Raw genomic sequence first — 138,810 nt, forward strand, 5'->3', positions numbered from 1 at the left:
AACGTGCAGGCTTCTTTCCAAAGGGCGAGTTGGGCCCCACAGCATCTTGCTTCCAGCTCTTTGGGAAGCTGAGAAACAAATCGCTCTGCACAGTGCTCTTACAGCCTACCGGGAACATCTCTTCCAAAGGCCTGTGAAACGCAGTTTCTTTGCAGGCGTGATCTGGCTGAAGTAGGACTTCTGCTCTGGGTGTGCTACTTTGCCCTAGAGCTGAAAGGCACAACGTGCTGGCTTCTTTCCAAAGGGCGAGTTGGACGCCACAGCATCTTGCTTCCAGCTCTTTGGGAAGCTAAGAAACAACTCGCTCTGCACAGTGCTCTTACAGCCTACCGGGAACATCCTTTCCAAAGGCCTGTGAAACGCAGTTTCTTTGCAGGCCTGGTCTGGCTGAAGTAGGACTTCTGCTCTGGGTGTGCTACTTTGCCCTAGAGCTGAAAGGCACAACGTGCAGGCTTCTTTCCAAAGGGCGAGTTGGACCCCACAGCATCTTGCTTCCAGTTCTTTGGGAAGCTAAGTAACAACTCGCTCTGCACAGTGCTCTTACAGCCTAGTGGGAACATCTCTTCCAAAGGCCTGTGAAACACAGTTTCTTTGCAGGCCTGATCTGGCTGAAGTAGGACTTCTGCTCTGGGTGTGCTCCATTGCCCTAGAGCTGAAAGGCACAACGTACAGGCTTCTTTCCAAAGGGCGAGTTGGGCCCCACAGCATCTTGCTTCCAGCTCTTTGGGAAGCTAAGAAACAACTCGCTCTGCACAGTGCTCTTACAGCCTACCGGGAACATCTCTTCCAAAGGCCTGTGAAACGCAGTTTCTTTGCAGGCCTGATCTGGCTGAAGTAGGACTTCTGCTCTGGGTGTGCTACTTTGCCCTAGAGCTGAAAGGCACAACGTGCAGGCTTCTTTCCAAAGGGCGAGTTGGGCCCCACAGCATCTTGCTTCCAGCTCTTTGGGAAGCTAAGAAACAACTCGCTCTGCACAGTGCTCTTACAGCCTACCGGGAACATCTCTTCCAAAGGTCTGTGAAACGCAGTTTCTTTGCAGGCCTGGTCTGGCTGAAGTAGGACTTCTGCTCTGGGTGTGCTACTTTGCCCTAGAGCTGAAAGGCACAAAGTGCAGGCTTCTTTCCAAAGGGCGAGTTGGGCCCCACAGCATCTTGCTTCCAGCTCTTTGGGAAGCTAAGAGACAACTCGCTCTGCACAGTGCTCTTACAGCCTACCGGGAACATCTCTTCCAAAGGCCTGTGAAACTCAGTTTCTTTGCAGGCCTGATCTGGCTGAAGTAGGACTTCGGCTGTGGGTGTGCTACTTTGCCCTAGAGCTGAAAGGCACAACGTGCAGGCTTCTTTCCAAAGGGCGAGTTGGGCCCCACAGCATCTTGCTTCCAGCTCTTTGCGAAGCTAAGAAACAACTCGCTCTGCACAGTGCTCTTACAGCCTACCGGGAACATCTCTTCCAAAGGCCTGTGAAACGCAGTTTCTTTGCAGGCCTGATCTGGCTGAAGTAGGACTTCTGCTCTGGGTGTGCTAGTTTGCCCTAGAGCTGAAAGGCACAACATGCAGGCATCTTTCCAAAGGGCGAGTTGGGCCCCACAGCATCTTGCTTCCAGCTCTTTGGGAACCTAAGAAACAAGTCGCTCTGCACAGTGCTCTTACAGCCTACTGGGAACATCTCTTCCAAAGGTCTGTGAAACGCAGATTCTTTGCAGGCCTTGTCTGGCTGAAGTAGGACTTCTGCTCTGGGTGTGCTACTTTGCCCTAGAGCTGAAAGGCACAACGTGCAGGCTTCTTTCCAAAGGGCGAGTTGGGCCCCACAGCATCTTGCTTCCAGCTCTTTGGGATGCTGAGAAACAACTCGCTCTGCACAGTGCTCTTACAGCCTACCGGGAACATCTCTTCCAAAGGCCTGTGAAACGCAGTTTCTTTGCAGGCGTGATCTTCCTGAAGTAGGACTTCTGCTCTGGGTGTGCTACTTTGCCCTAGAGCTGAAAGGCACAACGTGCAGGCTTCTTTCCAAAGGGCGAGTTGGGCCCCACAGCATCTTGCTTCCAGCTCTTTCGGAAGCTAAGAAACAACTCGCTCTGCACAGTGCTCTTACAGCCTACCGGGAACATCTCTTCCAAAGGACTGTGAAACGCAGTTTCTTTGCAGGCCTGATCTGGCTGAAGTAGGACTTCTGCTCTGGGTGTGCTACTTTGCCCTAGAGCTGAAAGGCACAACGTGCAGGCTTCTTTCCAAAGGGCGAGTTGGGCCCCACAGCATCTTGCTCCCAGCTCTTTGGGAAGCTAAGAAACAACTCGCTCTGCACAGTGCTCTTACAGCCTACCGGGAACATCCTTTCCAAAGGCCTGTGAAACGCAGTTTCTTTTCAGGCCTGGTCTGGCTGAAGTAGGACTTCTGCTCTGGGTGTGCTACTTTGCCCTAGAGCTGAAAGGCACAACGTGCAGGCTTCTTTCCAAAGGGCGAGTTGGGCCCCACAGCATCTTGCTTCCAGCTCTTTGGGAAGCTAAGTAACAACTCGCTCTGCACAGTGCTCTTACAGCCTAGTGGGAACATCTCTTCCAAAGGCCTGTGAAAAGCAGTTTCTTTGCAGGCCTGATCTGGCTGAAGTAGGACTTCTGCTCTGGGTGTGCTCCATTGCCCTAGAGCTGAAAGGCACAACGTACAGGCTTCTTTCCAAAGGGCGAGTTGGGCCCCACAGCATCTTGCTTCCAGCTCTTTGGGAAGCTAAGAAACAACTCGCTCTGCACAGTGCTCTTACAGCCTACCGGGAACATCTCTTCCAAAGGCCTGTGAAACGCAGTTTCTTTGCAGGCCTGGTCTGGCTGAAGTAGGACTTCTGCTCTGGGTGTGCTACTTTGCCCTAGAGCTGAAAGGCACAACGTGCAGGCTTCTTTCCAAAGGGCGAGTTGGGCCCCACAGCATCTTGCTTCCAGCTCTTTGGGAAGCTAAGAAACAACTCGCTCTGCACAGTGCTCTTACAGCCTAGTGGGAACATCTCTTCCAAAGGCCTGTGAAACGCAGTTTCTTTGCAGGCCTGATCTGGCTGAAGTAGGGCTTCTGCTCTGGGTGTGCTACATTGCCCTAGAGCTGAAAGGCACAACGTGCAGGCTTCTTTCCAAAGGGCGAGTTGGGCCCCACAGCATCTTGCTTCCAGCTCTTTGGGAAGCTAAGAAACAGCTCGCTCTGCACAGTGCTCTTACAGCCTACCGGGAACATCTCTTCCAGATGCCTGTGAAACGCAGTTTCTTTGCAGGCCTGATCTGGCTGAAGTAGGACTTCTGCTCTGGGTGTGCTACATTGCCCTAGAGCTGAAAGGCACAACGTGCAGGCTTCTTTCCAAAGGGCGAGTTGGGCCCCACAGCATCTTGCTTCCAGCTCTTTGGGAAGCTAAGAAACAACTCGCTCTGCACAGTGCTCTTACAGCCTACCGGGAACATCTCTTCCAAAGGCCTGTAAAACGCAGTTTCTTTGCAGGCCTGATCTGGCTGAAGTAGGACTTCTGCTCTGGGTGTGCTACTTTGCCCTAGAGCTGAAAGGCACAACATGCAGGCTTCTTTCCAAAGGGCGAGTTGGGCCCCACAGCATCTTGCTTCCAGCTCTTTGGGAACCTAAGAAACAACTCGCTCTGCACAGTGCTCTTACAGCCTACTGGGAACATCTCTTCCAAAGGTCTGTGAAACGCAGTTTCTTTGCAGGCCTGGTCTGGCTGAAGTAGGACTTCTGCTCTGGGTGTGCTACTTTGCCCTAGAGCTGAAAGGCACAACGTGCAGTCTTCTTTCCAAAGGGCGAGTTGGGCCCCACAGCATCTTGCTTCCAGCTCTTTGGGAAGCTGAGAAACAACTCGATCTGCACAGTGCTCTTACAGCCTACCGGGAACATGTCTTCCAAAGGCCTGTGAAACGCAGTTTCTTTGCAGGCCTGATCTGGCTGAAGTAGGACTTCTGCTCTGGGTGTGCTACTTTGCCCTAGAGCTGAAAGGCACAACGTGCAGGCTTCTTTCCAAAGGGCGAGTTGGGCCCCACAGCATCTTGCTTCCAGCTCTTTGGGAACCTAAGAAACAACTCGCTCTGCACAGTGCTCTTACAGCCTACCGGGAACATCCTTTCCAAAGGCCTGTGAAACGCAGTTTCTTTGCAGGCCTGGTCTGGCTGAAGTAGGACTTCTGCTCTGGGTGTGCTACTTTGCCCTAGAGGTGAAAGGCACAACGTGCAGGCTTCTTTCCAAAGGGCGAGTTGGGCCCCACAGCATCTTGCTTCCAGCTCTTTGGGAAGCTAAGAAACAACTCGCTCTGCACAGTGCTCTTACAGCCTACCGGGAACATCTCCTCCAAAGGCCTGTGAAACGCAGTTTCTTTGCAGGCCTGATCTGGCTGAAGTAGGGCTTCTGCTCTGGGTGTGCTACTTTGCCCTAGAGCTGAAAGGCACAACGTGCAGGCTTCTTTCCAAAGGGCGAGTTGGGCCCCACAGCATCTTGCTTCCAGCTCTTTGGGAAGCTGAGAAACAACTCGCTCTGCACAGTGCTCTTACAGCCTAGTGGGAACATCTCTTCCAAAGGCCTGTGAAACGCAGTTTCTTTGCAGGCTTGATCTGGCTGAAGTAGGACTTCTGCTCTGGGTGTGCTACTTTGCCCTAGAGCTGAAAGGCACAACGTGCAGGCTTCTTTCCAAAGGGCGAGTTGGGCCCCACAGCATCTTGCTTCCAGCCTTTTGGGAAGCTAAGAAACAACTCGCTCTACACAGTGCTCTTACAGCCTACCGGGAACATCTGTTCCAGAGGCCTGTGAAACGCAGTTTCTTTGCAGGCCTGATCTGGCTGAAGTAGGACTTCTGCTCTGGGTGTGCTACATTGCCCTACAGCTGAAAGGCACAACATGCAGGCTTCTTTCCAAAGGGCGAGTTGGGCCCCACAGCATCTTGCTTCCAGCTCTTTGGGAAGCTAAGAAACAACTCGCTCTGCACAGTGCTCTTACAGCCTACCGGGAACATCTCTTCCAAAGGCCTGTGAAACGCAGTTTCTTTGCAGGCCTGATCTGGCTGAAGTAGGACTTCTGCTCTGGGTGTGCTACTTTGCCCTAGAGCTGAAAGGCACAACATGCAGGCTTCTTTCCAAAGGGCGAGTTGGGCCCCACAGCATCTTGCTTCCAGCTCTTTGGGAACCTAAGAAACAACTCGCTCTGCACAGTGCTCTTACAGCCTACTGGGAACATCTCTTCCAAAGGTCTGTGAAACGCAGTTTCTTTGCAGGCCTGGTCTGGCTGAAGTAGGACTTCTGCTCTGGGTGTGCTACTTTGCCCTAGAGCTGAAAGGCACAACGTGCAGGCTTCTTTCCAAAGGGCGAGTTGGGCCCCATAGCATCTTGCTTCCAGCTCTTTGGGAAGCTGAGAAACAACTCGCTCTGCACAGTGCTCTTACAGCCTACCGGGAACATCTCTTCCAAAGGCCTGTGAAATGCAGTTTCTTTGCAGGCGTGATCTGGCTGAAGTAGGACTTCTGCTCTGGGTGTGCTACTTTGCCCTAGAGCTGAAAGGCACAACGTGCAGGCTTCTTTTCAAAGGGCGAGTTGGGCCCCACAGCATCTTGCTTCCAGCTCTTTGGGAAGCTAAGAAACAACTCGCTCTGCACAGTGCTCTTACAGCCTACCGGGAACATCCTTTCCAAAGGCCTGTGAAACGCAGTTTCTTTGCAGGCCTGGTCTGGCTGAAGTAGGACTTCTGCTCTGGGTGTGCTACTTTGCCCTAGAGCTGAAAGGCACAACGTGCAGGCTTCTTTCCAAAGGGCGAGTTGGGCCCCACAGCATCTTGCTTCCAGCTCTTTGGGTAGCTAAGAAACAACTCTCTCTGCACAGTGCTCTTACAGCCTAGTGGGAACATCTATTCCCAAGGGTTGTGAAACGCAGTTTGTTTGCAGGCCTGATCTGGCTGAAGTTGGACTTCTGCTCTGGGTCTGCTACTTTGCCCTAGAGCTGAAAGGCACAACGTGTAGGCTTCTTTGCAAATGGTGAGTTGGGCCCCACAGCATCTTGCTTCCAGCTCTTTGGGAAGCTAAGAAACAACTCGCTCTGCACAGTGCTCTTACAGCCTAGTGGGAACACATGTTCCAAAGGCCTGTGAAACGCAGTTTCTTTGCAGGCCTGATCTGGCTGAAGTAGGACTTCTGCTCTGGGTGTGCTACATTGCCCTAGAGCTGAAAGGCACAACCTGCAGGCTTCTTTCCAAGGGGCGAGTAGGGCCCCACAGCATCTTGCTTACAGCTCTTTGGGAAGCTATGAAACCACTCGCTCTGCACAGTGCTCTTACAGCCTACCGGGAACATCTCTTCCAAAGGCCTGTGAAACGCAGTTTCTTTGCAGGCCTGATCTGGCTGAAGTAGGGCTTCTGCTCTGGGTGTGCTACTTTGCCCTAGAGCTGAAAGGCACAACGTGCAGGCTTCTTTCCAAAGGGCGAGTTGGGCCCCACAGCATCTTGCTTCCAGCTCTTTGGGAAGCTGAGAAACAACTCGCTCTGCACAGTGCTCTTACAGCCTAGTGGGAACATCTCTTCCAAAGGCCTGTGAAACGCAGTTTCTTTGCAGGCCTGATCTGGCTGAAGTAGGACTTCTGCTCTTGGTGTGCTACTTTGCCCTAGAGCTGAAAGGCACAACGTGCAGGCTTCTTTCCAAAGGGCGAGTTGGGCCCCACAGCATCTTGCTTCCAGCCTTTTGGGAAGCTAAGAAACAACTCGCTCTACACAGTGCTCTTACAGCCTACCGGGAACATCTCTTCCAAAGGCCTGTGAAACGCAGTTTCTTTGCAGGCCTGGTCTGGCTGAAGTAGGACTTCTGCTCTGGGTGTGCTACTTTGCCCTAGAGCTGAAAGGCACAACGTGCAGGCTTCTTTGCAAATGGCGAGTTGGGCCCCACAGCATCTTGCTTCCAGCTCTTTGGGAAGCTAAGAGACAACTCGCTCTGCACAGTGCTCTTACAGCCTACCGGGAACATCTCTTCCAAAGGCCTGTGAAATGCAGTTTCTTTGCAGGCCTGATCTGGCTGAAGTAGGACTTCTGCTCTGGGTGTGCTACTTTGCCCTAGAGCTGAAAGGCACAACGTGCAGGCTTCTTTCCAAAGGGCGAGTTGGGCCCCACAGCATCTTGCTTCCAGCTCTTTGGGAAGCTAAGAAACAACTCGCTCTGCACAGTGCTCTTACAGCCTACCGGGAACATCTCTTCCAAAGGCCTGTGAAACGCAGTTTCTTTGCAGGCCTGGTCTGGCTGAAGTAGGACTTCTGCTCTGGGTGTGCTACTTTGCCCTAGAGCTGAAAGGCACAACGTGCAGGCTTCTTTCCAAAGGGCGAGTTGGGCCCCACAGCATCTTGCTTCCAGCTCTTTGGGAAGCTAAGAAACAACTCGCTCTGCACAGTGCTCTTACAGCCTAGTGGGAACATCTCTTCCAAAGGCCTGTGAAACGCACTTTCTTTGCAGGCCTGATCTGGCTGAAGTAGGGCTTCTGCTCTGGGTGTGCTACATTGCCCTAGAGCTGAAAGGCACAACGTGCAGGCTTCTTTCCAAAGGGCGAGTTGGGCCCCACAGCATCTTGCTTCCAGCTCTTTGGGAAGCTAAGAAACAGCTCGCTCTGCACAGTGCTCTTACAGCCTACCGGGAACATCTCTTCCAGAGGCCTGTGAAACGCAGTTTCTTTGCAGGCCTGATCTGGCTGAAGTAGGACTTCTGCTCTGGGTGTGCTACATTGCCCTAGAGCTGAAAGGCACAACGTGCAGGCTTCTTTCCAAAGGGCGAGTTGGGCCCCACAGCATCTTGCTTCCAGCTCTTTGGGAAGCTAAGAAACAACTCGCTCTGCACAGTGCTCTTACAGCCTACCGGGAACATCTCTTCCAAAGGCCTGTAAAACGCAGTTTCTTTGCAGGCCTGATCTGCCTGAAGTAGGACTTCTGCTCTGGGTGTGCTACTTTGCCCTAGAGCTGAAAGGCACAACATGCAGGCTTCTTTCCAAAGGGCGAGTTGGGCCCCACAGCATCTTGCTTCCAGCTCTTTGGGAACCTAAGAAACAACTCGCTCTGCACAGTGCTCTTACAGCCTACTGGGAACATCTCTTCCAAAGGTCTGTGAAACGCAGTTTCTTTGCAGGCCTGGTCTGGCTGAAGTAGGACTTCTGCTCTGGGTGTGCTACTTTGCCCTAGAGCTGAAAGGCACAACGTGCAGGCTTCTTTCCAAAGGGCGAGTTGGGCCCCACAGCATCTTGCTTCCAGCTCTTTGGGAAGCTGAGAAACAACTCGCTCTGCACAGTGCTCTTACAGCCTACCGGGAACATGTCTTCCAAAGGCCTGTGAAACGCAGTTTCTTTGCAGGCCTGATCTGGCTGAAGTAGGACTTCTGCTCTGGGTGTGCTACTTTGCCCTAGAGCTGAAAGGCACAACGTGCAGGCTTCTTTCCAAAGGGCGAGTTGGGCCCCACAGCATCTTGCTTCCAGCTCTTTGGGAAGCTAAGAAACAACTCGCTCTGCACAGTGCTCTTACAGCCTACCGGGAACATCCTTTCCAAAGGCCTGTGAAACGCAGTTTCTTTGCAGGCCTGGTCTGGCTGAAGTAGGACTTCTGCTCTGGGTGTGCTACTTTGCCCTAGAGGTGAAAGGCACAACGTGCAGGCTTCTTTCCAAAGGGCGAGTTGGGCCCCACAGCATCTTGCTTCCAGCTCTTTGGGAAGCTAAGAAACAACTCGCTCTGCACAGTGCTCTTACAGCCTACCGGGAACATCTCTTCCAAAGGCCTGTGAAACGCAGTTTCTTTGCAGGCCTGATCTGGCTGAAGTAGGGCTTCTGCTCTGGGTGTGCTACTTTGCCCTAGAGCTGAAAGGCACAACGTGCAGGCTTCTTTCCAAAGGGCGAGTTGGGCCCCACAGCATCTTGCTTCCAGCTCTTTGGGAAGCTGAGAAACAACTCGCTCTGCACAGTGCTCTTACAGCCTAGTGGGAACATCTCTTCCAAAGGCCTGTGAAACGCAGTTTCTTTGCAGGCCTGATCTGGCTGAAGTAGGACTTCTGCTCTGGGTGTGCTACTTTGCCCTAGAGCTGAAAGGCACAACGTGCAGGCTTCTTTCCAAAGGGCGAGTTGGGCCCCACAGCATCTTGCTTCCAGCCTTTTGGGAAGCTAAGAAACAACTCGCTCTACACAGTGCTCTTACAGCCTACCGGGAACATCTCTTCCAAAGGCCTGTGAAACGCAGTTTCTTTGCAGGCCTGATCTGGCTGAAGTAGGACTTCTGCTCTGGGTGTGCTACATTGCCCTAGAGCTGAAAGGCACAACATGCAGGCTTCTTTCCAAAGGGCGAGTTGGGCCCCACAGCATCTTGCTTCCAGCTCTTTGGGAAGCTAAGAAACAACTCGCTCTGCACAGTGCTCTTACAGCCTACCGGGAACATCTCTTCCAAAGGCCTGTGAAACGCAGTTTCTTTGCAGGCGTGATCTGGCTGAAGTAGGACTTCTGCTCTGGGTGTGCTACTTTGCCCTAGAGCTGAAAGGCACAACATGCAGGCTTCTTTCCAAAGGGCGAGTTGGGCCTCACAGCATCTTGCTTCCAGCTCTTTGGGAACCTAAGAAACAACTCGCTCTGCACAGTGCTCTTACAGCCTACTGGGAACATCTCTTCCAAAGGTCTGTGAAACGCAGTTTCTTTGCAGGCCTGGTCTGGCTGAAGTAGGACTTCTGCTCTGGGTGTGCTACTTTGCCCTAGAGCTGAAAGGCACAACGTGCAGGCTTCTTTCCAAAGGGCGAGTTGGGCCCCATAGCATCTTGCTTCCAGCTCTTTGGGAAGCTGAGAAACAACTCGCTCTGCACAGTGCTCTTACAGCCTACCGGGAACATCTCTTCCAAAGGCCTGTGAAATGCAGTTTCTTTGCAGGCGTGATCTGGCTGAAGTAGGACTTCTGCTCTGGGTGTGCTACTTTGCCCTAGAGCTGAAAGGCACAACGTGCAGGCTTCTTTTCAAAGGGCGAGTTGGGCCCCACAGCATCTTGCTTCCAGCTCTTTGGGAAGCTAAGAAACAACTCGCTCTGCACAGTGCTCTTACAGCCTAGTGGGAACATCTTTTCCAAAGGCCTGTGAAACGCAGTTTCTTTGCAGGCCTGGTCTGGCTGAAGTAGGACTTCTGCTCTGGGTGTGCTACTTTGCCCTAGAGCTGAAAGGCACAACGTGCAGGCTTCTTTCCAAAGGGCGAGTTGGGCCCCACAGCATCTTGCTTCAAGCTCTTTGGGAAGCTAAGAAACAACTCGCTCTGCACAGTGCTCTTACAGCCTACCGGGAACATCCTTTCCAAAGGCCTGTGAAACGCAGTTTCTTTGCAGGCCTGGTCTGGCTGAAGTAGGACTTCTGCTCTGGGTGTGCTACTTTGCCCTAGAGCTGAAAGGCACAACGTGCAGGCTTCTTTCCAAAGGGCGAGTTGGGCCCCACAGCATCTTGCTTCCAGCTCTTTGGGTAGCTAAGAAACAACTCTCTCTGCACAGTGCTCTTACAGCCTAGTGGGAACATCTATTCCCAAGGGTTGTGAAACGCAGTTTGTTTGCAGGCCTGATCTGGCTGAAGTTGGACTTCTGCTCTGGGTCTGCTACTTTGCCCTAGAGCTGAAAGGCACAACGTGCAGGCTTCTTTGCAAATGGTGAGTTGGGCCCCACAGCATCTTGCTTCCAGCTCTTTGGGAAGCTAAGAAACAACTCGCTCTGCACAGTGCTCTTACAGCCTAGTGGGAACACATGTTCCAAAGGCCTGTGAAACGCAGTTTCTTTGCAGGCCTGATCTGGCTGAAGTAGGACTTCTGCTCTGGGTGTGCTACATTGCCCTAGAGCTGAAAGGCACAACCTGCAGGCTTCTTTCCAAGGGGCGAGTTGGGCCCCACAGCATCTTGCTTACAGCTCTTTGGGAAGCTATGAAACCACTCGCTCTGCACAGTGCTCTTACAGCCTACCGGGAACATCTCTTCCAAAGGCCTGTGAAACGCAGTTTCTTTGCAGGCCTGATCTGGCTGAAGTAGGGCTTCTGCTCTGGGTGTGCTACTTTGCCCTAGAGCTGAAAGGCACAACGTGCAGGCTTCTTTCCAAAGGGCGAGTTGGGCCCCACAGCATCTTGCTTCCAGCTCTTTGGGAAGCTGAGAAACAACTCGCTCTGCACAGTGCTCTTACAGCCTAGTGGGAACATCTCTTCCAAAGGCCTGTGAAACGCAGTTTCTTTGCAGGCGTGATCTGGCTGAAGTAGGACTTCTGCTCTGGGTGTGCTACTTTGCCCTAGAGCTGAAAGGCACAACGTGCAGGCTTCTTTTCAAAGGGCGAGTTGGGCCCCACAGCATCTTGCTTCCAGCTCTTTGGGAAGCTAAGAAACAACTCGCTCTGCACAGTGCTCTTACAGCCTAGTGGGAACACATGTTCCAAAGGCCTGTGAAACGCAGTTTCTTTGCAGGCCTGATCTGGCTGAAGTAGGACTTCTGCTCTGGGTGTGCTACATAGCCCTAGAGCTGAAAGGCACAACCTGCAGGCTTCTTTCCAAGGGGCGAGTTGGGCCCCACAGCATCTTGCTTACAGCTCTTTGGGAAGCTATGAAACCACTCGCTCTGCACAGTGCTCTTACAGCCTACCGGGAACATCTCTTCCAAAGGCCTGTGAAACGCAGTTTCTTTGCCGGCCTGATCTGGCTGAAGTAGGCCTTCTGCTCTGGGTGTGCTACTTTGCCCTAGAGCTGAAAGGCACAACGTGCAGGCTTCTTTCCAAAGGGCGAGTTGGGCCCCACAGCATCTTGCTTCCAGCTCTTTGGGAAGCTGAGAAACAACTCGCTCTGCACAGTGCTCTTACAGCCTACCGGGAACATCTCTTCCAAAGGCCTGTGAAACGCAGTTTCTTTGCAGGCCTGATCTGGCTGAAGTAGGACTTCTGCTCTGGGTGTGCTACTTTGCCCTAGAGCTGAAAGGCACAACGTGCAGGCTTCTTTCCAAAGGGCGAGTTGGGCCCCACAGCATCTTGCTTCCAGCTCTTTGGGAAGCTAAGAAACAACTCGCTCTGCACAGTGCTCTTACAGCCTACCGGGAACATCCTTTCCAAAGGCCTGTGAAACGCAGTTTCTTTGCAGGCCTGGTCTGGCTGAAGTAGGACTTCTGCTCTGGGTGTGCTACTTTGCCCTAGAGGTGAAAGGCACAACCTGCAGGCTTCTTTGCAAATGGCGAGTTGGGCCCCACAGCATCTTGCTTCCAGCTCTTTGGGAAGCTAAGAAACAACTCGCTCTGCACAGTGCTCTTACAGCCTACCGGGAACATCTCTTCCAAAGGCCTGTGAAACGCAGTTTCTTTGCAGGCCTGATCTGGCTGAAGTAGGGCTTCTGCTCTGGGTGTGCTACTTTGCCCTAGAGCTGAAAGGCACAACGTGCAGGCTTCTTTCCAAAGGGCGAGTTGGGCCCCACAGCATCTTGCTTCCAGCTCTTTGGGAAGCTGAGAAACAACTCGCTCTGCACAGTGCTCTTACAGCCTAGTGGGAACATCTCTTCCAAAGGCCTGTGAAACGCAGTTTCTTTGCAGGCCTGATCTGGCTGAAGTAGGACTTCTGCTCTGGGTGTGCTACTTTGCCCTAGAGCTGAAAGGCACAACGTGCAGGCTTCTTTCCAAAGGGCGAGTTGGGCCCCACAGCATCTTGCTTCCAGCCTTTTGGGAAGCTAAGAAACAACTCGCTCTACACAGTGCTCTTACAGCCTACCGGGAACATCTCTTCCAAAGGCCTGTGAAACGCAGTTTCTTTGCAGGCCTGATCTGGCTGAAGTAGGACTTCTGCTCTGGGTGTGCTACATTGCCCTAGAGCTGAAAGGCACAACATGCAGGCTTCTTTCCAAAGGGCGAGTTGGGCCCCACAGCATCTTGCTTCCAGCTCTTTGGGAAGCTAAGAAACAACTCGCTCTGCACAGTGCTCTTACAGCCTACCGGGAACATCTCTTCCAAAGGCCTGTGAAACGCAGTTTCTTTGCAGGCCTGATCTGGCTGAAGTAGGACTTCTGCTCTGGGTGTGCTACTTTGCCCTAGAGCTGAAAGGCACAACATGCAGGCTTCTTTCCAAAGGGCGAGTTGGGCCCCACAGCATCTTGCTTCCAGCTCTTTGGGAACCTAAGAAACAACTCGCTCTGCACAGTGCTCTTACAGCCTACTGGGAACATCTCTTCCAAAGGTCTGTGAAACGCAGTTTCTTTGCAGGCCTGGTCTGGCTGAAGTAGGACTTCTGCTCTGGGTGTGCTACTTTGCCCTAGAGCTGAAAGGCACAACGTGCAGGCTTCTTTCCAAAGGGCGAGTTGGGCCCCATAGCATCTTGCTTCCAGCTCTTTGGGAAGCTGAGAAACAACTCGCTCTGCACAGTGCTCTTACAGCCTACCGGGAACATCTCTTCCAAAGGCCTGTGAAATGCAGTTTCTTTGCAGGCGTGATCTGGCTGAAGTAGGACTTCTGCTCTGGGTGTGCTACTTTGCCCTAGAGCTGAAAGGCACAACGTGCAGGCTTCTTTTCAAAGGGCGAGTTGGGCCCCACAGCATCTTGCTTCCAGCTCTTTGGGAAGCTAAGAAACAACTCGCTCTGCACAGTGCTCTTACAGCCTAGTGGGAACATCTTTTCCAAAGGCCTGTGAAACGCAGTTTCTTTGCAGGCCTGGTCTGGCTGAAGTAGGACTTCTGCTCTGGGTGTGCTACTTTGCCCTAGAGCTGAAAGGCACAACGTGCAGGCTTCTTTCCAAAGGGCGAGTTGGGCCCCACAGCATCTTGCTTCAAGCTCTTTGGGAAGCTAAGAAACAACTCGCTCTGCACAGTGCTCTTACAGCCTACCGGGAACATCCTTTCCAAAGGCCTGTGAAACGCAGTTTCTTTGCAGGCCTGGTCTGGCTGAAGTAGGACTTCTGCTCTGGGTGTGCTACTTTGCCCTAGAGCTGAAAGGCACAACGTGCAGGCTTCTTTCCAAAGGGCGAGTTGGGCCCCACAGCATCTTGCTTCCAGCTCTTTGGGTAGCTAAGAAACAACTCTCTCTGCACAGTGCTCTTACAGCCTAGTGGGAACATCTATTCCCAAGGGTTGTGAAACGCAGTTTGTTTGCATGCCTGATCTGGCTGAAGTTGGACTTCTGCTCTGGGTCTGCTACTTTGCCCTAGAGCTGAAAGGCACAACGTGCAGGCTTCTTTGCAAATGGTGAGTTGGGCCCCACAGCATCTTGCTTCCAGCTCTTTGGGAAGCTAAGAAACAACTCGCTCTGCACAGTGCTCTTACAGCCTAGTGGGAACACATGTTCCAAAGGCCTGTGAAACGCAGTTTCTTTGCAGGCCTGATCTGGCTGAAGTAGGACTTCTGCTCTGGGTGTGCTACATTGCCCTAGAGCTGAAAGGCACAACCTGCAGGCTTCTTTCCAAGGGGCGAGTTGGGCCCCACAGCATCTTGCTTACAGCTCTTTGGGAAGCTATGAAACCACTCGCTCTGCACAGTGCTCTTACAGCCTACCGGGAACATCTCTTCCAACGGCCTGTGAAACGCAGTTTCTTTGCAGGCCTGATCTGGCTGAAGTAGGGCTTCTGCTCTGGGTGTGCTACTTTGCCCTAGAGCTGAAAGGCACAACGTGCAGGCTTCTTTCCAAAGGGCGAGTTGGGCCCCACAGCATCTTGCTTCCAGCTCTTTGGGAAGCTGAGAAACAACTCGCTCTGCACAGTGCTCTTACAGCCTAGTGGGAACATCTCTTCCAAAGGCCTGTGAAACGCAGTTTCTTTGCAGGCCTGATCTGGCTGAAGTAGGACTTCTGCTCTGGGTGTGCTACTTTGCCCTAGAGCTGAAAGGCACAACGTCCAGGCTTCTTTCCAAAGGGCGAGTTGGGCCCCACAGCATCTTGGTTCCAGCCTTTTGGGAAGCTAAGAAACAACTCGCTCTACACAGTGCTCTTACAGCCTACCGGGAACATCTGTTCCAGAGGCCTGTGAAACGCAGTTTCTTTGCAGGCCTGATCTGGCTGAAGTAGGACTTCTGCTCTGGGTGTGCTACATTGCCCTAGAGCTGAAAGGCACAACGTGCAGGCTTCTTTCCAAAGGGCGAGTTGGGCGCCACAGCATCTTGCTTCCAGCTCTTTGGGAAGCTAAGAAACAACTCGCTCTGCACAGTGCTCTTACAGCCTACCGGGAACATCTCTTCCAAAGGCCTGTGAAACGCAGTTTCTTTGCAGGCCTGATCTGGCTGAAGTAGGACTTCTGCTCTGGGTGTGCTACTTTGCCCTAGAGCTGAAAGGCACAACATGCAGGCTTCTTTCCAAAGGGCGAGTTGGGCCCCACAGCATCTTGCTTCCAGCTCTTTGGGAACCTAAGAAACAACTCGCTCTGCACAGTGCTCTTACAGCCTACTGGGAACATCTCTTCCAAAGGTCTGTGAAACGCAGTTTCTTTGCAGGCCTGGTCTGGCTGAAGTAGGACTTCTGCTCTGGGTGTGCTACTTTGCCCTAGAGCTGAAAGGCACAACGTGCAGGCTTCTTTCCAAAGGGCGAGTTGGGCCCCACAGCATCTTGCTTCCAGCTCTTTGGGAAGCTGAGAAACAACTCGCTCTGCACAGTGCTCTTACAGCCTACCGGGAACATCTCTTCCAAAGGCCTGTGAAACGCAGTTTCTTTGCAGGCGTGATCTGGCTGAAGTAGGACTTCTGCTCTGGGTGTGCTACTTTGCCCTAGAGCTGAAAGGCACAACGTGCAGGCTTCTTTTCAAAGGGCGAGTTGGGCCCCACAGCATCTTGCTTCCAGCTCTTTGGGAAGCTAAGAAACAACTCGCTCTGCACAGTGCTCTTACAGCCTAGTGGGAACACATGTTCCAAAGGCCTGTGAAACGCAGTTTCTTTGCAGGCCTGATCTGGCTGAAGTAGGACTTCTGCTCTGGGTGTGCTACATTGCCCTAGAGCTGAAAGGCACAACCTGCAGGCTTCTTTCCAAGGGGCGAGTTGGGCCCCACAGCATCTTGCTTACAGCTCTTTGGGAAGCTATGAAACCACTCGCTCTGCACAGTGCTCTTACAGCCTACCGGGAACATCTCTTCCAAAGGCCTGTGAAACGCAGTTTCTTTGCAGGCCTGATCTGGCTGAAGTAGGGCTTCTGCTCTGGGTGTGCTACTTTGCCCTAGAGCTGAAAGGCACAACGTGCAGGCTTCTTTCCAAAGGGCGAGTTGGGCCCCACAGCATCTTGCTTCCAGCTCTTTGGGAAGCTGAGAAACAACTCGCTCTGCACAGTGCTCTTACAGCCTACCGGGAACATCTCTTCCAAAGGCCTGTGAAACGCAGTTTCTTTGCAGGCCTGATCTGGCTGAAGTAGGACTTCTGCTCTGGGTGTGCTACTTTGCCCTAGAGCTGAAAGGCACAACGTGCAGGCTTCTTTCCAAAGGGCGAGTTGGGCCCCACAGCATCTTGCTTCCAGCTCTTTGGGAAGCTAAGAAACAACTCGCTCTGCACAGTGCTCTTACAGCCTACCGGGAACATCCTTTCCAAAGGCCTGTGAAACGCAGTTTCTTTGCAGGCCTGGTCTGGCTGAAGTAGGACTTCTGCTCTGGGTGTGCTACTTTGCCCTAGAGGTGAAAGGCACAACGTGCAGGCTTCTTTCCAAAGGGCGAGTTGGGCCCCACAGCATCTTGCTTCCAGCCTTTTGGGAAGCTAAGAAACAACTCGCTCTACACAGTGCTCTTACAGCCTACCGGGAACATCTGTTCCAGAGGCCTGTGAAACGCAGTTTCTTTGCAGGCCTGATCTGGCTGAAGTAGGACTTCTGCTCTGGGTGTGCTACATTGCCCTAGAGCTGAAAGGCACAACATGCAGGCTTCTTTCCAAAGGGCGAGTTGGGCCCCACAGCATCTTGCTTCCAGCTCTTTGGGAAGCTAAGAAACAACTCGCTCTGCACAGTGCTCTTACAGCCTACCGGGAACATCTCTTCCAAAGGCCTGTGAAACGCAGTTTCTTTGCAGGCCTGATCTGGCTGAAGTAGGACTTCTGCTCTGGGTGTGCTACTTTGCCCTAGAGCTGAAAGGCACAACATGCAGGCTTCTTTCCAAAGGGCGAGTTGGGCCCCACAGCATCTTGCTTCCAGCTCTTTGGGAACCTAAGAAACAACTCGCTCTGCACAGTGCTCTTACAGCCTACTGGGAACATCTCTTCCAAAGGTCTGTGAAACGCAGTTTCTTTGCAGGCCTGGTCTGGCTGAAGTAGGACTTCTGCTCTGGGTGTGCTACTTTGCCCTAGAGCTGAAAGGCACAACGTGCAGGCTTCTTTCCAAAGGGCGAGTTGGGCCCCATAGCATCTTGCTTCCAGCTCTTTGGGAAGCTGAGAAACAACTCGCTCTGCACAGTGCTCTTACAGCCTACCGGGAACATCTCTTCCAAAGGCCTGTGAAATGCAGTTTCTTTGCAGGCGTGATCTGGCTGAAGTAGGACTTCTGCTCTGGGTGTGCTACTTTGCCCTAGAGCTGAAAGGCACAACGTGCAGGCTTCTTTCCAAAGGGCGAGTTGGGCCCCACAGCATCTTGCTTCCAGCCTTTTGGGAAGCTAAGAAACAACTCGCTCTACACAGTGCTCTTACAGCCTACCGGGAACATCCTTTCCAAAGGCCTGTGAAACGCAGTTTCTTTGCAGGCCTGATCTGGCTGAAGTAGGACTTCTGCTCTGGGTGTGCTACATTGCCCTAGAGCTGAAAGGCACAACATGCAGGCTTCTTTCCAAAGGGCGAGTTGGGCCCCACAGCATCTTGCTTCCAGCTCTTTGGGAAGCTAAGAAACAACTCGCTCTGCACAGTGCTCTTACAGCCTACCGGGAACATCTCTTCCAAAGGCCTGTGAAACGCAGTTTCTTTGCAGGCCTGATCTGGCTGAAGTAGGACTTCTGCTCTGGGTGTGCTACTTTGCCCTAGAGCTGAAAGGCACAACATGCAGGCTTCTTTCCAAAGGGCGAGTTGGGCCCCACAGCATCTTGCTTCCAGCTCTTTGGGAACCTAAGAAACAACTCGCTCTGCACAGTGCTCTTACAGCCTACTGGGAACATCTCTTCCAAAGGTCTGTGAAACGCAGTTTCTTTGCAGGCCTGGTCTGGCTGAAGTAGGACTTCTGCTCTGGGTGTGCTACTTTGCCCTAGAGCTGAAAGGCACAACGTGCAGGCTTCTTTCCAAAGGGCGAGTTGGGCCCCATAGCATCTTGCTTCCAGCTCTTTGGGAAGCTGAGAAACAACTCGCTCTGCACAGTGCTCTTACAGCCTACCGGGAACATCTCTTCCAAAGGCCTGTGAAATGCAGTTTCTTTGCAGGCGTGATCTGGCTGAAGTAGGACTTCTGCTCTGGGTGTGCTACTTTGCCCTAGAGCTGAAAGGCACAACGTGCAGGCTTCTTTTCAAAGGGCGAGTTGGGCCCCACAGCATCTTGCTTCCAGCTCTTTGGGAAGCTAAGAAACAACTCGCTCTGCACAGTGCTCTTACAGCCTAGTGGGAACATCTCTTCCAAAGGCCTGTGAAACGCAGTTTCTTTGCAGGCCTGGTCTGGCTGAAGTAGGACTTCTGCTCTGGGTGTGCTACTTTGCCCTAGAGCTGAAAGGCACAACGTGCAGGCTTCTTTCCAAAGGGCGAGTTGGGCCCCACAGCATCTTGCTTCAAGCTCTTTGGGAAGCTAAGAAACAACTCGCTCTGCACAGTGCTCTTACAGCCTACCGGGAACATCCTTTCCAAAGGCCTGTGAAACGCAGTTTCTTTGCAGGCCTGGTCTGGCTGAAGTAGGACTTCTGCTCTGGGTGTGCTACTTTGCCCTAGAGCTGAAAGGCACAACGTGCAGGCTTCTTTCCAAAGGGCGAGTTGGGCCCCACAGCATCTTGCTTCCAGCTCTTTGGGTAGCTAAGAAACAACTCTCTCTGCACAGTGCTCTTACAGCCTAGTGGGAACATCTATTCCCAAGGGTTGTGAAACGCAGTTTGTTTGCATGCCTGATCTGGCTGAAGTTGGACTTCTGCTCTGGGTCTGCTACTTTGCCCTAGAGCTGAAAGGCACAACGTGCAGGCTTCTTTGCAAATGGTGAGTTGGGCCCCACAGCATCTTGCTTCCAGCTCTTTGGGAAGCTAAGAAACAACTCGCTCTGCACAGTGCTCTTACAGCCTAGTGGGAACACATGTTCCAAAGGCCTGTGAAACGCAGTTTCTTTGCAGGCCTGATCTGGCTGAAGTAGGACTTCTGCTCTGGGTGTGCTACATTGCCCTAGAGCTGAAAGGCACAACCTGCAGGCTTCTTTCCAAGGGGCGAGTTGGGCCCCACAGCATCTTGCTTACAGCTCTTTGGGAAGCTATGAAACCACTCGCTCTGCACAGTGCTCTTACAGCCTACCGGGAACATCTCTTCCAACGGCCTGTGAAACGCAGTTTCTTTGCAGGCCTGATCTGGCTGAAGTAGGGCTTCTGCTCTGGGTGTGCTACTTTGCCCTAGAGCTGAAAGGCACAACGTGCAGGCTTCTTTCCAAAGGGCGAGTTGGGCCCCACAGCATCTTGCTTCCAGCTCTTTGGGAAGCTGAGAAACAACTCGCTCTGCACAGTGCTCTTACAGCCTAGTGGGAACATCTCTTCCAAAGGCCTGTGAAACGCAGTTTCTTTGCAGGCCTGATCTGGCTGAAGTAGGACTTCTGCTCTGGGTGTGCTACTTTGCCCTAGAGCTGAAAGGCACAACGTCCAGGCTTCTTTCCAAAGGGCGAGTTGGGCCCCACAGCATCTTGGTTCCAGCCTTTTGGGAAGCTAAGAAACAACTCGCTCTACACAGTGCTCTTACAGCCTACCGGGAACATCTGTTCCAGAGGCCTGTGAAACGCAGTTTCTTTGCAGGCCTGATCTGGCTGAAGTAGGACTTCTGCTCTGGGTGTGCTACATTGCCCTAGAGCTGAAAGGCACAACGTGCAGGCTTCTTTCCAAAGGGCGAGTTGGGCGCCACAGCATCTTGCTTCCAGCTCTTTGGGAAGCTAAGAAACAACTCGCTCTGCACAGTGCTCTTACAGCCTACCGGGAACATCTCTTCCAAAGGCCTGTGAAACGCAGTTTCTTTGCAGGCCTGATCTGGCTGAAGTAGGACTTCTGCTCTGGGTGTGCTACTTTGCCCTAGAGCTGAAAGGCACAACATGCAGGCTTCTTTCCAAAGGGCGAGTTGGGCCCCACAGCATCTTGCTTCCAGCTCTTTGGGAACCTAAGAAACAACTCGCTCTGCACAGTGCTCTTACAGCCTACTGGGAACATCTCTTCCAAAGGTCTGTGAAACGCAGTTTCTTTGCAGGCCTGGTCTGGCTGAAGTAGGACTTCTGCTCTGGGTGTGCTACTTTGCCCTAGAGCTGAAAGGCACAACGTGCAGGCTTCTTTCCAAAGGGCGAGTTGGGCCCCACAGCATCTTGCTTCCAGCTCTTTGGGAAGCTGAGAAACAACTCGCTCTGCACAGTGCTCTTACAGCCTACCGGGAACATCTCTTCCAAAGGCCTGTGAAACGCAGTTTCTTTGCAGGCGTGATCTGGCTGAAGTAGGACTTCTGCTCTGGGTGTGCTACTTTGCCCTAGAGCTGAAAGGCACAACGTGCAGGCTTCTTTTCAAAGGGCGAGTTGGGCCCCACAGCATCTTGCTTCCAGCTCTTTGGGAAGCTAAGAAACAACTCGCTCTGCACAGTGCTCTTACAGCCTAGTGGGAACACATGTTCCAAAGGCCTGTGAAACGCAGTTTCTTTGCAGGCCTGATCTGGCTGAAGTAGGGCTTCTGCTCTGGGTGTGCTACATTGCCCTAGAGCTGAAAGGCACAACCTGCAGGCTTCTTTCCAAGGGGCGAGTTGGGCCCCACAGCATCTTGCTTACAGCTCTTTGGGAAGCTATGAAACCACTCGCTCTGCACAGTGCTCTTAGAGCCTACCGGGAACATCTCTTCCAAAGGCCTGTGAAACGCAGTTTCTTTGCAGGCCTGATCTGGCTGAAGTAGGGCTTCTGCTCTGGGTGTGCTACTTTGCCCTAGAGCTGAAAGGCACAACGTGCAGGCTTCTTTCCAAAGGGCGAGTTGGGCCCCACAGCATCTTGCTTCCAGCTCTTTGGGAAGCTGAGAAACAACTCGCTCTGCACAGTGCTCTTACAGCCTACCGGGAACATCTCTTCCAAAGGCCTGTGAAACGCAGTTTCTTTGCAGGCCTGATCTGGCTGAAGTAGGACTTCTGCTCTGGGTGTGCTACTTTGCCCTAGAGCTGAAAGGCACAACGTGCAGGCTTCTTTCCAAAGGGCGAGTTGGGCCCCACAGCATCTTGCTTCCAGCTCTTTGGGAAGCTAAGAAACAACTCGCTCTGCACAGTGCTCTTACAGCCTACCGGGAACATCCTTTCCAAAGGCCTGTGAAACGCAGTTTCTTTGCAGGCCTGGTCTGGCTGAAGTAGGACTTCTGCTCTGGGTGTGCTACTTTGCCCTAGAGGTGAAAGGCACAACGTGCAGGCTTCTTTCCAAAGGGCGAGTTGGGCCCCACAGCATCTTGCTTCCAGCCTTTTGGGAAGCTAAGAAACAACTCGCTCTACACAGTGCTCTTACAGCCTACCGGGAACATCTGTTCCAGAGGCCTGTGAAACGCAGTTTCTTTGCAGGCCTGATCTGGCTGAAGTAGGACTTCTGCTCTGGGTGTGCTACATTGCCCTAGAGCTGAAAGGCACAACATGCAGGCTTCTTTCCAAAGGGCGAGTTGGGCCCCACAGCATCTTGCTTCCAGCTCTTTGGGAAGCTAAGAAACAACTCGCTCTGCACAGTGCTCTTACAGCCTACCGGGAACATCTCTTCCAAAGGCCTGTGAAACGCAGTTTCTTTGCAGGCCTGATCTGGCTGAAGTAGGACTTCTGCTCTGGGTGTGCTACTTTGCCCTAGAGCTGAAAGGCACAACATGCAGGCTTCTTTCCAAAGGGCGAGTTGGGCCCCACAGCATCTTGCTTCCAGCTCTTTGGGAACCTAAGAAACAACTCGCTCTGCACAGTGCTCTTACAGCCTACTGGGAACATCTCTTCCAAAGGTCTGTGAAACGCAGTTTCTTTGCAGGCCTGGTCTGGCTGAAGTAGGACTTCTGCTCTGGGTGTGCTACTTTGCCCTAGAGCTGAAAGGCACAACGTGCAGGCTTCTTTCCAAAGAGCGAGTTGGGCCCCATAGCATCTTGCTTCCAGCTCTTTGGGAAGCTGAGAAACAACTCGCTCTGCACAGTGCTCTTACAGCCTACCGGGAACATCTCTTCCAAAGGCCTGTGAAATGCAGTTTCTTTGCAGGCGTGATCTGGCTGAAGTAGGACTTCTGCTCTGGGTGTGCTACTTTGCCCTAGAGCTGAAAGGCACAACGTGCAGGCTTCTTTTCAAAGGGCGAGTTGGGCCCCACAGCATCTTGCTTCAAGCTCTTTGGGAAGCTAAGAAACAACTCGCTCTGCACAGTGCTCTTACAGCCTACCGGGAACATCCTTTCCAAAGGCCTGTGAAACGCAGTTTCTTTGCAGGCCTGGTCTGGCTGAAGTAGGACTTCTGCTCTGGGTGTGCTACTTTGCCCTAGAGCTGAAAGGCACAACGTGCAGGCTTCTTTCCAAAGGGCGAGTTGGGCCCCACAGCATCTTGCTTCCAGCTCTTTGGGTAGCTAAGAAACAACTCTCTCTGCACAGTGCTCTTACAGCCTAGTGGGAACATCTATTCCCAAGGGTTGTGAAACGCAGTTTGTTTGCAGGCCTGATCTGGCTGAAGTTGGACTTCTGCTCTGGGTCTGCTACTTTGCCCTAGAGCTGAAAGGCACAACGTGCAGGCTTCTTTGCAAATGGTGAGTTGGGCCCCACAGCATCTTGCTTCCAGCTCTTTGGGAAGCTAAGAAACAACTCGCTTTGCACAGTGCTCTTACAGCCTAGTGGGAACACATGTTCCAAAGGCCTGTGAAACGCAGTTTCTTTGCAGGCCTGATCTGGCTGAAGTAGGACTTCTGCTCTGGGTGTGCTACATTGCCCTAGAGCTGAAAGGCACAACCTGCAGGCTTCTTTCCAAAGGGCGAGTTGGGCCCCACAGCATCTTGCTTCCAGCCTTTTGGGAAGCTAAGAAACAACTCGCTCTACACAGTGCTCTTACAGCCTACCGGGAACATCTGTTCCAGAGGCCTGTGAAACGCAGTTTCTTTGCAGGCCTGATCTGGCTGAAGTAGGACTTCTGCTCTGGGTGTGCTACATTGCCCTAGAGCTGAAAGGCACAACATGCAGGCTTCTTTCCAAAGGGCGAGTTGGGCCCCACAGCATCTTGCTTCCAGCTCTTTGGGAAGCTAAGAAACAACTCGCTCTGCACAGTGCTCTTACAGCCTACCGGGAACATCTCTTCCAAAGGCCTGTGAAACGCAGTTTCTTTGCAGGCCTGATCTGGCTGAAGTAGGACTTCTGCTCTGGGTGTGCTACTTTGCCCTAGAGCTGAAAGGCACAACATGCAGGCTTCTTTCCAAAGGGCGAGTTGGGCCCCACAGCATCTTGCTTCCAGCTCTTTGGGAACCTAAGAAACAACTCGCTCTGCACAGTGCTCTTACAGCCTACTGGGAACATCTCTTCCAAAGGTCTGTGAAACGCAGTTTCTTTGCAGGCCTGGTCTGGCTGAAGTAGGACTTCTGCTCTGGGTGTGCTACTTTGCCCTAGAGCTGAAAGGCACAACGTGCAGGCTTCTTTCCAAAGGGCGAGTTGGGCCCCATAGCATCTTGCTTCCAGCTCTTTGGGAAGCTGAGAAACAACTCGCTCTGCACAGTGCTCTTACAGCCTACCGGGAACATCTCTTCCAAAGGCCTGTGAAATGCAGTTTCTTTGCAGGCGTGATCTGGCTGAAGTAGGACTTCTGCTCTGGGTGTGCTACTTTGCCCTAGAGCTGAAAGGCACAACGTGCAGGCTTCTTTTCAAAGGGCGAGTTGGGCCCCACAGCATCTTGCTTCAAGCTCTTTGGGAAGCTAAGAAACAACTCGCTCTGCACAGTGCTCTTACAGCCTACCGGGAACATCCTTTCCAAAGGCCTGTGAAACGCAGTTTCTTTGCAGGCCTGGTCTGGCTGAAGTAGGACTTCTGCTCTGGGTGTGCTACTTTGCCCTAGAGCTGAAAGGCACAACGTGCAGGCTTCTTTCCAAAGGGCGAGTTGGGCCCCACAGCATCTTGCTTCCAGCTCTTTGGGTAGCTAAGAAACAACTCTCTCTGCACAGTGCTCTTACAGCCTAGTGGGAACATCTATTCCCAAGGGTTGTGAAACGCAGTTTGTTTGCAGGCCTGATCTGGCTTAAGTTGGACTTCTGCTCTGGGTCTGCTACTTTGCCCTAGAGCTGAAAGGCACAACGTGCAGGCTTCTTTGCAAATGGTGAGTTGGGCCCCACAGCATCTTGCTTCCAGCTCTTTGGGAAGCTAAGAAACAACTCGCTCTGCACAGTGCTCTTACAGCCTAGTGGGAACACATGTTCCAAAGGCCTGTGAAACGCAGTTTCTTTGCAGGCCTGATCTGGCTGAAGTAGGACTTCTGCTCTGGGTGTGCTACTTTGCCCTAGAGCTGAAAGGCACAACATGCAGGCTTCTTTCCAAAGGGCGAGTTGGGCCCCACAGCATCTTGCTTCCAGCTCTTTGGGAACCTAAGAAACAACTCGCTCTGCACAGTGCTCTTACAGCCTACTGGGAACATCTCTTCCAAAGGTCTGTGAAACGCAGTTTCTTTGCAGGCCTGGTCTGGCTGAAGTAGGACTTCTGCTCTGGGTGTGCTACTTTGCCCTAGAGCTGAAAGGCACAACGTGCAGGCTTCTTTCCAAAGGGCGAGTTGGGCCCCACAGCATCTTGCTTCCAGCTCTTTGGGAAGCTGAGAAACAACTCGCTCTGCACAGTGCTCTTACAGCCTACCGGGAACATCTCTTCCAAAGGCCTGTGAAACGCAGTTTCTTTGCAGGCGTGATCTGGCTGAAGTAGGACTTCTGCTCTGGGTGTGCTACTTTGCCCTAGAGCTGAAAGGCACAACGTGCAGGCTTCTTTTCAAATGGCGAGTTGGGCCCCACAGCATCTTGCTTCCAGCTCTTTGGGAAGCTAAGAAACAACTCGCTCTGCACAGTGCTCTCACAGCCTAGTGGGAACATCTCTTCCAAATGCATGTGAAACGCAGTTTCTTTGCAGGCCTGGTCTGGCTGAAGTAGGACTTCTGCTCTGGGTGTGCTACTTTGCCCTAGAGCTGAAAGTCACAACGTGCAGGCTTCTTTCCAAAGGGCGAGTTGGGCCCCACAGCATCTTGCTTCAAGCTCTTTGGGAAGCTAAGAAACAACTCGCTCTGCACAGTGCTCTTACAGCCTACCGGGAACATCCTTTCCAAAGGTCTGTGAAACGCAGTTTCTTTGCAGGCCTGGTCTGGCTGAAGTAGGACTTCTGCTCTGGGTGTGCTACTTTGCCCTAGAGCTGAAAGGCACAACGTGCAGGCTTCTTTCCAAAGGGCGAGTTGGGCCCCACAGCATCTTGCTTCCAGCTCTTTGGGTAGCTAAGAAACAACTCTCTCTGCACAGTGCTCTAACAGCCTAGTGGGAACATCTATTCCCAAGGGTTGTGGAACGCAGTTTGTTTGCAGGCCTGATCTGGCTGAAGTTGGACTTCTGCTCTGGGTCTGCTACTTTGCCCTAGAGCTGAAAGGCACAACGTGCAGGCTTCTTTGCAAATGGTGAGTTGGGCCCCACAGCATCTTGCTTCCAGCTCTTTGGGAAGCTAAGAAACAACTCGCTCTGCACAGTGCTCTTACAGCCTAGTGGGAACACATGTTCCAAAGGCCTGTGAAACGCAGTTTCTTTGCAGGCCTGATCTGGCTGAAGTAGGACTTCTGCTCTGGGTGTGCTACATTGCCCTAGAGCTGAAAGGCACAACCTGCAGGCTTCTTTCCAAGGGGCGAGTTGGGCCCCACAGCATCTTGCTTACAGCTCTTTGGGAAGCTATGAAACCACTCGCTCTGCACAGTGCTCTTACAGCCTACCGGGAACATCTCTTCCAAAGGCCTGTGATACGCAGTTTCTTTGCAGGCCTGATCTGGCTGAAGTAGGGCTTCTGCTCTGGGTGTGCTACTTTGCCCTAGAGCTGAAAGGCACAACGTGCAGGCTTCTTTCCAAAGGGCGAGTTGGGCCCCACAGCATCTTGCTTCCAGCTCTTTGGGAAGCTAAGAAACAACTCGCTCTGCACAGTGCTCTTACAGCCTAGTGGGAACATCTCTTCCAAAGGCCTGTGAAACGCAGTTTCTTTGCAGGCCTGATCTGGCTGAAGTAGGACTTCTGCTCTGGGTGTGCTACTTTGCCCTAGAGCTGAAAGGCACAACGTGCAGGCTTCTTTCCAAAGGGCGAGTTGGGCCCCACAGCATCTTGCTTCCAGCCTATTGGGAAGCTAAGAAACAACTCGCTCTACACAGTGCTCTTACAGCCTACCGAGAACATCTGTTCCAGCGGCCTGTGAAACGCAGTTTCTTTGCAGGCCTGATCTGGCTGAAGTAGGACTTCTGCTCTGGGTGTGCTACATTGCCCTAGAGCTGAAAGGCACAACGTGCAGGCTTCTTTCCAAAGGGCGAGTTGGGCCCCACAGCATCTTGCTTCCAGCTCTTTGGGAAGCTAAGAAACAACTCGCTCTGCACAGTGCTCTTACAGCCTACCGGGAACATCTCTTCCAAAGGCCTGTGAAACGCAGTTTCTTTGCAGGCCTGATCTGGCTGAAGTAGGACTTCTGCTCTGGGTGTGCTACTTTGCCCTAGAGCTGAAAGGCACAACATGCAGGCTTCTTTCCAAAGGGCGAGTTGGGCCCCACAGCATCTTGCTTCCAGCTCTTTGGGAACCTAAGAAACAACTCGCTCTGCACAGTGCTCTTACAGCCTACTGGGAACATCTCTTCCAAAGGTCTGTGAAACGCAGTTTCTTTGCAGGCCTGGTCTGGCTGAAGTAGGACTTCTGCTCTGGGTGTGCTACTTTGCCCTAGAGCTGAAAGGCACAACGTGCAGGCTTCTTTCCAAGGGGCGAGTTGGGCCCCACAGCATCTTGCTTACAGCTCTTTGGGAAGCTATGAAACCACTCGCTCTGCACAGTGCTCTTACAGCCTACCGGGAATATCTCTTCCAAAGGCCTGTGAAACGCAGTTTCTTTGCAGGCCTGATCTGGCTGAAGTAGTACTTCAGCGGTTGGTGTGCTACTTTGCCCTAGAGCTGAAAGGCACAACGTGCAGGCTTCTTTCCAAAGGGCGAGTTGGGCCCCACAGCATCTTGCTTCCAGCTCTTTGGGAAGCTAAGAAACAACTCGCTCTGCACAGTGCTCTTACAGCCTACCGGGAACATCTCTTCCAAAGGCCTGTGAAACGCAGTTTCTTTGCAGGCCTGATCTGGCTGAAGTAGGACTTCTGCGGTTGGTGTGCTACTTTGCCCTAGAGCTGAAAGGCACAACATGCAGGCTACTTTCCAGAGGGCGAGTTGGGCCCCACAGCATCTTGCTTCCAGCTCTTTGGGAAGCTAAGTAACAACTCGCTCTGCACAGTGCTCTTACAGCCTACTGGGAACATCTCTTCCAAAGGTCTGTGAAACGCAGTTTCTTTGCAGGCCTGGTCTGGCTGAAGTAGGACTTCTGCTCTGGGTGTGCTACTTTGCCCTAGAGCTGAAAGGCACAACGTGCAGGCTTCTTTCCAAAGGGCGAGTTGGGCCCCACAGCATCTTGCTTCCAGCTATTTGGGAAGCTGAGAAACAACTCGCTATGCACAGTGCTCTTACAGCCTACCGGGAACATCTCTTCCAAAGGCCTGTGAAACGCAGTTTCTTTGCAGGCGTGATCTGGCTGAAGTAGGACTTCTGCTCTGGGTGTGCTACTTTGCCCTAGAGCTGAAAGGCACAACGTGCAGGCTTCTTTTCAAAGGGCGAGTTGGGCCCCACAGCATCTTGCTTCCAGCTCTTTGGGAAGCTAAGAAACAACTCGCTCTGCACAGTGCTCTTACAGCCTAGTGGGAACATCTCTTCCAAAGGCATGTGAAACGCAGTTTCTTTGCAGGCCTGGTCTGGCTGAAGTAGGACTTCTGCTCTGGGTGTGCTACTTTGCCCTAGAGCTGAAAGGCACAACGTGCAGGCTTCTTTCCAAAGGGCGAGTTGGGCCCCACAGCATCTTGCTTCAAGCTCTTTGGGAAGCTAAGAAACAACTCGCTCTGCACAGTGCTCTTACAGCCTACCGGGAACATCCTTTCCAAAGGCCTGTGAAACGCAGTTTCTTTGCAGGCCTGGTCTGGCTGAAGTAGGACTTCTGCTCTGGGTGTGCTACTTTGCCCTAGAGCTGAAAGGCACAACGTGCAGGCTTCTTTCCAAAGGGCGAGTTGGGCCCCACAGCATCTTGCTTCCAGCTCTTTGGGTAGCTAAGAAACAACTCTCTCTGCACAGTGCTCTTACAGCCTAGTGGGAACATCTCTTCCCAAGGGTTGTGAAACGCAGTTTGTTTGCAGGCCTGATCTGGCTGAAGTTGGACTTCTGCTCTGGGTCTGCTACTTTGCCCTAGAGCTGAAAGGCACAACGTGCAGGCTTCTTTGCAAATGGTGAGTTGGGCCCCACAGCATCTTGCTTCCAGCTCTTTGGGAAGCTAAGAAACAACTCGCTCTGCACAGTGCTCTTACAGCCTACCGGGAACACATGTTCCAAAGGCCTGTGAAACGCAGTTTCTTTGCAGGCCTGATCTGGCTGAAGTAGGACTTCTGCTCTGGGTGTGCTACTTTGCCCTAGAGCTGAAAGGCACAACGTGCAGGCTTCTTTCCAAAGGGCGAGTTGGGCCACACAGCATCTTGCTTCCAGCTCTTTGGGAAGCTAAGAAACAACTCGCTCTGCACAGTGCTCTTACAGCCTACCGGGAACATCCTTTCCAAAGGCCTGTGAAACGCAGTTTCTTTGCAGGCCTGGTCTGGCTGAAGTAGGACTTCTGCTCTGGGTGTGCTACTTTGCCCTAGAGCTGAAAGGCACAACGTGCAGGCTTCTTTCCAAAGGGCGAGTTGGGCCCCACAGCATCTTGCTTCCAGCTCTTTGGGAAGCTAAGTAACAACTCGCTCTGCACAGTGCTCTTACAGCCTAGTGGGAACAACTCTTCCAAAGGCCTGTGAAACGCAGTTTCTTTTCAGGCCTGATCTGGCTGAAGTAGGACTTCTGCTCTGGGTGTGCTCCATTGCCCTAGAGCTGAAAGGCACAACGTACAGGCTTCTTTCCAAAGGGCGAGTTCGGCCCCACAGCATCTTGCTTCCAGCTCTTTGGGAAGCTATGAAACAACTCGCTCTGCACAGTGCTCTTACAGCCTACCGGGAACATCTCTTCCAAAGGCCTGTGAAACGCAGTTTCTTTGCAGGCCTGGTCTGGCTGAAGTAGGACTTCTGCTCTGGGTGCGCTACTTTGCCCTAGAGCTGAAAGGCACAACGTGCAGGCTTCTTTCCAAAGGGCGAGTTGGGCCCCACAGCATCTTGCTTCCAGCTCTTTGGGAAGCTAAGAAACAACTCGCTCTGCACAGTGCTCTTACAGCCTACCGGGAACATCTCTTCCAAAGGCCTGTGAAACGCAGTTTCTTTGCAGGCCTGATCTGGCTGAAGTAGGGCTTCTGCTCTGGGTGTGCTACTTTGCCCTAGAGCTGAAAGGCACAACGTGCAGGCTTCTTTCCAAAGGGCGAGTTGGGCCCCACAGCATCTTGCTTCCAGCTCTTTGGGAAGCTAAGAAACAACTCGCTCTGCACAGTGCTCTAACAGCCTAGTGGGAACATCTATTCCCAAGGGTTGTGAAACGCAGTTTGTTTGCAGGCCTGATCTGGCTGAAGTAGGGCTTCTGCTCTGGGTGTGCTACTTTGCCCTAGAGCTGAAAGGCACAACGTGCAGGCTTCTTTCCAAAGGGCGATTTGGGCCCCACAGCATCTTGCTTCCAGCTCTTTGGGAAGCTGAGAAACAACTCGCTCTGCACAGTGCTCTTACAGCCTACCGGGAACATCTCTTCCAAAGGCCTGTGAAACGCAGTTTCTTTGCAGGCCTGATCTGGCTGAAGTAGGACTTCTGCTCTGGGTGTGCTACTTTGCCCTAGAGCTGAAAGGCACAACGTGCAGGCTTCTTTCCAAAGGGCGAGTTGGGCCCCACAGCATCTTGCTTCCAGCTCTTTGGGAAGCTAAGAAACAACTCGCTCTGCACAGTCTCTTACAGCCTACGGGGAACATATCTTCCAAAGGCCTGTGAAACGCAGTTTCTTTGCAGGCCTGATCTGGCTGAAGTAGGAATTCTGCTCTGGGTGTGCTGCTTTGCCCTAGAGCTGAAAGGCACAACGTGCAGGCTTCTTTCCAAAGGGCGAGTTGGGCCCCACAGCATCTTGCTTCCAGCTCTTTGGGAAGCTAAGAAACAACTCGCTCTGCACAGTGCTCTTACAGCCTACCGGGAACATCCTTTCCAAAGGCCTGTGAAACGCAGTTTCTTTGCTGGCCTGGTCCGGCTGAAGTAGGACTTCTGCTCTGGGTGTGCTACTTTGCCCTAGAGCTGAAAGGCACAACGTGCAGGCTTCTTTCCAAAGGGCGAGTTGGGCCCCACAGCATCTTGCTTCCAGCTCTTTGGGAAGCTAAGAAACAACTCGCTCTGCACAGTGCTCTTACAGCCTACCGGGAACATCTCTTCCAAAGGCCTGTGAAACGCAGTTTCTTTGCAGGCCTGATCTGGCTGAAGTAGGACTTCTGCTCTGGGTGTGCTACTTTGCCCTAGAGCTGAAAGGCACAACGTGCAGGCTTCTTTCCAAAGGGCGAGTTGGGCCCCACAGCATCTTGCTTCCAGCTCTTTGGGAAGCTAAGAAACAACTCGCTCTGCACAGTGCTCTTACAGCCTACCGGGAACATCTCTTCCAAAGGCCTGTGAAACGCAGTTTCTTTGCAGGCCTGATCTGGCTGAAGTAGGACTTCTGCTCTGGGTGTGCTACTTTGCCCTAGAGCTGAAAGGCACAACGTGCAGGCTTCTTTCCAAAGGGCGAGTTGGGCCCCACAGCATCTTGCTTCCAGCTCTTTGGGAAGCTAAGAAACAACTCGCTCTGCACAGTGCTCTTACAGCCTACCGGGAACATCTCTTCCAAAGGCCTGTGAAACGCAGTTTCTTTGCAGGCCTGATCTGGCTGAAGTAGGACTTCTGCTCTGGGTGTGCTCCATTGCCCTAGAGCTGAAAGGCACAACGTGCAGGCTTCTTTCCAAAGGGCGAGTTGGGCCCCACAGCATCTTGCTTCCAGCTCTTTGGGAAGCTAAGAAACAACTCGCTCTGCACAGTGCTCTTACAGCCTACCGGGAACATCTCTTCCAAAGGCCTGTGAAATGCAGTTTCTTTGCAGGCCTGATCTGGCTGAAGTAGGACTTCTGCTCTGGGTGTGCTACTTTGCCCTAGAGCTGAAAGGCACAACATGCAGGCTTCTTTCCAAAGGGCGAGTTGGGCCCCACAGCATCTTGCTTCCAGCTCTTTGGGAACCTAAGAAACAACTCGCTCTGCACAGTGCTCTTACAGCCTACTGGGAACATCTCTTCCAAAGGTCTGTGAAATGCAGTTTCTTTGCAGGCCTGGTCTGGCTGAAGTAGGACTTCTGCTCTGGGTGTGCTACTTTGCCCTAGAGCTGAAAGGCACAACGTGCAGGCTTCTTTCCAAAGGGCGAGTTGGGCCCCACAGCATCTTGCTTCCAGCTCTTTGGCAAGCTAAGAAACAACTCGCTCTGCACAGTGCTCTTACAGCCTACCGGGAACATCTCTTCCAAAGGCCTGTGAAACGCAGTTTCTTTGCAGGCCTGATCTGGCTGAAGTAGGACTTCTGCTCTGGGTGTGCTACTTTGCCCTAGAGCTGAAAGGCACAACGTGCAGGCTTCTTTCCAAAGGGCGAGTTGGGCCCCACAGCATCTTGCTTCCAGCTCTTTGGGAAGCTAAGAAACAACTCGCTCTGCACAGTGCTCTTACAGCCTAGTGGGAACATCTCTTCCAAAGACCTGTGAAACGCAGTTTCTTTGCAGGCCTGATCTGGCTGAAGTAGGACTTCTGCTCTGGGTGTGCTACTTTGCCCTAGAGCTGAAAGGCACAACGTGCAGGCTTCTTTCCAAAGGGCGAGTTGGGCCCCACAGCATCTTGCTTCCAGCTCTTTGGGAAGCTAAGAAACAACTCGCTCTGCACAGTGCTCTTACAGCCTACCGGGAACATCCTTTCCAAAGGCCTGTGAAACGCAGTTTCTTTGCAGGCCTGGTCTGGCTGAAGTAGGACTTCTGCTCTGGGTGTGCTACTTTGCCCTAGAGCTGAAAGGCACAACGTGCAGGCTTCTTTCCAAAGGGCGAGTTGGGCCCCACAGCATCTTGCTTCCAGCTCTTTGGGAAGCTAAGAAACAACTCGCTCTGCACAGTGCTCTTACAGCCTACCGGGAATATCTCTTCCAAAGGCCTGTGAAACGCAGTTTCTTTGCAGGCCTGATCTGGCTGAACTAGGACTTCTGCTCTGGGTGTGCTACTTTGCCCTAGAGCTGAAAGGCACAACGTGCAGGCTTCTTTCCAAAGGGCGAGTTGGGCCCCACAGCATCTTGCTTCCAGCTCTTTGGGAAGCTAAGAAACAACTCGCTCTGCACAGTCTCTTACAGCCTACGGGGAACATATCTTCCAAAGGCCTGTGAAACGCAGTTTCTTTGCAGGCCTGGTCTGGCTGAAGTAGGACTTCTGCTCTGGGTGTGCTGCTTTGCCCTAGAGCTGAAAGGAACAACGTGCAGGCTTCTTTAAAAAGGGCGAGTTGGGCCCCACAGCATCAGGCTTCCAGCTCTTTGGGAAGCTAAGAAACAACTCGCTCTGCACAGTGATCTTACAGCCTACCGGGAACATCCTTTCCAAAGGCCTGTGAAACGCAGTTTCTTTGCAAGCCTGGTCTGGCTGAAGTAGGACTTCTGCTCTGGGTGTGCTACTTTGCCCTAGAGCTGAAAGGCACAACGTGCAGGCTTCTTTCCACAGGGCGAGTTGGGCCCCACAGCATCTTGCTTCCATCTCTTTGGGAAGCTAAGAAACAACTCGCTCTGCACAGTGATCTTACAGCCTACCGGGAACATCCTTTCCAAAGGCCTGTGAAACGCAGTTTCTTTGCAGGCCTGATCTGGCTGAAGTAGGACTTCTGCTCTGGGTGTGCTACTTTGCCCTAGAGCTGAAAGGCACAACGTGCAGGCTTCTTTCCAAAGGGCGAGTTGGGCCCCACAGCATCTTGCTTCCAGCTCTTTTGGAAGCTAAGAAACCACTCGCTCTGCACAGTGCTCTTACAGCCTACTGGGAACATCCTTTCCAAAGGCCTGTGAAACGCAGTTTCTTTGCAGGCCTGGTCTGGCTGAAGTAGGACTTCTGCTCTGGGTGTGCTACTTTGCCCTAGAGCTGAAAGGCACAACGTGCAGGCTTCTTTCCAAAGGGCGAGTTGTGCCCCACAGCATCTTGCTTCCAGCTCTTTGGGAAGCTAAGAAACAACTCGCTCTACACAGTGCTCTTACCCCCTACCGGGAACATCTCTTCCAAAGGCCTGTGAAACGCAGTTTCTTTGCAGGCCTGATCTGGCTGAAGTAGGGCTTCTGCTCTGGGTGTGCTACTTTGCCCTAGAGCTGAAAGGCACAACGTGCAGGCTTCTTTCCAAAGGGCGAGTTGGGCCCCACAGCATCTTGCTTCCAGCTCTTTGGGAAGCTAAGAAACAACTCGCTCTGCACAGTGCTCTTACAGCCTAGTGGGAACATCTCTTCCAAAGACCTGTGAAACGCAGTTTCTTTGCAGGCCTGATCTGGCTGAAGTAGGACTTCTGCTCTGGGTGTGCTACTTTGCCCTAGAGCTGAAAGGCACAACGTGCAGGCTTCTTTCCAAAGGGCGAGTTGGGCCCCACAGCATCTTGCTTCCAGCTCTTTGGGAAGCTAAGAAACAACTCGCTCTGCACAGTGCTCTTACAGCCTACCGGGAACATCCTTTCCAAAGGCCTGTGAAACGCAGTTTCTTTGCAGGCCTGGTCTGGCTGAAGTAGGACTTCTGCTCTGGGTGTGCTACTTTGCCCTAGAGCTGAAAGGCACAACGTGCAGGCTTCTTTCCAAAGGGCGAGTTGGGCCCCACAGCATCTTGCTTCCAGCTCTTTGGGAAGCTAAGAAACAACTCGCTCTGCACAGTGCTCTTACAGCCTACCGGGAATATCTCTTCCAAAGGCCTGTGAAACGCAGTTTCTTTGCAGGCCTGATCTGGCTGAACTAGGACTTCTGCTCTGGGTGTGCTACTTTGCCCTAGAGCTGAAAGGCACAACGTGCAGGCTTCTTTCCAAAGGGCGAGTTGGGCCCCACAGCATCTTGCTTCCAGCTCTTTGGGAAGCTAAGAAACAACTCGCTCTGCACAGTCTCTTACAGCCTACGGGGAACATATCTTCCAAAGGCCTGTGAAACGCAGTTTCTTTGCAGGCCTGGTCTGGCTGAAGTAGGACTTCTGCTCTGGGTGTGCTGCTTTGCCCTAGAGCTGAAAGGAACAACGTGCAGGCTTCTTTAAAAAGGGCGAGTTGGGCCCCACAGCATCAGGCTTCCAGCTCTTTGGGAAGCTAAGAAACAACTCGCTCTGCACAGTGATCTTACAGCCTACCGGGAACATCCTTTCCAAAGGCCTGTGAAACGCAGTTTCTTTGCAAGCCTGGTCTGGCTGAAGTAGGACTTCTGCTCTGGGTGTGCTACTTTGCCCTAGAGCTGAAAGGCACAACGTGCAGGCTTCTTTCCACAGGGCGAGTTGGGCCCCACAGCATCTTGCTTCCATCTCTTTGGGAAGCTAAGAAACAACTCGCTCTGCACAGTGATCTTACAGCCTACCGGGAACATCCTTTCCAAAGGCCTGTGAAACGCAGTTTCTTTGCAGGCCTGATCTGGCTGAAGTAGGACTTCTGCTCTGGGTGTGCTACTTTGCCCTAGAGCTGAAAGGCACAACGTGCAGGCTTCTTTCCAAAGGGCGAGTTGGGCCCCACAGCATCTTGCTTCCAGCTCTTTTGGAAGCTAAGAAACCACTCGCTCTGCACAGTGCTCTTACAGCCTACTGGGAACATCCTTTCCAAAGGCCTGTGAAACGCAGTTTCTCTGCAGGCCTGGTCTGGCTGAAGTAGGACTTCTGCTCTGGGTGTGCTACTTTGCCCTAGAGCTGAAAGGCACAACGTGCAGGCTTCTTTCCAAAGGGCGAGTTGGGCCCCACAGCATCTTGCTTCCAGCTCTTTGGGAAGCTAAGAAACAACTCGCTCTACACAGTGCTCTTACCCCCTACCGGGAACATCTCTTCCAAAGGCCTGTGAAACGCAGTTTCTTTGCAGGCCTGATCTGGCTGAAGTAGGGCTTCTGCTCTGGGTGTGCTACTTTGCCCTAGAGCTGAAAGGCACAACGTGCAGGCTTCTTTACAAAGGGCGAGTTGGGCCCCACAGCATCTTGCTTCCAGCTCTTTGGGAAGCTAAGAAACAACTCGCTCTGCACAGTGCTCTTACAGCCTACTGGGAACATCTCTTCGAAAGGCCTGTGAAACGCAGTTTCTTCGCAGGCCTGATCTGGCTGAAGTAGGACTTCTGCTCTGGGTGTACTACTTTGCCCTATAGCTGAAAGGCACAACGTGCAGGCTTCTTTCCAAAGGGCGCGTTGGGCCACACAGCATCTTGCTTCCAGCTCTTTGGGAAGTTAAGAAACAAGTCGCTCTGCACAGTGCTCTTACAGCCTACCGGGAACATCTCTTCCAAAGGCCTGTGAAACGCAGTTTCTTTGCAGGCCTGATCTGGCTGAAGTAGGACTTCTGCCCTTGGTGTGCTACTTTGCCCTAGAGCTGAAAGGCACAACGTGCAGGCTTCTTTCCAAAGGGCGAGTTGGGCCCCACAGCATCTTGCTTCCAGCTCTTTGGGTAGCTAAGAAACAACTCGCTCTGCACAGTGCTCTTACAGCCTAGTGGGAACATCTCTTCCCAAGGGTTGTGAAACGCAGTTTGTTTGCAGGCCTGATCTGGCTGAAGTTGGACTTCTGCTATGGGTCTGCTACTTTGCCCTAGAGCTGAAAGGCACAACGTGCAGGCTTCTTTCCAAAGGGCGAGTTGGGCCGCACAGCATCTTGCTTCCAGCTCTTTGGGAAGCTAAGAAACAACTCGCTCTGCACAGTCTCTTACAGCCTACGGGGAACATCTCTTCCAAAGGCCTGTGAAACGCAGTTTCTTTGCAGGCCTGATCTGGCTGAAGTAGGACTTCTGCTCTGGGTGTGCTGCTTTGCCCTAGAGCTGAAAGGCACAACGTGCAGGCTTCTTTCCAAAGGGCGAGTTGGGCCCCACAGCATCTTGCTTCCAGCTCTTTGGGAAGCTAAGAAACAACTCGCTCTGCACAGTGCTCTTACAGCCTAGTGGGAACATCTCTTCCAAAGGCCTGTGAAACCCAGTTTCTTTGCAGGCCTGATCTGGCTGAAGTAGGACTTCTGCTCTGGGTGTGCTACTTTGCCCTAGAGCTGAAAGGCACAACGTGCAGGCTTCTTTCCAAAGGGCGAGTTGGGCCCCACAGCATCTTGCTTCCAGCTCTTTGGGAAGCTAAGAAAAAACTCGCTCTGCACAGTGCTCTTATAGCCTACCGGGAACATCTCTTCCAAAGGCCTGTGAAACGCAGTTTCTTTGCAGGCGTGATCTGGCTGAAGTAGGACTTCTGCTCTGGGTGTGCTACTTTGCCCTAGAGCTGAAAGGCACAACGTGCAGGCTTCTTTCCAAAGGGCGAGTTGGGCCCCACAGCATCTTGCTTCCAGCTCTTTGGGAAGCTAAGAAACAACTCGCTCTGCACAGTGCTCTTACAGCCTACCGGGAACATCTCTTCCAAAGGCCTGTGAAACGCAGTTTCTTTGCAGGCCTGATCTGGCTGAAGTAGGACTTCTGCTCTGGGTGTGCTACTTTGCCCTAGAGGTGAAAGGCACAACGTGCAGGCTTCTTTCCAAAGGGCGAGTTGGGCCCCACAGCATCTTGCTTCCAGCTCTTTGGGAAGCTAAGAAACAAGTCGCTCTGCACAGTGCTCTTACAGCCTACCGGGAACATCTCTTCCAAAGGCCTGTGAAACGCAGTTTCTTTGCAGGCCTGATCTGGCTGAAGTAGGACTTCTGCTCTGGGTGTGCTACTTTGCCCTAGAGCTGAAAGGCACAACGTGCAGGCTTCTTTCCAAAGGGCGAGTTGGGCCCCACAGAATCTTGCTTCCAGCACTTTGGGAAGCTAAGTAACAACACGCTCTGCACAGTGCTCTTACAGCCTAGTGGGAACATCTCTTCCAAAGGCCTGTTAAACGCAGTTTCTTTGCAGGCCTGATCTGGCTGAAGTAGGACTTCTGCTCTGGGTGTGCTCCATTGCCCTAGAGCTGAAAGGCACAACGTACAGGCTTCTTTCCAAAGGGCGAGTTGGGCCCCACAGCATCTTGCTTCCAGCTCTTTGGGAAGCTAAGTAACAACTCGCTCTGCACAGTGCTCTTACAGCCTAGTGGGAACATCTCTTCCAAAGGCCTGTGAAACGCAGTTTCTTTGCAGGCCTGATCTGGCTGAAGTAGGACTTCTGCTCTGGGTGTGCTCCATTGCCCTAGAGCTGAAAGGCACAAGGTACATGCTTCTTTCCAAAGGGCGAGTTGGGCCCCACAGCATCTTGCTTCCAGCTCTTTGGGAAGCTAAGAAACAAGTCGCTCTGCACAGTGCTCTTACAGCCTACCGGGAACATCTCTTCCAAAGGCCTGTGAAACGCAGTTTCTTTGCAGGCCTGATCTGGCTGAAGTAGGACTTCTGCTCTGGGTGTGCTACTTTGCCCTAGAGCTGAAAGGCACAACGTGCAGGCTTCTTTCCAAAGGGCGAGTTGGGCCCCACAGCATCTTGCTTCCAGCTCTTTGGGAAGCTAAGAAACTAGTCGCTCTGCACAGTGCTCTTACAGCCTACCGGGAACATCTCTTCCAAAGGCCTGTGAAACGCAGTTTCTTTGCAGGCCTGATCTGGCTGAAGTAGGACTTCTGCTCTGGGTGTGCTACTTTGCCCTAGAGCTGAAAGGCACAACGTGCAGGCTTCTTTCCAAAGGGCGAGTTGGGCCCCACAGCATCTTGCTTCCAGCTCTTTGGGAAGCTAAGAAACAACTCGCTCTGCACAGTGCTCTTACAGCCTACCGGGAACATCCTTTCCAAAGGCCTGTGAAACGCAGTTTCTTTGCAGGCCTGGTCTGGCTGAAGTTGGACTTCAGCTCTGGGTCTGCTACTTTGCCCTAGAGCTCAAAGGCACAACGTGCAGGCTTCTTTGCAAATGGCGAGTTGGGCCCCAGAGCATCTTGCTTCCAGCTCTTTGGGAAGCTATGAAACCACTCGCTCTGCACAGTGCTCTTACAGCCTACCGGGAACATCTCTTCCAAACGCCTGTGAAACGCAGTTTCTTTGCAGGCCTGATCTGGCTGAAGTAGGACTTCTGCTCTTGGTGTGCTACTTTGCCCTAGAGCTGAAAGGCACAACGTGCAGGCTTCTTTCCAAAGGGCGAGTTGGGCCCCACAGCATCTTGCTTCCAGCTCTTTGGGAAGCTAAGAAACAACTCGCTCTGCACAGTGCTCTTACAGCCTACCGGGAACATGTCTTCCAAAGGCCTGTGAAACGCAGTTTCTTTGCAGGCCTGATCTCGCTGAAGTAGGGCTTCTGCTCTGGGTGTGCTACTTTGCCCTAGAGCTGAAAGGCACAAGGTGCAGGCTTCTTTCCAAAGGGCGAGTTGGGCCCCACAGCATCTTGCGTCCAGCTCTTTGGGAAGCTAAGAAACAACTCGCTCTGCACAGTGCTCTTACAGCCTAGTGGGAACATCTCTTCCAAAGGTCTGTGAAACGCAGTTTCCTTGCAGGCCTGATCTGGCTGAAGTAGGACTTCTGCTCTGGGTGTGCTACTTTGCCCTAGAGTTGAAAGGCACAACGTGCAGGCTTCTTTCCAAAGGGCAAGTTGGGCCCCACAGCATCTTGCTTCCAGCCTTTTGGGAAGCTAAGAAACAACTCGCTCTACACAGTGCTCTTATAGCCTACCGGGAACATCTCTTCCAGAGGCCTGTGAAACGCAGTTTCTTTGCAGGCCTGATCTGGCTGAAGTAGGACTTCTGCTCTGGGTGTGCTACTTTGCCCTAGAGCTGAAAGGCACAACGTGCAGGCTTCTTTCCAAAGGGCGAGTTGGGCCCCACAGCATCTTGCTTCCAGCTCTTTGGGAAGCTAAGAAACAAGTCGCTCTGCACAGTGCTCTTACAGCCTACCGGGAACATCTCTTCCAAAGGCCTGTGAAACGCAGTTTCTTTGCAGGCCTGATCTGGCTGAAGTAGGACTTCTGCTCTGGGTGTGCTACTTTGCCCTAGAGCTGAAAGGCACAACGTGCAGGCTTCTTTCCAAAGGGCGAGTTGGGCCCCACAGAATCTTGCTTCCAGCACTTTGGGAAGCTAAGTAACAACACGCTCTGCACAGTGCTCTTACAGCCTAGTGGGAACATCTCTTCCAAAGGCCTGTTAAACGCAGTTTCTTTGCAGGCCTGATCTGGCTGAAGTAGGACTTCTGCTCTGGGTGTGCTCCATTGCCCTAGAGCTGAAAGGCACAACGTACAGGCTTCTTTCCAAAGGGCGAGTTGGGCCCCACAGCATCTTGCTTCCAGCTCTTTGGGAAGCTAAGTAACAACTCGCTCTGCACAGTGCTCTTACAGCCTAGTGGGAACATCTCTTCCAAAGGCCTGTGAAACGCAGTTTCTTTGCAGGCCTGATCTGGCTGAAGTAGGACTTCTGCTCTGGGTGTGCTCCATTGCCCTAGAGCTGAAAGGCACAAGGTACATGCTTCTTTCCAAAGGGCGAGTTGGGCCCCACAGCATCTTGCTTCCAGCTCTTTGGGAAGCTAAGAAACAAGTCGCTCTGCACAGTGCTCTTACAGCCTACCGGGAACATCTCTTCCAAAGGCCTGTGAAACGCAGTTTCTTTGCAGGCCTGATCTGGCTGAAGTAGGACTTCTGCTCTGGGTGTGCTACTTTGCCCTAGAGCTGAAAGGCACAACGTGCAGGCTTCTTTCCAAAGGGCGAGTTGGGCCCCACAGCATCTTGCTTCCAGCTCTTTGGGAAGCTAAGAAACTAGTCGCTCTGCACAGTGCTCTTACAGCCTACCGGGAACATCTCTTCCAAAGGCCTGTGAAACGCAGTTTCTTTGCAGGCCTGATCTGGCTGAAGTAGGACTTCTGCTCTGGGTGTGCTACTTTGCCCTAGAGCTGAAAGGCACAACGTGCAGGCTTCTTTCCAAAGGGCGAGTTGGGCCCCACAGCATCTTGCTTCCAGCTCTTTGGGAAGCTAAGAAACAACTCGCTCTGCACAGTGCTCTTACAGCCTACCGGGAACATCCTTTCCAAAGGCCTGTGAAACGCAGTTTCTTTGCAGGCCTGGTCTGGCTGAAGTTGGACTTCAGCTCTGGGTCTGCTACTTTGCCCTAGAGCTCAAAGGCACAACGTGCAGGCTTCTTTGCAAATGGCGAGTTGGGCCCCAGAGCATCTTGCTTCCAGCTCTTTGGGAAGCTATGAAACCACTCGCTCTGCACAGTGCTCTTACAGCCTACCGGGAACATCTCTTCCAAACGCCTGTGAAACGCAGTTTCTTTGCAGGCCTGATCTGGCTGAAGTAGGACTTCTGCTCTTGGTGTGCTACTTTGCCCTAGAGCTGAAAGGCACAACGTGCAGGCTTCTTTCCAAAGGGCGAGTTGGGCCCCACAGCATCTTGCTTCCAGCTCTTTGGGAAGCTAAGAAACAACTCGCACTGCACAGTGCTCTTACAGCCTACCGGGAACATGTCTTCCAAAGGCCTGTGAAACGCAGTTTCTTTGCAGGCCTGATCTCGCTGAAGTAGGGCTTCTGCTCTGGGTGTGCTACTTTGCCCTAGAGCTGAAAGGCACAAGGTGCAGGCTTCTTTCCAAAGGGCGAGTTGGGCCCCACAGCATCTTGCGTCCAGCTCTTTGGGAAGCTAAGAAACAACTCGCTCTGCACAGTGCTCTTACAGCCTAGTGGGAACATCTCTTCCAAAGGTCTGTGAAACGCAGTTTCCTTGCAGGCCTGATCTGGCTGAAGTAGGACTTCTGCTCTGGGTGTGCTACTTTGCCCTAGAGCTGAAAGGCACAACGTGCAGGCTTCTTTCCAAAGGGCAAGTTGGGCCCCACAACATCTTGCTTCCAGCCTTTTGGGAAGCTAAGAAACAACTCGCTCTACACAGTGCTCTTATAGCCTACCGGGAACATCTCTTCCAGAGGCCTGTGAAACGCAGTTTCTTTGCAGGCCTGATCTGGCTGAAGTAGGACTTCTGCTCTGGGTGTGCTACTTTGCCCTAGAGCTGAAAGGCACAACGTGCAGGCTTCTTTCCAAACGGCGAGTTGGGCCCCACAGCATCTTGCTTCCAGCTCTTTGGGAAGCTAAGAAACAACTCGCTCTGCACAGTGCTCTTACAGCCTAGTGGGAACATCTCTTCCAAAGGCCTGTGAAACGCAGTTTCTTTGCAGGCCTGATCTGGCTGAAGTAGGACTTCTGCTCTGGGTGTGCTACTTTGCCCTAGAGCTGAAAGGCACAACATGCAGGCTTCTTTCCAAAGGGCGAGTTGGGCCCCACAGCATCTTGCTTCCAGCTCTTTGGGAAGCTAAGAAACAACTCGCTCTGCACAGTGCTCTTACAGCCTACCGGGAACATCTCTTGCAAAGGCCTGTGAAACGCAGTTTCTTTGCAGGCCTGATCTGGCTGAAGTAGGACTTCTGCTCTAGGTGTGCTACATTGCCCTAGAGCTGAAAGGCACAACGTGCTGGCGTCTTTCCAAAGGGCGAGTTGGACCCCACAGCATCTTGCTTCCAGCTCTTTGGGAAGCTAAGAAACAACTCGCTCTGCACAGTGCTCTTACAGCCTACCGGGAACATCTCTTCCAAAGGCCTGTGAAACGCAGTTTCTTTGCAGGCCTGATCTGGCTGAAGTAGCACTTCTGCTCTGGGTGTGCTACTTTGCCCAAGAGCTGAAAGGCACAACGTGCAGGCTTCTTTCCATAGGGCGAGTTGGGCCCCACAGCATCTTGCTTCCAGCTCTTTGGGAAGCTAAGAAACAACTCGCTCTGCACAGTGCTCTTACAGCCTACCGGGAACATCCTTTCCAAAGGCCTGTGAAACGCAGTTTCTTTGCAGGCCTGATCTGGCTGAAGTAGGACTTCTGCTCTGGGTGTGCTACTTTGCCCTAGAGCTGAAAGGCACAACGTGCAGGCTTCTTTCCAAAGGGCGAGTTGGGCCCCACAGCATCTTGCTTCCAGCTCTTTGGGAAGCTGAGAAACAACTCGCTCTGCACAGTGCTCTTACAGCCTACCGGGAACAGCTCTTCCAAAGGCCTGTGAAACGCAGTTTCTTTGCAGGCCTGATCTGGCTGAAGTAGGACTTCTGCTCTGGGTGTGCTACTTTGCCCTAGAGCTGAAAGGCACAACGTGCAGGCTTCTTTCCAAAGGGCGAGTTGGGCCCAACAGCATCTTGCTTCCAGCTCTTTGGGAAGCTGAGAAACAACTCGCTCTGCACAGTGCTCTTACAGCCTACCGGGAACATCTCTTCCAAAGGCCTGTGAAACGCAGTTTCTTTGCAGGCCTGATCTGGCTGAAGTAGGACTTCTGCTCTGGGTGTGCTACTTTGCCCTAGAGCTGAAAGGCACAACGTGCACGCTACTTTCCAAAGGGCGAGTTGGGCCCCACAGCATCTTGCTTCCAGCTCTTTGGGAAGCTAAGAAACAACTCGCTCTGCACAGTCTCTTACAGCCTACGGGGAACATATCTTCCAAAGCCCTGTGAAACGCAGTTTCTTTGCAGGCCTGATCTGGCTGAAGTAGGAATTGTGCTCTGGGTGTGCTGCTTTGCCCTAGAGCTGAAAGGCACAACGTGCAGGCTTCTTTCCAAAGGGCGAGTTGGGCCCCACAGCATCTTGCTTCCAGCTCTTTGGGAAGCTAAGAAACAACTCGCTCTGCACAGTGCTCTTACAGCCTACCGGGAACATCCTTTCCAAAGGCCTGTGAAACGCAGTTTCTTTGCAGGCCTGGTCTGGCTGAAGTAGGACTTCTGCTCTGGGTGTGCTCCATTGCCCTAGGGGTGAAAGGCACAACGTGCAGGCTTCTTTCCAAAGGGCGAGTGTGGCCCCACAGCATCTTGCTTCCAGCTCTTTGGGAAGCTAAGAAACAACTCGCTCTGCACAGTGCTCTTACAGCCTACCGGGAACATCTCTTCCAAAGGCCTGTGAAACGCAGTTTCTTTGCAGGCCTGATCTGGCTGAAGTAGGACTTCTGCTCTGGGTGTGCTACTTTGCCCTAGAGCTGAAAGGCACAACGTGCAGGCTTCTTTCCAAAGGGCGAGTTGGGCCCCACAGCATCTTGCTTCCAGCTCTTTGGGAAGCTAAGAAACAACTCGCTCTGCACAGTGCTCTTACAGCCTACCGGGAACATCTCTTCCAAAGGCCTGTGAAACGCAGTTTCTTTGCAGGCCTGATCTGGCTGAAGTAGGGCTTCTGCTCTGGGTGTGCTACTTTGCCCTAGAGCTGAAAGGCACAACGTGCAGGCTTCTTCCCAAAGGGCGAGTTGGGCCCCACAGCATCTTGCTTCCAGCTCTTTGGGAAGCTAAGAAACAACTCGCTCTGCACAGAGCTCTTACAGCCTAGTGGGAACATCTCTTCCAAAGGCCTGTGAAACGCAGTTTCTTTGCAGGCCTGATCTGGCTGAAGTAGGACTTCTGCTCTGGGTGTGCTACTTTGCCCTAGAGCTGAAAGGCACAACGTGCAGGCTTCTTTCCAAAGGGCGAGTTGGGCCCCACAGCATCTTGCTTCCAGCTCTTTGGCAAGCTAAGAAACAACTCGCTCTGCACAGTGCTCTTACAGCCTAGTGGGAACACATGTTCCAAAGGCCTGTGAAACGCAGTTTCTTTGCAGGCCTGATCTGGCTGAAGTAGGACTTCTGCTCTGGGTGTGCTACTTTGCCCTAGAGCTGAAAGGCACAACGTGCAGGCTTCTTTCCAAAGGGCGAGTTGGGCCCCACAGCATCTTGCTTCCAGCTCTTTGGGAAGCTAAGAAACAACTCGCTCTGCACAGTGCTCTTACAGCCTAGTGGGAACATCTCTTCCAAAGGCCTGTGAAACGCAGTTTGTTTGCAGGCCTGATCTGGCTGAAGTAGGACTTCTGCTCTGGGTGTGCTACTTTGCCCTAGAGCTGAAAGGCACAACGTGCAGGCTTCTTTGCAAATGGCGAGTTGGGCCCCACAGCATCTTGCTTCCAGCTCTTTGGGAAGCTAAGAAACAACTCGCTCTGCACAGTGCTCTTACAGCCTACCGGGAACATCTCTTCCGAAGGCCTGTGAAACGCAGTTTCTTTGCAGGCCTGATCTGGCTGAAGTAGGACTTCTGCTCTGGGTGTGCTACATTGCCCTAGAGCTGAAAAGGCACAACGTGCAGGCTTCTTTCCAAGGGGCGAGTTGGGCCCCACAGCATCTTGCTTCCAGCTCTTTGGGAAGCTAAGAAACCACTCGCTCTGCACAGTGCTCTTACAGCCTACCGGGAACATCTCTTCCAAAGGCCTGTGAAACGCAGTTTCTTTGCAGGCCTGATCTGGCTGAAGTAGGACTTCTGCTCTTGGTGTGCTACTTTGCCCTAGAGCTGAAAGGCACAACGTGCAGGCTTCTTTCCAAAGGGCGAGTTGGGCCCCACAGCATCTTGCTTCCAGTTCTTAGGGAAGCTAAGAAACAACTCGCTCTGCACAGTGCTCTTACAGCCTACCGGGAACATCTCTTCCAAAGGCCTGTGAAATGCAGTTTCTTTGCAGGCCTGATCTGGCTGAAGTAGGACTTCTGCTCTGGGTGTGCTACATTGCCCTAGAGCTGAAAGGCACAACGTGCAGGCTTCTTTCCAAAGGGCGAGTTGGGCCCCACAGCATCTTGCTTCCATCTCTTTGGGAAGGTGAGAAACAACTCGCTCTGCACAGTGCTCTTACAGCCTAGTGGGAACACATGTTCCAAAGGCCTGTGAAACGCAGTTTCTTTGCAGGCCTGATCTGGCTGAAGTAGGACTTCTGCTCTGGGTGTACTACATTGCCCTAGAGCTGAAAGGCACAACGTGCAGGCTTCTTTCCAAAGGGCGAGTTGGGCCCCACAGCATCTTGCTTCCAGCTCTTTGGGAAGCTAAGAAACCACTCGCTCTGCACAGTGCTCTTACAGCCTACTGGGAACATCTCTTCCAAAGGCCTGTGAAACGCAGTTTCTTTGCAGGCCTGATCTGGCTGAAGTAGGACTTCTGCTCTGGGTGTGCTACTTTGCCCTAGAGCTGAAAGGCACAACGTGCAGGCTTCTTTCCAAAGGGCGAGTTGGGCCCCACAGCATCTTGCTTCCAGCTCTTGGGGAAGCTAAGAAACAACTCGCTCTGCACAGTGCTCTTACAGCCTAAGGGGAACATCTCTTCCAAAGGCCTGTGAAACGCAGTTTCTTTGCAGGCCTGATCTGGCTGAAGTAGGACTTCTGCTCTGGGTGTGCTACTTTGCCCTAGAGCTGAAAGGCACAACGTGCAGGCTTCTTTCCAAAGGGCGAGTTGGGCCCCACAGCATCTTGCTTCCAGCTCTTTGGGAAGCTAAGAAACAACTCGCTCTGCACAGTGCTCTTACAGCCTACCAGGAACATCTCTTCCAAAGGCTTGTGAAACGCAGTTTCTTTGCAGGCCTGATCTGGCTGAAGTAGGACTTCTGCTCTGGGTGTGCTACTTTGCCCTAGAGCTGAAAGGCACAACGTGCAGGCTTCTTTCCAAAGGGCGAGTTGGGCCCCACAGCATCTTGCTTCCAGCTCTTTGGGAAGCTAAGAAACAACTCGCTCTGCACAGTGCTCTTACAGCCTAGTGGGAACATCTCTTCCAAAGGCCTGTGAAACGCAGTTTGTTTGCAGGCCTGATCTGGCTGAAGTAGGACTTCTGCTCTGGGTGTGCTACTTTGCCCTAGAGCTGAAAGGCACAACGTGCAGGCTTCTTTGCAAATGGCGAGTTGGGCCCCACAGCATCTTGCTTCCAGCTCTTTGGGAAGCTAAGAAACAACTCGCTCTGCACAGTGCTCTTACAGCCTAGTGGGAACACATGTTCCCAAGGCCTGTGAAACGCAGTTTCTTTGCAGGCTTGATCTGGCTGAAGTAGGACTTCTGCTCTGGGTGTGCTACATTGCCGTAGAGCTGAAAGGCACAACGTGCAGGCTTCTTTCCAAAGGGCGAGTTGGGCCCCACAGCAACTTGCTTCCAGCTCTTTGGGAAGCTAAGAAACAACTCGCTCTGCACAGTGCTCTTACAGCCTAGTGGGAACACATGTTCCAAAGGCCTGTGAAACGCAGTTTCTTTGCAGGCCTGATCTGGCTGAAGTTGGACTTCTGCTCTGGGTGTGCTACTTTGCCCTAGAGCTGAAAGGCACAACGTGCAGGCTTCTTTGCAAATGGCGAGTTGGGCCCCACAGCATCTTGCTTCCAGCTCTTTGGGAAGCTAAGAAACCACTCGCTCTGCACAGTGCTCTTACAGCCTAGTGGGAACACATGTTCCAAAGGCCTGTGAAACGCAGTTTCTTTGCAGGCCTGATCTGGCTGAAGTAGGACTTCTGCTCTGGGTGTGCTACTTTGCCCTAGAGCTGAAAGGCACAACGTGCAGGCTTCTTTCCAAGGGGCGAGTTGGGCCCCACAGCATCTTGCTTCCAGCTCTTTGGGAAGCTAAGAAACCACTCGCTCTGCACAGTGCTCTTACAGCCTACCGGGAACATCTCTTCCAAAGGCCTGTGAAACGCAGTTTCTTTGCAGGCCTGATCTGGCTGAAGTAGCACTTCTGCTCTGGGTGTGCTACTTTGCCCTAGAGCTGAAAGGCACAACGTGCAGGCTTCTTTCCAAAGGGCGAGTTGGGCCCCACAGCATCTTGCTTCCAGCTCTTTGGGAAGCTAAGAAACAACTCGCTCTGCACAGTGCTCTTACAGCCTACCGGGAACATCTCTTCCAAAGGCCTGTGAAACGCAGTTTCTTTGCAGGCCTGATCTGGCTGAAGTAGGGCTTCTGCTCTGGGTGTGCTACTTTGCCCTAGAGCTGTAAGGCACAACGTGCAGGCTTCTTTCCAAAGGGCGAGTTGGGCCCCACAGCATCTTGCTTCCAGCTCTTTGGGAAGCTAAGAAACAACTCGCTCTGCACAGTGCTCTTACAGCCTAGTGGGAACATCTCTTCGAAAGGCCTGTGAAACGCAGTTTCTTTGCAGGCCTGATCTGGCTGAAGTAGGACTTCTGCTCTGGGTGTGCTACTTTGCCCTAGAGCTGAAAGGCATAACGTGCAGGCTTCTTTCCAAAGGGCGAGTTGGGCCCCACAGCATCTTGCTTCCAGCCTTTTCGGAAACTAAGAAACAACTCGCACTACACAGTGCTCTTATAGCCTACCGGGAACATCTCTTCCAGAGGCCTGTGAAACGCAGTTTCTTTGCAGGCCTGATCTGGCTGAAGTAGGACTTCTGCTCTGGGTGTGCTACATTGCCCTAGAGCTGAAAGGCACAACGTGCAGGCTTCTTTCCAAAGGGCGAGTTGGGCCCCACAGCATCTTGCTTCCAGCTCTTTGGGAAGCTAAGAAACAACTCGCTCTGCACAGTGCTCTTACAGCCTACCGGGAACATCTCTTCCAAAGGCCTGTGAAACGCAGTTTCTTTGCAGGCCTGATCTGGCTGAAGTAGGGCTTCTGCTCTGGGTGTGCTACTTTGCCCTAGAGCTGAAAGGCACAACGTGCAGGCTTCTTTCCAAAGGGCGAGTTGGGCCCCACAGCATCTTGCTTCCAGCTCTTTGGGAAGGTGAGAAACAACTCGCTCTGCACAGTGCTCTTACAGCCTAGTGGGAACATCTCTTCCAAAGGCCTGTGAAACGCAGTTTCTTTGCAGGCCTGATCTGGCTGAAGTAGGACTTCTGCTCTGGGTGTGCTACTTTGCCCTAGAGCTGAAAGGCACAACGTGCAGGCTTCTTTGCAAATGGCGAGTTGGGCCCCACAGCATCTTGCTTCCAGCTCTTTGGGAAGCTAAGAAACAACTCGCTCTGCACAGTGCTCTTACAGCCTAGTGGGAACACATGTTCCCAAGGCCTGTGAAACGCAGTTTCTTTGCAGGCCTGATCTGGCTGAAGTAGGACTTCTGCTCTGGGTGTGCTACATTGCCCTAGAGCTGAAAGGCACAACGTGCAGGCTTCTTTCCAAGGGGCGAGTTGTGCCCCACAGCATCTTGCTTCCAGCTCTTTGGGAAGCTAAGAAACCACTCGCTCTGCACAGTGCTCTTACAGCCTACCGGGAACATCTCTTCCAAAGGCCTGTGAAACGCAGTTTCTTTGCAGGCCTGATCTGGCTGAAGTAGGACTTCTGCTCTTGGTGTGCTACTTTGCCCTAGAGCTGAAAGGCACAACGTCCAGGCTTCTTTCCAAAGGGCGAGTTGGGCCCCACAGCATCTTGCTTCCAGTTCTTTGGGAAGCTAAGAAACAACTCGCTCTGCACAGTGCTCTTACAGCCTACCGGGAACATCTCTTCCAAAGGTCTGTGAAACGCAGTTTCTTTGCAGGCCTGATCTGGCTGAAGTAGGACTTCTGCTCTGGGTGTGCTACATTGCCCTAGAGCTGAAAGGCACAACGTGCAGGCTTCTTTCCAAAGGGCGAGTTGGGCCCCACAGCATCTTGCTTCCAGCTCTTTGGGAAGCTAAGAAACAACTCGCTCTGCACAGTGCTCTTAGAGCCTGGTGGGAACATCTCTTCCATAGGCCTGTGAAACGCAGTTTCTTTGCAGGCCTGATCTGGCTGAAGTAGGACATCTGCTCTGGGTGTGCTACTTTGCCCTAGAGCTGAAAGGCACAACGTGCAGGCTTCTTTCCAAAGGGCGAGTTGGGCCCTACAGCATCTTGCTTCCAGCCTTTTGGGAAGCCAAGAAACAACTCGCTCTACACAGTGCTCTTATAGCCTACCGGGAAGATCTCTTCCAGAGGCCTGTGAAACGCAGTTTCTTTGCAGTCCTGATCTGGCTGAAGTAGGACTTCTGCTCTGGGTGTGCTACTTTGCCCTATAGCTGAAAGGCACAACGTGCAGGCTTCTTTCCAAAGGGCGAGTTGGGCCCCACAGCATCTTGCTTCCAGCTCTTTGGGAGGCTAAGAAACAGGTCGCTCTGCACAGTGCTCTTACAGCCTACCGGGAACATCTCTTCCAAAGGCCTGTGAAACGCAGTTTCTTTGCAGGCCTGATCTGGCTGAAGTAGGACTTCTGCTCTGGGTGTGCTACTTTGCCCTAGAGCTGAAAGGCACAACGTGCAGGCTTCTTTCCAAAGGGCGAGTTGGGCCCCACAGCAACTTGCTTCCAGCTCTTTGGGAAGCTAAGAAACAACTCGCTCTGCACAGTGCTCTTACAGCCTAGTGGGAACACATGTTCCAAAGGCCTGTGAAACGCAGTTTCTTTGCAGGCCTGATCTGGCTGAAGTTGGACTTCTGCTCTGGGTGTGCTACTTTGCCCTAGAGCTGAAAGGCACAACGTGCAGGCTTCTTTCCAAAGGGCGAGTTGGGCCCCACAGCATCTTGCTTCCAGCTCTTTGCGAAGCTAAGAAACAACTCGCTCTGCACAGTGCTCTTATAGCCTAGTGGGAACACATGTTCCAAAGGCCTGTGAAACGCAGTTTCTTTGCAGGCCTGATCTGGCTGAAGTAGGACTTCTGCTCTGGGTGTGCTACTTTGCCCTAGAGCTGAAAGGCACAACGTGCAGGCTTCTTTGCAAATGGCGAGTTGGGCCCCACAGCATCTTGCTTCCAGCTCTTTGGGAAGCTAAGAAACCACTCGCTCTGCACAGTGCTCTTACAGCCTAGTGGGAACACATGTTCCAAAGGCCTGTGAAACGCAGTTTCTTTGCAGGCCTGATCTGGCTGAAGTAGGACTTCTGCTCTGGGTGTGCTACTTTGCCCTAGAGCTGAAAGGCACAACGTGCAGGCTTCTTTCCAAGGGACGAGTTGGGCCCCACAGCATCTTGCTTCCAGCCTTTTGGGAAACTAAGAAACAACTCGCACTACACAGTGCTCTTATAGCCTACCGGGAACATCTCTTCCAGAGGCCTGTGAAACGCAGTTTCTTTGCAGGCCTGATCTGGCTGAAGTAGGACTTCTGCTCTGGGTGTGCTACATTGCCATAGAGCTGAAAGGCACAACGTGCAGGCTTCTTTCCAAAGGGCGAGTTGGGCCCCACAGCATCTTGCTTCCAGCTCTTTGGGAAGCTAAGAAACAACTCGCTCTGCACAGTGCTCTTACAGCCTACTGGGAACATCTCTTCCAAAGGCCTGTGAAACGCAGTTTCTTTGCAGGCCTGATCTGGCTGAAGTAGGGCTTCTGCTCTGGGTGTGCTACATTGCCCTAGAGCTGAAAGGCACAACGTGCAGGCTTCTTTCCAAAGGGCGAGTTGGGCCCCACAGCATCTTGCTTCCAGCTCTTTGGGAAGGTGAGAAACAACTCGCTCTGCACAGTGCTCTTACAGCCTAGTGGGAACATCTCTTCCAAAGGCCTGTGAAACGCAGTTTGTTTGCAGGCCTGATCTGGCTGAAGTAGGACTTCTGCTCTGGGTGTGCTACTTTGCCCTAGAGCTGAAAGGCACAACGTGCAGGCTTCTTTGCAAATGGCGAGTTGGGCCCCACAGCATCTTGCTTCCAGCTCTTTGGGAAGCTAAGAAACAACTCGCTCTGCACAGTGCTCTTACAGCCTAGTGGGAGCACATGTTCCAAAGGACTGTGAAACGCAGTTTCTTTGCAGGCCTGATCTGGCTGAAGTAGGACTTCTGCTCTGGGTGTGCCAAATTGCCCTAGAGCTGAAAGGCACAACGTGCAGGCTTCTTTCCAAGGGGCGAGTTGGGCCCCACAGCATCTTGCTTCCAGCTCTTTGGGAAGCTAAGAAACAACTCGCTCTGCACAGTGCTCTTACAGCCTACCGGGAACATCTCTTCCAAAGGCCTGTGAAACGCAGTTTCTTTGCAGGCCTGATCTGGCTGAAGTAGGACTTCTGCTCTGGGTGTGCTCCATTGCCCTAGAGCTGAAGGGCACAACGTGCAGGCTCCTTTCCAAAGGGCGAGTTGGGCCCCACAGCATCTTGCTTCCAGCTCTTTGGGAAGCTAAGAAACAACTCGCTCTGCACAGTGCTCTTACAGCCTACCGGGAACATCTCTTCCAAAGGCCTGTGAAACGCAGTTTCTTTGCAGGCCTGATCTGGCTGAAGTAGGGCTTCTGCTCTGGGTGTGCTACTTTGCCCTAGAGCTGAAAGGCACAACGTGCAGGCTTCTTTCCAAAGGGCGAGTTGGGCCCCACAGCATCTTGCTTCCAGCTCTTTGGGAAGCTAAGAAACAACTCGCTCTGCACAGTGCTCTTACAGCCTAGTGGGAACATCTCTTCCAAAGGCCTGTGAAACGCAATTTCTTTGCAGGCCTGATCTGGCTGAAGTAGGACTTCTGCTCTGGGTGTGCTACTTTGCCCTAGAGCTGAAAGGCACAACGTGCATGCTTCTTTCCAAAGGGCGAGTTGGGCCCCACAGCATCTTGCTTCCAGCCTTTTGGGAAGCTAAGAAACAACTCGCACTACACAGTGCACTTATAGCCTACCGGGAACATCTCTTCCAGAGGCCTGTGAAACGCAGTTTCTTTGCAGGCCTGATCTGGCTGAAGTAGGACTTCTGCTCTGGGTGTGCTACATTGCCCTAGAGCTGAAAGGCACAACGTGCAGGCTTCTTTCCAAAGGGCGAGTTGGGCCCCACAGCATCTTGCTTCCAGCTCTTTGGGACGCTAAGAAACAACTCGCTCTGCACAGTGCTCTTACAGCCTACCGGGAACATCTCTTCCAAAGGCCTGTGAAACGCAGTTTCTTTGCAGGCCTTATCTGGCTGAAGTAGGGCTTCTGCTCTGGGTGTGCTACATTGCCCTAGAGCTGAAAGGCACAACGTGCAGGCTTCTTTCCAAAGGGCGAGTTGGGCCCCACAGCATCTTGCTTCCAGCACTTTGGGAAGGTGAGAAACAACTCGCTCTGCACAGTGCTCTTACAGCCTAGTGGGAACATCTCTTCCAAAGGCCTGTGAAACGCAGTTTGTTTGCAGGCCTGATCTGGCTGAAGTAGGACTTCTGCTCTGGGTGTGCTACTTTGCCCTAGAGCTGAAAGGCACAACGTGCAGGCTTCTTTGCAAATGGCGAGTTGGGCCCCACAGCATCTTGCTTCCAGCTCTTTGGGAAGCTAAGAAACAACTCGCTCTGCACAGTGCTCTTACAGCCTAGTGGGAACACATGTTCCAAAGGCCTGTGAAACGCAGTTTCTTTGCAGGCCTGATCTGGCTGAAGTAGGACTTCTGCTCTGGGTGTGCCAAATTGCCCTAGAGCTGAAAGGCACAACGTGCAGGCTTTTTTCCAAGGGGCGAGTTGGGCCCCACAGCATCTTGCTTCCAGCTCTTTGGGAAGCTAAGAAACCACTCGCTCTGCACAGTGCTCTTACAGCCTACCGGGAACATCTCTTCCAAAGGCCTGTGAAACGCAGTTTCTTTGCAGGCCTGATCTGGCTGAAGTAGGACTTCTGCTCTGGGTGTGCTACTTTGCCCTAGAGCTGAAAGGCACAACGTGCAGGCTTCTTTCCAAAGGGCGAGTTGGGCCCCACAGCATCTTGCTTCCAGCTCTTTGGGAAGCTAAGAAACAACTCGCTCTGCACAGTGCTCTTACAGCCTAGTGGGAACACATGTTCCAAAGGCCTGTGAAACGCAGTTTCTTTGCAGGCCTGATCTGGCTGAAGTTGGACTTCTGCTCTGGGTGTGCTACTTTGCCCTAGAGCTGAAAGGCACAACGTGCAGGCTTCTTTCCAAAGAGCGAGTTGGGCCCCACAGCATCTTGCTTCCAGCTCTTTGGGAAGCTAAGAAACAACTCGCTCTGCACAGTGCTCTTACAGCCTAGTGGGAACACATGTTCCAAAGGCCTGTGAAACGCAGTTTCTTTGCAGGCCTGATCTGGCTGAAGTTGGACTTCTGCTCTGGGTGTGCTACTTTGCCGTAGAGCTGAAAGGCACAACGTGCAGGCTTCTTTGCAAATGGCGAGTTGGGCCCCACAGCATCTTGCTTCCAGCTCTTTGGGAAGCTAAGAAACAACTCGCTCTGCACAGTGCTCTTACAGCCTAGTGGGAACACCTGTTCCAAAGGCCTGTGAAACGCAGTTTCTTTGCAGGCCTGATCTGGCTGAAGTAGGACTTCTGCTCTGGGTGTGCTACATTGCCCTAGAGCTGAAAGGCACAACGTGCAGGCTTCTTTCCAAAGGGCGAGTTGGGCCCCACAGCATCTTGCTTCCAGCCTTTTGGGAAGCTAAGAAACAACTCGCTCTGCACAGTGCTCTTATAGCCTAGTGGGAACACATGTTCCAAAGGCCTGTGAAACGCAGTTTCTTTGCAGGCCTGATCTGGCTGAAGTTGGACTTCTGCTCTGGGTGTGCTACTTTGCCCTAGAGCTGAAAGGCACAACGTGCAGGCTTCTTTGCAAATGGCGAGTTGGGCCCCACAGCATCTTGCTTCCAGCTCTTTGGGAAGCTAAGAAACCACTCGCTCTGCACAGTGCTCTTACAGCCTAGTGGGAACACATGTTCCAAAGGCCTGTGAAACGCAGTTTCTTTGCAGGCCTGATCTGGCTGAAGTAGGACTTCTGCTCTGGGTGTGCTACTTTGCCCTAGAGCTGAAAGGCACAACGTGCAGGCTTCTTTCCAAGGGGCGAGTTGGGCCCCACAGCATCTTGCTTCCAGCTCTTTGGGAAGCTAAGAAACCACTCGCTCTGCACAGTGCTCTTACAGCCTACCGGGAACATCTCTTCCAAAGGCCTGTGAAACGCAGTTTCTTTGCAGGCCTGATCTGGCTGAAGTAGGACTTCTGCTCTGGGTGTGCTACTTTGCCCTAGAGCTGAAAGGCACAACGTGCAGGCTTCTTTCCAAGGGACGAGTTGGGCCCCACAGCATCTTGCTTCCAGCCTTTTGGGAAACTAAGAAACAACTCGCACAACACAGTGCTCTTATAGCCTACCGGGAACATCTCTTCCAGAGGCCTGTGAAACGCAGTTTCTTTGCAGGCCTGATCTGGCTGAAGTAGGACTTCTGCTCTGGGTGTGCTACTTTGCCCTAGAGCTGAAAGGCACAACGTGCAGGCTTCTTTGCAAATGGCGAGTTGGGCCCCACAGCATCTTGCTTCCAGCTCTTTGGGAAGCTAAGAAACAACTCGCTCTGCACAGTGCTCTTACAGCCTAGTGGGAACACATGTTCCAAAGGACTATGAAACGCAGTTTCTTTGCAGGCCTGATCTGGCTGAAGTAGGACTTCTGCTCTGGGTGTGCCAAATTGCCCTAGAGCTGAAAGGCACAACGTGCAGGCTTCTTTCCAAGGGGCGAGTTGGGCCCCACAGCATCTTGCTTCCAGCTCTTTGGGAAGCTAAGAAACAACTCGCTCTGCACAGTGCTCTTACAGCCTACCGGGAACATCTCTTCCAAAGGCCTGTGAAACGCAGTTTCTTTGCAGGCCTGATCTGGCTGAAGTAGGACTTCTGCTCTGGGTGTGCTCCATTGCCCTAGAGCTGAAGGGCACAACGTGCAGGCTCCTTTCCAAAGGGCGAGTTGGGCCCCACAGCATCTTGCTTCCAGCTCTTTGGGAAGCTAAGAAACAACTCGCACTACACAGTGCACTTATAGCCTACCGGGAACATCTCTTCCAGAGGCCTGTGAAACGCAGTTTCTTTGCAGGCCAGATCTGGCTGAAGTAGGACTTCTGCTCTGGGTGTGCTACATTGCCCTAGAGCTGAAAGGCACAACGTGCAGGCTTCTTTCCAAAGGGCGAGTTGGGCCCCACAGCATCTTGCTTCCAGCTCTTTGGGACGCTAAGAAACAACTCGCTCTGCACAGTGCTCTTACAGCCTACCGGGAACATCTCTTCCAAAGGCCTGTGAAACGCAGTTTCTTTTCAGGCCTTATCTGGCTGAAGTAGGGCTTCTGCTCTGGGTGTGCTACATTGCCCTAGAGCTGAAAGGCACAACGTGCAGGCTTCTTTCCAAAGGGCGAGTTGGGCCCCACAGCATCTTGCTTCCAGCTCTTTGGGAAGGTGAGAAACAACTCGCTCTGCACAGTGCTCTTACAGCCTAGTGGGAACATCTCTTCCAAAGGCCTGTGAAACGCAGTTTGTTTGCAGGCCTGATCTGGCTGAAGTAGGACTTCTGCTCTGGGTGTGCTACTTTGCCCTAGAGCTGAAAGGCACAACGTGCAGGCTTCTTTGCAAATGGCGAGTTGGGCCCCACAGCATCTTGCTTCCAGCTCTTTGGGAAGCTAAGAAACCACTCGCTCTGCACAGTGCTCTTACAGCCTAGTGGGAACACATGTTCCAAAGGCCTGTGAAACGCAGTTTCTTTGCAGGCCTGATCTGGCTGAAGTAGGACTTCTGCTCTGGGTGTGCCAAATTGCCCTAGAGCTGAAAGGCACAACGTGCAGGCTTCTTTCCAAGGGGCGAGTTGGGCCCCACAGCATCTTGCTTCCAGCTCTTTGGGAAGCTAAGAAACCACTCGCTCTGCACAGTGCTCTTACAGCCTACTGGGAACATCTCTTCCAAAGGCCTGTGAAACGCAGTTTCTTTGCAGGCCTGATCTGGCTGAAGTAGGACTTCTGCTCTGGGTGTGCTACTTTGCCCTAGAGCTGAAAGGCACAACGTGCAGGCTTCTTTCCAAAGGGCGAGTTGGGCCCCACAGCATCTTGCTTCCAGCTCTTTGGGAAGCTAAGAAACAACTCGCTCTGCACAGTGCTCTTACAGCCTACCGGGAACATCTCTTCCAAAGGCCTGTGAAACGCAGTTTCTTTGCAGGCCTGATCTGGCTGAAGTAGGACTTCTGCTCTGGGTGTTCTACTTTGCCCTAGAGCTGAAAGGCACAACGTGCAGGCTTCTTTCCAAGGGGCGAGTTGGGCCCCACAGCATTTTGCTTCCAGCTCTTTGGGAAGCTAAGAAACAACTCGCTCTGCACAGTGCTCTTACAGCCTACCGGGAACATCTCTTCCAAAGGCCTGTGAAACGCAGTTTCTTTGCAGGCCTGATCTGGCTGAAGTAGGACTTCTGCTCTGGGTGTGCTCCATTGCCCTAGAGCTGAAGGGCACAACGTGCAGGCTCCTTTCCAAAGGGCGAGTTGGGCCCCACAGCATCTTGCTTCCAGCTCTTTGGGAAGCTAAGAAACAACTCGCTCTGCACAGTGCTCTTACAGCCTACCGGGAACATCTCTTCCAAAGGCCTGTGAAACGCAGTTTCTTTGCAGGCCTGATCTGGCTGAAGTAGGACTTCTGCTCTGGGTGTGCTACTTTGCCCTAGAGCTGAAAGGCACAACGTGCAGGCTTCTTTCCAAAGGGCGAGTTGGGCCCCACAGCATCTTGCTTCCAGCTCTTTGGGAGGCTAAGAAACAAGTCGCTCTGCACAGTGCTCTTACAGCCTACCGGGAACATCTCTTCCAAAGGCCTGTGAAACGCAGTTTCTTTGCAGGCCTGGTCTGGCTGAAGTAGGACTTCTGCTCTGGGTGTGCTACTTTGCCCTAGAGCTGAAAGGCACAACGTGCAGGCTTCTTTCCAAAGGGCGAGTTGGGCCCCACAGCATCTTGCTTCCAGCTCTTTGGGAAGCTAAGAAACAACTCGCTCTGCACAGTGCTCTTACAGCCTAGTGGGAACACATGTTCCAAAGGCCTGTGAAACGCAGTTTCTTTGCAGGCCTGATCTGGCTGAAGTTGGACTTCTGCTCTGGGTGTGCTACTTTGCCCTAGAGCTGAAAGGCACAACGTGCAGGCTTCTTTCCAAAGGGCGAGTTGGGCCCCACAGCATCTTGCTTCCAGCTCTTTGGGAAGCTAAGAAACAACTCGCTCTGCACAGTGCTCTTACAGCCTAGTGGGAACACATGTTCCAAAGGCCTGTGAAACGCAGTTTCTTTGCAGGCCTGATCTGGCTGAAGTAGGACTTCTGCTCTGGGTGTGCCAAATTGCCCTAGAGCTGAAAGGCACAACGTGCAGGCTTCTTTCCAAGGGGCGAGTTGGGCCCCACAGCATCTTGCTTCCAGCTCTTTGGGAAGCTAAGAAACAACTCGCTCTGCACAGTGCTCTTACAGCCTAGTGGGAACACCTGTTCCAAAGGCCTGTGAAACGCAGTTTCTTTGCAGGCCTGATCTGGCTGAAGTAGGACTTCTGCTCTGGGTGTGCTACATTGCCCTAGAGCTGAAAGGCACAACGTGCAGGCTTCTTTCCAAGGGGCGAGTTGGGCCCCACAGAATCTTGCTTCCAGCTCTTTGGGAAGCTAAGAAACCACTCGCTCTGCACAGTGCTCTTACAGCCTACCGGGAACATCTCTACCAAAAGCCTGTGAAACGCAGTTTCTTTGCAGGCCTGATCTGGCTGAAGTAGGACTTCTGCTCTGGGTGTGCTACTTTGCCCTAGAGCTGAAAGGCACAACGTGCAGGCTTCTTTCCAAAGGGCGAGTTGGGCCCCACAGCATCTTGCTTCCAGCTCTTTGGGAAGCTAAGAAACAACTCGCTCTGCACAGTGCTCTTACAGCCTAGTGGGAACATCTCTTCCAAAGGCCTGTGAAACGCAGTTTCTTTGCAGGCCTGATCTGGCTGAAGTAGGACTTCTGCTCTGGGTGTGCTACTTTGCCCTAGAGCTGAAAGGCGCAACGTGCAGGCTTCTTTCCAAAGGGCGAGTTCGGCCCCACAGCATCTTGCTTCCAGCCTTTTGGGAAGCTAAGAAACAACTCGCTCTACACAGTGCTCTTATAGCCTACCGGGAACATCTCTTCCAGAGGCCTGTGAAACGCAGTTTCTTTGCAGGCCTGCTCTGGCTGAAGTAGGACTTCTGCTCTGGGTGTGCTACATTGCCCTAGAGCTGAAAGGGACAACGTGCAGGCTTCTTTCCAAGTGGCGAGTTGGGCCCCACAGCATCTTGCCTCCAGCTCTTTGGGAAGCTGGGAAACCACTCGCTCTGCACAGTGCTCTTACAGCCTACCGGGAACATCTCTTCCAAAGGCCTGTGAAACGCAGTTTCTTTGCAGGCCTGATCTGGCTGAAGTAGGACTTCTGCTCTGGGTGTGCTACTTTGCCCTAGAGCTGAAAGGCACAACGTGCAGGCTTCTTTCCAAAGGACGAGTTGGGCCCCACAGCATCTTGCTTCCAGCGCTTTGGGAAGCTAAGAAACAACTCGCTCTGCACAGTGCTCTTAGAGCCTACCGGGAACATCTCTTCCAAAGGCCTGTGAAACACAGTTTCTTTGCAGGCCTGGTCTGGCTGAAGTAGGACTTCTGCTCTGGGTGTGCAACTTTGCCCTAGAGCTGAAAGGCACAACGTGCAGGCTTCTTTCCAAAGGGCGAGTTGGGCCCCACAGCATCTTGCTTCCAGCTCTTTGGGAAGCTAAGAAACAACTCGCTCTGCACAGTGCTCTTACAGCCTACCGGGAACATCTCTTCCAAAGGCCTGTGAAACGCAGTTTCTTTGCAGGCCTGACCTGGCTGAAGTAGGACTTCTGCTCTGGGTGTGCTACATTGCCCTAGAGCTGAAAGGCACAACGTGCAGGCTTCTTTCCAAGGGGCGAGTTGGGCCCCACAGCATCTTGCTTCCAGCTCTTTGCGAAGCTGAGAAACAACTCGTTCTGCACAGTGCTCTTACAGCCTACGGGGAACATCTCTTCCAAAGGCCTGTGAAACGCAGTTTCTTTGCAGGCCTGATCTGGCTGAAGTAGGACTTCTGCTCTGGGTGTGCTGCTTTGCCCTAGAGCTGAAAGGCACAACGTGCAGGCTTCTTTCCAAAGGGCGAGTTGGGCCCCACAGCATCTTGCTTCCAGCTATTTGGGAAGCTGAGAAACAACTCGCTCTGCACAGTGCTCTTACAGCCTACCGGGAACTTCTCTTCCAAACGCCTGTGAAACCCAGTTTCTTTGCAGGCCTGATCTGGCTGAAGTAGGACTTCTGCTCTTTGTGTGGTACTTTGCCCTAGAGCTGAAAGGCACAACGTGCAGGCTTCTTTCCAGAGGGCGAGTTGGGCCCCACAGCATCTTGCTTCCAGCTCTTTGGGAAGCTAATAAACAACTCGCTCTGCACAGTGCTCTTACAGCCTACGGGGAACCTCTCTTCCAAAGGCCTGTGAAACACAGTTTCTTTGCAGGCCTGATCTGGCTGAAGTAGGACTTCTGCTCTGGGTGTGCTACTTTGCCCTAGAGCTGAAAGGCACAACGTGCAGGCTTCTTTCCAAAGGGCGAGTTGGGCCCCACAGCATCTTGCTTCCAGCTCTTTGGGAAGCTAAGAAACAACTCGCTCTGCACAGTGCTCTTACAGCCTACCGGGAAAATCTCTTCCAATGGCCTGTGAAACCCAGTTTCTTTGCAGGCCTGATCTGGCTGAAGTAGGACTTCTGCTCTGGGTGTGCTACTTTGCCCTAGAGCTGAAAGGCACAACGTGCAGGCTTCTTTCCAGAGGGCGAGTTGGGCCCCACAGCATCTTGCTTCCAGCTCTTTGGGAAGCTAAGAAACAACTCGCTCTGCACAGTGCTCTTACAGCCTACCGGGAACATCTCTTCCAAAGGTCTGTGAAGCACAGTTTCTTTGAAGGCCTGGTCTGTCTGCAGTAGGACTTCTGCTCTGGGTGAGCTACTTTGCGCTAGAGCTGAAAGGCACAACGTGCAGGCTTCTTTCCAAAGGGCGAGTTGGGCCCCACAGCATCTTGCTTCCAGCTCTTTGGGAAGCTAAGAAACAACTCGCTCTGCACAGTGCTCTTATAGCCTACCGGGAACATCTCTTCCAAAGGCCTGTGAAACGCAGTTTCTTTGCAGGCCTGATCTGGCTGAAGTAGGACTTCTGCTCTGGGTGTTCTACTTTGCCCTAGAGCTGAAAGGCACAACGTGCAGGCTTCTTTCCAAAGAGCGAGTTGAGACCCACAGCATCTTGCTTCCAGCTCTTTGGGAAGCTAAGAAACAACTCGCTCTGCACAGTGCTCTTACAGCCTACCGGGAACATCTCTTCCAAAGGCCTGTGAAACGCAGTTTCTTTGCAGGCCTGATCTGGTTGAAGTAGGACTTCTGCTCTAGGTGTGCTACTTTTCCCTAGAGCTGAAAGGCACAACGTGCAGGCTTCTTTCCAGAGGGCGAGTTGGGCCCCACAGCATCTTGCTTCCAGCTCTTTGGGAAGCTAAGAAACAACTCGCTCTGCACAGTGCTCTTACAGCCTACCGGGAACATCTCTTCCAAAGGCCTGTGAAACGCAGTTTCTTTGCAGGCCTGATCTGGCTGAAGTAGGACTTCTGCTCTGGGTGTGCTCCATTGCCCTAGAGCTGAAAGGCACAACGTTCAGGCTTCTTTCCAAAGGGCGAGTTGGGCCCCACAGCATCTTGCTTCCAGCTCTTTGGGAACCTAACAAACAACTCGCTCTGCACAGTGCTCTTACAGCCTACCGGGAACATCTCTTCCAAAGGCCTGTGAAACGCAGTTACTTTGCAGGCCTGATCTGGCTGAAGTAGGACTTCTGCTCTGGGTGTACTACTTTGCCCTAGAGCTGAAAGGCACAACGTGCAGGCTTCTTTCCAAAGGGCGAGTTGGGCCCCACAGCATCTTGCTTCCAGCGCTTTGGGAAGCTAAGAAACAACTCGCTCTGCACAGTGCTCTTAGAGCCTACCGGGAACATCTCTTCCAAAGGCCTGTGAAACGCAGTTTCTTTGCAGGCCTGATCTGGCTGAAGTAGGACTTCTGCTCTGGGTGTGCTCCATTGCCCTAGAGCTGAAAGGCACAACGAGCAGGCTTCTTTCCAAGGGGCGAATTGGGCCCCACAGCATCTTGCTTCCAGCTCTTTGCGAAGCTGAGAAACAACTCGCTCTGCACAGTGCTCTTACAGCCTACCGGGAACATCTCTTCCAAAGGCCTGTGAAACGCAGTTTCTTTGCAGGCCTGATCTGGCTGAAGTAGGACTTCTGCTCTGGGTGTGCTGCTTTGCCCTAGAGCTGAAAGGCACAACGTGCAGGCTTCTTTCCAAAGGGCGAGTTGGGCCCCACAGCATCTTGCTTCCAGCTCTTTGGGAAGCTGAGAAACAACTCGCTCTGCACAGTGCTCTTACAGCCTACCGGGAACATCTCTTCCAAACGCCTGTGAAACCCAGTTTCTTTGCAGTCCTGATCTGGCTGAAGTAGGACTTCTGCTCTTTGTGTGCTACTTTGCCCTAGAGCTGAAAGGCACAACGTGCAGGCTTCTTTCCAGAGGGCGAGTTGGGCCCCACAGCATCTTGCTTCCAGCTCTTTGGGAAGCTAATAAACAACTCGCTCTGCACAGTGCTCTTACAGCCTACGGGGAACCTCTCTTCCAAAGGCCTGTGAAACACAGTTTCTTTGCAGGCCTGATCTGGCTGAAGTAGGACTTCTGCTCTGGGTGTGCTACTTTGCCCTAGAGCTGAAAGGCACAACGTGCAGGCTTCTTTCCAAAGGGCGAGTTGGGCCCCACAGCATCTTGCTTCCAGCTCTTTGGGAAGCTAAGAAACAACTCGCTCTGCACAGTGCTCTTACAGCCTACCGGGAACATCTCTTCCAATGGCCTGTGAAACGCAGTTTCTTTGCAGGCCTGATCTGGCTGAAGTAGGACTTCTGCTCTGGGTGTGCTACTTTGCCCTAGAGCTGAAAGGCACAACGTGCAGGCTTCTTTCCAGAGGGCGAGTTGGGCCCCACAGCATCTTGCTTCCAGCTCTTTGGGAAGCTAAGAAACAACTCGCTCTGCACAGTGCTCTTACAGCCTACCGGGAACATCTCTTCCAAAGGCCTGTGAAGCACAGTTTCTTTGAAGGCCTGGTCTGTCTGCAGTAGGACTTCTGCTCTGGGTGAGCTACTTTGCCCTAGAGCTGAAAGGCACAACGTGCAGGCTTCTTTCCAAAGGGCGAGTTGGGCCCCACAGCATCTTGCTTCCAGCTCTTTGGGAAGCTAAGAAACAACTCGCTCTGCACAGTGCTCTTATAGCCTACCGGGAACATCTCTTCCAAAGGCCTGTGAAACGCAGTTTCTTTGCAGGCCTGATCTGGCTGAAGTAGGCCTTCTGCTCTGGGTGTTCTACTTTGCCCTAGAGCTGAAAGGCACAACGTGCAGGCTTCTTTCCAAAGAGCGAGTTGAGACCCACAGCATCTTGCTTCCAGCTCTTTGGGAAGCTAAGAAACAACTCGCTCTGCACAGTGCTCTTACAGCCTACCGGGAACATCTCTTCCAAAGGCCTGTGAAACGCAGTTTCTTTGCAGGCCTGATCTGGTTGAAGTAGGACTTCTGCTCTAGGTGTGCTACTTTTCCCTAGAGCTGAAAGGCACAACGTGCAGGCTTCTTTCCAAAGGGCGAGTTGTGCCCCACAGCATCTTGCTTCCAGCTCTTTGGGAAGCTAAGCAACAACTCGCTCTGCACAGTGCTCTTACAGCCTACGGGGAACATCTCTTCCAAAGGCCTGTGAAACACAGTTTCTTTGCAGGCCTGATCTGGCTGAAGTAGGACTTCTGCTCTGGGTGTGCTACTTTGCCCTAGAGCTGAAAGGCACAACGTGCAGGCTTCTTTCCAAAGGGCGAGTTGGGCCCCACAGCATCTTGCTTCCAGCTCTTTGGGAAGCTAAGAAACAACTCGCTCTGCACAGTGCTCTTACAGCCTACCGGGAACATCTCTTCCAAAGGCCTGTGAAACCCAGTTTCTTTGCAGGCCTGATCTGGCTGAAGTAGGACTTCTGCTCTGGGTGTGCTACTTTGCCCTAGAGCTGAAAGGCACAACGTGCAGGCTTCTTTCCAAAGGGCGAGTTGGGCCCCACAGCATCTTGCTTCCAGCTCTTTGGGAAGCTGAGAAACAACTCGCTCTGCACAGTGCTCTTACAGCCTACCGGGAACATCTCTTCGAAAGGCCTGTGAAACACAGTTTCTTTGCAGGCCTGGTCTGGCTGAAGTAGGACTTCTGCTCTGGGTGTGCTACTTTGCCCTAGAGCTGAAAGGCACAACGTGCAGGCTTCTTTCCAAAGGGCGAGTAGGGCCCCACAGCATCTTGCTTCCAGCTCTTTGGGAAGCTAAGAAACAACTCGCTCTGCACAGTGCTCTTATAGCCTACCGGGAACATCTCTTCCAAAGGCCTGTGAAACGCAGTTTCTTTGCAGGCCTGATCTGGCTGAAGTAGGACTTCTGCTCTGGGTGTGCTACTTTGCCCTAGAGCTGAAAGGCACAACGTGCAGGCTTCTTTCCAAAGGGCGAGTTGGGCCTCACAGCATCTTGCTTCCAGCTCTTTGGGAAGCTAAGAAACAACTCGCTCTGCACAGTGCTCTTACAGCCTACCGGGAACATCTCTTCCAAACGCCTGTGAAACGCAGTTTCTTTGCAGGCCTGATCTGGCTGAAGTAGGACTTCTGCTCTGGGTGTGCTACTTTGCCCTAGAGCTGAAAGGCACAACGTGCGGGCTTCTTTCCAAAGGGCGAGTTGGTACCCACAGCATCTTGCTTCCAGCTCTTTGGGAAGCTAAGTAACAACTCGCTCTGCACAGTGCTCTTACAGCCTAGTGGGAACATCTATTCCAAAGACCTGTGAAACGCAGTTTCTTTGCAGGCCTGATCTGGCTGAAGTAGGACTTCTGCTCTGGGTGTGCTACATTGCCCTAGAGCTGAAAGGCACAACGTGCAGGCTTCTTTCCAAGGGGTGAGTTGGGCCCCACAGCATCTTGCTTCCAGCTCTTTTGGAAGCTAAGAAACAACTCGCTCTGCACAGTGCTCTTACAGCCTACCGGGAACATATCTTCCAAAGGTCTGTGAAACGCAGTTTCTTTGCAGGCCTGATCTGGCTGAAGTAGGACTTCTGCTCTGGGTGTGCTACATTGCCCTAGAGCTGAAAGGCACAACGTGCAGGCTTCTTTCCAAGGGGCGAGTAGGGCCCCACAGCATCTTGCTTCCAGCTCTTTGGGAAGCTAAGAAACAACCCGCTCTGCACAGTGCTCTTTACAGCCTACCAGGAACATCTCTTCCAAAGGCCTCTGAAACGCAGTTTCTTTGCAGGCCTGATCTGGCTGAAGTAGGACTTCTGCTCTGGGTGTGCTACTTTGCCCTAGAGCTCAAAGGCACAACGTGCAGGCTTCTTTCCAAAGGGCAAGTTGGGCCCCACAGCATCTTGCTTCCAGCTCTTTGGGAAGCTAAGAAACAACTCGCTCTGCACAGTGCTCTTACAGCCTACCGGGAACAGCTCTTCCAAAGGCCTGTGAAACGCAGTTTCTTTGCAGGCCTGATCTGGCTGAAGTAGGACTTCTGCTCTGGGTGTGCTACTTTGCCCTAGAGCTGAAAGGCACAACGTGCAGGCTTCTTTCCAAAGGGCGAGTTGGGCCCCACAGCATCTTGCTTCCAGCTCTTTGGGAAGCTAAGAAACAACTCGCTCTGCACAGTGCTCTTACAGCCTACCGGGAACATCTCTTCCAAAGGCCTGTGAAACGCAGTTTCTTTGCAGGCCAGATCTGGCTGAAGTAGGGCTTCTGCTCTGGGTGTGCTACTTTGCCCTAGAGCTGAAAGGCACAACGTGCAGGCTTCTTTCCAAAGGGCGAGTTGGGCCCCACAGCATCTTGCTTCCAGCTCTTTGGGAACCTAAGAAACAACTCGCTCTGCACAGTGCTCTTACAGCCTACCGGGAACATCTCTTCCAAAGGCCTGTGAAACGCAGTTTCTTTGCAGGCCTGATCTGGCTGAAGTAGGACTTCTGCTCTGGGTGTGCTACTTTGCCCTAGAGCTGAAAGGCACAACGTGCAGGCTTCTTTCCAAAGGGCGAGTTGGGCCCCACAGCATCTTGCTTCCAGCTCTTTGGGAAGCTAAGAAACAACTCGCTCTGCACAGTGCTCTTACAGCCTACCGGGAACATCTCTTCCAAAGGCCTGTGAAACGCAGTTTCTTTGCAGGCCTGATCTGGCTGAAGTAGGACTTCTGCTCTGGGTGTGCTCCATTGCCCTAGAGCTGAAAGGCACAACGTGCAGGCTTCTTTCCAAGGGGCGAGTTGGGCCCCAAAGCATCTTGCTTCCAGCTCTTTGCGAAGCTGAGAAACAACTCGCTCTGCACAGTGCTCTTACAGCCTACGGGGAACATCTCTTCCAAAGGCCTGTGAAACTCAGTTTCTTTGCAGGCCTGATCTGGCTGAAGTAGGACTTCTGCTCTGGGTGTGCTACTTTGCCCTAGAGCTGAAAGGCATAACGTGCAGGCTTCTTTCCAAAGGGCGAGTTGGGCCCAACAGCATCTTGCTTCCAGCTCTTTGGGAAGCTAAGAAACAACTCGCTCTGCACAGTGCTCTTACAGCCTAGTGGGAACATCTCTTCCAAAGGCCTGTGAAACGCAGTTTCTTTGCAGGCCTGATCTGGCTGAAGTAGGACTTCTGTTCTGGGTGTGCTACTTTGCCCTAGAGCTGAAAGGCACAACGTGCAGGCTTCTTTCCAAAGGGCGAGTTGGGCCCCACAGCATCTTGCTTCCAGCTCTTTGGGAACCTAAGAAACAACTCGCTCTGCACAGTGCTCTTACAGCCTACCGGGAACATCTCTTCCAAAGGCCTGTGAAACGCAGTTTCTTTGCAGGCCTGATCTGGCTGAAGTAGGACTTCTGCTCTGGATGTCCTACTTTGCCCTAGAGCTGAAAGGCACAACGTGCAGGCTTCTTTCCAAAGGGCGAGTTGGGCCCCACAGCATCTTGCTTCCAGCTCTTTGGGAAGCTAAGAAACAACTCGCTCTGCACAGTGCTCTTACAGCCTACCGGGAACATCTCTTCCAAAGGCCTGTGAAACGCAGTTTCTTTGCAGGCCTGATCTGGCTGAAGTAGGACTTCTGCTCTGGGTGTGCTCCATTGCCCTAGAGCTGAAAGGCACAACGTGCAGGCTTCTTTCCAAGGGGCGAGTTGGGCCCCACAGCATCTTGCTTCCAGCTCTTTGCGAAGCTGAGAAACAACTCGCTCTGAACAGTGCTCTTACAGCCTACGGGGAACATCTCTTCCAAAGGCCTGTGAAACGCAGTTTCTTTGAAGGCCTGATCTGGCTGAAGTAGGACTTCTGCTCTGGGTGTGCTACTTTGCCCTAGAGCTGAAAGGCATAACGTGCAGGCTTCTTTCCAAAGGGCGAGTTGGGCCCAACAGCATCTTGCTTCCAGCTCTTTGGGAAGCTAAGAAACAACTCGCTCTGCACAGTGCTCTTACAGCCTAGTGGGAACATCTCTTCCAAAGGCCTGTGAAACGCAGTTTCTTTGCAGGCCTGATCTGGCTGAAGTAGGACTTCTGCTCTGGGTGTGCTACTTTGCCCTAGAGCTGAAAGGCACAACGTGCAGGCTTCTTTCCAAAGGGCGAGTTGGGCCCCACAGCATCTTGCTTCCAGCTCTTTGGGAAGCTGAGAAACAACTCGCTCTGCACAGTGCTCTTACAGCCTACCGGGAACATCTCTTCCAAACGCCTGTGAAACCCAGTTTCTTTGCAGGCCTGATCTGGCTGAAGTAGGACTTCTGCTCCTTGTGTGGTACTTTGCCCTAGAGCTGAAAGGCACAACGTGCAGGCTTCTTTCCAGAGGGCGAGTTGGGCCCCACAGCATCTTGCTTCCAGCTCTTTGGGAAGCTAATAAACAACTCTCTCTGCACAGTGCTCTTACAGCCTACCGGGAACCTCTCTTCCAAAGGCCTGTGAAACAAAGTTTCTTTGCAGGCCTGATCTGGCTGAAGTAGGACTTCTGCTCTGGGTGTGCTACTTTGCCCTAAAGCTGAAAGGCACAACGTGCAGGCTTCTTTCCAAAGGGCGAGTTGGGCCCCACAGCATCTTGCTTCCAGCTCTTTGGGAAGCTAAGAAACAACTCGCTCTGCACAGTGCTCTTACAGCCTAGTGGGAACATCTCTTCGAAAGGCCTGTGAAACGCAGTTTCTTTGCAGGCCTGATCTGGCTGAAGTAGGACTTCTGCTCTGGGTGTGCTACTTTGCCCTAGAGCTGAAAGGCATAACGTGCAGGCTTCTTTCCAAAGGGCGAGTTGGGCCCCACAGCATCTTGCTTCCAGCCTTTTCGGAAACTAAGAAACAACTCGCACTACACAGTGCTCTTATAGCCTACCGGGAACATCTCTTCCAGAGGCCTGTGAAACGCAGTTTCTTTGCAGGCCTGATCTGGCTGAAGTAGGACTTCTGCTCTGGGTGTGCTACATTGCCCTAGAGCTGAAAGGCACAACGTGCAGGCTTCTTTCCAAAGGGCGAGTTGGGCCCCACAGCATCTTGCTTCCAGCTCTTTGGGAAGCTAAGAAACAACTCGCTCTGCACAGTGCTCTTACAGCCTACTGGGAACATCTCTTCCAAAGGCCTGTGAAACGCAGTTTCTTTGCAGGCCTGATCTGGCTGAAGTAGGGCTTCTGCTCTGGGTGTGCTACATTGCCCTAGAGCTGAAAGGCACAACGTGCAGGCTTCTTTCCAAAGGGCGAGTTGGGCCCCACAGCATCTTGCTTCCAGCTCTTTGGGAAGGTGAGAAACAACTCGCTCTGCACAGTGCTCTTACAGCCTAGTGGGAACATCTCTTCCAAAGGCCTGTGAAACGCAGTTTCTTTGCAGGCCTGATCTGGCTGAAGTAGGACTTCTGCTCTGGGTGTGCTACTTTGCCCTAGAGCTGAAAGGCACAACGTGCAGGCTTCTTTGCAAATGGCGAGTTGGGCCCCACAGCATCTTGCTTCCAGCTCTTTGGGAAGCTAAGAAACAACTCGCTCTGCACAGTGCTCTTACAGCCTAGTGGGAACACATGTTCCCAAGGCCTGTGAAACGCAGTTTCTTTGCAGGCCTGATCTGGCTGAAGTAGGACTTCTGCTCTGGGTGTGCTACATTGCCCTAGAGCTGAAAGGCACAACGTGCAGGCTTCTTTCCAAGGGGCGAGTTGTGCCCCACAGCATCTTGCTTCCAGCTCTTTGGGAAGCTAAGAAACCACTCGCTCTGCACAGTGCTCTTACAGCCTACCGGGAACATCTCTTCCAAAGGCCTGTGAAACGCAGTTTCTTTGCAGGCCTGATCTGGCTGAAGTAGGACTTCTGCTCTTGGTGTGCTACTTTGCCCTAGAGCTGAAAGGCACAACGTCCAGGCTTCTTTCCAAAGGGCGAGTTGGGCCCCACAGCATCTTGCTTCCAGTTCTTTGGGAAGCTAAGAAACAACTCGCTCTGCACAGTGCTCTTACAGCCTACCGGGAACATCTCTTCCAAAGGTCTGTGAAACGCAGTTTCTTTGCAGGCCTGATCTGGCTGAAGTAGGACTTCTGCTCTGGGTGTGCTACATTGCCCTAGAGCTGAAAGGCACAACGTGCAGGCTTCTTTCCAAAGGGCGAGTTGGGCCCCACAGCATCTTGCTTCCAGCTCTTTGGGAACCTAAGAAACAACTCGCTCTGCACAGTGCTCTTACAGCCTACCGGGAACATCTCTTCCAAAGGCCTGTGAAACGCAGTTTCTTTGCAGGCCTGATCTGGCTGAAGTAGGACTTCTGCTCTGGGTGTGCTACTTTGCCCTAGAGCTGAAAGGCACAACGTGCAGGCTTCTTTCCAAAGGGCGAGTTGGGCCCCACAGCATCTTGCTTCCAGCTCTTTGGGAAGCTAAGAAACAACTCGCTCTGCACAGTGCTCTTACAGCCTACCGGGAACATCTCTTCCAAAGGCCTGTGAAACGCAGTTTCTTTGCAGGCCTGATCTGGCTGAAGTAGGACTTCTGCTCTGGGTGTGCTCCATTGCCCTAGAGCTGAAAGGCACAACGTGCAGGCTTCTTTCCAAGGGGCGAGTTGGGCCCCAAAGCATCTTGCTTCCAGCTCTTTGCGAAGCTGAGAAACAACTCGCTCTGCACAGTGCTCTTACAGCCTACGGGGAACATCTCTTCCAAAGGCCTGTGAAACTCAGTTTCTTTGCAGGCCTGATCTGGCTGAAGTAGGACTTCTGCTCTGGGTGTGCTACTTTGCCCTAGAGCTGAAAGGCATAACGTGCAGGCTTCTTTCCAAAGGGCGAGTTGGGCCCAACAGCATCTTGCTTCCAGCTCTTTGGGAAGCTAAGAAACAACTCGCTCTGCACAGTGCTCTTACAGCCTAGTGGGAACATCTCTTCCAAAGGCCTGTGAAACGCAGTTTCTTTGCAGGCCTGATCTGGCTGAAGTAGGACTTCTGTTCTGGGTGTGCTACTTTGCCCTAGAGCTGAAAGGCACAACGTGCAGGCTTCTTTCCAAAGGGCGAGTTGGGCCCCACAGCATCTTGCTTCCAGCTCTTTGGGAACCTAAGAAACAACTCGCTCTGCACAGTGCTCTTACAGCCTACCGGGAACATCTCTTCCAAAGGCCTGTGAAACGCAGTTTCTTTGCAGGCCTGATCTGGCTGAAGTAGGACTTCTGCTCTGGATGTCCTACTTTGCCCTAGAGCTGAAAGGCACAACGTGCAGGCTTCTTTCCAAAGGGCGAGTTGGGCCCCACAGCATCTTGCTTCCAGCTCTTTGGGAAGCTAAGAAACAACTCGCTCTGCACAGTGCTCTTACAGCCTACCGGGAACATCTCTTCCAAAGGCCTGTGAAACGCAGTTTCTTTGCAGGCCTGATCTGGCTGAAGTAGGACTTCTGCTCTGGGTGTGCTCCATTGCCCTAGAGCTGAAAGGCACAACGTGCAGGCTTCTTTCCAAGGGGCGAGTTGGGCCCCACAGCATCTTGCTTCCAGCTCTTTGCGAAGCTGAGAAACAACTCGCTCTGAACAGTGCTCTTACAGCCTACGGGGAACATCTCTTCCAAAGGCCTGTGAAACGCAGTTTCTTTGCAGGCCTGATCTGGCTGAAGTAGGACTTCTGCTCTGGGTGTGCTACTTTGCCCTAGAGCTGAAAGGCATAACGTGCAGGCTTCTTTCCAAAGGGCGAGTTGGGCCCAACAGCATCTTGCTTCCAGCTCTTTGGGAAGCTAAGAAACAACTCGCTCTGCACAGTGCTCTTACAGCCTAGTGGGAACATCTCTTCCAAAGGCCTGTGAAACGCAGTTTCTTTGCAGGCCTGATCTGGCTGAAGTAGGACTTCTGCTCTGGGTGTGCTACTTTGCCCTAGAGCTGAAAGGCACAACGTGCAGGCTTCTTTCCAAAGGGCGAGTTGGGCCCCACAGCATCTTGCTTCCAGCTCTTTGGGAAGCTGAGAAACAACTCGCTCTGCACAGTGCTCTTACAGCCTACCGGGAACATCTCTTCCAAACGCCTGTGAAACCCAGTTTCTTTGCAGGCCTGATCTGGCTGAAGTAGGACTTCTGCTCCTTGTGTGGTACTTTGCCCTAGAGCTGAAAGGCACAACGTGCAGGCTTCTTTCCAGAGGGCGAGTTGGGCCCCACAGCATCTTGCTTCCAGCTCTTTGGGAAGCTAATAAACAACTCTCTCTGCACAGTGCTCTTACAGCCTACCGGGAACCTCTCTTCCAAAGGCCTGTGAAACAAAGTTTCTTTGCAGGCCTGATCTGGCTGAAGTAGGACTTCTGCTCTGGGTGTGCTACTTTGCCCTAAAGCTGAAAGGCACAACGTGCAGGCTTCTTTCCAAAGGGCGAGTTGGGCCCCACAGCATCTTGCTTCCAGCTCTTTGGGAAGCTAAGAAACAACTCGCTCTGCACAGTGCTCTTACAGCCTAGTGGGAACATCTCTTCGAAAGGCCTGTGAAACGCAGTTTCTTTGCAGGCCTGATCTGGCTGAAGTAGGACTTCTGCTCTGGGTGTGCTACTTTGCCCTAGAGCTGAAAGGCATAACGTGCAGGCTTCTTTCCAAAGGGCGAGTTGGGCCCCACAGCATCTTGCTTCCAGCCTTTTCGGAAACTAAGAAACAACTCGCACTACACAGTGCTCTTATAGCCTACCGGGAACATCTCTTCCAGAGGCCTGTGAAACGCAGTTTCTTTGCAGGCCTGATCTGGCTGAAGTAGGACTTCTGCTCTGGGTGTGCTACATTGCCCTAGAGCTGAAAGGCACAACGTGCAGGCTTCTTTCCAAAGGGCGAGTTGGGCCCCACAGCATCTTGCTTCCAGCTCTTTGGGAAGCTAAGAAACAACTCGCTCTGCACAGTGCTCTTACAGCCTACTGGGAACATCTCTTCCAAAGGCCTGTGAAACGCAGTTTCTTTGCAGGCCTGATCTGGCTGAAGTAGGGCTTCTGCTCTGGGTGTGCTACATTGCCCTAGAGCTGAAAGGCACAACGTGCAGGCTTCTTTCCAAAGGGCGAGTTGGGCCCCACAGCATCTTGCTTCCAGCTCTTTGGGAAGGTGAGAAACAACTCGCTCTGCACAGTGCTCTTACAGCCTAGTGGGAACATCTCTTCCAAAGGCCTGTGAAACGCAGTTTCTTTGCAGGCCTGATCTGGCTGAAGTAGGACTTCTGCTCTGGGTGTGCTACTTTGCCCTAGAGCTGAAAGGCACAACGTGCAGGCTTCTTTGCAAATGGCGAGTTGGGCCCCACAGCATCTTGCTTCCAGCTCTTTGGGAAGCTAAGAAACAACTCGCTCTGCACAGTGCTCTTACAGCCTAGTGGGAACACATGTTCCCAAGGCCTGTGAAACGCAGTTTCTTTGCAGGCCTGATCTGGCTGAAGTAGGACTTCTGCTCTGGGTGTGCTACATTGCCCTAGAGCTGAAAGGCACAACGTGCAGGCTTCTTTCCAAGGGGCGAGTTGTGCCCCACAGCATCTTGCTTCCAGCTCTTTGGGAAGCTAAGAAACCACTCGCTCTGCACAGTGCTCTTACAGCCTACCGGGAACATCTCTTCCAAAGGCCTGTGAAACGCAGTTTCTTTGCAGGCCTGGTCCGGCTGAAGTAGGACTTCTGCTCTGGGTGTGCTACTTTGCCCTAGAGCTGAAAGGCACAACGTCCAGGCTTCTTTCCAAAGGGCGAGTTGGGCCCCACAGCATCTTGCTTCCAGTTCTTTGGGAAGCTAAGAAACAACTCGCTCTGCACAGTGCTCTTACAGCCTACCGGGAACATCTCTTCCAAAGGTCTGTGAAACGCAGTTTCTTTGCAGGCCTGATCTGGCTGAAGTAGGACTTCTGCTCTGGGTGTGCTACATTGCCCTAGAGCTGAAAGGCACAACGTGCAGGCTTCTTTCCAAAGGGCGAGTTGGGCCCCACAGCATCTTGCTTCCAGCTCTTTGGGAACCTAAGAAACAACTCGCTCTGCACAGTGCTCTTACAGCCTACCGGGAACATCTCTTCCAAAGGCCTGTGAAACGCAGTTTCTTTGCAGGCCTGATCTGGCTGAAGTAGGACTTCTGCTCTGGATGTCCTACTTTGCCCTAGAGCTGAAAGGCACAACGTGCAGGCTTCTTTCCAAAGGGCGAGTTGGGCCCCACAGCATCTTGCTTCCAGCTCTTTGGGAAGCTAAGAAACAACTCGCTCTGCACAGTGCTCTTACAGCCTACCGGGAACATCTCTTCCAAAGGCCTGTGAAACGCAGTTTCTTTGCAGGCCTGATCTGGCTGAAGTAGGACTTCTGCTCTGGGTGTGCTCCATTGCCCTAGAGCTGAAAGGCACAACGTGCAGGCTTCTTTCCAAGGGGCGAGTTGGGCCCCACAGCATCTTGCTTCCAGCTCTTTGCGAAGCTGAGAAACAACTCGCTCTGAACAGTGCTCTTACAGCCTACGGGGAACATCTCTTCCAAAGGCCTGTGAAACGCAGTTTCTTTGCAGGCCTGATCTGGCTGAAGTAGGACTTCTGCTCTGGGTGTGCTACTTTGCCCTAGAGCTGAAAGGCATAACGTGCAGGCTTCTTTCCAAAGGGCGAGTTGGGCCCAACAGCATCTTGCTTCCAGCTCTTTGGGAAGCTAAGAAACAACTCGCTCTGCACAGTGCTCTTACAGCCTAGTGGGAACATCTCTTCCAAAGGCCTGTGAAACGCAGTTTCTTTGCAGGCCTGATCTGGCTGAAGTAGGACTTCTGCTCTGGGTGTGCTACTTTGCCCTAGAGCTGAAAGGCACAACGTGCAGGCTTCTTTCCAAAGGGCGAGTTGGGCCCCACAGCATCTTGCTTCCAGCTCTTTGGGAAGCTGAGAAACAACTCGCTCTGCACAGTGCTCTTACAGCCTACCGGGAACATCTCTTCCAAACGCCTGTGAAACCCAGTTTCTTTGCAGGCCTGATCTGGCTGAAGTAGGACTTCTGCTCCTTGTGTGGTACTTTGCCCTAGAGCTGAAAGGCACAACGTGCAGGCTTCTTTCCAGAGGGCGAGTTGGGCCCCACAGCATCTTGCTTCCAGCTCTTTGGGAAGCTAATAAACAACTCTCTCTGCACAGTGCTCTTACAGCCTACCGGGAACCTCTCTTCCAAAGGCCTGTGAAACAAAGTTTCTTTGCAGGCCTGATCTGGCTGAAGTAGGACTTCTGCTCTGGGTGTGCTACTTTGCCCTAAAGCTGAAAGGCACAACGTGCAGGCTTCTTTCCAAAGGGCGAGTTGGGCCCCACAGCATCTTGCTTCCAGCTCTTTGGGAAGCTAAGAAACAACTCGCTCTGCACAGTGCTCTTACAGCCTAGTGGGAACATCTCTTCGAAAGGCCTGTGAAACGCAGTTTCTTTGCAGGCCTGATCTGGCTGAAGTAGGACTTCTGCTCTGGGTGTGCTACTTTGCCCTAGAGCTGAAAGGCATAACGTGCAGGCTTCTTTCCAAAGGGCGAGTTGGGCCCCACAGCATCTTGCTTCCAGCCTTTTCGGAAACTAAGAAACAACTCGCACTACACAGTGCTCTTATAGCCTACCGGGAACATCTCTTCCAGAGGCCTGTGAAACGCAGTTTCTTTGCAGGCCTGATCTGGCTGAAGTAGGACTTCTGCTCTGGGTGTGCTACATTGCCCTAGAGCTGAAAGGCACAACGTGCAGGCTTCTTTCCAAAGGGCGAGTTGGGCCCCACAGCATCTTGCTTCCAGCTCTTTGGGAAGCTAAGAAACAACTCGCTCTGCACAGTGCTCTTACAGCCTACTGGGAACATCTCTTCCAAAGGCCTGTGAAACGCAGTTTCTTTGCAGGCCTGATCTGGCTGAAGTAGGGCTTCTGCTCTGGGTGTGCTACATTGCCCTAGAGCTGAAAGGCACAACGTGCAGGCTTCTTTCCAAAGGGCGAGTTGGGCCCCACAGCATCTTGCTTCCAGCTCTTTGGGAAGGTGAGAAACAACTCGCTCTGCACAGTGCTCTTACAGCCTAGTGGGAACATCTCTTCCAAAGGCCTGTGAAACGCAGTTTCTTTGCAGGCCTGATCTGGCTGAAGTAGGACTTCTGCTCTGGGTGTGCTACTTTGCCCTAGAGCTGAAAGGCACAACGTGCAGGCTTCTTTGCAAATGGCGAGTTGGGCCCCACAGCATCTTGCTTCCAGCTCTTTGGGAAGCTAAGAAACAACTCGCTCTGCACAGTGCTCTTACAGCCTAGTGGGAACACATGTTCCCAAGGCCTGTGAAACGCAGTTTCTTTGCAGGCCTGATCTGGCTGAAGTAGGACTTCTGCTCTGGGTGTGCTACATTGCCCTAGAGCTGAAAGGCACAACGTGCAGGCTTCTTTCCAAGGGGCGAGTTGTGCCCCACAGCATCTTGCTTCCAGCTCTTTGGGAAGCTAAGAAACCACTCGCTCTGCACAGTGCTCTTACAGCCTACCGGGAACATCTCTTCCAAAGGCCTGTGAAACGCAGTTTCTTTGCAGGCCTGATCTGGCTGAAGTAGGACTTCTGCTCTTGGTGTGCTACTTTGCCCTAGAGCTGAAAGGCACAACGTCCAGGCTTCTTTCCAAAGGGCGAGTTGGGCCCCACAGCATCTTGCTTCCAGTTCTTTGGGAAGCTAAGAAACAACTCGCTCTGCACAGTGCTCTTACAGCCTACCGGGAACATCTCTTCCAAAGGTCTGTGAAACGCAGTTTCTTTGCAGGCCTGATCTGGCTGAAGTAGGACTTCTGCTCTGGGTGTGCTACATTGCCCTAGAGCTGAAAGGCACAACGTGCAGGCTTCTTTCCAAAGGGCGAGTTGGGCCCCACAGCATCTTGCTTCCAGCTCTTTGGGAAGCTAAGAAACAACTCGCTCTGCACAGTGCTCTTAGAGCCTGGTGGGAACATCTCTTCCATAGGCCTGTGAAACGCAGTTTCTTTGCAGGCCTGATCTGGCTGAAGTAGGACATCTGCTCTGGGTGTGCTACTTTGCCCTAGAGCTGAAAGGCACAACGTGCAGGCTTCTTTCCAAAGGGCGAGTTGGGCCCTACAGCATCTTGCTTCCAGCCTTTTGGGAAGCCAAGAAACAACTCGCTCTACACAGTGCTCTTATAGCCTACCGGGAAGATCTCTTCCAGAGGCCTGTGAAACGCAGTTTCTTTGCAGTCCTGATCTGGCTGAAGTAGGACTTCTGCTCTGGGTGTGCTACTTTGCCCTATAGCTGAAAGGCACAACGTGCAGGCTTCTTTCCAAAGGGCGAGTTGGGCCCCACAGCATCTTGCTTCCAGCTCTTTGGGAGGCTAAGAAACAGGTCGCTCTGCACAGTGCTCTTACAGCCTACCGGGAACATCTCTTCCAAAGGCCTGTGAAACGCAGTTTCTTTGCAGGCCTGATCTGGCTGAAGTAGGACTTCTGCTCTGGGTGTGCTACTTTGCCCTAGAGCTGAAAGGCACAACGTGCAGGCTTCTTTCCAAAGGGCGAGTTGGGCCCCACAGCAACTTGCTTCCAGCTCTTTGGGAAGCTAAGAAACAACTCGCTCTGCACAGTGCTCTTACAGCCTAGTGGGAACACATGTTCCAAAGGCCTGTGAAACGCAGTTTCTTTGCAGGCCTGATCTGGCTGAAGTTGGACTTCTGCTCTGGGTGTGCTACTTTGCCCTAGAGCTGAAAGGCACAACGTGCAGGCTTCTTTCCAAAGGGCGAGTTGGGCCCCACAGCATCTTGCTTCCAGCTCTTTGCGAAGCTAAGAAACAACTCGCTCTGCACAGTGCTCTTATAGCCTAGTGGGAACACATGTTCCAAAGGCCTGTGAAACGCAGTTTCTTTGCAGGCCTGATCTGGCTGAAGTTGGACTTCTGCTCTGGGTGTGCTACTTTGCCCTAGAGCTGAAAGGCACAACGTGCAGGCTTCTTTGCAAATGGCGAGTTGGGCCCCACAGCATCTTGCTTCCAGCTCTTTGGGAAGCTAAGAAACCACTCGCTCTGCACAGTGCTCTTACAGCCTAGTGGGAACACATGTTCCAAAGGCCTGTGAAACGCAGTTTCTTTGCAGGCCTGATCTGGCTGAAGTAGGACTTCTGCTCTGGGTGTGCTACTTTGCCCTAGAGCTGAAAGGCACAACGTGCAGGCTTCTTTCCAAGGGACGAGTTGGGCCCCACAGCATCTTGCTTCCAGCCTTTTGGGAAACTAAGAAACAACTCGCACTACACAGTGCTCTTATAGCCTACCGGGAACATCTCTTCCAGAGGCCTGTGAAACGCAGTTTCTTTGCAGGCCTGATCTGGCTGAAGTAGGACTTCTGCTCTGGGTGTGCTACATTGCCCTAGAGCTGAAAGGCACAACGTGCAGGCTTCTTTCCAAAGGGCGAGTTGGGCCCCACAGCATCTTGCTTCCAGCTCTTTGGGAAGATAAGAAACAACTCGCTCTGCACAGTGCTCTTACAGCCTACTGGGAACATCTCTTCCAAAGGCCTGTGAAACGCAGTTTCTTTGCAGGCCTGATCTGGCTGAAGTAGGGCTTCTGCTCTGGGTGTGCTACATTGCCCTAGAGCTGAAAGGCACAACGTGCAGGCTTCTTTCCAAAGGGCGAGTTGGGCCCCACAGCATCTTGCTTCCAGCTCTTTGGGAAGGTGAGAAACAACTCGCTCTGCACAGTGCTCTTACAGCCTAGTGGGAACATCTCTTCCAAAGGCCTGTGAAACGCAGTTTGTTTGCAGGCCTGATCTGGCTGAAGTAGGACTTCTGCTCTGGGTGTGCTACTTTGCCCTAGAGCTGAAAGGCACAACGTGCAGGCTTCTTTGCAAATGGCGAGTTGGGCCCCACAGCATCTTGCTTCCAGCTCTTTGGGAAGCTAAGAAACAACTCGCTCTGCACAGTGCTCTTACAGCCTAGTGGGAACACATGTTCCCAAGGCCTGTGAAACGCAGTTTCTTTGCAGGCCTGATCTGGCTGAAGTAGGACTTCTGCTCTGGGTGTGCTACATTGCCCTAGAGCTGAAAGGCACAACGTGCAGGCTTCTTTCCAAGGGGCGAGTTGTGCCCCACAGCATCTTGCTTCCAGCTCTTTGGGAAGCTAAGAAACCACTCGCTCTGCACAGTGCTCTTACAGCCTACCGGGAACATCTCTTCCAAAGGCCTGTGAAACGCAGTTTCTTTGCAGGCCTGATCTGGCTGAAGTAGGACTTCTGCTCTTGGTGTGCTACTTTGCCCTAGAGCTGAAAGGCACAACGTCCAGGCTTCTTTCCAAAGGGCGAGTTGGGCCCCACAGCATCTTGCTTCCAGTTCTTTGGGAAGCTAAGAAACAACTCGCTCTGCACAGTGCTCTTACAGCCTACCGGGAACATCTCTTCCAGAGGCCTGTGAAACGCAGTTTCTTTGCAGGCCTGATCTGGCTGAAGTAGGACTTCTGCTCTGGGTGTGCTACATTGCCCTAGAGCTGAAAGGCACAACGTGCAGGCTTCTTTCCAAAGGGCGAGTTGGGCCCCACAGCATCTTGCTTCCAGCTCTTTGGGAAGCTAAGAAACAACTCGCTCTGCACAGTGCTCTTAGAGCCTGGTGGGAACATCTCTTCCATAGGCCTGTGAAACGCAGTTTCTTTGCAGGCCTGATCTGGCTGAAGTAGGACATCTGCTCTGGGTGTGCTACTTTGCCCTAGAGCTGAAAGGCACAACGTGCAGGCTTCTTTCCAAAGGGCGAGTTGGGCCCTACAGCATCTTGCTTCCAGCCTTTTGGGAAGCCAAGAAACAACTCGCTCTACACAGTGCTCTTATAGCCTACCGGGAAGATCTCTTCCAGAGGCCTGTGAAACGCAGTTTCTTTGCAGTCCTGATCTGGCTGAAGTAGGACTTCTGCTCTGGGTGTGCTACTTTGCCCTATAGCTGAAAGGCACAACGTGCAGGCTTCTTTCCAAAGGGCGAGTTGGGCCCCACAGCATCTTGCTTCCAGCTCTTTGGGAGGCTAAGAAACAGGTCGCTCTGCACAGTGCTCTTACAGCCTACCGGGAACATCTCTTCCAAAGGCCTGTGAAACGCAGTTTCTTTGCAGGCCTGATCTGGCTGAAGTAGGACTTCTGCTCTGGGTGTGCTACTTTGCCCTAGAGCTGAAAGGCACAACGTGCAGGCTTCTTTCCAAAGGGCGAGTTGGGCCCCACAGCAACTTGCTTCCAGCTCTTTGGGAAGCTAAGAAACAACTCGCTCTGCACAGTGCTCTTACAGCCTAGTGGGAACACATGTTCCAAAGGCCTGTGAAACGCAGTTTCTTTGCAGGCCTGATCTGGCTGAAGTTGGACTTCTGCTCTGGGTGTGCTACTTTGCCCTAGAGCTGAAAGGCACAACGTGCAGGCTTCTTTCCAAAGGGCGAGTTGGGCCCCACAGCATCTTGCTTCCAGCTCTTTGCGAAGCTAAGAAACAACTCGCTCTGCACAGTGCTCTTATAGCCTAGTGGGAACACATGTTCCAAAGGCCTGTGAAACGCAGTTTCTTTGCAGGCCTGATCTGGCTGAAGTTGGACTTCTGCTCTGGGTGTGCTACTTTGCCCTAGAGCTGAAAGGCACAACGTGCAGGCTTCTTTGCAAATGGCGAGTTGGGCCCCACAGCATCTTGCTTCCAGCTCTTTGGGAAGCTAAGAAACCACTCGCTCTGCACAGTGCTCTTACAGCCTAGTGGGAACACATGTTCCAAAGGCCTGTGAAACGCAGTTTCTTTGCAGGCCTGATCTGGCTGAAGTAGGACTTCTGCTCTGGGTGTGCTACTTTGCCCTAGAGCTGAAAGGCACAACGTGCAGGCTTCTTTCCAAGGGACGATTTGGGCCCCACAGCATCTTGCTTCCAGCCTTTTGGGAAACTAAGAAACAACTCGCACTACACAGTGCTCTTATAGCCTACCGGGAACATCTCTTCCAGAGGCCTGTGAAACGCAGTTTCTTTGCAGGCCTGATCTGGCTGAAGTAGGACTTCTGCTCTGGGTGTGCTACATTGCCCTAGAGCTGAAAGGCACAACGTGCAGGCTTCTTTCCAAAGGGCGAGTTGGGCCCCACAGCATCTTGCTTCCAGCTCTTTGGGAAGCTAAGAAACAACTCGCTCTGCACAGTGCTCTTACAGCCTACTGGGAACATCTCTTCCAAAGTCCTGTGAAACGCAGTTTCTTTGCAGGCCTGATCTGGCTGAAGTAGGGCTTCTGCTCTGGGTGTGCTACATTGCCCTAGAGCTGAAAGGCACAACGTGCAGGCTTCTTTCCAAAGGGCGAGTTGGGCCCCACAGCATCTTGCTTCCAGCTCTTTGGGAAGGTGAGAAACAACTCGCTCTGCACAGTGCTCTTACAGCCTAGTGGGAACATCTCTTCCAAAGGCCTGTGAAACGCAGTTTGTTTGCAGGCCTGATCTGGCTGAAGTAGGACTTCTGCTCTGGGTGTGCTACTTTGCCCTAGAGCTGAAAGGCACAACGTGCAGGCTTCTTTGCAAATGGCGAGTTGGGCCCCACAGCATCTTGCTTCCAGCTCTTTGGGAAGCTAAGAAACAACTCGCTCTGCACAGTGCTCTTACAGCCTAGTGGGAACACATGTTCCAAAGGACTGTGAAACGCAGTTTCTTTGCAGGCCTGATCTGGCTGAAGTAGGACTTCTGCTCTGGGTGTGCCAAATTGCCCTAGAGCTGAAAGGCACAACGTGCAGGCTTCTTTCCAAGGGGCGAGTTGGGCCCCACAGCATCTTGCTTCCAGCTCTTTGGGAAGCTAAGAAACAACTCGCTCTGCACAGTGCTCTTACAGCCTACCGGGAACATCTCTTCCAAAGGCCTGTGAAACGCAGTTTCTTTGCAGGCCTGATCTGGCTGAAGTAGGACTTCTGCTCTGGGTGTGCTCCATTGCCCTAGAGCTGAAGGGCACAACGTGCAGGCTCCTTTCCAAAGGGCGAGTTGGGCCCCACAGCATCTTGCTTCCAGCTCTTTGGGAAGCTAAGAAACAACTCGCTCTGCACAGTGCTCTTACAGCCTACCGGGAACATCTCTTCCAAAGGCCTGTGAAACGCAGTTTCTTTGCAGGCCTGATCTGGCTGAAGTAGGGCTTCTGCTCTGGGTGTGCTACTTTGCCCTAGAGCTGAAAGGCACAACGTGCAGGCTTCTTTCCAAAGGGCGAGTTGGGCCCCACAGCATCTTGCTTCCAGCTCTTTGGGAAGCTAAGAAACAACTCGCTCTGCACAGTGCTCTTACAGCCTAGTGGGAACATCTCTTCCAAAGGCCTGTGAAACGCAATTTCTTTGCAGGCCTGATCTGGCTGAAGTAGGACTTCTGCTCTGGGTGTGCTACTTTGCCCTAGAGCTGAAAGGCACAACGTGCATGCTTCTTTCCAAAGGGCGAGTTGGGCCCCACAGCATCTTGCTTCCAGCCTTTTGGGAAGCTAAGAAACAACTCGCACTACACAGTGCACTTATAGCCTACCGGGAACATCTCTTCCAGAGGCCTGTGAAACGCAGTTTCTTTGCAGGCCTGATCTGGCTGAAGTAGGACTTCTGCTCTGGGTGTGCTACATTGCCCTAGAGCTGAAAGGCACAACGTGCAGGCTTCTTTCCAAAGGGCGAGTTGGGCCCCACAGCATCTTGCTTCCAGCTCTTTGGGACGCTAAGAAACAACTCGCTCTGCACAGTGCTCTTACAGCCTACCGGGAACATCTCTTCCAAAGGCCTGTGAAACGCAGTTTCTTTGCAGGCCTTATCTGGCTGAAGTAGGGCTTCTGCTCTGGGTGTGCTACATTGCCCTAGAGCTGAAAGGCACAACGTGCAGGCTTCTTTCCAAGGGGCGAGTTGGGCCCCACAGCATCTTGCTTCCAGCTCTTTGGGAAGGTGAGAAACAACTCGCTCTGCACAGTGCTCTTACAGCCTAGTGGGAACATCTCTTCCAAAGGCCTGTGAAACGCAGTTTGTTTGCAGGCCTGATCTGGCTGAAGTAGGACTTCTGCTCTGGGTGTGCTACTTTGCCCTAGAGCTGAAAGGCACAACGTGCAGGCTTCTTTGCAAATGGCGAGTTGGGCCCCACAGCATCTTGCTTCCAGCTCTTTGGGAAGCTAAGAAACAACTCGCTCTGCACAGTGCTCTTACAGCCTAGTGGGAACACATGTTCCAAAGGCCTGTGAAACGCAGTTTCTTTGCAGGCCTGATCTGGCTGAAGTAGGACTTCTGCTCTGGGTGTGCCAAATTGCCCTAGAGCTGAAAGGCACAACGTGCAGGCTTCTTTCCAAGGGGCGAGTTGGGCCCCACAGCATCTTGCTTCCAGCTCTTTGGGAAGCTAAGAAACCACTCGCTCTGCACAGTGCTCTTACAGCCTACCGGGAACATCTCTTCCAAAGGCCTGTGAAACGCAGTTTCTTTGCAGGCCTGATCTGGCTGAAGTAGGACTTCTGCTCTGGGTGTGCTACTTTGCCCTAGAGCTGAAAGGCACAACGTGCAGGCTTCTTTCCAAAGGGCGAGTTGGGCCCCACAGCATCTTGCTTCCAGCTCTTTGGGAAGCTAAGAAACAACTCGCTCTGCACAGTGCTCTTACAGCCTAGTGGGAACACATGTTCCAAAGGCCTGTGAAACGCAGTTTCTTTGCAGGCCTGATCTGGCTGAAGTTGGACTTCTGCTCTGGGTGTGCTACTTTGCCCTAGAGCTGAAAGGCACAACGTGCAGGCTTCTTTCCAAAGAGCGAGTTGGGCCCCACAGCATCTTGCTTCCAGCTCTTTGGGAAGCTAAGAAACAACTCGCTCTGCACAGTGCTCTTACAGCCTAGTGGGAACACATGTTCCAAAGGCCTGTGAAACGCAGTTTCTTTGCAGGCCTGATCTGGCTGAAGTTGGACTTCTGCTCTGGGTGTGCTACTTTGCCGTAGAGCTGAAAGGCACAACGTGCAGGCTTCTTTGCAAATGGCGAGTTGGGCCCCACAGCATCTTGCTTCCAGCTCTTTGGGAAGCTAAGAAACAACTCGCTCTGCACAGTGCTCTTACAGCCTAGTGGGAACACCTGTTCCAAAGGCCTGTGAAACGCAGTTTCTTTGCAGGCCTGATCTGGCTGAAGTAGGACTTCTGCTCTGGGTGTGCTACATTGCCCTAGAGCTGAAAGGCACAACGTGCAGGCTTCTTTCCAAAGGGCGAGTTGGGCCCCACAGCATCTTGCTTCCAGCTCTTTGGGAAGCTAAGAAACAACTCGCTCTGCACAGTGCTCTTACAGCCTACTGGGAACATCTCTTCCAAAGGCCTGTGAAACGCAGTTTCTTTGCAGGCCTGATCTGGCTGAAGTAGGGCTTCTGCTCTGGGTGTGCTACATTGCCCTAGAGCTGAAAGGCACAACGTGCAGGCTTCTTTTCAAAGGGCGAGTTGGGCCCCACAGCATCTTGCTTCCAGCTCTTTGGGAAGGTGAGAAACAACTCGCTCTGCACAGTGCTCTTACAGCCTAGTGGGAACATCTCTTCCAAAGGCCTGTGAAACGCAGTTTGTTTGCAGGCCTGATCTGGCTGAAGTAGGACTTCTGCTCTGGGTGTGCTCCATTGCCCTAGAGCTGAAGGGCACAACGTGCAGGCTCCTTTCCAAAGGGCGAGTTGGGCCCCACAGCATCTTGCTTCCAGCTCTTTGGGAAGCTAAGAAACAACTCGCTCTGCACAGTGCTCTTACAGCCTACCGGGAACATCTCTTCCAAAGGCCTGTGAAACGCAGTTTCTTTGCAGGCCTGATCTGGCTGAAGTAGGGCTTCTGCTCTGGGTGTGCTACTTTGCCCTAGAGCTGAAAGGCACAACGTGCAGGCTTCTTTCCAAAGGGCGAGTTGGGCCCCACAGCATCTTGCTTCCAGCTCTTTGGGAAGCTAAGAAACAACTCGCTCTGCACAGTGCTCTTACAGCCTAGTGGGAACATCTCTTCCAAAGGCCTGTGAAACGCAGTTTCTTTGCAGGCCTGATCTGGCTGAAGTAGGACTTCTGCTCTGGGTGTGCTACTTTGCCCTAGAGCTGAAAGGCACAACGTGCATGCTTCTTTCCAAAGGGCGAGTTGGGCCCCACAGCATCTTGCTTCCAGCCTTTTGGGAAGCTAAGAAACAACTCGCACTACACAGTGCACTTATAGCCTACCGGGAACATCTCTTCCAGAGGCCTGTGAAACGCAGTTTCTTTGCAGGCCTGATCTGGCTGAAGTAGGACTTCTGCTCTGGGTGTGCTACATTGCCCTAGAGCTGAAAGGCACAACGTGCAGGCTTCTTTCCAAAGGGCGAGTTGGGCCCCACAGCATCTTGCTTCCAGCTCTTTGGGAAGCTAAGAAACAACTCGCTCTGCACAGTGCTCTTACAGCCTAGTGGGAACATCTCTTCCAAAGGCCTGTGAAACGCAGTGTCTTTGCAGGCCTGATCTGGCTGAAGTAGGACTTCTGCTCTGGTGTGCTACTTTGCCCTAGAGCTGAAAGGCGCAACGTGCAGGCTTCTTTCCAAAGGGCGAGTTGGGCCCCACAGCATCTTGCTTCCAGCCTTTTGGGAAGCTAAGAAACAACTCGCTCTGCACAGTGCTCTTATAGCCTAGTGGGAACACATGTTCCAAAGGCCTGTGAAACGCAGTTTCTTTGCAGGCCTGATCTGGCTGAAGTTGGACTTCTGCTCTGGGTGTGCTACTTTGCCCTAGAGCTGAAAGGCACAACGTGCAGGCTTCTTTGCAAATGGCGAGTTGGGCCCCACAGCATCTTGCTTCCAGCTCTTTGGGAAGCTAAGAAACAACTCGCTCTGCACAGTGCTCTTACAGCCTAGTGGGAACACATGTTCCAAAGGCCTGTGAAACGCAGTTTCTTTGCAGGCCTGATCTGGCTGAAGTAGGACTTCTGCTCTGGGTGTGCTACTTTGCCCTAGAGCTGAAAGGCACAACGTGCAGGCTTCTTTCCAAGGGGCGAGTTGGGCCCCACAGCATCTTGCTTCCAGCTCTTTGGGAAGCTAAGAAACCACTCGCTCTGCACAGTGCTCTTACAGCCTACCGGGAACATCTCTTCCAAAGGCCTGTGAAACGCAGTTTCTTTGCAGGCCTGATCTGGCTGAAGTAGGACTTCTGCTTTGGGTGTGCTACTTTGCCCTAGAGCTGAAAGGCACAACGTGCAGGCTTCTTTCCAAGGGACGAGTTGGGCCCCACAGCATCTTGCTTCCAGCCTTTTGGGAAACTAAGAAACAACTCGCACAACACAGTGCTCTTATAGCCTACCGGGAACATCTCTTCCAGAGGCCTGTGAAACGCAGTTTCTTTGCAGGCCTGATCTGGCTGAAGTAGGACTTCTGCTCTGGGTGTGCTACTTTGCCCTAGAGCTGAAAGGCACAACGTGCAGGCTTCTTTGCAAATGGCGAGTTGGGCCCCACAGCATCTTGCTTCCAGCTCTTTGGGAAGCTAAGAAACAACTCGCTCTGCACAGTGCTCTTACAGCCTAGTGGGAACACATGTTCCAAAGGACTATGAAACGCAGTTTCTTTGCAGGCCTGATCTGGCTGAAGTAGGACTTCTGCTCTGGGTGTGCCAAATTGCCCTAGAGCTGAAAGGCACAACGTGCAGGCTTCTTTCCAAGGGGCGAGTTGGGCCCCACAGCATCTTGCTTCCAGCTCTTTGGGAAGCTAAGAAACAACTCGCTCTGCACAGTGCTCTTACAGCCTACCGGGAACATCTCTTCCAAAGGCCTGTGAAACGCAGTTTCTTTGCAGGCCTGATCTGGCTGAAGTAGGACTTCTGCTCTGGGTGTGCTCCATTGCCCTAGAGCTGAAGGGCACAACGTGCAGGCTCCTTTCCAAAGGGCGAGTTGGGCCCCACAGCATCTTGCTTCCAGCTCTTTGGGAAGCTAAGAAACAACTCGCTCTGCACAGTGCTCTTACAGCCTACCGGGAACATCTCTTCCAAAGGCCTGTGAAACGCAGTTTCTTTGCAGGCCTGATCTGGCTGAAGTAGGGCTTCTTCTCTGGGTGTGCTACTTTGCCCTAGAGCTGAAAGGCACAACGTGCAGGCTTCTTTCCAAAGGGCGAGTTGGGCCCCACAGCATCTTGCTTCCAGCTCTTTGGGAAGCTAAGAAACAACTCGCTCTGCACAGTGCTCTTACAGCCTAGTGGGAACATCTCTTCCAAAGGCCTGTGAAACGCAGTTTCTTTGCAGGCCTGATCTGGCTGAAGTAGGACTTCTGCTCTGGGTGTGCTACTTTGCCCTAGAGCTGAAAGGCACAACGTGCATGCTTCTTTCCAAAGGGCGAGTTGGGCCCCACAGCATCTTGCTTCCAGCCTTTTGGGAAGCTAAGAAACAACTCGCACTACACAGTGCACTTATAGCCTACCGGGAACATCTCTTCCAGAGGCCTGTGAAACGCAGTTTCTTTGCAGGCCAGATCTGGCTGAAGTAGGACTTCTGCTCTGGGTGTGCTACATTGCCCTAGAGCTGAAAGGCACAACGTGCAGGCTTCTTTCCAAAGGGCGAGTTGGGCCCCACAGCATCTTGCTTCCAGCTCTTTGGGATGCTAAGAAACAACTCGCTCTGCACAGTGCTCTTACAGCCTACCGGGAACATCTCTTCCAAAGGCCTGTGAAACGCAGTTTCTTTGCAGGCCTTATCTGGCTGAAGTAGGACTTCTGCTCTGGGTGTGCTACATTGCCCTAGAGCTGAAAGGCACAACGTGCAGGCTTCTTTCCAAAGGGCGAGTTGGGCCCCACAGCATCTTGCTTCCAGCTCTTTGGGAAGGTGAGAAACAACTCGCTCTGCACAGTGCTCTTACAGCCTAGTGGGAACATCTCTTCCAAAGGCCTGTGAAACGCAGTTTGTTTGCAGGCCTGATCTGGCTGAAGTAGGACTTCTGCTCTGGGTGTGCTACTTTGCCCTAGAGCTGAAAGGCACAACGTGCAGGCTTCTTTGCAAATGGCGAGTTGGGCCCCACAGCATCTTGCTTCCAGCTCTTTGGGAAGCTAAGAAACAACTCGCTCTGCACAGTGCTCTTACAGCCTAGTGGGAACACATGTTCCAAAGGCCTGTGAAACGCAGTTTCTTTGCAGGCCTGATCTGGCTGAAGTAGGACTTCTGCTCTGGGTGTGCCAAATTGCCCTAGAGCTGAAAGGCACAACGTGCAGGCTTCTTTCCAAGGGGCGAGTTGGGCCCCACAGCATCTTGCTTCCAGCTCTTTGGGAAGCTAAGAAACCACTCGCTCTGCACAGTGCTCTTACAGCCTACCGGGAACATCTCTTCCAAAGGCCTGCGAAACGCAGTTTCTTTGCAGGCCTGATCTGGCTGAAGTAGGACTTCTGCTCTGGGTGTGCTACTTTGCCCTAGAGCTGAAAGGCACAACGTGCAGGCTTCTTTCCAAAGGGCGAGTTGGGCCCCACAGCATCTTGCTTCCAGCTCTTTGGGAAGCTAAGAAACAACTCGCTCTGCACAGTGCTCTTACAGCCTACCGGGAACATCTCTTCCAAAGGCCTGTGAAACGCAGTTTCTTTGCAGGCCTGATCTGGCTGAAGTAGGACTTCTGCTCTGGGTGTGCTACTTTGCCCTAGAGCTGAAAGGCACAACGTGCAGGCTTCTTTCCAAAGGGCGAGTTGGGCCCCACAGCATCTTGCTTCCAGCTCTTTGGGAAGCTAAGAAACAACTCGCTCTGCACAGTGCTCTTACAGCCTACCGGGAACATCTCTTCCAAGGGCCTGTGAAACGCAGTTTCTTTGCAGGCCTGATCTGGCTGAAGTAGGGCTTCTGCTCTGGGTGTGCTACTTTGCCCTAGAGCTGAGAGGCACAACGTGCAGGCTTCTTTCCAAAGAGCGAGTTGGGCCCCACAGCATCTTGCTTCCAGCTCTTTGGGAAGCTAAGAAACAACTCGCTCTGCACAGTGCTCTTACAGCCTAGTGGGAACACATGTTCCAAAGGCCTGTGAAACGCAGTTTCTTTGCAGGCCTGATCTGGCTGAAGTTGGACTTCTGCTCTGGGTGTGCTACTTTGCCGTAGAGCTGAAAGGCACAAAGTGCAGGCTTCTTTGCAAATGGCGAGTTGGGCCCCACAGCATCTTGCTTCCAGCTCTTTGGGAAGCTAAGAAACAACTCGCTCTGCACAGTGCTCTTACAGCCTAGTGGGAACACCTGTTCCAAAGGCCTGTGAAACGCAGTTTCTTTGCAGGCCTGATCTGGCTGAAGTAGGACTTCTGCTCTGGGTGTGCTACATTGCCCTAGAGCTGAAAGGCACAACGTGCAGGCTTCTTTCCAAAGGGCGAGTTGGGCCCCACAGCATCTTGCTTCCAGCTCTTTGGGAAGCTAAGAAACAACTCGCTCTGCACAGTGCTCTTACAGCCTACTGGGAACATCTCTTCCAAAGGCCTGTGAAACGCAGTTTCTTTGCAGGCCTGATCTGGCTGAAGTAGGGCTTCTGCTCTGGGTGTGCTACATTGCCCTAGAGCTGAAAGGCACAACGTGCAGGCTTCTTTTCAAAGGGCGAGTTGGGCCCCACAGCATCTTGCTTCCAGCTCTTTGGGAAGGTGAGAAACAACTCGCTCTGCACAGTGCTCTTACAGCCTAGTGGGAACATCTCTTCCAAAGGCCTGTGAAACGCAGTTTGTTTGCAGGCCTGATCTGGCTGAAGTAGGACTTCTGCTCTGGGTGTGCTCCATTGCCCTAGAGCTGAAGGGCACAACGTGCAGGCTCCTTTCCAAAGGGCGAGTTGGGCCCCACAGCATCTTGCTTCCAGCTCTTTGGGAAGCTAAGAAACAACTCGCTCTGCACAGTGCTCTTACAGCCTACCGGGAACATCTCTTCCAAAGGCCTGTGAAACGCAGTTTCTTTGCAGGCCTGATCTGGCTGAAGTAGGGCTTCTGCTCTGGGTGTGCTACTTTGCCCTAGAGCTGAAAGGCACAACGTGCAGGCTTCTTTCCAAAGGGCGAGTTGGGCCCCACAGCATCTTGCTTCCAGCTCTTTGGGAAGCTGAGAAACAACTCGCTCTGCACAGTGCTCTTACAGCCTAATGGGAACATCTCTTCCAAAGGCCTGTGAAACGCAGTTTCTTTGCAGGCCTGATCTGGCTGAAGTAGGACTTCTGCTCTGGGTGTGCTACTTTGCCCTAGAGCTGAAAGGCACAACGTGCATGCTTCTTTCCAAAGGGCGAGTTGGGCCCCACAGCATCTTGCTTCCAGCCTTTTGGGAAGCTAAGAAACAACTCGCACTACACAGTGCACTTATAGCCTACCGGGAACATCTCTTCCAGAGGCCTGTGAAACGCAGTTTCTTTGCAGGCCTGATCTGGCTGAAGTAGGACTTCTGCTCTGGGTGTGCTACATTGCCCTAGAGCTGAAAGGCACAACGTGCAGGCTTCTTTCCAAAGGGCGAGTTGGGCCCCACAGCATCTTGCTTCCAGCTCTTTGGGAAGCTAAGAAACAACTCGCTCTGCACAGTGCTCTTACAGCCTAGTGGGAACATCTCTTCCAAAGGCCTGTGAAACGCAGTGTCTTTGCAGGCCTGATCTGGCTGAAGTAGGACTTCTGCTCTGGTGTGCTACTTTGCCCTAGAGCTGAAAGGCACAACGTGCAGGCTTCTTTCCAAAGGGCGAGTTGGGCCCCACAGCATCTTGCTTCCAGCCTTTTGGGAAGCTAAGAAACAACTCGCTCTACACAGTGCTCTTATAGCCTACCGGGAACATCTCTTCCAGAGGCCTGTGAAACGCAGTTTCTTTGCAGGCCTGATCTGGCTGAAGTAGGACTTCTGCTCTGGGTGTGCTACATTGCCCTATAGCTGAAAGGCACAACGTGCAGGCTTCTTTCCAAAGGGCGAGTTGGGCCCCACAGCATCTTGCTTCCAGCTCTTTGGGAGGCTAAGAAACAGGTCGCTCTGCACAGTGCTCTTACAGCCTACCGGGAACATCTCTTCCAAAGGCCTGTGAAACGCAGTTTCTTTGCAGGCCTGATCTGGCTGAAGTAGGACTTCTGCTCTGGGTGTGCTACTTTGCCCTAGAGCTGAAAGGCACAACGTGCAGGCTTCTTTCCAAAGGGCGAGTTGGGCCCCACAGCAACTTGCTTCCAGCTCTTTGGGAAGCTAAGAAACAACTCGCTCTGCACAGTGCTCTTACAGCCTAGTGGGAACACATGTTCCAAAGGCCTGTGAAACGCAGTTTCTTTGCAGGCCTGATCTGGCTGAAGTAGGACTTCTGCTCTGGGTGTGCTACTTTCCCTAGAGCTGAAAGGCACAACGTGCAGGCTTCTTTCCAAAGGGCGAGTTGGGCCCCACAGCATCTTGCTTCCAGCTCTTTGCGAAGCTAAGAAACAACTCGCTCTGCACAGTGCTCTTATAGCCTAGTGGGAACACATGTTCCAAAGGCCTGTGAAACGCAGTTTCTTTGCAGGCCTGATCTGGCTGAAGTTGGACTTCTGCTCTGGGTGTGCTACTTTGCCCTAGAGCTGAAAGGCACAACGTGCAGGCTTCTTTGCAAATGGCGAGTTGGGCCCCACAGCATCTTGCTTCCAGCTCTTTGGGAAGCTAAGAAACCACTCGCTCTGCACAGTGCTCTTACAGCCTAGTGGGAACACATGTTCCAAAGGCCTGTGAAACGCAGTTTCTTTGCAGGCCTGATCTGGCTGAAGTAGGGCTTCTGCTCTGGGTGTGCTACTTTGCCCTAGAGCTGAAAGGCACAACGTGCAGGCTTCTTTCCAAGGGGCGAGTTGGGCCCCACAGCATCTTGCTTCCAGCTCTTTGGGAAGCTAAGAAACCACTCGCTCTGCACAGTGCTCTTACAGCCTACCGGGAACATCTCTTCCAAAGGCCTGTGAAACGCAGTTTCTTTGCAGGCCTGATCTGGCTGAAGTAGCACTTCTGCTCTGGGTGTGCTACTTTGCCCTAGAGCTGAAAGGCACAACGTGCAGGCTTCTTTCCAAAGGGCGAGTTGGGCCCCACAGCATCTTGCTTCCAGCTCTTTGGGAAGCTAAGAAACAACTCGCTCTGCACAGTGCTCTTACAGCCTACCGGGAACATCTCTTCCAAAGGCCTGTGAAACGCAGTTTCTTTGCAGGCCTGATCTGGCTGAAGTAGGGCTTCTGCTCTGGGTGTGCTACTTTGCCCTAGAGCTGAAAGGCACAACGTGCAGGCTTCTTTCCAAAGGGCGAGTTGGGCCCCACAGCATCTTGCTTCCAGCTCTTTGGGAAGCTAAGAAACAACTCGCTCTGCACAGTGCTCTTACAGCCTAGTGGGAACATCTCTTCCAAAGGCCTGTGAAACGCAGTTTCTTTGCAGGCCTGATCTGGCTGAAGTAGGACTTCTGCTCTGGGTGTGCTACTTTGCCCTAGAGCTGAAAGGCATAACGTGCAGGCTTCTTTCCAAAGGGCGAGTTGGGCCCCACAGCATCTTGCTTCCAGCCTTTTGGGAAACTAAGAAACAACTCGCACTACACAGTGCTCTTACAGCCTACCGGGAACATCTCTTCCAAAGGCCTGTGAAACGCAGTTTCTTTGCAGGCCTGATCTGGCTGAAGTAGGGCTTCTGCTCTGGGTGTGCTACATTGCCCTAGAGCTGAAAGGCACAACGTGCAGGCTTCTTTCCAAAGGGCGAGTTGGGCCCCACAGCATCTTGCTTCCAGCTCTTTGGGAAGCTAAGAAACAACTCGCTCTGCACAGTGCTCTTACAGCCTACTGGGAACATCTCTTCCAAAGGCCTGTGAAACGCAGTTTCTTTGCAGGCCTGATCTGGCTGAAGTAGGGCTTCTGCTATGGGTGTGCTACATTGCCCTAGAGCTGAAAGGCACAACGTGCAGGCTTCTTTCCAAAGGGCGAGTTGGGCCCCACAGCATCTTGCTTCCAGCTCTTTGGGAAGGTGAGAAACAACTCGCTCTGCACAGTGCTCTTACAGCCTAGTGGGAACATCTCTTCCAAAGGCCTGTGAAACGCAGTTTGTTTGCAGGCCTGATCTGGCTGAAGTAGGACTTCTGCTCTGGGTGTGCTACTTTGCCCTAGAGCTGAAAGGCACAACGTGCAGGCTTCTTTGCAAATGGCGAGTTGGGCCCCACAGCATCTTGCTTCCAGCTCTTTGGGAAGCTAAGAAACAACTCGCTCTGCACAGTGCTCTTACAGCCTAGTGGGAACACATGTTCCAAAGGACTGTGAAACGCAGTTTCTTTGCAGGCCTGATCTGGCTGAAGTAGGACTTCTGCTCTGGGTGTGCCAAATTGCCCTAGAGCTGAAAGGCACAACGTGCAGGCTTCTTTCCAAGGGGCGAGTTGGGCCCCACAGCATCTTGCTTCCAGCTCTTTGGGAAGCTAAGAAACAACTCGCTCTGCACAGTGCTCTTACAGCCTACCGGGAACATCTCTTCCAAAGGCCTGTGAAACGCAGTTTCTTTGCAGGCCTGATCTGGCTGAAGTAGGACTTCTGCTCTGGGTGTGCTCCATTGCCCTAGAGCTGAAGGGCACAACGTGCAGGCTCCTTTCCAAAGGGCGAGTTGGGCCCCACAGCATCTTGCTTCCAGCTCTTTGGGAAGCTAAGAAACAACTCGCTCTGCACAGTGCTCTTACAGCCTACCGGGAACATCTCTTCCAAAGGCCTGTGAAACGCAGTTTCTTTGCAGGCCTGATCTGGCTGAAGTAGGACTTCTGCTCCGGGTGTGCTACTTTGCCCTAGAGCTGAAAGGCACAACGTGCAGGCTTCTTTCCAAAGGGCGAGTTGGGCCCCACAGCATCTTGCTTCCAGCTCTTTGGGAAGCTAAGAAACAACTCGCTCTGCACAGTGCTCTTATAGCCTAGTGGGAACACATGTTCCAAAGGCCTGTGAAACGCAGTTTCTTTGCAGGCCTGATCTGGCTGAAGTTGGACTTCTGCTCTGGGTGTGCTACTTTGCCCTAGAGCTGAAAGGCACAACGTGCAGGCTTCTTTGCAAATGGCGAGTTGGGCCCCACAGCATCTTGCTTCCAGCTCTTTGGGAAGCTAAGAAACCACTCGTTCTGCACAGTGCTCTTACAGCCTAGTGGGAACACATGTTCCAAAGGCCTGTGAAACGCAGTTTCTTTGCAGGCCTGATCTGGCTGAAGTAGGACTTCTGCTCTGGGTGTGCTACTTTGCCCTAGAGCTGAAAGGCACAACGTGCAGGCTTCTTTCCAAGGGGCGAGTTGGGCCCCACAGCATCTTGCTTCCAGCTCTTTGGGAAGCTAAGAAACCACTCGCTCTGCACAGTGCTCTTACAGCCTACCGGGAACATCTCTTCCAAAGGCCTGTGAAACGCAGTTTCTTTGCAGGCCTGATCTGGCTGAAGTAGCACTTCTGCTCTGGGTGTGCTACTTTGCCCTAGAGCTGAAAGGCACAACGTGCAGGCTTCTTTCCAAAGGGCGAGTTGGGCCCCACAGCATCTTGCTTCCAGCTCTTTGGGAAGCTAAGAAACAACTCGCTCTGCACAGTGCTCTTACAGCCTACCGGGAACATCTCTTCCAAAGGCCTGTGAAACGCAGTTTCTTTGCAGGCCTGATCTGGCTGAAGTAGGGCTTCTGCTCTGGGTGTGCTACTTTGCCCTAGAGCTGAAAGGCACAACGTGCAGGCTTCTTTCCAAAGGGCGTGTTGGGCCCCACAGCATCTTGCTGCCAGCTCTTTGGGAAGCTAAGAAACAACTCGCTCTGCACAGTGCTCTTACAGCCTAGTGGGAACATCTCTTCCAAAGGCCTGTGAAACGCAGTTTGTTTGCAGGCCTGATCTGGCTGAAGTAGGACTTCTGCTCTGGGTGTGCTACTTTGCCCTAGAGCTGAAAGGCACAACGTGCAGGCTTCTTTGCAAATGGCGAGTTGGGCCCCACAGCATCTTGCTTCCAGCTCTTTGGGAAGCTAAGAAACAACTCGCTCTGCACAGTGCTCTTACAGCCTAGTGGGAACACATGTTCCAAAGGACTGTGAAACGCAGTTTCTTTGCAGGCCTGATCTGGCTGAAGTAGGACTTCTGCTCTGGGTGTGCCAAATTGCCCTAGAGCTGAAAGGCACAACGTGCAGGCTTCTTTCCAAGGGGCGAGTTGGGCCCCACAGCATTTTGCTTCCAGCTCTTTGGGAAGCTAAGAAACAACTCGCTCTGCACAGTGCTCTTACAGCGTACCGGGAACATCTCTTCCAAAGGCCTGTGAAACGCAGTTTCTTTGCAGGCCTGATCTGGCTGAAGTAGGACTTCTGCTCTGGGTGTGCTCCATTGCCCTAGAGCTGAAGGGCACAACGTGCAGGCTCCTTTCCAAAGGGCGAGTTGGGCCCCACAGCATCGTGCTTCCAGCTCTTTGGGAAGCTAAGAAACAACTCGCTCTGCACAGTGCTCTTACAGCCTACCGGGAACATCTCTTCCAAAGGCCTGTGAAACGCAGTTTCTTTGCAGGCCTGATCTGGCTGAAGTAGGACTTCTGCTCTGGGTGTGCTACTTTGCCCTAGAGCTGAAAGGCACAACGTGCAGGCTTCTTTCCAAAGGGCGAGTTGGGCCCCACAGCATCTTGCTTCCAGCTCTTTGGGAAGCTAAGAAACAACTCGCTCTGCACAGTGCTCCTACAGCCTAGTGGGAACACATGTTCCAAAGGCCTGTGAAACGCAGTTTCTTTGCAGGCCTGATCTGGCTGAAGTTGGACTTCTGCTCTGGGTGTGCTACTTTGCCCTAGAGCTGAAAGGCACAACGTGCAGGCTTCTTTCCAAAGAGCGAGTTGGGCCCCACAGCATCTTGCTTCCAGCTCTTTGGGAAGCTAAGAAACAACTCGCTCTGCACAGTGCTCTTACAGCCTAGTGGGAACACATGTTCCAAAGGCCTGTGAAACGCAGTTTCTTTGCAGGCCTGATCTGGCTGAAGTTGGACTTCTGCTCTGGGTGTGCTACTTTGCCGTAGAGCTGAAAGGCACAACGTGCAGGCTTCTTTGCAAATGGCGAGTTGGGCCCCACAGCATCTTGCTTCCAGCTCTTTGGGAAGCTAAGAAACAACTCGCTCTGCACAGTGCTCTTACAGCCTAGTGGGAACACCTGTTCCAAAGGCCTGTGAAACGCAGTTTCTTTGCAGGCCTGATCTGGCTGAAGTAGGACTTCTGCTCTGGGTGTGCTACATTGCCCTAGAGCTGAAAGGCACAACGTGCAGGCTTCTTTCCAAAGGGCGAGTTGGGCCCCACAGCATCTTGCTTCCAGCTCTTTGGGAAGCTAAGAAACAACTCGCTCTGCACAGTGCTCTTACAGCCTACTGGGAACATCTCTTCCATAGGCCTGTGAAACGCAGTTTCTTTGCAGGCCTGATCTGGCTGAAGTAGGACTTCTGCTCTGGGTGTGCTACATTGCCCTAGAGCTGAAAGGCACAACGTGCAGGCTTCTTTCCAAAGGGCGAGTTGGGCCCCACAGCATCTTGCTTCCAGCTCTTTGGGAAGCTAAGAAACAACTCGCTCTGCACAGTGCTCTTACAGCCTAGTGGGAACATCTCTTCCAAAGGCCTGTGAAACGCCGTGTCTTTGCAGGCCTGATCTGGCTGAAGTAGGACTTCTGCTCTGGGTGTGCTACTTTGCCCTAGAGCTGAAATTCGCAACGTGCAGGCTTCTTTCCAAAGGGCGAGTTGGGCCCCACAGCATCTTGCTTCCAGCCTTTTGGGAAGCCAAGAAACAACTCGCTCTACACAGTGCTCTTATAGCCTACCGGGAACATCTCTTCCAGAGGCCTGTGAAACGCAGTTTCTTTGCAGGCCTGATCTGGCTGAAGTAGGACTTCTGCTCTGGGTGTGCTACTTTGCCCTATAGCTGAAAGACACAACGTGCAGGCTTCTTTCCAAAGGGCGAGTTGGGCCCCACAGCATCTTGCTTCCAGCTCTTTGGGAGGCTAAGAAACAAGTCGCTCTGCACAGTGCTCTTACAGCCTACCGGGAACATCTCTTCCAAAGGCCTGTGAAACGCAGTTTCTTTGCAGGCCTGGTCTGGCTGAAGTAGGACTTCTGCTCTGGGTGTGCTACTTTGCCCTAGAGCTGAAAGGCACAACGTGCAGGCTTCTTTCCAAAGGGCGAGTTGGGCCCCACAGCATCTTGCTTCCAGCTCTTTGGGAAGCTAAGAAACAACTCGCTCTGCACAGTGCTCTTACAGCCTAGTGGGAACACATGTTCCAAAGGCCTGTGAAACGCAGTTTCTTTGCAGGCCTGATCTGGCTGAAGTTGGACTTCTGCTCTGGGTGTGCTACTTTGCCCTAGAGCTGAAAGGCACAACGTGCAGGCTTCTTTGCAAATGGCGAGTTGGGCCCCACAGCATCTTGCTTCCAGCTCTTTGGGAAGCTAAGAAACCACTCGCTCTGCACAGTGCTCTTACAGCCTAGTGGGAACACATGTTCCAAAGGCCTGTGAAACGCAGTTTCTTTGCAGGCCTGATCTGGCTGAAGTTGGACTTCTGCTCTGGGTGTGCTACTTTGCCCTAGAGCTGAAAGGCACAACGTGCAGGCTTCTTTCCAAGGGGCGAGTTGGGCCCCACAGCATCTTGCTTCCAGCTGTTTGGGAAGCTAAGAAACAACTCGCTCTGCACAGTGCTCTTACAACCTACCGGGAACATCTCTTCCAAAGGCCTGTGAAACGCAGTTTCTTTGCAGGCCTGATCTGGCTGAAGTAGGACTTCTGCTCTGGGTGTGCTACTTTGCCCTAGAGCTGAAAGGCACAACGTGCAGGCTTCTTTCCAAAGGGCGAGTTGGGCCCCACAGCATCTTGCTTCCAGCTCTTTGGGAAGCTAAGAAACAACTCGCTCTGCACAGTGCTCTTACAGCCTACCGGGAACATCTCTTCCAAAGGCCTGTGAAACGCAGTTTCTTTGCAGGCCTGATCTGGCTGAAGTAGGGCTTCTGCTCTGGGTGTGCTACTTTGCCCTAGAGCTGAAAGGCACAACGTGCAGGCTTCTTTCCAAAGGGCGAGTTGGGCCCCACAGCATCTTGCTTCCAGCTCTTTGGGAAGCTAAGAAACAACTCGCTCTGCACAGTGCTCTTACAGCCTAGTGGGAACATCTCTTCCAAAGGCCTGTGAAACGCAGTTTCTTTGCAGGCCTGATCTGGCTGAAGTAGGACTTCTGCTCTGGGTGTGCTACTTTGCCCTAGAGCTGAAAGGCACAACGTGCAGGCTTCTTTCCAAAGGGCGAGTTGGGCCCCACAGCATCTTGCTTCCAGCCTTTTGGGAAGCTAAGAAACAACTCGCACTACACAGTGCTCTTATAGCCTACCGGGAACATCTCTTCCAGAGGCCTGTGAAACGCAGTTTCTTTGCAGGCCTGATCTGACTTAAGTAGGGCTTCTGCTCTGGGTGTGCTACATTGCCCTAGAGCTGAAAGGCACAACGTGCAGGCTTCTTTCCAAAGGGCGAGTTGGGCCCCACAGCATCTTGCTTCCAGCTCTTTGGGAAGGTGAGAAACAACTCGCTCTGCACAGTGCTCTTACAGCCTAGTGGGAACATCTCTTCCAAAGGCCTGTGAAACGCAGTTTGTTTGCAGGCCTGATCTGGCTGAAGTAGGACTTCTGCTCTGGGTGTGCTACTTTGCCCTAGAGCTGAAAGGCACAACGTGCAGGCTTCTTTGCAAATGGCGAGTTGGGCCCCACAGCATCTTGCTTCCAGCTCTTTGGGAAGCTAAGAAACAACTCGCTCTGCACAGTGCTCTTACAGCCTAGTGTGAACACATGTTCCAAAGGCCTGTGAAACGCAGTTTCTTTGCAGGCCTGATCTGGCTGAAGTAGGACTTCTGCTCTGGGTGTGCCAAATTGCCCTAGAGCTGAAAGGCACAACGTGCAGGCTTCTTTCCAAGGGGCGAGTTGGGCCACACAGCATCTTGCTTCCAGCTCTTTGGGAAGCTAAGAAACAACTCGCTCTTCACAGTGCTCTTAGAGCCTAGTGGGAACATCTCTTCCAAAGGCCTGTGAAACGCAGTTTCTTTGCAGGCCTGATCTGGCTGAAGTAGGACTTCTGCTCTGGGTGTGCTCCATTGCCCTAGAGCTGAAGGGCACAACGTGCAGGCTCCTTTCCAAAGGGCGAGTTGGGCCCCACAGCATCTTGCTTCCAGCTCTTTGGGAAGCTAAGAAACAACTCGCTCTGCACAGTGCTCTTACAGCCTACCGGGAACATCTCTTCCAAAGGCCTGTGAAACGCAGTTTCTTTGCAGGCCTGATCTGGCTGAAGTAGGGCTTCTGCTCTGGGTGTGCTACTTTGCCCTAGAGCTGAAAGGCACAACGTGCAGGCTTCTTTCCAAAGGGCGAGTTGGGCCCCACAGCATCTTGCTTCCAGCTCTTTGGGAAGCTAATAAACAACTCGCTGTGCACAGTGCTCTTACAGCCTAGTGGGAACATCTCTTCCAAAGGCCTGTGAAACGCAGTTTCTTTGCAGGCCTGATCTGGCTGAAGTAGGACTTCTGCTCTGGGTGTGCTACTTTGCCCTAGAGCTGAAAGGCACAACGTGCATGCTTCTTTCCAAAGGGCGAGTTGGGCCCCACAGCATCTTGCTTCCAGCCTTTTGGGAAGCTAAGAAACAACTCGCACTACACAGTGCACTTATAGCCTACCGGGAACATCTCTTCCAGAGGCCTGTGAAACGCAGTTTCTTTGCAGGCCTGATCTGGCTGAAGTAGGACTTCTGCTCTGGGTGTGCTACATTGCCCTAGAGCTGAAAGGCACAACGTGCAGGCTTCTTTCCAAAGGGCGAGTTGGGCCCCACAGCATCTTGCTTCCAGCTCTTTGGGAAGCTAAGAAACAACTCGCTCTGCACAGTGCTCTTACAGCCTAGTGGGAACACATGTTCCAAAGGCCTGTGAAACGCAGTTTCTTTGCAGGCCTGATCTGGCTGAAGTAGGACTTCTGCTCTGGGTGTGCCAAATTGCCCTAGAGCTGAAAGGCACAACGTGCAGGCTTCTTTCCAAGGGGCGAGTTGGGCCCCATAGCATCTTGCTTCCAGCTCTTTGGGAAGCTAATAAACAACTCGCTCTGCACAGTGCTCTTACAGCCTACCGGGAACATCTCTTCCAGAGGCCTGTGAAACGCAGTTTCTTTGCAGGCCTGATCTGGCTGAAGTAGGACTTCTGCTCTGGGTGTGCTACTTTGCCCTATAGCTGAAAGACACAACGTGCAGCCTTCTTTCCAAAGGGCGAGTTGGGCCCCACAGCATCTTGCTTCCAGCTCTTTGGGAGGCTAAGAAACAAGTCGCTCTGCACAGTGCTCTTACAGCCTACCGGGAACATCTCTTCCAAAGGCCTGTGAAACGCAGTTTCTTTGCAGGCCTGGTCTGGCTGAAGTAGGACTTCTGCTCTGGGTGTGCTACTTTGCCCTAGAGCTGAAAGGCACAACGTGCAGGCTTCTTTCCAAAGGGCGAGTTGGGCCCCACAGCATCTTGCTTCCAGCTCTTTGGGAAGCTAAGAAACAACTCGCTCTGCACAGTGCTCTTACAGCCTAGTGGGAACACATGTTCCAAAGGCCTGTGAAACGCAGTTTCTTTGCAGGCCTGATCTGGCTGAAGTTGGACTTCTGCTCTGGGTGTGCTACTTTGCCCTAGAGCTGAAAGGCACAACGTGCAGGCTTCTTTGCAAATGGCGAGTTGGGCCCCACAGCATCTTGCTTCCAGCTCTTTGGGAAGCTAAGAAACCACTCGCTCTGCACAGTGCTCTTACAGCCTAGTGGGAACACATGTTCCAAAGGCCTGTGAAACGCAGTTTCTTTGCAGGCCTGATCTGGCTGAAGTTGGACTTCTGCTCTGGGTGTGCTACTTTGCCCTAGAGCTGAAAGGCACAACGTGCAGGCTTCTTTCCAAGGGGCGAGTTGGGCCCCACAGCATCTTGCTTCCAGCTGTTTGGGAAGCTAAGAAACAACTCGCTCTGCACAGTGCTCTTACAGCCTACCGGGAACATCTCTTCCAAAGGCCTGTGAAACGCAGTTTCTTTGCAGGCCTGATCTGGCTGAAGTAGGACTTCTGCTCTGGGTGTGCTACTTTGCCCTAGAGCTGAAAGGCACAACGTGCAGGCTTCTTTCCAAAGGGCGAGTTGGGCCCCACAGCATCTTGCTTCCAGCTCTTTGGGAAGCTAAGAAACAACTCGCTCTGCACAGTGCTCTTACAGCCTACCGGGAACATCTCTTCCAAAGGCCTGTGAAATGCAGTTTGTTTGCAGGCCTGATCTGGCTGAAGTAGGACTTCTGCTCTGGGTGTGCTACTTTGCCCTAGAGCTGAAAGGCACAACGTGCAGGCTTCTTTGCAAATGGCGAGTTGGGCCCCACAGCATCTTGCTTCCAGCTCTTTGGGAAGCTAAGAAACAACTCGCTCTGCACAGTGCTCTTACAGCCTAGTGTGAACACATGTTCCAAAGGCCTGTGAAACGCAGTTTCTTTGCAGGCCTGATCTGGCTGAAGTAGGACTTCTGCTCTGGGTGTGCCAAATTGCCCTAGAGCTGAAAGGCACAACGTGCAGGCTTCTTTCCAAGGGGCGAGTTGGGCCCCACAGCATCTTGCTTCCAGCTCTTTGGGAAGCTAAGAAACAACTCGCTCTTCACAGTGCTCTTAGAGCCTAGTGGGAACATCTCTTCCAAAGGCCTGTGAAACGCAGTTTCTTTGCAGGCCTGATCTGGCTGAAGTAGGACTTCTGCTCTGGGTGTGCTCCATTGCCCTAGAGCTGAAGGGCACAACGTGCAGGCTCCTTTCCAAAGGGCGAGTTGGGCCCCACAGCATCTTGCTTCCAGCTCTTTGGGAAGCTAAGAAACAACTCGCTCTGCACAGTGCTCTTACAGCCTACCGGGAACATCTCTTCCAAAGGCCTGTGAAACGCAGTTTCTTTGCAGGCCTGATCTGGCTGAAGTAGGGCTTCTGCTCTGGGTGTGCTACTTTGCCCTAGAGCTGAAAGGCACAACGTGCAGGCTTCTTTCCAAAGGGCGAGTTGGGCCCCACAGCATCTTGCTTCCAGCTCTTTGGGAAGCTAAGAAACAACTCGCTGTGCACAGTGCTCTTACAGCCTAGTGGGAACATCTCTTCCAAAGGCCTGTGAAACGCAGTTTCTTTGCAGGCCTGATCTGGCTGAAGTAGGACTTCTGCTCTGGGTGTGCTACTTTGCCCTAGAGCTGAAAGGCACAACGTGCATGCTTCTTTCCAAAGGGCGAGTTGGGCCCCACAGCATCTTGCTTCCAGCCTTTTGGGAAGCTAAGAAACAACTCGCACTACACAGTGCACTTATAGCCTACCGGGAACATCTCTTCCAGAGGCCTGTGAAACGCAGTTTCTTTGCAGGCCTGATCTGGCTGAAGTAGGACTTCTGCTCTGGGTGTGCTACATTGCCCTAGAGCTGAAAGGCACAACGTGCAGGCTTCTTTCCAAAGGGCGAGTTGGGCCCCACAGCATCTTGCTTCCAGCTCTTTGGGAAGCTAAGAAACAACTCGCTCTGCACAGTGCTCTTACAGCCTAGTGGGAACACATGTTCCAAAGGCCTGTGAAACGCAGTTTCTTTGCAGGCCTGATCTGGCTGAAGTAGGACTTCTGCTCTGGGTGTGCCAAATTGCCCTAGAGCTGAAAGGCACAACGTGCAGGCTTCTTTCCAAGGGGCGAGTTGGGCCCCATAGCATCTTGCTTCCAGCTCTTTGGGAAGCTAATAAACAACTCGCTCTGCACAGTGCTCTTACAGCCTACCGGGAACATCTCTTCCAAAGGCCTGTGAAACGCAGTTTCTTTGCAGGCCTGATCTGGCTGAAGTAGGACTTCTGCTCTGGGTGTGCTACTTTGCCCTAGAGCTGAAAGGCACAACGTGCAGGCTTCTTTCCAAAGGGCGAGTTGGGCCCCACAGCATCTTGCTTCCAGCTCTTTGGGAAGCTAAGAAACAACTCGCTCTGCACAGTGCTCTTACAGCCTACCGGGAACATCTCTTCCAAAGGCCTGTGAAACGCAGTTTCTTTGCAGGCCTGATCTGGCTGAAGTAGGACTTCTGCTCTGGGTGTGCTACTTTGCCCTAGAGCTGAAAGGCACAACGTTCAGGCTTCTTTCCAAAGGGCGAGTTGGGCCCCACAGCATCTTGCTTCCAGCTCTTTGCGAAGCTAAGAAACAACTCGCTCTGCACAGTGCTCTTACAGCCTAGTGGGAACACATGTTCCAAAGGCATGTGAAACGCAGTTCCTTTGCAGGCCTGATCTGGCTGAAGTTGGACTTCTGCTCTGGGTGTGCTACTTTGCCCTAGAGCTGAAAGGCACAACGTGCAGGCTTCTTTCCAAAGGGCGAGTTGGGCCCCACAGCATCTTGCTTCCAGCTCTTTGGGAAGCTAAGAAACAACTCGCTCTGCACAGTGCTCTTACAGCCTAGTGGGAACACATGTTCCAAAGGCCTGTGAAACGCAGTTTCTTTGCAGGCCTGATCTGGCTGAAGTTGGACTTCTGCTCTGGGTGTGCTACTTTGCCGTAGAGCTGAAAGGCACAACGTGCAGGCTTCTTTGCAAATGGCGAGTTGGGCCCCACAGCATCTTGCTTCCAGCTCTTTGGGAAGCTAAGAAACAACTCGCTCTGCACAGTGCTCTTACAGCCTAGTGGGAACACCTGTTCCAAAGGCCTGTGAAACGCAGTTTCTTTGCAGGCCTGATCTGGCTGAAGTAGGACTTCTGCTCTGGGTGTGCTACATTGCCCTAGAGCTGAAAGGCACAACGTGCAGGCTTCTTTCCAAGGGGCGAGTTGGGCCCCACAGAATCTTGCTTCCAGCTCTTTGGGAAGCTAAGAAACCACTCGCTCTGCACAGTGCTCTTACAGCCTACCGGGAACATCTCTACCAAAAGCCTGTGAAACGCAGTTTCTTTGCAGGCCTGATCTGGCTGAAGTAGGACTTCTGCTCTGGGTGTGCTACTTTGCCCTAGAGCTGAAAGGCACAACGTGCAGGCTTCTTTCCAAAGGGCGAGTTGGGCCCCACAGCATCTTGCTTCCAGCTCTTTGGGAAGCTAAGAAACAACTCGCTCTGCACAGTGCTCTTACAGCCTAGTGGGAACATCTCTTCCAAAGGCCTGTGAAACGCAGTTTCTTTGCAGGCCTGATCTGGCTGAAGTAGGACTTCTGCTCTGGGTGTGCTACTTTGCCCTAGAGCTGAAAGGCGCAACGTGCAGGCTTCTTTCCAAAGGGCGAGTTCGGCCCCACAGCATCTTGCTTCCAGCCTTTTGGGAAGCTAAGAAACAACTCGCTCTACACAGTGCTCTTATAGCCTACCGGGAACATCTCTTCCAGAGGCCTGTGAAACGCAGTTTCTTTGCAGGCCTGCTCTGGCTGAAGTAGGACTTCTGCTCTGGGTGTGCTACATTGCCCTAGAGCTGAAAGGCACAACGTGCAGGCTTCTTTCCAAGTGGCGAGTTGGGCCCCACAGCATCTTGCCTCCAGCTCTTTGGGAAGCTGAGAAACCACTCGCTCTGCACAGTGCTCTTACAGCCTACCGGGAACATCTCTTCCAAAGGCCTGTGAAACGCAGTTTCTTTGCAGGCCTGATCTGGCTGAAGTAGGACTTCTGCTCTGGGTGTGCTACTTTGCCCTAGAGCTGAAAGGCACAACGTGCAGGCTTCTTTCCAAAGGACGAGTTGGGCCCCACAGCATCTTGCTTCCAGCGCTTTGGGAAGCTAAGAAACAACTCGCTCTGCACAGTGCTCTTAGAGCCTACCGGGAACATCTCTTCCAAAGGCCTGTGAAACACAGTTTCTTTGCAGGCCTGGTCTGGCTGAAGTAGGACTTCTGCTCTGGGTGTGCTACTTTGCCCTAGAGCTGAAAGGCACAACGTGCAGGCTTCTTTCCAAAGGGCGAGTTGGGCCCCACAGCATCTTGCTTCCAGCTCTTTGGGAAGCTAAGAAACAACTCGCTCTGCACAGTGCTCTTACAGCCTACCGGGAACATCTCTTCCAAAGGCCTGTGAAACGCAGTTTCTTTGCAGGCCTGATCTGGCTGAAGTAGGACTTCTGCTCTGGGTGTGCTCCATTGCCCTAGAGCTGAAAGGCACAACGTGCAGGCTTCTTTCCAAGGGGCGAGTTGGGCCCCACAGCATCTTGCTTCCAGCTCTTTGCGAAGCTGAGAAACAACTCGTTCTGCACAGTGCTCTTACAGCCTACGGGGAACATCTCTTCCAAAGGCCTGTGAAACGCAGTTTCTTTGCAGGCCTGATCTGGCTGAAGTAGGACTTCTGCTCTGGGTGTGCTGCTTTGCCCTAGAGCTGAAAGGCACAACGTGCAGGCTTCTTTCCAAAGGGCGAGTTGGGCCCCACAGCATCTTGCTTCCAGCTATTTGGGAAGCTGAGAAACAACTCGCTCTGCACAGTGCTCTTACAGCCTACCGGGAACTTCTCTTCCAAACGCCTGTGAAACCCAGTTTCTTTGCAGGCCTGATCTGGCTGAAGTAGGACTTCTGCTCTTTGTGTGGTACTTTGCCCTAGAGCTGAAAGGCACAACGTGCAGGCTTCTTTCCAGAGGGCGAGTTGGGCCCCACAGCATCTTGCTTCCAGCTCTTTGGGAAGCTAATAAACAACTCGCTCTGCACAGTGCTCTTACAGCCTACCGGGAACATCTCTTCCAAAGGCCTGTGAAACACAGTTTCTTTGCAGGCCTGATCTGGCTGAAGTAGGACTTCTGCTCTGGGTGTGCTACTTTGCCCTAGAGCTGAAAGGCACAACGTGCAGGCTTCTTTCCAAAGGGCGAGTTGGGCCCCACAGCATCTTGCTTCCAGCTCTTTGGGAAGCTAAGAAACAACTCGCTCTGCACAGTGCTCTTACAGCCTACCGGGAAAATCTCTTCCAATGGCCTGTGAAACCCAGTTTCTTTGCAGGCCTGATCTGGCTGAAGTAGGACTTCTGCTCTGGGTGTGCTACTTTGCCCTAGAGCTGAAAGGCACAACGTGCAGGCTTCTTTCCAGAGGGCGAGTTGGGCCCCACAGCATCTTGCTTCCAGCTCTTTGGGAAGCTAAGAAACAACTCGCTCTGCACAGTGCTCTTACAGCCTACCGGGAACATCTCTTCCAAAGGTCTGTGAAGCACAGTTTCTTTGAAGGCCTGGTCTGTCTGCAGTAGGACTTCTGCTCTGGGTGAGCTACTTTGCGCTAGAGCTGAAAGGCACAACGTGCAGGCTTCTTTCCAAAGGGCGAGTTGGGCCCCACAGCATCTTGCTTCCAGCTCTTTGGGAAGCTAAGAAACAACTCGCTCTGCACAGTGCTCTTATAGCCTACCGGGAACATCTCTTCCAAAGGCCTGTGAAACGCAGTTTCTTTGCAGGCCTGATCTGGCTGAAGTAGGACTTCTGCTCTGGGTGTTCTACTTTGCCCTAGAGCTGAAAGGCACAACGTGCAGGCTTCTTTCCAAAGAGCGAGTTGAGACCCACAGCATCTTGCTTCCAGCTCTTTGGGAAGCTAAGAAACAACTCGCTCTGCACAGTGCTCTTACAGCCTACCGGGAACATCTCTTCCAAAGGCCTGTGAAACGCAGTTTCTTTGCAGGCCTGATCTGGTTGAAGTAGGACTTCTGCTCTAGGTGTGCTACTTTTCCCTAGAGCTGAAAGGCACAACGTGCAGGCTTCTTTCCAGAGGGCGAGTTGGGCCCCACAGCATCTTGCTTCCAGCTCTTTGGGAAGCTAAGAAACAACTCGCTCTGCACAGTGCTCTTACAGCCTACCGGGAACATCTCTTCCAAAGGCCTGTGAAACGCAGTTTCTTTGCAGGCCTGATCTGGCTGAAGTAGGACTTCTGCTCTGGGTGTGCTCCATTGCCCTAGAGCTGAAAGGCACAACGTTCAGGCTTCTTTCCAAAGGGCGAGTTGGGCCCCACAGCATCTTGCTTCCAGCTCTTTGGGAACCTAACAAACAACTCGCTCTGCACAGTGCTCTTACAGCCTACCGGGAACATCTCTTCCAAAGGCCTGTGAAACGCAGTTACTTTGCAGGCCTGATCTGGCTGAAGTAGGACTTCTGCTCTGGGTGTACTACTTTGCCCTAGAGCTGAAAGGCACAACGTGCAGGCTTCTTTCCAAAGGGAGAGTTGGGCCCCACAGCATCTTGCTTCCAGCGCTTTGGGAAGCTAAGAAACAACTCGCTCTGCACAGTGCTCTTAGAGCCTACCGGGAACATCTCTTCCAAAGGCCTGTGAAACGCAGTTTCTTTGCAGGCCTGATCTGGCTGAAGTAGGACTTCTGCTCTGGGTGTGCTCCATTGCCCTAGAGCTGAAAGGCACAACGAGCAGGCTTCTTTCCAAGGGGCGAATTGGGCCCCACAGCATCTTGCTTCCAGCTCTTTGCGAAGCTGAGAAACAACTCGCTCTGCACAGTGCTCTTACAGCCTACCGGGAACATCTCTTCCAAAGGCCTGTGAAACGCAGTTTCTTTGCAGGCCTGATCTGGCTGAAGTAGGACTTCTGCTCTGGGTGTGCTGCTTTGCCCTAGAGCTGAAAGGCACAACGTGCAGGCTTCTTTCCAAAGGGCGAGTTGGGCCCCACAGCATCTTGCTTCCAGCTCTTTGGGAAGCTGAGAAACAACTCGCTCTGCACAGTGCTCTTACAGCCTACCGGGAACATCTCTTCCAAACGCCTGTGAAACCCAGTTTCTTTGCAGTCCTGATCTGGCTGAAGTAGGACTTCTGCTCTTTGTGTGCTACTTTGCCCTAGAGCTGAAAGGCACAACGTGCAGGCTTCTTTCCAGAGGGCGAGTTGGGCCCCACAGCATCTTGCTTCCAGCTCTTTGGGAAGCTAATAAACAACTCGCTCTGCACAGTGCTCTTACAGCCTACGGGGAACCTCTCTTCCAAAGGCCTGTGAAACACAGTTTCTTTGCAGGCCTGATCTGGCTGAAGTAGGACTTCTGCTCTGGGTGTGCTACTTTGCCCTAGAGCTGAAAGGCACAACGTGCAGGCTTCTTTCCAAAGGGCGAGTTGGGCCCCACAGCATCTTGCTTCCAGCTCTTTGGGAAGCTAAGAAACAACTCGCTCTGCACAGTGCTCTTACAGCCTACCGGGAACATCTCTTCCAATGGCCTGTGAAACGCAGTTTCTTTGCAAGCCTGATCTGGCTGAAGTAGGACTTCTGCTCTGGGTGTGCTACTTTGCCCTAGAGCTGAAAGGCACAACGTGCAGGCTTCTTTCCAGAGGGCGAGTTGGGCCCCACAGCATCTTGATTCCAGCTCTTTGGGAAGCTAAGAAACAACTCGCTCTGCACAGTGCTCTTACAGCCTACCGGGAACATCTCTTCCAAAGGCCTGTGAAGCACAGTTTCTTTGAAGGCCTGGTCTGTCTGCAGTAGGACTTCGGCTCTGGGTGAGCTACTTTGCCCTAGAGCTGAAAGGCACAACGTGCAGGCTTCTTTCCAAAGGGCGAGTTGGGCCCCACAGCATCTTGCTTCCAGCTCTTTGGGAAGCTAAGAAACAACTCGCTCTGCACAGTGCTCTTATAGCCTACCGGGAACATCTCTTCCAAAGGCCTGTGAAACGCAGTTTCTTTGCAGGCCTGATCTGGCTGAAGTAGGCCTTCTGCTCTGGGTGTTCTACTTTGCCCTAGAGCTGAAAGGCACAACGTGCAGGCTTCTTTCCAAAGAGCGAGTTGAGACCCACAGCATCTTGCTTCCATCTCTTTGGGAAGCTAAGAAACAACTCGCTCTGCACAGTGCTCTTACAGCCTACCGGGAACATCTCTTCCAAAGGCCTGTGAAACGCAGTTTCTTTGCAGGCCTGATCTGGTTGAAGTAGGACTTCTGCTCTAGGTGTGCTACTTTTCCCTAGAGCTGAAAGGCACAACGTGCAGGCTTCTTTCCAAAGGGCGAGTTGTGCCCCACAGCATCTTGCTTCCAGCTCTTTGGGAAGCTAAGCAACAACTCGCTCTGCACAGTGCTCTTACAGCCTACGGGGAACATCTCTTCCAAAGGCCTGTGAAACACAGTTTCTTTGCAGGCCTGATCTGGCTGAAGTAGGACTTCTGCTCTGGGTGTGCTACTTTGCCCTAGAGCTGAAAGGCACAACGTGCAGGCTTCTTTCCAAAGGGCGAGTTGGGCCCCACAGCATCTTGCTTCCAGCTCTTTGGGAAGCTAAGAAACAACTCGCTCTGCACAGTGCTCTTACAGCCTACCGGGAACATCTCTTCCAAAGGCCTGTGAAACCCAGTTTCTTTGCAGGCCTGATCTGGCTGAAGTAGGACTTCTGCTCTGGGTGTGCTACTTTGCCCTAGAGCTGAAAGGCACAACGTGCAGGCTTCTTTCCAAAGGGCGAGTTGGGCCCCACAGCATCTTGCTTCCAGCTCTTTGGGAAGCTGAGAAACAACTCGCTCTGCACAGTGCTCTTACAGCCTACCGGGAACATCTCTTCGAAAGGCCTGTGAAACACAGTTTCTTTGCAGGCCTGGTCTGGCTGAAGTAGGACTTCTGCTCTGGGTGTGCTACTTTGCCCTAGAGCTGAAAGGCACAACGTGCAGGCTTCTTTCCAAAGGGCGAGTAGGGCCCCACAGCATCTTGCTTCCAGCTCTTTGGGAAGCTAAGAAACAACTCGCTCTGCACAGTGCTCTTATAGCCTACCGGGAACATCTCTTCCAAAGGCCTGTGAAACGCAGTTTCTTTGCAGGCCTGATCTGGCTGAAGTAGGACTTCTGCTCTGGGTGTGCTACTTTGCCCTAGAGCTGAAAGGCACAACGTGCAGGCTTCTTTCCAAAGGGCGAGTTGGGCCTCACAGCATCTTGCTTCCAGCTCTTTGGGAAGCTAAGAAACAACTCGCTCTGCACAGTGCTCTTACAGCCTACCGGGAACATCTCTTCCAAACGCCTGTGAAACGCAGTTTCTTTGCAGGCCTGATCTGGCTGAAGTAGGACTTCTGCTCTGGGTGTGCTACTTTGCCCTAGAGCTGAAAGGCACAACGTGCGGGCTTCTTTCCAAAGGGCGAGTTGGTCCCCACAGCATCTTGCTTCCAGCTCTTTGGGAAGCTAAGTAACAACTCGCTCTGCACAGTGCTCTTACAGCCTAGTGGGAACATCTATTCCAAAGACCTGTGAAACGCAGTTTCTTTGCAGGCCTGATCTGGCTGAAGTAGGACTTCTGCTCTGGGTGTGCTACATTGCCCTAGAGCTGAAAGGCACAACGTGCAGGCTTCTTTCCAAGGGGTGAGTTGGGCCCCACAGCATCTTGCTTCCAGCTCTTTTGGAAGCTAAGAAACAACTCGCTCTGCACAGTGCTCTTATAGCCTACCGGGAACATATCTTCCAAAGGCCTGTGAAACGCAGTTTCTTTGCAGGCCTGATCTGGCTGAAGTAGGACTTCTGCTCTGGGTGTGCTACATTGCCCTAGAGCTGAAAGGCACAACGTGCAGGCTTCTTTCCAAGGGGCGAGTAGGGCCCCACAGCATCTTGCTTCCAGCTCTTTGGGAAGCTAAGAAACAACCCGCTCTGCACAGTGCTCTTACAGCCTACCAGGAACATCTCTTCCAAAGGCCTCTGAAACGCAGTTTCTTTGCAGGCCTGATCTGGCTGAAGTAGGACTTCTGCTCTGGGTGTGCTACTTTGCCCTAGAGCTCAAAGGCACAACGTGCAGGCTTCTTTCCAAAGGGCGAGTTGGGCCCCACAGCATCTTGCTTCCAGCTCTTTGGGAAGCTAAGAAACAACTCGCTCTGCACAGTGCTCTTACAGCCTACCGGGAACAGCTCTTCCAAAGGCCTGTGAAACGCAGTTTCTTTGCAGGCCTGATCTGGCTGAAGTAGGACTTCTGCTCTGGGTGTGCTACTTTGCCCTAGAGCTGAAAGGCACAACGTGCAGGCTTCTTTCCAAAGGGCGAGTTGGGCCCCACAGCATCTTGCTTCCAGCTCTTTGGGAAGCTAAGAAACAACTCGCTCTGCACAGTGCTCTTACAGCCTACCGGGAACATCTCTTCCAAAGGCCTGTGAAACGCAGTTTCTTTGCAGGCCTGATCTGGCTGAAGTTGGACTTCTGCTCTGGGTGTGCTACTTTGCCCTAGAGCTGAAAGGCACAACGTGCAGGCTTCTTTGCAAATGGCGAGTTGGGCCCCACAGCATCTTGCTTCCAGCTCTTTGGGAAGCTAAGAAACCACTCGCTCTGCACAGTGCTCTTACAGCCTAGTGGGAACACATGTTCCAAAGGCCTGTGAAACGCAGTTTCTTTGCAGGCCTGATCTGGCTGAAGTTGGACTTCTGCTCTGGGTGTGCTACTTTGCCCTAGAGCTGAAAGGCACAACGTGCAGGCTTCTTTCCAAGGGGCGAGTTGGGCCCCACAGCATCTTGCTTCCAGCTGTTTGGGAAGCTAAGAAACAACTCGCTCTGCACAGTGCTCTTACAGCCTACCGGGAACATCTCTTCCAAAGGCCTGTGAAACGCAGTTTCTTTGCAGGCCTGATCTGGCTGAAGTAGGACTTCTGCTCTGGGTGTGCTACTTTGCCCTAGAGCTGAAAGGCACAACGTGCAGGCTTCTTTCCAAAGGGCGAGTTGGGCCCCACAGCATCTTGCTTCCAGCTCTTTGGGAAGCTAAGAAACAACTCGCTCTGCACAGTGCTCTTACAGCCTACCGGGAACATCTCTTCCAAAGGCCTGTGAAATGCAGTTTGTTTGCAGGCCTGATCTGGCTGAAGTAGGACTTCTGCTCTGGGTGTGCTACTTTGCCCTAGAGCTGAAAGGCACAACGTGCAGGCTTCTTTGCAAATGGCGAGTTGGGCCCCACAGCATCTTGCTTCCAGCTCTTTGGGAAGCTAAGAAACAACTCGCTCTGCACAGTGCTCTTACAGCCTAGTGTGAACACATGTTCCAAAGGCCTGTGAAACGCAGTTTCTTTGCAGGCCTGATCTGGCTGAAGTAGGACTTCTGCTTTGGGTGTGCCAAATTGCCCTAGAGCTGAAAGGCACAACGTGCAGGCTTCTTTCCAAGGGGCGAGTTGGGCCCCACAGCATCTTGCTTCCAGCTCTTTGGGAAGCTAAGAAACAACTCGCTCTTCACAGTGCTCTTACAGCCTAGTGGGAACATCTCTTCCAAAGGCCTGTGAAACGCAGTTTCTTTGCAGGCCTGATCTGGCTGAAGTAGGACTTCTGCTCTGGGTGTGCTCCATTGCCCTAGAGCTGAAGGGCACAACGTGCAGGCTCCTTTCCAAAGGGCGAGTTGGGCCCCACAGCATCTTGCTTCCAGCTCTTTGGGAAGCTAAGAAACAACTCGCTCTGCACAGTGCTCTTACAGCCTACCGGGAACATCTCTTCCAAAGGCCTGTGAAACGCAGTTTCTTTGCAGGCCTGATCTGGCTGAAGTAGGGCTTCTGCTCTGGGTGTGCTACTTTGCCCTAGAGCTGAAAGGCACAACGTGCAGGCTTCTTTCCAAAGGGCGAGTTGGGCCCCACAGCATCTTGCTTCCAGCTCTTTGGGAAGCTAAGAAACAACTCGCTGTGCACAGTGCTCTTACAGCCTAGTGGGAACATCTCTTCCAAAGGCCTGTGAAACGCAGTTTCTTTGCAGGCCTGATCTGGCTGAAGTAGGACTTCTGCTCTGGGTGTGCTACTTTGCCCTAGAGCTGAAAGGCACAACGTGCATGCTTCTTTCCAAAGGGCGAGTTGGGCCCCACAGCATCTTGCTTCCAGCCTTTTGGGAAGCTAAGAAACAACTCGCACTACACAGTGCACTTATAGCCTACCGGGAACATCTCTTCCAGAGGCCTGTGAAACGCAGTTTCTTTGCAGGCCTGATCTGGCTGAAGTAGGACTTCTGCTCTGGGTGTGCTACATTGCCCTAGAGCTGAAAGGCACAACGTGCAGGCTTCTTTCCAAAGGGCGAGTTGGGCCCCACAGCATCTTGCTTCCAGCTCTTTGGGAAGCTAAGAAACAACTCGCTCTGCACAGTGCTCTTACAGCCTAGTGGGAACACATGTTCCAAAGGCCTGTGAAACGCAGTTTCTTTGCAGGCCTGATCTGGCTGAAGTAGGACTTCTGCTCTGGGTGTGCCAAATTGCCCTAGAGCTGAAAGGCACAACGTGCAGGCTTCTTTCCAAGGGGCGAGTTGGGCCCCATAGCATCTTGCTTCCAGCTCTTTGGGAAGCTAATAAACAACTCGCTCTGCACAGTGCTCTTACAGCCTACCGGGAACATCTCTTCCAAAGGCCTGTGAAACGCAGTTTCTTTGCAGGCCTGATCTGGCTGAAGTAGGACTTCTGCTCTGGGTGTGCTACTTTGCCCTAGAGCTGAAAGGCACAACGTGCAGGCTTCTTTCCAAAGGGCGAGTTGGGCCCCACAGCATCTTGCTTCCAGCTCTTTGGGAAGCTAAGAAACAACTCGCTCTGCACAGTGCTCTTACAGCCTACCGGGAACATCTCTTCCAAAGGCCTGTGAAACGCAGTTTCTTTGCAGGCCTGATCTGGCTGAAGTAGGACTTCTGCTCTGGGTGTGCTACTTTGCCCTAGAGCTGAAAGGCACAACGTTCAGGCTTCTTTCCAAAGGGCGAGTTGGGCCCCACAGCATCTTGCTTCCAGCTCTTTGCGAAGCTAAGAAACAACTCGCTCTGCACAGTGCTCTTACAGCCTAGTGGGAACACATGTTCCAAAGGCATGTGAAACGCAGTTCCTTTGCAGGCCTGATCTGGCTGAAGTTGGACTTCTGCTCTGGGTGTGCTACTTTGCCCTAGAGCTGAAAGGCACAACGTGCAGGCTTCTTTCCAAAGGGCGAGTTGGGCCCCACAGCATCTTGCTTCCAGCTCTTTGGGAAGCTAAGAAACAACTCGCTCTGCACAGTGCTCTTACAGCCTAGTGGGAACACATGTTCCAAAGGCCTGTGAAACGCAGTTTCTTTGCAGGCCTGATCTGGCTGAAGTTGGACTTCTGCTCTGGGTGTGCTACTTTGCCGTAGAGCTGAAAGGCACAACGTGCAGGCTTCTTTGCAAATGGCGAGTTGGGCCCCACAGCATCTTGCTTCCAGCTCTTTGGGAAGCTAAGAAACAACTCGCTCTGCACAGTGCTCTTACAGCCTAGTGGGAACACCTGTTCCAAAGGCCTGTGAAACGCAGTTTCTTTGCAGGCCTGATCTGGCTGAAGTAGGACTTCTGCTCTGGGTGTGCTACATTGCCCTAGAGCTGAAAGGCACAACGTGCAGGCTTCTTTCCAAGGGGCGAGTTGGGCCCCACAGAATCTTGCTTCCAGCTCTTTGGGAAGCTAAGAAACCACTCGCTCTGCACAGTGCTCTTACAGCCTACCGGGAACATCTCTACCAAAAGCCTGTGAAACGCAGTTTCTTTGCAGGCCTGATCTGGCTGAAGTAGGACTTCTGCTCTGGGTGTGCTACTTTGCCCTAGAGCTGAAAGGCACAACGTGCAGGCTTCTTTCCAAAGGGCGAGTTGGGCCCCACAGCATCTTGCTTCCAGCTCTTTGGGAAGCTAAGAAACAACTCGCTCTGCACAGTGCTCTTACAGCCTAGTGGGAACATCTCTTCCAAAGGCCTGTGAAACGCAGTTTCTTTGCAGGCCTGATCTGGCTGAAGTAGGACTTCTGCTCTGGGTGTGCTACTTTGCCCTAGAGCTGAAAGGCGCAACGTGCAGGCTTCTTTCCAAAGGGCGAGTTCGGCCCCACAGCATCTTGCTTCCAGCCTTTTGGGAAGCTAAGAAACAACTCGCTCTACACAGTGCTCTTATAGCCTACCGGGAACATCTCTTCCAGAGGCCTGTGAAACGCAGTTTCTTTGCAGGCCTGCTCTGGCTGAAGTAGGACTTCTGCTCTGGGTGTGCTACATTGCCCTAGAGCTGAAAGGCACAACGTGCAGGCTTCTTTCCAAGTGGCGAGTTGGGCCCCACAGCATCTTGCCTCCAGCTCTTTGGGAAGCTGAGAAACCACTCGCTCTGCACAGTGCTCTTACAGCCTACCGGGAACATCTCTTCCAAAGGCCTGTGAAACGCAGTTTCTTTGCAGGCCTGATCTGGCTGAAGTAGGACTTCTGCTCTGGGTGTGCTACTTTGCCCTAGAGCTGAAAGGCACAACGTGCAGGCTTCTTTCCAAAGGACGAGTTGGGCCCCACAGCATCTTGCTTCCAGCGCTTTGGGAAGCTAAGAAACAACTCGCTCTGCACAGTGCTCTTAGAGCCTACCGGGAACATCTCTTCCAAAGGCCTGTGAAACACAGTTTCTTTGCAGGCCTGGTCTGGCTGAAGTAGGACTTCTGCTCTGGGTGTGCTACTTTGCCCTAGAGCTGAAAGGCACAACGTGCAGGCTTCTTTCCAAAGGGCGAGTTGGGCCCCACAGCATCTTGCTTCCAGCTCTTTGGGAAGCTAAGAAACAACTCGCTCTGCACAGTGCTCTTACAGCCTACCGGGAACATCTCTTCCAAAGGCCTGTGAAACGCAGTTTCTTTGCAGGCCTGATCTGGCTGAAGTAGGACTTCTGCTCTGGGTGTGCTCCATTGCCCTAGAGCTGAAAGGCACAACGTGCAGGCTTCTTTCCAAGGGGCGAGTTGGGCCCCACAGCATCTTGCTTCCAGCTCTTTGCGAAGCTGAGAAACAACTCGTTCTGCACAGTGCTCTTACAGCCTACGGGGAACATCTCTTCCAAAGGCCTGTGAAACGCAGTTTCTTTGCAGGCCTGATCTGGCTGAAGTAGGACTTCTGCTCTGGGTGTGCTGCTTTGCCCTAGAGCTGAAAGGCACAACGTGCAGGCTTCTTTCCAAAGGGCGAGTTGGGCCCCACAGCATCTTGCTTCCAGCTATTTGGGAAGCTGAGAAACAACTCGCTCTGCACAGTGCTCTTACAGCCTACCGGGAACTTCTCTTCCAAACGCCTGTGAAACCCAGTTTCTTTGCAGGCCTGATCTGGCTGAAGTAGGACTTCTGCTCTTTGTGTGGTACTTTGCCCTAGAGCTGAAAGGCACAACGTGCAGGCTTCTTTCCAGAGGGCGAGTTGGGCCCCACAGCATCTTGCTTCCAGCTCTTTGGGAAGCTAATAAACAACTCGCTCTGCACAGTGCTCTTACAGCCTACCGGGAACATCTCTTCCAAAGGCCGGTGAAACACAGTTTCTTTGCAGGCCTGATCTGGCTGAAGTAGGACTTCTGCTCTGGGTGTGCTACTTTGCCCTAGAGCTGAAAGGCACAACGTGCAGGCTTCTTTCCAAAGGGCGAGTTGGGCCCCACAGCATCTTGCTTCCAGCTCTTTGGGAAGCTAAGAAACAACTCGCTCTGCACAGTGCTCTTACAGCCTACCGGGAAAATCTCTTCCAATGGCCTGTGAAACCCAGTTTCTTTGCAGGCCTGATCTGGCTGAAGTAGGACTTCTGCTCTGGGTGTGCTACTTTGCCCTAGAGCTGAAAGGCACAACGTGCAGGCTTCTTTCCAGAGGGCGAGTTGGGCCCCACAGCATCTTGCTTCCAGCTCTTTGGGAAGCTAAGAAACAACTCGCTCTGCACAGTGCTCTTACAGCCTACCGGGAACATCTCTTCCAAAGGTCTGTGAAGCACAGTTTCTTTGAAGGCCTGGTCTGTCTGCAGTAGGACTTCTGCTCTGGGTGAGCTACTTTGCGCTAGAGCTGAAAGGCACAACGTGCAGGCTTCTTTCCAAAGGGCGAGTTGGGCCCCACAGCATCTTGCTTCCAGCTCTTTGGGAAGCTAAGAAACAACTCGCTCTGCACAGTGCTCTTATAGCCTACCGGGAACATCTCTTCCAAAGGCCTGTGAAACGCAGTTTCTTTGCAGGCCTGATCTGGCTGAAGTAGGACTTCTGCTCTGGGTGTTCTACTTTGCCCTAGAGCTGAAAGGCACAACGTGCAGGCTTCTTTCCAAAGAGCGAGTTGAGACCCACAGCATCTTGCTTCCAGCTCTTTGGGAAGCTAAGAAACAACTCGCTCTGCACAGTGCTCTTACAGCCTACCGGGAACATCTCTTCCAAAGGCCTGTGAAACGCAGTTTCTTTGCAGGCCTGATCTGGTTGAAGTAGGACTTCTGCTCTAGGTGTGCTACTTTTCCCTAGAGCTGAAAGGCACAACGTGCAGGCTTCTTTCCAGAGGGCGAGTTGGGCCCCACAGCATCTTGCTTCCAGCTCTTTGGGAAGCTAAGAAACAACTCGCTCTGCACAGTGCTCTTACAGCCTACCGGGAACATCTCTTCCAAAGGCCTGTGAAACGCAGTTTCTTTGCAGGCCTGATCTGGCTGAAGTAGGACTTCTGCTCTGGGTGTGCTCCATTGCCCTAGAGCTGAAAGGCACAACGTTCAGGCTTCTTTCCAAAGGGCGAGTTGGGCCCCACAGCATCTTGCTTCCAGCTCTTTGGGAACCTAACAAACAACTCGCTCTGCACAGTGCTCTTACAGCCTACCGGGAACATCTCTTCCAAAGGCCTGTGAAACGCAGTTACTTTGCAGGCCTGATCTGGCTGAAGTAGGACTTCTGCTCTGGGTGTACTACTTTGCCCTAGAGCTGAAAGGCACAACGTGCAGGCTTCTTTCCAAAGGGAGAGTTGGGCCCCACAGCATCTTGCTTCCAGCGCTTTGGGAAGCTAAGAAACAACTCGCTCTGCACAGTGCTCTTAGAGCCTACCGGGAACATCTCTTCCAAAGGCCTGTGAAACGCAGTTTCTTTGCAGGCCTGATCTGGCTGAAGTAGGACTTCTGCTCTGGGTGTGCTCCATTGCCCTAGAGCTGAAAGGCACAACGAGCAGGCTTCTTTCCAAGGGGCGAATTGGGCCCCACAGCATCTTGCTTCCAGCTCTTTGCGAAGCTGAGAAACAACTCGCTCTGCACAGTGCTCTTACAGCCTACCGGGAACATCTCTTCCAAAGGCCTGTGAAACGCAGTTTCTTTGCAGGCCTGATCTGGCTGAAGTAGGACTTCTGCTCTGGGTGTGCTGCTTTGCCCTAGAGCTGAAAGGCACAACGTGCAGGCTTCTTTCCAAAGGGCGAGTTGGGCCCCACAGCATCTTGCTTCCAGCTCTTTGGGAAGCTGAGAAACAACTCGCTCTGCACAGTGCTCTTACAGCCTACCGGGAACATCTCTTCCAAACGCCTGTGAAACCCAGTTTCTTTGCAGTCCTGATCTGGCTGAAGTAGGACTTCTGCTCTTTGTGTGCTACTTTGCCCTAGAGCTGAAAGGCACAACGTGCAGGCTTCTTTCCAGAGGGCGAGTTGGGCCCCACAGCATCTTGCTTCCAGCTCTTTGGGAAGCTAATAAACAACTCGCTCTGCACAGTGCTCTTACAGCCTACGGGGAACCTCTCTTCCAAAGGCCTGTGAAACACAGTTTCTTTGCAGGCCTGATCTGGCTGAAGTAGGACTTCTGCTCTGGGTGTGCTACTTTGCCCTAGAGCTGAAAGGCACAACGTGCAGGCTTCTTTCCAAAGGGCGAGTTGGGCCCCACAGCATCTTGCTTCCAGCTCTTTGGGAAGCTAAGAAACAACTCGCTCTGCACAGTGCTCTTACAGCCTACCGGGAACATCTCTTCCAATGGCCTGTGAAACGCAGTTTCTTTGCAGGCCTGATCTGGCTGAAGTAGGACTTCTGCTCTGGGTGTGCTACTTTGCCCTAGAGCTGAAAGGCACAACGTGCAGGCTTCTTTCCAGAGGGCGAGTTGGGCCCCACAGCATCTTGATTCCAGCTCTTTGGGAAGCTAAGAAACAACTCGCTCTGCACAGTGCTCTTACAGCCTACCGGGAACATCTCTTCCAAAGGCCTGTGAAGCACAGTTTCTTTGAAGGCCTGGTCTGTCTGCAGTAGGACTTCGGCTCTGGGTGAGCTACTTTGCCCTAGAGCTGAAAGGCACAACGTGCAGGCTTCTTTCCAAAGGGCGAGTTGGGCCCCACAGCATCTTGCTTCCAGCTCTTTGGGAAGCTAAGAAACAACTCGCTCTGCACAGTGCTCTTATAGCCTACCGGGAACATCTCTTCCAAAGGCCTGTGAAACGCAGTTTCTTTGCAGGCCTGATCTGGCTGAAGTAGGCCTTCTGCTCTGGGTGTTCTACTTTGCCCTAGAGCTGAAAGGCACAACGTGCAGGCTTCTTTCCAAAGAGCGAGTTGAGACCCACAGCATCTTGCTTCCATCTCTTTGGGAAGCTAAGAAACAACTCGCTCTGCACAGTGCTCTTACAGCCTACCGGGAACATCTCTTCCAAAGGCCTGTGAAACGCAGTTTCTTTGCAGGCCTGATCTGGTTGAAGTAGGACTTCTGCTCTAGGTGTGCTACTTTTCCCTAGAGCTGAAAGGCACAACGTGCAGGCTTCTTTCCAAAGGGCGAGTTGTGCCCCACAGCATCTTGCTTCCAGCTCTTTGGGAAGCTAAGCAACAACTCGCTCTGCACAGTGCTCTTACAGCCTACGGGGAACATCTCTTCCAAAGGCCTGTGAAACACAGTTTCTTTGCAGGCCTGATCTGGCTGAAGTAGGACTTCTGCTCTGGGTGTGCTACTTTGCCCTAGAGCTGAAAGGCACAACGTGCAGGCTTCTTTCCAAAGGGCGAGTTGGGCCCCACAGCATCTTGCTTCCAGCTCTTTGGGAAGCTAAGAAACAACTCGCTCTGCACAGTGCTCTTACAGCCTACCGGGAACATCTCTTCCAAAGGCCTGTGAAACCCAGTTTCTTTGCAGGCCTGATCTGGCTGAAGTAGGACTTCTGCTCTGGGTGTGCTACTTTGCCCTAGAGCTGAAAGGCACAACGTGCAGGCTTCTTTCCAAAGGGCGAGTTGGGCCCCACAGCATCTTGCTTCCAGCTCTTTGGGAAGCTGAGAAACAACTCGCTCTGCACAGTGCTCTTACAGCCTACCGGGAACATCTCTTCGAAAGGCCTGTGAAACACAGTTTCTTTGCAGGCCTGGTCTGGCTGAAGTAGGACTTCTGCTCTGGGTGTGCTACTTTGCCCTAGAGCTGAAAGGCACAACGTGCAGGCTTCTTTCCAAAGGGCGAGTAGGGCCCCACAGCATCTTGCTTCCAGCTCTTTGGGAAGCTAAGAAACAACTCGCTCTGCACAGTGCTCTTATAGCCTACCGGGAACATCTCTTCCAAAGGCCTGTGAAACGCAGTTTCTTTGCAGGCCTGATCTGGCTGAAGTAGGACTTCTGCTCTGGGTGTGCTACTTTGCCCTAGAGCTGAAAGGCACAACGTGCAGGCTTCTTTCCAAAGGGCGAGTTGGGCCTCACAGCATCTTGCTTCCAGCTCTTTGGGAAGCTAAGAAACAACTCGCTCTGCACAGTGCTCTTACAGCCTACCGGGAACATCTCTTCCAAACGCCTGTGAAACGCAGTTTCTTTGCAGGCCTGATCTGGCTGAAGTAGGACTTCTGCTCTGGGTGTGCTACTTTGCCCTAGAGCTGAAAGGCACAACGTGCGGGCTTCTTTCCAAAGGGCGAGTTGGTCCCCACAGCATCTTGCTTCCAGCTCTTTGGGAAGCTAAGTAACAACTCGCTCTGCACAGTGCTCTTACAGCCTAGTGGGAACATCTATTCCAAAGACCTGTGAAACGCAGTTTCTTTGCAGGCCTGATCTGGCTGAAGTAGGACTTCTGCTCTGGGTGTGCTACATTGCCCTAGAGCTGAAAGGCACAACGTGCAGGCTTCTTTCCAAGGGGTGAGTTGGGCCCCACAGCATCTTGCTTCCAGCTCTTTTGGAAGCTAAGAAACAACTCGCTCTGCACAGTGCTCTTATAGCCTACCGGGAACATATCTTCCAAAGGCCTGTGAAACGCAGTTTCTTTGCAGGCCTGATCTGGCTGAAGTAGGACTTCTGCTCTGGGTGTGCTACATTGCCCTAGAGCTGAAAGGCACAACGTGCAGGCTTCTTTCCAAGGGGCGAGTAGGGCCCCACAGCATCTTGCTTCCAGCTCTTTGGGAAGCTAAGAAACAACCCGCTCTGCACAGTGCTCTTACAGCCTACCAGGAACATCTCTTCCAAAGGCCTCTGAAACGCAGTTTCTTTGCAGGCCTGATCTGGCTGAAGTAGGACTTCTGCTCTGGGTGTGCTACTTTGCCCTAGAGCTCAAAGGCACAACGTGCAGGCTTCTTTCCAAAGGGCGAGTTGGGCCCCACAGCATCTTGCTTCCAGCTCTTTGGGAAGCTAAGAAACAACTCGCTCTGCACAGTGCTCTTACAGCCTACCGGGAACAGCTCTTCCAAAGGCCTGTGAAACGCAGTTTCTTTGCAGGCCTGATCTGGCTGAAGTAGGACTTCTGCTCTGGGTGTGCTACTTTGCCCTAGAGCTGAAAGGCACAACGTGCAGGCTTCTTTCCAAAGGGCGAGTTGGGCCCCACAGCATCTTGCTTCCAGCTCTTTGGGAAGCTAAGAAACAACTCGCTCTGCACAGTGCTCTTACAGCCTACCGGGAACATCTCTTCCAAAGGCCTGTGAAACGCAGTTTCTTTGCAGGCCTGATCTGGCTGAAGTAGGGCTTCTGCTCTGGGTGTGCTACTTTGCCCTAGAGCTGAAAGGCACAACGTGCAGGCTTCTTTCCAAAGGGCGAGTTGGGCCCCACAGCATCTTGCTTCCAGCTCTTTGGGAACCTAAGAAACAACTCGCTCTGCACAGTGCTCTTACAGCCTACCGGGAACATCTCTTCCAAAGGCCTGTGAAACGCAGTTTCTTTGCAGGCCTGATCTGGCTGAAGTAGGACTTCTGCTCTGGGTGTGCTACTTTGCCCTAGAGCTGAAAGGCACAACGTGCAGGCTTCTTTCCAAAGGGCGAGTTGGGCCCCACAGCATCTTGCTTCCAGCTCTTTGGGAAGCTAAGAAACAACTCGCTCTGCACAGTGCTCTTACAGCCTACCGGGAACATCTCTTCCAAAGGCCTGTGAAACGCAGTTTCTTTGCAGGCCTGATCTGGCTGAAGTAGGACTTCTGCTCTGGGTGTGCTCCATTGCCCTAGAGCTGAAAGGCACAACGTGCAGGCTTCTTTCCAAGGGGCGAGTTGGGCCCCAAAGCATCTTGCTTCCAGCTCTTTGCGAAGCTGAGAAACAACTCGCTCTGCACAGTGCTCTTACAGCCTACGGGGAACATCTCTTCCAAAGGCCTGTGAAACTCAGTTTCTTTGCAGGCCTGATCTGGCTGAAGTAGGACTTCTGCTCTGGGTGTGCTACTTTGCCCTAGAGCTGAAAGGCATAACGTGCAGGCTTCTTTCCAAAGGGCGAGTTGGGCCCAACAGCATCTTGCTTCCAGCTCTTTGGGAAGCTAAGAAACAACTCGCTCTGCACAGTGCTCTTACAGCCTAGTGGGAACATCTCTTCCAAAGGCCTGTGAAACGCAGTTTCTTTGCAGGCCTGATCTGGCTGAAGTAGGACTTCTGTTCTGGGTGTGCTACTTTGCCCTAGAGCTGAAAGGCACAACGTGCAGGCTTCTTTCCAAGGGGTGAGTTGGGCCCCACAGCATCTTGCTTCCAGCTCTTTTGGAAGCTAAGAAACAACTCGCTCTGCACAGTGCTCTTATAGCCTACCGGGAACATATCTTCCAAAGGCCTGTGAAACGCAGTTTCTTTGCAGGCCTGATCTGGCTGAAGTAGGACTTCTGCTCTGGGTGTGCTACATTGCCCTAGAGCTGAAAGGCACAACGTGCAGGCTTCTTTCCAAGGGGCGAGTAGGGCCCCACAGCATCTTGCTTCCAGCTCTTTGGGAAGCTAAGAAACAACCCGCTCTGCACAGTGCTCTTACAGCCTACCAGGAACATCTCTTCCAAAGGCCTCTGAAACGCAGTTTCTTTGCAGGCCTGATCTGGCTGAAGTAGGACTTCTGCTCTGGGTGTGCTACTTTGCCCTAGAGCTCAAAGGCACAACGTGCAGGCTTCTTTCCAAAGGGCGAGTTGGGCCCCACAGCATCTTGCTTCCAGCTCTTTGGGAAGCTAAGAAACAACTCGCTCTGCACAGTGCTCTTACAGCCTACCGGGAACAGCTCTTCCAAAGGCCTGTGAAACGCAGTTTCTTTGCAGGCCTGATCTGGCTGAAGTAGGACTTCTGCTCTGGGTGTGCTACTTTGCCCTAGAGCTGAAAGGCACAACGTGCAGGCTTCTTTCCAAAGGGCGAGTTGGGCCCCACAGCATCTTGCTTCCAGCTCTTTGGGAAGCTAAGAAACAACTCGCTCTGCACAGTGCTCTTACAGCCTACCGGGAACATCTCTTCCAAAGGCCTGTGAAACGCAGTTTCTTTGCAGGCCTGATCTGGCTGAAGTAGGGCTTCTGCTCTGGGTGTGCTACTTTGCCCTAGAGCTGAAAGGCACAACGTGCAGGCTTCTTTCCAAAGGGCGAGTTGGGCCCGACAGCATCTTGCTTCCAGCTCTTTGGGAACCTAAGAAACAACTCGCTCTGCACAGTGCTCTTACAGCCTACCGGGAACATCTCTTCCAAAGGCCTGTGAAACGCAGTTTCTTTGCAGGCCTGATCTGGCTGAAGTAGGACTTCTGCTCTGGGTGTGCTACTTTGCCCTAGAGCTGAAAGGCACAACGTGCAGGCTTCTTTCCAAAGGGCGAGTTGGGCCCCACAGCATCTTGCTTCCAGCTCTTTGGGAAGCTAAGAAACAACTCGCTCTGCACAGTGCTCTTACAGCCTACCGGGAACATCTCTTCCAAAGGCCTGTGAAACGCAGTTTCTTTGCAGGCCTGATCTGGCTGAAGTAGGACTTCTGCTCTGGGTGTGCTCCATTGCCCTAGAGCTGAAAGGCACAACGTGCAGGCTTCTTTCCAAGGGGCGAGTTGGGCCCCAAAGCATCTTGCTTCCAGCTCTTTGCGAAGCTGAGAAACAACTCGCTCTGCACAGTGCTCTTACAGCCTACGGGGAACATCTCTTCCAAAGGCCTGTGAAACTCAGTTTCTTTGCAGGCCTGATCTGGCTGAAGTAGGACTTCTGCTCTGGGTGTGCTACTTTGCCCTAGAGCTGAAAGGCATAACGTGCAGGCTTCTTTCCAAAGGGCGAGTTGGGCCCAACAGCATCTTGCTTCCAGCTCTTTGGGAAGCTAAGAAACAACTCGCTCTGCACAGTGCTCTTACAGCCTAGTGGGAACATCTCTTCCAAAGGCCTGTGAAACGCAGTTTCTTTGCAGGCCTGATCTGGCTGAAGTAGGACTTCTGTTCTGGGTGTGCTACTTTGCCCTAGAGCTGAAAGGCACAACGTGCAGGCTTCTTTCCAAAGGGCGAGTTGGGCCCCACAGCATCTTGCTTCCAGCTCTTTGGGAACCTAAGAAACAACTCGCTCTGCACAGTGCTCTTACAGCCTACCGGGAACATCTCTTCCAAAGGCCTGTGAAACGCAGTTTCTTTGCAGGCCTGATCTGGCTGAAGTAGGACTTCTGCTCTGGATGTCCTACTTTGCCCTAGAGCTGAAAGGCACAACGTGCAGGCTTCTTTCCAAAGGGCGAGTTGGGCCCCACAGCATCTTGCTTCCAGCTCTTTGGGAAGCTAAGAAACAACTCGCTCTGCACAGTGCTCTTACAGCCTACCGGGAACATCTCTTCCAAAGGCCTGTGAAACGCAGTTTCTTTGCAGGCCTGATCTGGCTGAAGTAGGACTTCTGCTCTGGGTGTGCTCCATTGCCCTAGAGCTGAAAGGCACAACGTGCAGGCTTCTTTCCAAGGGGCGAGTTGGGCCCCACAGCATCTTGCTTCCAGCTCTTTGCGAAGCTGAGAAACAACTCGCTCTGAACAGTGCTCTTACAGCCTACGGGGAACATCTCTTCCAAATGCCTGTGAAACGCAGTTTCTTTGCAGGCCTGATCTGGCTGAAGTAGGACTTCTGCTCTGGGTGTGCTACTTTGCCCTAGAGCTGAAAGGCATAACGTGCAGGCTTCTTTCCAAAGGGCGAGTTGCGCCCAACAGCATCTTGCTTCCAGCTCTTTGGGAAGCTAAGAAACAACTCGCTCTGCACAGTGCTCTTACAGCCTAGTGGGAACATCTCTTCCAAAGGCCTGTGAAACGCAGTTTCTTTGCAGGCCTGATCTGGCTGAAGTAGGACTTCTGCTCTGGGTGTGCTACTTTGCCCTAGAGCTGAAAGGCACAACGTGCAGGCTTCTTTCCAAAGGGCGAGTTGGGCCCCACAGCATCTTGCTTCCAGCTCTTTGGGAAGCTGAGAAACAACTCGCTCTGCACAGTGCTCTTACAGCCTACCGGGAACATCTCTTCCAAACGCCTGTGAAACCCAGTTTCTTTGCAGGCCTGATCTGGCTGAAGTAGGACTTCTGCTCTTTGTGTGGTACTTTGCCCTAGAGCTGAAAGGCACAACGTGCAGGCTTCTTTCCAGAGGGCGAGTTGGGCCCCACAGCATCTTGCTTCCAGCTCTTTGGGAAGCTAATAAACAACTCTCTCTGCACAGTGCTCTTACAGCCTACCGGGAACCTCTCTTCCAAAGGCCTGTGAAACAAAGTTTCTTTGCAGGCCTGATCTGGCTGAAGTAGGACTTCTGCTCTGGGTGTGCTACTTTGCCCTAAAGCTGAAAGGCACAACGTGCAGGCTTCTTTCCAAAGGGCGAGTTGGGCCCCACAGCATCTTGCTTCCAGCTCTTTGGGAAGCTAAGAAACAACTCGCTCTGCACAGTGCTCTTACAGCCTACCGGGAACATCTCTTCCAAAGGCCTGTGAAACGCAGTTTCTTTGCAGGCCTGATCTGGTTGAAGTAGGACTTCTGCTCTAGGTGTGCTACTTTTCCCTAGACCTGAAAGGCACAACGTGCAGGCTTCTTTCCAGAGGGCGAGTTGGGCCCCACAGCATCTTGCTTCCAGCTCTTTGGGAAGCTAAGAAACAACTCGCTCTGCACAGTGCTCTTACAGCCTAGCGGGAACAGCTCTTCCAAAGGCCTGTTAAACGCAGTTTCTTTGCAGGCCTGATCTGGCTGAAGTAGGACTTCTGCTCTGGGTGTGCTACTTTGCCCTAGAGCTGAAAGGCACAACGTGCAGGCTTCTTTCCAAAGGGCGAGTTGGGCCCCACAGCATCTTGCTTCCAGCTCTTTGGGAAGCTAAGAAACAACTCGCTCTGCACAGTGCTCTTACAGCCTACCGGGAACATCTCTTCCAAAGGCCTGTGAAACACAGTTTCTTTGCAGGCCTGGTCTGGCTGAAGTAGGACTTCTGCTCTGGGTGTGCTACTTTGCCCTAGAGCTGAAAGGCACAACATGCAGGCTTCTTTCCAAAGGGCGAGTAGGGCCCCACAGCATCTTGCTTCCAGCTCTTTGGGAAGCTAAGAAACAACTCGCTCTGCACAGTGCTCTTATAGCCTACCGGGAACATCTCTTCCAAAGGCCTGTGAAACGCAGTTTCTTTGCAGGCCTGATCTGGCTGAAGTAGGACTTCTGCTCTGGGTGTGCTACTTTGCCCTAGAGCTGAAAGGCACAACGTGCAGGCTTCTTTCCAAAGGGCGAGTTGGTCCCCACAGTATCTTGCTTCCAGCTCTTTGGGAAGCTAAGTAACAACTCGCTCTGCACAGTGCTCTTACAGCCTAGTGGGAACATCTATTCCAAAGACCTGTGAAACGCAGTTTCTTTGCAGGCCTGATCTGGCTGAAGTAGGACTTCTGCTCTGGGTGTGCTACATTGCCCTAGAGCTGAAAGGCACAACGTGCAGGCTTCTTCCAAGGGGTGAGTTGGGCCCCACAGCATCTTGCTTCCAGCTCTTTTGGAAGCTAAGAAACAACTCGCTCTGCACAGTGCTCTTACAGCCTACCGGGAACATCTCTTCCAAAGGCCTGTGAAACGCAGTTTCTTTGCAGGCCTGATCTGGCTGAAGTAGGACTTCTGCTCTGGGTGTGCTACATTGCCCTAGAGCTGAAAGGCACAACGGGCCGGCTTCTTTCCAAGGGGCGAGTAGGGCCCCACAGCATCTTGCTTCCAGCTCTTTGGGAAGCTAAGAAACAACCCACTCTGCACAGTGCTCTTACAGCCTACCAGGAACATCTCTTCCAAAGGCCTGTGAAACGCAGTTTCTTTGCAGGCCTGATCTGGCTGAAGTAGGACTTCTGCTCTGGGTGTGCTACTTTGCCCTAGAGCTGAAAGGCACAACGTGCAGGCTTCTTTCCAAAGGGCGAGTTGGGCCCCACAGCATCTTGCTTCCAGCTCTTTGGGAAGCAAAGAAACAACTCGCTCTGCACAGTGCTCTTACAGCCTACCGGGAACATCTCTTCCAAAGGCCTGTGAAACGCAGTTTCTTTGCAGGCCTGATCTGGCTGAAGTAGGACTTCTGCTCTGGGTGTGCTACTTTGCCCTAGAGCTGAAAGGCACAGCGTGCAGGCTTCTTTCCAAAGGGCGAGTTGGGCCCCACAGCATCTTGCTTCCAGCTCTTTGGGAAGCTAAGAAACAACTCGCTCTGCACAGTGCTCTTACAGCCTACCGGGAACATCTCTTCCAAAGGCCTGTGAAACGCAGTTTCTTTGCAGGCCTGATCTGGCTGAAGTAGGACTTCTGCTCTGGGTGTGCTACTTTGCCCTAGAGCTGAAAGGCACAACGTGCAGGCTTCTTTCCAAAGGGCGAGTTGGGCCCCACAGCATCTTGCTTCCAGCTCTTTGGGAACCTAAGAAACAACTCGCTCTGCACAGTGCTCTTACAGCCTACCGGGAACATCTCTTCCAAAGGGCTGTGAAACGCAGTTTCTTTGCAGGCCTGATCTGGCTGAAGTAGGACTTCTGCTCTGGGTGTGCTACTTTGCCCTAGAGCTGAAAGGCACAACGTGCAGGCTTCTTTCCAAAGGGCGAGTTGGGCCCCACAGCATCTTGCTTCCAGCTCTTTGGGAAGCTAAGAAACAACTCGCTCTGCACAGTGCTCTTACAGCCTACCGGGAACATCTCTTCCAAAGGCCTGTGAAACGCAGTTTCTTTGCAGGCCTGATCTGGCTGAAGTAGTACTTCTGCTCTGGGTGTGCTACTTTGCCCTAGAGCTGAAAGGCACAACGTGCAGGCTTCTTTCCAAAGGGCGAGTTGGGCCCCACAGCATCTTGCTTCCAGCTCTTTGGGAAGCTAAGAAACAACTCGCTCTGCACAGTGCTCTTACAGCCTACCGGGAACATCTCTTCCAAAGGCCTGTGAAACGCAGTTTCTTTGCAGGCCTGGTCTGGCTGAAGTAGGACTTCTGCTCTGGGTGTGCTACTTTGCCCTAGAGCTGAAAGGCACAACGTGCAGGCTTCTTTCCAAAGGGCGAGTTGGGCCCCGCAGCATCTTGCTTCCAGCTCTTTGGGAAGCTAAGAAACAACTCGCTCTGCACAGTGCTCTTACAGCCTACCGGGAACATCTCTTCCAAAGGCCTGTCAAACGCAGTTTCTTTGCAGGCCTGATCTGGCTGAAGTAGGACTTCAGCTCTGGGTGTGCTACTTTGCCCTAGAGCTGAAAGGCACAACGTGCAGGCTTCTTTCCAAAGGGCGAGTTGGGCCCCACAGCATCTTGCTTCCAGCTCTTTGGGAAGCTGAGAAACAACTCGCTCTGCACAGTGCTCTTACAGCCTACCGGGAACATCTCTTCCAAAGGCCTGTGAAACGCAGTTTCTTTGCAGGCCTGATCTGGCTGAAGTAGGACTTCTGCTCTGGGTGTGCTACTTTGCCCTAGAGCTGAAAGGCACAACGTGCAGGCTTCTTTCCAAAGGGCGAGTTGGGCCCCACAGCATCTTGCTTCCAGCTCTTTGGGAAGCTGAGAAACAACTCGCTCTGCACAGTGCTCTTACAGCCTACGGGGAACATCTCTTCCAAAGGCCTGTGAAACGCAGTTTCTTTGCAGGCCTGATCTGGCTGAAGTAGGACTTCTGCTCTGGGTGTGCTACTTTGCCCTAGAGCTGAAAGGCATAACGTGCAGGCTTCTTTCCAAAGGGCGAGTTGTGCCCAACAGCATCTTGCTTCCAGCTCTTTGGGAAGCTAAGAAACAACTCGCTCTGCACAGTGCTCTTACAGCCTAGTGGGAACATCTCTTCCAAAGGCCTGTGAAACGCAGTTTCTTTGCAGGCCTGATCTGGCTGAAGTAGGACTTCTGCTCTGGGTGTGCTACTTTGCCCTAGAGCTGAAAGGCACAACGTGCAGGCTTCTTTCCAAAGGGCGAGTTGGGCCCCACAGCATCTTGCTTCCAGCTCTTTGGGAAGCTGAGAAACAACTCGCTCTGCACAGTGCTCTTACAGCCTACCGGGAACATCTCTTCCAAACGCCTGTGAAACCCAGTTTCTTTGCAGGCCTGATCTGGCTGAAGTAGGACTTCTGCTCTTTGTGTGGTACTTTGCCCTAGAGCTGAAAGGCACAACGTGCAGGCTTCTTTCCAGAGGGCGAGTTGGGCCCCACAGCATCTTGCTTCCAGCTCTTTGGGAAGCTAATAAACAACTCGCTCTGCACAGTGCTCTTACAGCCTACCGGGAACCTCTCTTCCAAAGGCCTGTGAAACAAAGTTTCTTTGCAGGCCTGATCTGGCTGAAGTAGGACTTCTGCTCTGGTTGTGCTACTTTGCCCTAAAGCTGAAAGGCACAACGTGCAGGCTTCTTTCCAAAGGGCGAGTTGGGCCCCACAGCATCTTGCTTCCAGCTCTTTGGGAAGCTAAGAAACAACTCGCTCTGCACAGTGCTCTTACAGCCTACCGGGAACATCTCTTCCAAAGGCCTGTGAAACGCAGTTTCTTTGCAGGCCTGATCTGGTTGAAGTAGGACTTCTGCTCTAGGTGTGCTACTTTTCCCTAGAGCTGAAAGGCACAACGTGCAGGCTTCTTTCCAGAGGGCGAGTTGGGCCCCACAGCATCTTGCTTCCAGCTCTTTGGGAAGCTAAGAAACAACTCGCTCTGCACAGTGCTCTTACAGCCTACCGGGAACATCTCTTCCAAAGGCCTGTGAAACGCAGTTTCTTTGCAGGCCTGATCTGGCTGAAGTAGGACTTCTGCTGTGGGTGTGCTCCATTGCCCTAGAGCTGAAAGGCACAACGTTCAGGCTTCTTTCCAAAGGGCGAGTTGGGCCCCACAGCATCTTGCTTCCAGCTCTTTGGGAAGCTAAGCAACAACTCGCTCTGCACAGTGCTCTTACAGCCTAAGGGGAACATCTCTTCCAAAGGCCTGTGAAACACAGTTTCTTTGCAGGCCTGATCTGGCTGAAGTAGGACTTCTGCTCTGGGTGTGCTACTTTGCCCTAGAGCTGAAAGGCACAACGTGCAGGCTTCTTTCCAAAGGGCGAGTTGGGCCCCACAGCATCTTGCTTCCAGCTCTTTGGGAAGCTAAGAAACAACTCGCTCTGCACAGTGCTCTTACAGCCTACCGGGAACATCTCTTCCAAAGGCCTGTGAAACCCAGTTTCTTTGCAGGCCTGATCTGGCTGAAGTAGGACTTCTGCTCTGGGTGTGCTACTTTGCCCTAGAGCTGAAAGGCACAACGTGCAGGCTTCTTTCCAAAGGGCGAGTTGGGCCCCACAGCATCTTGCTTCCAGCGCTTTGGGAAGCTAAGAAACAACTCGCTCTGCACAGTGCTCTTACAGCCTACCGGGAACATCTCTTCCAAAGGCCTGTGAAACACAGTTTCTTTGCAGGCCTGGTCTGGCTGAAGTAGGACTTCTGCTCTGGGTGTGCTACTTTGCCCTAGAGCTGAAAGGCACAACATGCAGGCTTCTTTCCAAAGGGCGAGTAGGGCCCCACAGCATCTTGCTTCCAGCTCTTTGGGAAGCTAAGAAACAACTCGCTCTGCACAGTGCTCTTATAGCCTACCGGGAACATCTCTTCCAAAGGCCTGTGAAACGCAGTTTCTTTGCAGGCCTGATCTGGCTGAAGTAGGACTTCTGATCTGGGTGTGCTACTTTGCCCTAGAGCTGAAAGGCACAACGTGCAGGCTTCTTTCCAAAGGGCGAGTTGGGCCTCACAGCATCTTGCTTCCAGCTCTTTGGGAAGCTAAGAAACAACTCGCTCTGCACAGTGCTCTTACAGCCTACCGGGAACATCTCTTCCAAACGCCTGTGAAACGCAGTTTCTTTGCAGGCCTGATCTGGCTGAAGTAGGACTTCTGCTCTGGGTGTGCTACTTTGCCCTAGAGCTGAAAGGCACAACGTGCAGGCTTCTTTCCAAAGGGCGAGTTGGTCCCCACAGTATCTTGCTTCCAGCTCTTTGGGAAGCTAAGTAACAACTCGCTCTGCACAGTGCTCTTACAGCCTAGTGGGAACATCTATTCCAAAGACCTGTGAAACGCAGTTTCTTTGCAGGCCTGATCTGGCTGAAGTAGGACTTCTGCTCTGGGTGTGCTACATTGCCCTAGAGCTGAAAGGCACAACGTGCAGGCTTCTTCCAAGGGGTGAGTTGGGCCCCACAGCATCTTGCTTCCAGCTCTTTTGGAAGCTAAGAAACAACTCGCTCTGCACAGTGCTCTTACAGCCTACCGGGAACATCTCTTCCAAAGGCCTGTGAAACGCAGTTTCTTTGCAGGCCTGATCTGGCTGAAGTAGGACTTCTGCTCTGGGTGTGCTACATTGCCCTAGAGCTGAAAGGCACAACGGGCCGGCTTCTTTCCAAGGGGCGAGTAGGGCCCCACAGCATCTTGCTTCCAGCTCTTTGGGAAGCTAAGAAACAACCCACTCTGCACAGTGCTCTTACAGCCTACCAGGAATATCTCTTCCAAAGGCCTGTGAAACGCAGTTTCTTTGCAGGCCTGATCTGGCTGAAGTAGGACTTCTGCTCTGGGTGTGCTACTTTGCCCTAGAGCTGAAAGGCACAACGTGCAGGCTTCTTTCCAAAGGGCGAGTTGGGCCCCACAGCATCTTGCTTCCAGCTCTTTGGGAAGCAAAGAAACAACTCGCTCTGCACAGTGCTCTTACAGCCTACCGGGAACATCTCTTCCAAAGGCCTGTGAAACGCAGTTTCTTTGCAGGCCTGATCTGGCTGAAGTAGGACTTCTGCTCTGGGTGTGCTACTTTGCCCTAGAGCTGAAAGGCACAGCGTGCAGGCTTCTTTCCAAAGGGCGAGTTGGGCCCCACAGCATCTTGCTTCCAGCTCTTTGGGAAGCTAAGAAACAACTCGCTCTGCACAGTGCTCTTACAGCCTACCGGGAACATCTCTTCCAAAGGCCTGTGAAACGCAGTTTCTTTTCAGGCCTGATCTGGCTGAAGTAGGACTTCTGCTCTGGGTGTGCTACTTTGCCCTAGAGCTGAAAGGCACAACGTGCAGGCTTCTTTCCAAAGGGCGAGTTGGGCCCCACAGCATCTTGCTTCCAGCTCTTTGCGAAGCTAAGAAACAACTCGCTCTGCACAGTGCTCTTACAGCCTAGTGGGAACACATGTTCCAAAGGCATGTGAAACGCAGTTCCTTTGCAGGCCTGATCTGGCTGAAGTTGGACTTCTGCTCTGGGTGTGCTACTTTGCCCTAGAGCTGAAAGGCACAACGTGCAGGCTTCTTTCCAAAGGGCGAGTTGGGCCCCACAGCATCTTGCTTCCAGCTCTTTGGGAAGCTAAGAAACAACTCGCTCTGCACAGTGCTCTTACAGCCTACCGGGAACATCTCTTCCAAAGGCCTGTGAAACGCAGTTTCTTTGCAGGCCTGATCTGGCTGAAGTAGGACTTCTGCTCTGGGTGTGCTACTTTGCCCTAGAGCTGAAAGGCACAACGTGCAGGCTTCTTTCCAAAGGGCGAGTTGGGCCCCACAGCATCTTGCTTCCAGCTCTTTGGGAAGCTAAGAAACAACTCGCTCTGCACAGTGCTCTTACAGCCTACCGGGAACATCTCTTCCAAAGGCCTGTGAAACGCAGTTTCTTTGCAGGCCTGGTCTGGCTGAAGTAGGACTTCTGCTCTGGGTGTGCTACTTTGCCCTAGAGCTGAAAGGCACAACGTGCAGGCTTCTTTCCAAAGGGCGAGTTGGGCCCCACAGCATCTTGCTTCCAGCTCTTTGGGAAGCTAAGAAACAACTCGCTCTGCACAGTGCTCTTACAGCCTACCGGGAACATCTCTTCCAAAGGCCTGTCAAACGCAGTTTCTTTGCAGGCCTGATCTGGCTGAAGTAGGACTTCAGCTCTGGGTGTGCTACTTTGCCCTAGAGCTGAAAGGCACAACGTGCAGGCTTCTTTCCAAAGGGCGAGTTGGGCCCCACAGCATCTTGCTTCCAGCTCTTTGGGAAGCTGAGAAACAACTCGCTCTGCACAGTGCTCTTACAGCCTACCGGGAACATCTCTTCCAAAGGCCTGTGAAACGCAGTTTCTTTGCAGGCCTGATCTGGCTGAAGTAGGACTTCTGCTCTGGGTGTGCTACTTTGCCCTAGAGCTGAAAGGCACAACGTGCAGGCTTCTTTCCAAAGGGCGAGTTGGGCCCCACAGCATCTTGCTTCCAGCTCTTTGGGAAGCTGAGAAACAACTCGCTCTGCACAGTGCTCTTACAGCCTACGGGGAACATCTCTTCCAAAGGCCTGTGAAACGCAGTTTCTTTGCAGGCCTGATCTGGCTGAAGTAGGACTTCTGCTCTGGGTGTGCTACTTTGCCCTAGAGCTGAAAGGCATAACGTGCAGGCTTCTTTCCAAAGGGCGAGTTGGGCCCAACAGCATCTTGCTTCCAGGTCTTTGGGAAGCTAAGAAACAACTCGCTCTGCACAGTGCTCTTACAGCCTAGTGGGAACATCTCTTCCAAAGGCCTGTGAAACGCAGTTTCTTTGCAGGCCTGATCTGGCTGAAGTAGGACTTCTGCTCTGGGTGTGCTACTTTGCCCTAGAGCTGAAAGGCACAACGTGCAGGCTTCTTTCCAAAGGGCGAGTTGGGCCCCACAGCATCTTGCTTCCAGCTCTTTGGGAAGCTGAGAAACAACTCGCTCTGCACAGTGCTCTTACAGCCTACCGGGAACATCTCTTCCAAACGCCTGTGAAACCCAGTTTCTTTGCAGGCCTGATCTGGCTGAAGTAGGACTTCTGCTCTTTGTGTGGTACTTTGCCCTAGAGCTGAAAGGCACAACGTGCAGGCTTCTTTCCAGAGGGCGAGTTGGGCCCCACAGCATCTTGCTTCCAGCTCTTTGGGAAGCTAATAAACAACTCGCTCTGCACAGTGCTCTTACAGCCTACCGGGAACCTCTCTTCCAAAGGCCTGTGAAACAAAGTTTCTTTGCAGGCCTGATCTGGCTGAAGTAGGACTTCTGCTCTGGTTGTGCTACTTTGCCCTAAAGCTGAAAGGCACAACGTGCAGGCTTCTTTCCAAAGGGCGAGTTGGGCCCCACAGCATCTTGCTTCCAGCTCTTTGTGAAGCTAAGAAACAACTCGCTCTGCACAGTGCTCTTACAGCCTACCGGGAACATCTCTTCCAAAGGCCTGTGAAACGCAGTTTCTTTGCAGGCCTGATCTGGTTGAAGTAGGACTTCTGCTCTAGGTGTGCTACTTTTCCCTAGAGCTGAAAGGCACAACGTGCAGGCTTCTTTCCAGAGGGCGAGTTGGGCCCCACAGCATCTTGCTTCCAGCTCTTTGGGAAGCTAAGAAACAACTCGCTCTGCACAGTGCTCTTACAGCCTACCGGGAACATCTCTTCCAAAGGCCTGTGAAACGCAGTTTCTTTGCAGGCCTGATCTGGCTGAAGTAGGACTTCTGCTGTGGGTGTGCTCCATTGCCCTAGAGCTGAAAGGCACAACGTTCAGGCTTCTTTCCAAAGGGCGAGTTGGGCCCCACAGCATCTTGCTTCCAGCTCTTTGGGAAGCTAAGCAACAACTCGCTCTGCACAGTGCTCTTACAGCCTACGGGGAACATCTCTTCCAAAGGCCTGTGAAACACAGTTTCTTTGCAGGCCTGATCTGGCTGAAGTAGGACTTCTGCTCTGGGTGTGCTACTTTGCCCTAGAGCTGAAAGGCACAACGTGCAGGCTTCTTTCCAAAGGGCGAGTTGGGCCCCACAGCATCTTGCTTCCAGCTCTTTGGGAAGCTAAGAAACAACCCACTCTGCACAGTGCTCTTACAGCCTACCAGGAACATCTCTTCCAAAGGCCTGTGAAACGCAGTTTCTTTGCAGGCCTGATCTGGCTGAAGTAGGACTTCTGCTCTGGGTGTGCTACTTTGTCCTAGAGCTTAAAGGCACAACGTGCAGGCTTCTTTCCAAAGGGCGAGTTGGGCCCCACAGCATCTTGCTTCCAGCTCTTTGGGAAGCTAAGAAACAACTCGCTCTGCACAGTGCTCTTACAGCCTACCGGGAACATCTCTTCCAAAGGCCTGTGAAACGCAGTTTCTTTGCAGGCCTGATCTGGCTGAAGTAGGACTTCTGCTCTGGGTGTGCTACTTTGCCCTAGAGCTGAAAGGCACAGCGTGCAGGCTTCTTTCCAAAGGGCGAGTTGGGCCCCACAGCATCTTGCTTCCAGCTCTTTGGGAAGCTAAGAAACAACTCGCTCTGCACAGTGCTCTTACAGCCTACCGGGAACATCTCTTCCAAAGGCCTGTGAAACGCAGTTTCTTTGCAGGCCTGATCTGGCTGAAGTAGGACTTCTGCTCTGGGTGTGCTACTTTGCCCTAGAGCTGAAAGGCACAACGTGCAGGCTTCTTTCCAAAGGGCGAGTTGGGCCCCACAGCATCTTGCTTCCAGCTCTTTGGGAAGCTAAGAAACAACTCGCTCTGCACAGTGCTCTTACAGCCTACCGGGAACATCTCTTCCAAAGGCCTGTGAAACGCAGTTTCTTTGCAGGCCTGGTCTGGCTGAAGTAGGACTTCTGCTCTGGGTGTGCTACTTTGCCCTAGAGCTGAAAGGCACAACGTGCAGGCTTCTTTCCAAAGGGCGAGTTGGGCCCCACAGCATCTTGCTTCCAGCTCTTTGGGAAGCTAAGAAACAACTCGCTCTGCACAGTGCTCTTACAGCCTACCGGGAACATCTCTTCCAAAGGCCTGTGAAACGCAGTTTCTTTGCCGGCCTGATCTGGCTGAAGTAGGACTTCTGCTCTGGGTGTGCTACTTTGCCCTAGAGCTGAAAGGCACAACGTGCAGGCTTCTTTCCAAAGGGCGAGTTGGGCCCCACAGCATCTTGCTTCCAGCTCTTTGGGAAGCTAAGAAACAACTCGCTCTGCACAGTGCTCTTACAGCCTACCGGGAACATCTCTTCCAAAGGCCTGTCAAACGCAGTTTCTTTGCAGGCCTGATCTGGCTGAAGTAGGACTTCAGCTCTGGGTGTGCTCCATTGCCCTAGAGCTGAAAGGCACAACGTGCAGGCTTCTTTCCAAAGGGCGAGTTGGGCCCCACAGCATCTTGCTTCCAGCTCTTTGGGAAGCTGAGAAACAACTCGCTCTGCACAGTGCTCTTACAGCCTACCGGGAACATCTCTTCCAAAGGCCTGTGAAACGCAGTTTCTTTGCAGGCCTGATCTGGCTGAAGTAGGACTTCTGCTCTGGGTGTGCTACTTTGCCCTAGAGCTGAAAGGCACAACGTGCAGGCTTCTTTCCAAAGGGCGAGTTGGGCCCCACAGCATCTTGCTTCCAGCTCTTTGGGAAGCTGAGAAACAACTCGCTCTGCACAGTGCTCTTACAGCCTACGGGGAACATCTCTTCCAAAGGCCTGTGAAACGCAGTTTCTTTGCAGGCCTGATCTGGCTGAAGTAGGACTTCTGCTCTGGGTGTGCTACTTTGCCCTAGAGCTGAAAGGCATAACGTGCAGGCTTCTTTCCAAAGGGCAAGTTGGGCCCAACAGCATCTTGCTTCCAGCTCTTTGGGAAGCTAAGAAACATCTCGCTCTGCACAGTGCTCTTACAGCCTAGTGGGAACATCTCTTCCAAAGGCCTGTGAAACGCAGTTTCTTTGCAGGCCTGATCTGGCTGAAGTAGGACTTCTGCTCTGGGTGTGCTACTTTGCCCTAGAGCTGAAAGGCACAACGTGCAGGCTTCTTTCCAAAGGGCGAGTTGGGCCCCACAGCATCTTGCTTCCAGCTCTTTGGGAAGCTGAGAAACAACTCGCTCTGCACAGTGCTCTTACAGCCTACCGGGAACATCTCTTCCAAACGCCTGTGAAACCCAGTTTCTTTGCAGGCCTGATCTGGCTGAAGTAGGACTTCTGCTCTTTGTGTGGTACTTTGCCCTAGAGCTGAAAGGCACAACGTGCAGGCTTCTTTCCAGAGGGCGAGTTGGGCCCCACAGCATCTTGCTTCCAGCTCTTTGGGAAGCTAATAAACAACTCGCTCTGCACAGTGCTCTTACAGCCTACCGGGAACCTCTCTTCCAAAGGCCTGTGAAACAAAGTTTCTTTGCAGGCCTGATCTGGCTGAAGTAGGACTTCTGCTCTGGTTGTGCTACTTTGCCCTAAAGCTGAAAGGCACAACGTGCAGGCTTCTTTCCAAAGGGCGAGTTGGGCCCCACAGCATCTTGCTTCCAGCTCTTTGGGAAGCTAAGAAACAACTCGCTCTGCACAGTGCTCTTACAGCCTACCGGGAACATCTCTTCCAAAGGCCTGTGAAACGCAGTTTCTTTGCAGGCCTGATCTGGTTGAAGTAGGACTTCTGCTCTAGGTGTGCTACTTTTCCCTAGAGCTGAAAGGCACAACGTGCAGGCTTCTTTCCAGAGGGCGAGTTGGGCCCCACAGCATCTTGCTTCCAGCTCTTTGGGAAGCTAAGAAACAACTCGCTCTGCACAGTGCTCTTACAGCCTACCGGGAACATCTCTTCCAAAGGCCTGTGAAACGCAGTTTCTTTGCAGGCCTGATCTGGCTGAAGTAGGACTTCTGCTGTGGGTGTGCTCCATTGCCCTAGAGCTGAAAGGCACAACGTTCAGGCTTCTTTCCAAAGGGCGAGTTGGGCCCCACAGCATCTTGCTTCCAGCTCTTTGGGAAGCTAAGCAACAACTCGCTCTGCACAGTGCTCTTACAGCCTACGGGGAACATCTCTTCCAAAGGCCTGTGAAACACAGTTTCTTTGCAGGCCTGATCTGGCTGAAGTAGGACTTCTGCTCTGGGTGTGCTACTTTGCCCTAGAGCTGAAAGGCACAACGTGCAGGCTTCTTTCCAAAGGGCGAGTTGGGCCCCACAGCATCTTGCTTCCAGCTCTTTGGGAAGCTAAGAAACAACTCGCTCTGCACAGTGCTCTTACAGCCTACCGGGAACATCTCTTCCAAAGGCCTGTGAAACCCAGTTTCTTTGCAGGCCTGATCTGGCTGAAGTAGGACTTCTGCTCTGGGTGTGCTACTTTGCCCTAGAGCTGAAAGGCACAACGTGCAGGCTTCTTTCCAAAGGGCGAGTTGGGCCCCACAGCATCTTGCTTCCAGCGCTTTGGGAAGCTAAGAAACAACTCGCTCTGCACAGTGCTCTTACAGCCTACCGGGAACATCTCTTCCAAAGGCCTGTGAAACACAGTTTCTTTGCAGGCCTGGTCTGGCTGAAGTAGGACTTCTGCTCTGGGTGTGCTACTTTGCCCTAGAGCTGAAAGGCACAACATGCAGGCTTCTTTCCAAAGGGCGAGTAGGGCCCCACAGCATCTTGCTTCCAGCTCTTTGGGAAGCTAAGAAACAACTCGCTCTGCACAGTGCTCTTATAGCCTACCGGGAACATCTCTTCCAAAGGCCTGTGAAACGCAGTTTCTTTGCAGGCCTGATCTGGCTGAAGTAGGACTTCTGCTCTGGGTGTGCTACTTTGCCCTAGAGCTGAAAGGCACAACGTGCAGGCTTCTTTCCAAAGGGCGAGTTGGGCCTCACAGCATCTTGCTTCCAGCTCTTTGGGAAGCTAAGAAACAACTCGCTCTGCACAGTGCTCTTACAGCCTACCGGGAACATCTCTTCCAAACGCCTGTGAAACGCAGTTTCTTTGCAGGCCTGATCTGGCTGAAGTAGGACTTCTGCTCTGGGTGTGCTACTTTGCCCTAGAGCTAAAAGGCACAACGTGCGGGCTTCTTTCCAAAGGGCGAGTTGGTCCCCACAGCATCTTGCTTCCAGCTCTTTGGGAAGCTAAGAAACAACTCGCTCTGCACAGTGCTCTTACAGCCTAGTGGGAACATCTATTCCAAAGACCTGTGAAACGCAGTTTCTTTGCAGGCCTGATCTGGCTGAAGTAGGACTTCTGCTCTGGGTGTGCTACATTGCCCTAGAGCTGAAAGGCACAACGGGCCGGCTTCTTTCCAAGGGGCGAGTAGGGCCCCACAGCATCTTTCTTCCAGCTCTTTGGGAAGCTAAGAAACAACCCACTCTGCACAGTGCTCTTACAGCATACCAGGAACATCTCTTCCAAAGGCCTGTGAAACGCAGTTTCTTTGCAGGCCTGATCTGGCTGAAGTAGGACTTCTGCTCTGGGTGTGCTACTTTGCCCTAGAGCTTAAAGGCACAACGTGCAGGCTTCTTTCCAAAGGGCGAGTTGGGCCCCACAGCATCTTGCTTCCAGCTCTTTGGGAAGCTAAGAAACAACTCGCTCTGCACAGTGCTCTTACAGCCTACCGGGAACATCTCTTCCAAAGGCCTGTGAAACGCAGTTTCTTTGCAGGCCTGATCTGGCTGAAGTAGGACTTCTGCTCTGGGTGTGCTACTTTGCCCTAGAGCTGAAAGGCACAGCGTGCAGGCTTCTTTCCAAAGGGCGAGTTGGGCCCCACAGCATCTTGCTTCCAGCTCTTTGGGAAGCTAAGAAACAACTCGCTCTGCACAGTGCTCTTACAGCCTACCGGGAACATCTCTTCCAAAGGCCTGTGAAACGCAGTTTCTTTGCAGGCCTGATCTGGCTGAAGTAGGACTTCTGCTCTGGGTGTGCTACTTTGCCCTAGAGCTGAAAGGCACAACGTGCAGGCTTCTTTCCAAAGGGCGAGTTGGGCCCCACAGCATCTTGCTTCCAGCTCTTTGGGAACCTAAAAAACAACTCGCTCTGCACAGTGCTCTTACAGCCTACCGGGAACATCTCTTCCAAAGGCCTGTGAAACGCAGTTTCTTTGCAGGCCTGATCTGGCTGAAGTAGGACTTCTGCTCTGGGTGTGCTACTTTGCCCTAGAGCTGAAAGGCACAACGTGCAGGCTTCTTTCCAAAGGGCGAGTTGGGCCCCACAGCATCTTGCTTCCAGCTCTTTGGGAAGCTAAGAAACAACTCGCTCTGCACAGTGCTCTTACAGCCTACCGGGAACATCTCTTCCAAAGGCCTGTGAAACGCAGTTTCTTTGCCGGCCTGATCTGGCTGAAGTAGGACTTCTGCTCTGGGTGTGCTACTTTGCCCTAGAGCTGAAAGGCACAACGTGCAGGCTTCTTTCTAAAGGGCGAGTTGGGCCCCACAGCATCTTGCTTCCAGCTCTTTGGGAAGCTAAGAAACAACTCGCTCTGCACAGTGCTCTTACAGCCTACCGGGAACATCTCTTCCAAAGGCCTGTCAAACGCAGTTTCTTTGCAGGCCTGATCTGGCTGAAGTAGGACTTCTGCTCTGGGTGTGCTACTTTGCCCTAGAGCTGAAAGGCACAACGTGCAGGCTTCTTTCCAAAGGGCGAGTTGGGCCCCACAGCATCTTGCTTCCAGCTCTTTGGGAAGCTAGGAAACAACTCACTCTGCACAGTGCTCTTACAGCCTACCGGGAACATCTCTTCCAAAGGCCTGTGAAACGCAGTTTCTTTGCAGGCCTGATCTGGCTGAAGTAGGACTTCTGCTCTGGGTGTGCTACTTTGCCCTAGAGCTGAAAGGCACAACGTGCAGGCTTCTTTCCAAAGGGCGAGTTGGGCCCCACAGCATCTTGCTTCCAGCTCTTTGGGAAGCTAAGAAACAACTCGCTCTGCACAGTGCTCTTACAGCCTACCGGGAACATCTCTTCCAAAGGCCTGTGAAACGCAGTTTCTTTGCAGGCCTGATCTGGCTGAAGTAGGACTTCTGCTCTGGGTGTGCTACTTTGCCCTAGAGCTGAAAGGCACAACGTGCAGGCTTTTTTCCAAAGGGCGAGTTGGGCCCCACAGCATCTTGCTTCCAGCTCTTTGGGAAGCTAAGAAACAACTCGCTCTGCACAGTGCTCTTACAGCCTACCGGGAACATCTCTTCCAAAGGCCTGTCAAACGCAGTTTCTTTGCAGGCCTGATCTGGCTGAAGTAGGACTTCAGCTCTGGGTGTGCTACTTTGCCCTAGAGCTGAAAGGCACAACGTGCAGGCTTCTTTCCAAAGGGCGAGT

The sequence above is a fragment of the Equus caballus genome, chromosome 6 (genome assembly GCF_041296265.1).
Source record: "Equus caballus isolate H_3958 breed thoroughbred chromosome 6, TB-T2T, whole genome shotgun sequence".
Taxonomy (NCBI): domain Eukaryota; kingdom Metazoa; phylum Chordata; class Mammalia; order Perissodactyla; family Equidae; genus Equus; species Equus caballus.